General features: G+C 42.9%; 3 protein-coding genes across 5 annotated transcripts; 1 reads left to right on the top strand and 2 right to left on the bottom strand.

The window, feature by feature from the left end:
- Positions 1 to 3,091: 3,091 nt before the first annotated feature.
- On the bottom strand, positions 3,092 to 23,732 carry ITM2C (integral membrane protein 2C). Its single transcript, XM_033150224.1, has 6 exons — positions 23,479 to 23,732; positions 13,862 to 14,011; positions 12,412 to 12,597; positions 11,438 to 11,548; positions 4,208 to 4,358; positions 3,092 to 3,657 (listed from the first exon to the last, which is right to left on the bottom strand). Exons 1-6 carry the CDS (start codon positions 23,605 to 23,607, stop codon positions 3,566 to 3,568), a joined length of 819 nt encoding a protein of 272 aa, XP_033006115.1. The 5' UTR covers positions 23,608 to 23,732; the 3' UTR covers positions 3,092 to 3,565.
- A 13,211-nt stretch (positions 23,733 to 36,943) lies between these two features.
- On the bottom strand, positions 36,944 to 87,729 carry CAB39 (calcium binding protein 39). The gene is made up of 9 exons (XM_033150225.1): positions 87,460 to 87,729; positions 59,260 to 59,415; positions 50,763 to 50,927; positions 45,985 to 46,103; positions 42,728 to 42,896; positions 41,705 to 41,764; positions 41,108 to 41,173; positions 40,066 to 40,209; positions 36,944 to 39,303 (listed from the first exon to the last, which is right to left on the bottom strand). Exons 2-9 carry the CDS (start codon positions 59,371 to 59,373, stop codon positions 39,115 to 39,117), a joined length of 1,026 nt encoding a protein of 341 aa, XP_033006116.1. The 5' UTR covers positions 59,374 to 59,415; positions 87,460 to 87,729; the 3' UTR covers positions 36,944 to 39,114.
- A 36,011-nt stretch (positions 87,730 to 123,740) lies between these two features.
- On the top strand, positions 123,741 to 127,758 carry LOC117046325 (transcription cofactor HES-6-like). 3 transcript variants are annotated; one of them, XM_033148117.1, is made up of 4 exons: positions 123,741 to 123,919; positions 125,090 to 125,185; positions 125,307 to 125,385; positions 127,027 to 127,758. In XM_033148117.1, the coding sequence occupies exons 1-4, from the start codon at positions 123,857 to 123,859 to the stop codon at positions 127,437 to 127,439; spliced, it is 651 nt and encodes a 216-aa protein (XP_033004008.1). In that variant the 5' UTR covers positions 123,741 to 123,856; the 3' UTR covers positions 127,440 to 127,758. The 3 variants fall into 3 exon arrangements, with proteins under 3 accessions (XP_033004008.1, XP_033004009.1, XP_033004010.1); XM_033148118.1 differs by having other exon boundaries at positions 127,030 to 127,758; XM_033148119.1 differs by having other exon boundaries at positions 123,877 to 123,933.
- The last annotated feature ends 16,421 nt before the right edge of the window (positions 127,759 to 144,179 follow it).

A 144,179-nucleotide genomic window follows, 5' to 3' on the forward strand; every position in this document is an offset into this window, starting at 1 on the left:
GACCTGTCAGAGAGCCGCATGCGGCTCCGGAGCCGCAGGTTGCTGACCCCCGAACTAGGGGGTTCTCAGCTGATGGGATTGCATGTTAATTAAGCAATTCCACCTTTCCTCCCCTCCAAGCTCAAAGCTCCAAAACACACCCTTCAGACCATCTCCCTCCACAGTTGGAAGGCAATGAAAATAGTGGTGGTGTGGGAGCTGGTGCACTCATCCCCAGTCTCCTCCATGTGCTCAATTACCGGTAATCCTCTTTGCAAGGCCTGAAGACATGTATAATCAGGGCTTTATTTCAGCTGCAACTCACCAGAACTCAGTTCTGGCACATCTCAAGTGGGTACCACTGTCACTGTAAGAGAGGTTTTGGCACCTCTTTTTCTAGAAAAATAGCACGGGGAGAATCCTTCAGGTATACATACACAGAAATAAGAGACAACTGCAACCAGAAGTAAAATATTTTATTATCTCATTCGTTTCTCCTAAAAGGTAAGATTTCTTTCAGACAAAATATATAAAGCATTTAATGGTCTTTCTTTTGTTCCACCAACACCACCACCCATCTCGTCACCAGATAACTGATGTTCTGTTCTTTGAATCATCTTTAGCTCCAACTAAGGCCTTGTCCTTGTGTTTCAGGTTTTGCACAGTTCCCAAGGTTAATGACTGGCTTAAAACATGCACAACCAAACACAAAAAGGTTGGATTTCCATCTTGAGCAGCGCAGAAGAAAATGCAAGCCTAATTTTTATTACTGTGCTATGATGCTCACTAAAGAAACTGTTATGATGCTCCTTTACCTTCAGGACCCATACCATTCAGATGAAATTGCAATGAAAATCAATAGGAATTTGAACATTACTCCTAACCAAGCAGAGTGCATACCTCAAAAGGAGCTGAAAATTCTGTTTGCACGGGCAGGTAAAAGTTAAAATAAAATCCAAGGATGGTTATAAGTAATATGCCTCTATGTTGTGACTGCTTTAATTGGAATCACACTGAGTCCACCTCCACATGGCAAAATGTGTGCATTGTTTTGAGTTTTTCTCCATTTTGCAGCAGCCAGACATTAGGCATTTTGTTATTATTAACACTCGCTAAACCACTCAATTTGCCATACAGAGAAGGTGTCATCATGCCCTATATTTGGGTGGGCAGGTTTCCGACATCACAGTGGCAGATCACTCCAGGCCACTACTTCATTGCAGGGAGCAAATGCCATAGGGACACTTGATGCACATATTGTACATCAATTTGTTCATGCATAGCTGTCCTAAAACTTGTTCAGAAGCACCAAGAGTTCAATTCGAGATGCAGGCATACTCCTGAGATGGAGATGTGTTGACAACTCAGACCTTCTGTAACCTGGGAGCTGTTCAATGGGACTCACAGTTCTCTCCCACAACATGCTATGGGAGACAACCTTGCCACAGATCTTCTGACAAATATCGGATCTTTTCTTCCTGTGTCCACCTGCTACATCTCCCAGCTCCACACAAGCATCCTATGCCCTACACAACATCTGGACCAACGTTCTCCCAGGGACTGATCCATTAATGCCCTCAATGGTCAAGACACATTATGAAGATGTTTCAGATTGTGCAATTTGCATTTCCAGTATATTAAATACAGCCACAGCTTTTAGTTCTGTTATCTTCTGGGAGAATTTTACTGTGTAGGAAGTGTTTAGCGAAGTTCTGCTAAAAACTGCTGATCACAACCTGTTGCCCTAAGGGACAATGTTTGCAAAGTGATGCCTCTTGCCACACCAGCTTAAAGGAAAGTAACACATTCTGCTTTTGAAGGTTATTTATATTTATCTGCAAGAATCTGTGTGAACTTTCTGGTCAACAGATTATGGTCTCTTTTCTGTGCATCCCTCTTCCTCCTCATATTCCCTGAATTCTACTTGTCTAGGGGTGTTCTCAACCACATTTTTCCATCTGCCAGAAAAAAAGAAAATTGTGTAACTGCAGTCCAACTGCATTTGATTTTTCTTGTTTAACCAATCTTTTACAAGAGCAGATGTCTAGGGACCTGGATCATAATCTACTGTTCAACTTCTGATGTTTAGAAACCTAATGGGTAGAATACAGTGTGAAAGAAAATGAGGAGCCAATCTTTCCTCCAGTGTGCAATGCTACTAATCCCTTTCTCTTTATTATTATTGTGGAGGGTGGGCAACATGAATCACAGCCCTACTACCTATTTGCATGGAGGTCCTCATCATTATTTCAACCAATCCATTCCTACAAAGCAAGAGCTCAATCTGGCTGTTGCATCTACAAAACCTCCATTATAAACATCTGGCAAAAATGAATTGCTAAGTGATAATCTGAAACATTTATTTAAGATCCCAAAGATAAGTCAATCAAGATAAACATTTGGTCCAAGTTCAGTTGTCATCTATCCAATGGTAAAAAGACTAGTGGGCCCTGTTTCACTTGGAGATGGTGAGACAATCTGGACACTAGGAGAGCCAGCTGTATTGACCTCTTCACCAGCAACACCTCCCAGAATGGTTTATTCTTGCTGGTCTACAAACTCAGGATTTTAAGAATTTGCTTTTCCTTCTCCTGAAGATTCAGGAGAACACGGCCAATCTTGCATGCAGATCAGTTGTACACGCGTTCCTTGCATTGTTGGATTGTGCCTCTTACAGAGAAATGAAGAAAAAATGGCAGGCAAGCTCGCACAGAAAGGCAACGAATGTTGCTATGTAAAGCCTAGAACAGAGCTTTCCAAACTGTGTCGACACGTCAGTGTGCCGACTGCAGGTGTGTCTGCCAAGTGTTCCCTGCGCTGTTCCTCAAGGCTGAAAAGGGGTTAGTTTCACCTCTGGTTTGCTAGTAAAACTGAACTGCTGTGTTGCAAAATGATGCATGTCTAAAACGTGAAAAGTTTGGAAAGCTCTGACCTAGAATAACAAGTCCATGAATTTCTATGTTGAGCTGCAAGGATACTGATACATCTTCATTGCCCCTTTATGGAATTAATTTTACTGCAGATTTTCTGTTAATTGATTCATACAAATTGTTCTTTGTGCTGAGAAGGATCCCTTACAAGGAAGTGGCACTCTAGTGAGAAAGGCCAACTCTTATTACGTTTATAATCCACCTTCCTCCAAGGAGCTCCTAACCAACAAACCAACCCCATTCATCCTCACAACAGTATTGTGAAGTTGGTAATGCTGAGAGTGAATGGCTGGTTCACCGTCACTCAGATAACTTTGTTGTTGGGTACAGACTTGAAGTAGGGCCTCCCAATTCTCAAATTTCTCATGCTCTTTCAGAAGAGATTGTTGTGCCAGTTTTCTCAAGAGAAACCCAATACTCACATTTTGGGGCCGCTGTGTAAATTTAAGCCCAGTGAAGTATGAATGTTAGATGTAAATGCAGAACAAAGACACCCAAGGCCCAGTGTTTGGCCACATGTGACCTGAGAAGTTAGTAATGCGCAAGCAATGGGAGCAAGAAGTAAATTAAGACACATTCTCTCAAGGACAGAGCAAGAACGCCTGCGTGGATGAGTAGAGGAAAAGCCCAAAAGGGTTACATTGGGAGTGCAGCTCTCACAACTTCTGGCAAATGGCTGTGTCAACCACAAAAGTGTTTTCAAAATGGCGGATGTGATGACATGTCTCAGCAGCACGCCGGTGGATATCTGGAAGAGAGTAGAAAGAAATGTCAGATTAAGAAATGGTGTGGCAAGGAAAGAAGATGAGTGTTGAAATAGAACCGGTTTAAGAATCAAGGATGTTGAAGCAAGAGCACAAAAATAATCCCATAACCATTTTTTAAAAATTGGCCTCCATCAAGGCATTTATTCTATTCAAGAAATAAGCTTTTTTTAAAAAAAAAAAAAAAAAAGCACATGGCTTCAGTAATAAAGACTATCATAATGATATCCTTTACAAAAGCATACAGTTACTCCTACTGTAAATCAGCTAGATGAATTAATAGCCTTCCAAGGGGTTTTATGCATATTGTGCCGAGTTTAATGTTTTTACTGACTTTATTGTTCTAATTTATCACTACTGTATATTTTACCGTTTCAGACATTTGTTGTAACCAACCAGTGGCCATGGCTGATGGGCAGTTAATAAATGTCTAAATAAAACAGTTATCCTCTGTGGAATTGCAAAGATAAATGCTGTTCTGTCTTCAAAGCCCAGCTGAGCAGTGTAACTCCAGCAGCAACAGCAAAAACTTACGTCTTCTCGCAGTTCTGCGCTTCAGCCTGTATATCTCTTTGTCCCTGCACAGGGCGTAAATGTAGAAGCCAAGCTGGTCCACGTCAGTGACATGCTCCGTCACTATCATCTCCTCCTGGATCATGTAGGTTTGTGGCAGGTATGCCCCTTTCTGAAAACACAGAATTAAATTCACAGAATCTTAACTATTACTGAGATTATTTGATGACGATTAAATTTCAGGGGGGAACTATGCCTGACAGCCATGATCTTTGCTCTTCAGAAATGATTTTATCAGGGCTTCAATATTTTGATCCAAGCAACAGTCATTCATCTTCATCAGCAAAGGATTTAATTGGCATTTTGAAAACCAGCTGGGAGCAGCAGCACACTTCTGACAGGAACATCATTATTTTGTAAGGTTTCTGAAGACAATCAATACAAACAGATATCAGGTGAAATCTTCTCATGGCTTAATTGGTTTTTATAAATCAAAAGACCAAAAAAGGACCCGTAGACCCTCTAGGGGGCCTCCACCTTTGTCCCCTGTTCTAATAAACTTACATGGTGCCCTCGGTCTACATTTAATTTGTAGGGCCACTATGGCAGGGACCATTTTTTTTTCTTATGTTACTCAATGCAGTGCAACATACAATGATAATGAAATACTAATACGAAGAAGAAGAAGAAGAAGAAGAAGAAGAAGAAGAAGAAGAAGAAGAAGAAGAAGAAGAGTTTGGATTTGATATCCCGCTTTATCACTACCTGAAGGAGCCTCAAAGCAGCTAACATTCTCATTTCCCTTCCTCCCCCACAACAAACACTCTGTGAGGTGAGTGGGGCTGAGAGACTTCAGAGAAGTGTGACTAGCCCAAGGTCACCCAGCAGCTGCATGTGGAGGAGCGGAGATGCGAACCCAGTTCACCAGATTACGAGTCTACCGCTCTTAACCACTACACCACACTGGCTCTCATCAGCACAAGGGTTTCCACTTGCACAGCAGAACTTTCCCTCTTCTCGCCCCACACACCATGCCCTCTAAATCTTTTCTGGGGATCCGCCCCACAACACTCTGAAGCAGATGTGAGGAGGGTATGGAGCACACTCAGGGATAGCAGAGGAGGGGGAAGTTCTGTTGCACAAGTGGAAATCCTTGTGGTGACGGAATGCCCGGCCACTAATAATTGTTGTTGTTTTTTTGTTAAACCATAGAGTTGAGGGGAAATGGCAGTGATCTCATCGGGTTTCTTGGATAAATCTTTGTTCAAGAGCGTTGCTGGATCAAACCAAAGGACCATCTAATCCTGCACCCTCTTCTCACAACGACCAACCATATGCCTGCAGGAAACTAGCAAGCTTGCCCTGCCTAGGGTAGTTTATGCAATTATACACTTTTCCAACAGGAAGGTAAGAAGATCTAATCAAAACACTGCCAAATTTTGCTTACTCTCTTTAGAGCTTTCCCACTCCATCTCTAAAGCTGCAAACTAGTTGGCCCTGGTGTGCATGGAGGAAAACCACAAATACACACACAGAGAGAGAGAGAGAGCGTACTGAATATGTTTTCAGAGGTGGTGGTTGTTTTTCTGAAGCAAATCACCTAGCAGAATGTTAAATCTGTGTTAAATCAATACCTGGGCATATTAATAGAGCACACGAGGCTCAGTACCTTGAAATTCAACCCAAACAAGATAGCGAAGCGAGTTGTGTTCAGCCTGTTCTGGAGGGGGTTGAACAATCAGGTTTGCAGTCTGGGGGTGCTTCTTGAACCATATTTGGCACAAGAGGTGTAGCCCTTTAGCACCTTCTTCCTCTTCTTCTGACTGTGACCCTACCTGGACAGGAATAGCCCAGCTTCAGTTATCCATGCCCTGGGCGACCTCCCATTGTGTACCATATACAGGACCACTGATGGTCTGTAAACTTCAGAGTTCAAAACTGAGCTGCAACACTGCTGAACTGAGATTAGGAAACAGGACAGTGTGTTGCCAGATTCACTGGCTCCCAGACCATTTCTGGGCACAAATAGAAGCAATGGTTTTTGACCCTTAAATAATAATAATAATAATAATAATAATTTATTATTTATACCCCGCCCATCTGGCCGGGTCTCCCCAGCCACTCTGGGCGGCCTCCAACAAATATCAAAATACAATACAGAGTCACAAATTAAAAACTTCCCTAAACAGGGCTGCCTTTAGGTGTTTTCTGAATGTCAAGTAGTTGTTTATTCCCTTGACTTCTGACGGGAGGGCGTTCCACAGGGCGGGCGCCACTACCGAGAAGGCCCTCTGCCTGGTTCCCTGTAGTTTTGCTTCTCGCAGTGAGGGAACCGCCAGAAGGCCCTCGGCGCTGGATCTCAGTGTCCGGGCTGAATGATGGGGGTGGAGACGCTCCTTCAGGTATACAGGACCGAGGCCGTTTAGGGCTTTAAAGGTCAACACCAACACTTTGAATTGTGCTCGGAAACGTACTGGGAGCCAATGCAGATCTCTCAGGACCGGTGTTATGTGGTCCCGGCGGCCACTCCCAGTCACCAGTCTAGCTGCCGCATTCTGGATTAATTGCAGTTTCCGGGTCACCTTCAAAGGTAGCCCCACGTAGAGCGCATTGCAGTAGTCCAAGCGGGAGATAACCAGAGCATGCACCACTCTGACAAGACAGTCTGCGGGCAGGTAGGGTCTCAGCCTGCGTACCAGATGGAGCTGGTAGACAGCCGCCCTGGACACAGAATTAACCTGCGCTTCCATGGACAGCTGTGAGTCCAAAATGACTCCCAGGCTGCGCACCTGGTCCTTCAGGGGCACAGTTACCCCATTCAGGACCAGGGAGTCCCCCACACCCGCCCGCCTCCTGTCCCCCAAAAACAGTACTTCTGTCTTGTCAGGATTCAACCTCAATCTGTTAGCCGCCATCCATCCTCCAACAGCCTCCAGGCACTCACACAGGACCTTCACCGCCTTCACTGGTTCTGATTTAAAAGAGAGGTAGAGCTGGGTGTCATCTGCATATTGATGAACACCCAACCCAAACCCCCTGATGATCTCTCCCAGCGGCTTCATATAGATATTAAAAAGCATGGGGGAGAGGACAGAACCCTGAGGCACCCCACAAGTGAGAGCCCAGGGGTCTGAACACTCATCCCCCACCACCACTTTCTGAACACGGCCCAGGAGGAAAGAGCGGAACCACTGTATAACAGTGCCCCCAGCTCCCAACCCCTCTAGCCGGTCCAGAAGGATGTTATGGTCGATGGTGTCAAAGGCCGCTGAGAGATCCAGCAGAACCAGGAAACAGCTCTCACCTTTGTCCCTAGCCCGCCGGAGATCATCAACCAGCGCGACCAAGGCAGTTTCAGTCCCATGATGAGGCCTGAATCCTGATTGGAAGGGATCCAAATGGTCCGCATCTTCCAGGCGTGCTTGGAGTTGTTCAGCAACCACCCGCTCAATCACCTTGCCCAAGAATGGTAAATTTGAGACTGGGCGATAGTTGGCCATATTGGCCGGGTCTAGAGATGTTTTTTTAAGAAGCGGTTTAATGACCGCCTCTTTCAGCGGGTCTGGAAAGATTCCCTCGCAGAGGGAAGCATTCACCACCGCGCAGAGCCCATCGCCCAGCCCTTCCCGGCTAGCTTTTATAAGCCAGGATGGGCAAGGATCTAGGAGACAGGTGGTCGGTTTCACTCGTCCAAGCAGCCTGTCCACATCCTCGGAGGTAACAGATTGGAATTGATCCCATGAAACATGACTAGACAGGGCTCTAGCACTCTCCCGCCCCGGCCCTGCTCCCACGGTGGAGTCTACCTCCTTCTGAATCTGAGCGACTTTATCTGCAAAAAACTTTGCAAAAGCATTGCAGGAGATCTTGGGGTCCCTACCAGACCCCGGTGACAAAGGTGGTTCTGCTAGGTTGCGAACCACCTGGAAGAGTCTCCTGCTGCTGTTTTCTGCAGATGCAATAGAAACAGCGAAGAAGGTCCTCTTCGCTGTCGCCATTGCCACTTGGTAGGCTCGAAGTTGAGCTCTAGCCCGTGTCCGGTCTGATTCAGAATGAGTTTTCCGCCACCGGCGCTCTAGCCGTCTCAGCGACTGTTTCATCGCCCTCAGCTCCGGGGAAAACCACGGAGCTGTCCGGGCTCCATGCAATCGGAGAGGACGCTTCGGAGCCAGACAGTCAATAGCCCTGGTTAACTCCGCATTCCAGCGGGCCACCAGGGAATCAACTGAAAGGCCATCAACATGGGATAATGCATCCCCTACCACTCTCTGGAAGCCAATTGGATCCATTAAGTAGCGGGGGCGGACCATCTGAATCGGTCCCACCTCCCTGCAGAGGGGAAGGGTCGCAGAGAAGTCCAGTTGCACCAGGAAGTGATCTGACCATGGCACTTCTTTTGTTTCACTTTTACTTAGTGTCAGATCACCAACATCCATAGAGGTAAACACCAGGTCTAAGGCATGTCCGCGGCTATGAGTTGGACCAGACTTATTCAGGGACAGCCCCATGGAGGCCATGCTTTCCACGAAGTCCCGAGCGGCCCCTTGTAAGGTCGTGTCGGCATGGATGTTAAAATCCCCTAAGACAACCAAACTAGGTGTCTCCAGGAGCATATCCGCCACGACCTGAAGCAGCTCGGGCAGGGAATCCTTGGTGCAGCGGGGAGGTCGGTACACCAAAAGGAATCCTGTACTGCCCCTATTGCCCAACTTCCAGAACATGCACTCAGAAAACTGGGTCTTCCCAATAGGACGCCTGGTGCAAACTAATGACTTCCTAAAAATCACTGCAACCCCCCCTCCCCGCCCAGATGGCCTGGGTTGCTGTGCGTAAGAGAAACCTGGTGGACAAGCAGCGGCAAGGACAGGCCCATCTGCTTCATCCAACCAAGTCTCTGTTACACATGCCAGGTCAAATCCTCCATCCACAATCAAGTCGTGGATGGCAGTGGTTTTGTTAATCATTGACCTGGCATTACACAGCAACACTTTCAGGTCATGTGGGTATCCCCTGCTGATTCCAGTATCCATCCGGTCAGGACCAGACCTGGAGGCAGGGATAGTCTTCAGACAACGACTAAACCTGCCTCCTCGGTAATGACATGGTCTGGTCTTAGCGTGACTCCTCCTCCTGCCCATGATCACTGAGATCGGGTGTCTTTCCAAGACTACCCCCCCTGTGGAACCTGCCCCAGCCATCCTGTTGGCTGAGGCCCAATCCCAGGCAGCCCTACCCCTATCCCCTTAAAAAACAAATAAAGACCATACACTAAATTAACAAAATAATACAAATAGGAAACAGAGAACAACGCTAAAATTAAACTAAACATTTGCCCCACCCCAAACAAAAAATAATAAAATGATATAAAAACCACCATTAAAACAAATTAAAAGTGCAGCAGTGAGTGCAGGCCGCGCCCCCCAAGCCAGTTGGAATTGGCAGGAGAAGGGAGCGGCCTTCCCAACACTCACAAGCAAGCGGCAGCAGCAATGTCCCAGGCCTCTCTGCAGGCTTTTGAGCTGTAAAGGTGAGTGCAGGCCCCGCCCCCTCAGCCAGGTGGAATTAGCAGGAAGGGAGCGGCCTTCCCAACACTCACAAGCAAGCGGCAGCAGCAATGTCCCAGGCCTCTCTGCAGGCTTTTGAGCTGTAAAGGTGAGTGCAGGCCCCGCCCCCTCAGCCAGGTGGAATTAGCAGGAAGGGAGCGGCCTTCCCAACACTCACAAGCAAGCGGCAGCAGCAATGTCCCAGGCCTCTCTGCAGGCTTTTGAGCTGTAATGGTGAGTGCAGGCCCCGCCCCCTCAGCCAGGTGGAATTAGCAGGAAGGGAGCGGCCTTCCCAACACTCACAAGCAAGCGGCAGCAGCAATGTCCCAGGCCTCTCTGCAGGCTTTTGAGCTGTAAAGGTGAGTGCAGGCCCCGCCCCCTCAGCCAGGTGGAATTAGCAGGAAGGGAGCGGCCTTCCCAACACTCACAAGCAAGCGGCAGCAGCAATGTCCCAGGCCTCTCTGCAGGCTTTTGAGCTGTAATGGTGAGTGCAGGCCCCGCCCCCTCAGCCAGGTGGAATTAGCAGGAAGGGAGCGGCCTTCCCAACACTCACAAGCAAGCGGCAGCCTTAAATGGCTTGAGACTGTGATGGTCCTCAGTTATATAATGCCCTATCAAGAGAGGCTCACCTGGCATCTACCTAGATAACATTTTGGTGCCAGGTTGTTAAGCCTTTTGCTTCTACTTTAAGTTTCTGGTATCTGGGCTGTTTTTAGTTCTGCTTTATGTTTTATTAACCAACCCTCACCCCACCCCCCAATTTTAAATCGGTTAGCCACCCTAAGATTACACAATTATAGGGCAGCGTAAAAAAAATATTGAAATTGATTTTTAAAAGCAGACACCTGCCCCAACACAAGACCATCTACTAAGCGAACAAGCTTCCCACCAGCATACTGACCTACACATTCCAAAACCGCAGGAGGCAAGCAGAGAGATCCCTCTGTGATACCATCAGAATGGCATCAGCTGAATAGGCAGTTCCACTGGCAAGCATCCCAAGCCACAGATGCCCTCCCACCCCACTTCCTGACCCAGTGATTGATTATCTCCTGGGAGATTAAGAAAACTCAATGGGAGCAGGGCATCTTAACACACTGCTATGCTGTTGTGCTGCCACATCAAGCTAAATCAATAGCCTATTGTAAAATATTGCTGTCTCAGTCAATTAAGGAGAGTTATCCAATGCCAGCAGAGCTGTTCTGTAAAAGTCAAGCTATCTGTTTATCTGCATCGCATCACGGAAGGAGAATGACAAAGAAGATAGCATGTAGGCAAGGCTGACTACGCATTTACTGGCAATACCTATTTGTTAAATCCAAGGTTAGACGACCGACTATATTTATTTATTTTTATTTAAATATTTATAACCAACAGTTCTATAAAGTATATCAAGGCAGTTTACACCACACAGGCAACCCCCTCATTTACACACGTTCAAATTGTGATGCCCCCACCCAGTGCACACTATTCAGGGGGTTCTCCCACCCCACCCCCTTGACCCAGGGTCAATCTAAGGGGCTGTTCCAGGAAAGAAAGTGAGGGGGAAAGTCCAATTGCACAAGCAAAAGCCCTGGTGTTCGTAAGGTGAATCCTGCCCTGTGTTTCAGACCGTGCACAATTATTTTTATCTATTCTATTTCATGTGTCCCCTCCATTTTATCTTTAAAGCAGCCATGTGAGAATAAGGAACATTCCCCCCGCCTACCTTTACGTTAACCAACAGCTCCCAGAAACTCTGAGGTGGCATGACAGTGGTGGTGTTCAGCTCAATGACATAGCATTTATCCAAGCTGATGTCAAGGTAGGCAGTCAGACCCTGAAAGGAAAAACAGGCAGAATGAGCTCAAACAAGGGAAGCTATGTTGGTCTTGGTGAGATCAGCAGAGGTTTACTCCAACAACCCAGGATCCCTCAGCCTAAGCAACCTTAGTACCTCTCAGCGATACATCAGACTCAAGTTCCTTCATGCAACATCAAAGATTTACAATTAGTGCATCCTCTTCTTGAAAGATCCTTCTAGTACAGGCATCCTCAACCTTTGGCCGTCCAGATGTTTTGGCCTACAATTCCCATGATCCCTAGCTAACAGGACCAAGTGGTCAGGGATGATGGGAATTGTAGTCCAAAACATCTGGAGGGCCGAAGGTTGAGGATGCCTGTTCTAGTACAACCTCTGCTTACAGGAGATACTAGAAGGACAGATCCTGAAGTTGAGGCTCCAGTACTTTGGCCACCTCTTGAGAAGAGAAGACTCCCTGGAAAAGACCCTGATGTTGGGAAAGATGGAGGGCACAAGGAGAAGGGGACGACAGAGGATGAGATGGTTGGACAGTGTTCTCGAAGCTACTAACATGAGTTTGGCCAAACTGCGGGAGGCAGTGAAGGATAGGCGTGCCTGGCATGCTCTGGTCCATGGGGTCACGAAGAGTCGGACACGACTGAACGACTGAACAACAACAACAAATGTTAGGGAAAGGAACTGGTACACCTAACTGAGCAGGCACCTCTTTTGAAAGCTGTACTAAAAACATGGTCAGGAAAACTGCGTCTCATGTGGACTTCCTGTCCTGTCCCTCCTGCAAGTCTCTGAAGCTGCTACAAGCATATTCAGGAGACTCCAAGGCACAGCCCTTCCTCAGAAGCTGTCATAATATCTGTAGCACGTTTCTCGTTCCTTACCCTCTGAAAGTCATGGATAATATCTGCAGGGTCGCTTTCACCAAAGTGGGGCATTGGGATGCTGATTTGCTCATAATTCTCGCCAAGGTAAATCCTCACGTTCTCATGCAGCTCCAGCTGCTCCCTCAATTCGTCTACGTAGAAAAGCTGGCAGAGCATCTCCTGCTCCTGATCTTCCAGGCCATACTGTGGAAATAAAAAGGGTGGCTATCAATGCAGGGGCTCTGTGGCCTTTGTTGCAAGAGTCAGAGAAAAAGCTTTCACACAGGAACAGAGGATGGTGCCTTATGCTGTGTTGGCCCACCAAACTCTGCATTAGCTGTGTAGGCTCTACCACAAGCTCTCCATGGTTTCAGATGTGTGTTTCCCACCCATCTCTGGAGATGCCAGGGGCTGAACCTTGGGCTTTCTGCACCACACACTCAGAGCTAAGGCCCTTAAGATTAGGCAAATACAACAAACAACCTCAACATGGCTGCCTCCTGAAGCTGCTTTTCTTTTAAAACAAGCGACAGTTGGGGCTTTGTTGCACACATTTGCATATGATGTGCAGCTGGCTCTCAAGTGTGACTCTAAGTATGTGCTGCCTCTCTACCCAAAGATTCTATGTAACTCAAAATCAAGCACATGATGAGTCTTAAACAACAACAACAACAACAACCACAACCATCTAACAGCAGCAGCAGCAGCAGCAGCAGCAGCAGCAACCATCTTTCCCATTTTTCCTACCTCCTGTTCTCTGGAACCAGCTGTATGTATCACAAGTCTCAGCTTCCCACCTGCGTTGCTTAAATATCACCTCACAGAACACATTTTACACAAACCTCCACCGCAGTGTACGTACAGAGCAAACTCTCCAGTGAGTAAAAAGAGAGCCAGGTATGTACTCAAGAAGGAAAAATGCCAATGACAAAGGACTTGGAAATGAAAATTGCAGATTAATATTAAAGATGGGGAATTTATTTTGCCAAAAAAGAAAAAAGAAAAATTGTGCTTAATGGATAAGTGCTGTGGTCCACCTCTCTCTCAGACTCCACCCTGGAGTTCTCAGAAAAATTATCTGTCGGTACCATGGAAAAGGGATGGGAACATTGAGGTCAGAAGATTAAGTTGTTTAATTAATTCTTGTGTATCTAACAGTTTCATTGTTTTGCTGACACTGTTTTGATATGAATTTGCCTTTGACTTGTTTTATATTTTGATCTGTGCTGCATTTTGTTATATACAGCAGAGATCTTTCATTCTGGCCTTTTGATTTTGTCCTGCTGCTTGGGGATCTGGGCATCCCTAGGAAACAAAAGTGGGGTATAAACGATAAATGAAACTGGGGGCAGGGGAGAAATGAAGGAATCAAATGACTAATGGGGATAGGGCAATAGGTTAAGTCAACATGAACTTTGAGAATCCTGGGGGGACGAGGTGGAGACCCTTCACCATGCCCCATACATACCTGATTTGGGAAAGTATAGGAGAAGTATCTGTAGATATACATCGATGTCAAAATCAGGCCGAGGAGCAACAACAGCATCATCATCGTCCAGTAGAAGATGCGACTAAGAGGCTTCCTGGTCTCCACTGGAAAAGGCAAGGGCTGCTCCTCCTGTTTAAAAGAAGGAGACATGGTAACAGAAACATTGGTATGGGCAATGCAATACATTATTTCTATTTTCAGAAGATAAGAGGATTCAAGACGGCAATACAGAGTAAAACATTTCAGAAAGTTTGCTTCCCATGATGAACAGCAGACCTTTTTTCAGTTTTGATTATTAGTGTTTTCAAATTGTGCCAAGCAAACAAAGCAAAGTCTGAAAATAGGTAGTCCGCAAACAGGTATGCTACTGCTGGTGTGTGGTTTGTATTCTGTACTATATTTTGTGATGACTAGTCAAGAGCAGTTAAGACAGTGCGCTCTGAACCAGGAAGGCCTCAACTCAAATTCTGCCCCCGCCATAAGCTCACTAGGTAGCTTTAAGCAAGTCATTCTCCTTCAGCCTCAGCATCCCCTTCAACAATATGGACATTGTAATTACTTACTATGGAATCCCTATGCAGATATGATGTTTCTACAGACCCTCCAAGTGTTCCTATTTTCTAGGGATGTCCCTGATTTAGAGAAGCCATCCCGGTTTCTGATTTGATCCTGGAATGTCCTGCTTTTCCTTAAGATGTCCCTATTTTCAGTGAGAGATTTTACTTTCTTGGGTTCCATGATCACTGCAGATGGTGACAGCAGTCACGAAATTAGAAGACGCCTGCTTCTTGGGAGAAAAGCAATGACAAACCTAGACAGCATCTTAAAAAGCAAAGACATCACCTTGCCGACAAAGGTCCGTATAGTTAAAGCTATGGTTTTCCCAGTAGTAATGTACGGAAGTGAGAGCTGGACCATAAAGAAGGCTGATCGCCGAAAAACTGATGCTTTTGAATTATGGTGCTGGAGGAGACTCTTGAGAGTCCCATGGACCGCAAGAAGATCAAACCTATCCATTCTTAAAGAAATCAGCCCTGAGTGCTCACTAGAAGGACAGATCCTGAAGTTGAGGCTCCAGTACTTTGGCCACCTCATGAGAAGAGAAGACTCTCTAGAAAAGACCCTGATGTTGGGAAAGATGGAGGGCACAAGGAGAAGGGGACGACAGAGGATGAGATGGTTGGACAGTGTTCTCGAAGCTACTAACATGAGTTTGGCCAAACTGCGAGGCAGTGAAGGATAGGCATGCCTGGCGTGCTCTGGTCCATGGGGTCACGAAGAGTCGGACACGACTGAACGACAACAACAACAAATTTTCAGTGGAGAAATGTTGGAGAGTATGGAGTTATCCAACATTTTTTTAATGTTTAATGTTTTATTAGGTTTTTATATATATTGGAAGCTGCCCAGAGTGCTGGGGCAACCCAATAAAATGTGTGGGGTAAAAATAGTAAAATTATCATTATGGAATGGGATGTCCCTTTTTTCAATGGCTAAATGTTGGAGGGTATGTTTCTGCAGACCAAGCGGCTCATATTTTATTTGAATGCTGCCAATAATATTTTTGTCCCTGTTGAGTCTCTTGGACACACTACAGAAAACAATTAATAGTAATTACACAAACATCATGTTTTGTAATATTCAAAAACCATGTCACAAAAAATCAGAAAGGAATACGTAACTTTTGATTTTAAAAATATCCAGAATTTGTCCTCCTTAATTCATAGTCAGTTTGATCTTTGGCACTATTGCATAATCCTGTAACTTGTTTCATTTCCCCCCAATATTTAGCATACAATAATTTTGTTGCTTCGTTTATATAATCACGACTCAAAAGTAACAGTGAACCATTTTTGTTTAGTTTAGTTTAGTTACAAACAAGAAAGTGCAAAGAGACTTGGGTACTCTGCCCTCCTATCTCTTCCCCTCCTTGTTTACATGCAAAGGCTGTAGGTTGCAAACTTACATCCAGTTATGAATAAACCACAATTTCCTGTTATGTCCATAACTTGGGGAAACTGTGGTTTCTTCCATCTGTACTTAACAAAACGACACCAAACTGGTTTCAGGTCCTCTTTTGCTAACTAACCTTTTCTAATTTAAGCTTTGCACACTGCCTTGGACACATCTGAGGGGCAAAGATAAATAAATTTACAAACGGGCAACTGGAATCCGGCGTGTGGCATTACATCACTGCTCCAGCGCTCATGAGATCAGCCTGCACAATGATAATGCTAATTCAACACAGTAACACCAGGCACACAGTCTAGGAAAACAATGAAGGGTCACTGCTGAAAATCCTTAAAACAAGGTGCGGCTCAGGATGCACTGCACGAAAACATTAAATGAGCTCATTTGCAGCGGCCCCCTGTATGCAACAGACATATGCAATTCGGCAGAAGCGAGAAGCGGCAAGGAAGAAAAATAATAAACTAATCAACAAGGCAGGTTGTGTGGCTTGGCTGAGCTCCATGAACACCACAGATACTCCACAGTTCAGTTGGGAGTGGGTGGGGCGGGCATAGTCGGAGCTAGGAGGGCCTTGAAGTAAGGGGGTGAGAACAGGCTCCCTGGCTGACTTGCAGGAAGCATGCTCTGGCATTTTAAGTCCATCCCAGTTGGCAGGCAGGATATATAGGAGTGTACGATCCAATAAAGGAAGGGGTGGATCAGCCTGGTGCACAGTCTGCTGCAGAAAACCAAGCAGAGCAACGAGAGGCAGGCACAGAATGGCAAAACAACAACAACAACAACAAAACAAGCTATGAAAAGGCAGGCTTTCCCAAACTTGTTATAAAACAAAAGGATCATGAAAAACATCTGGTCCATTTTAGGGCAGGTCAATAAATTAACACACACCAGGATTGACTGATTTATTCTGAGACATTTTCTTCTTCTTCTTTTTCTTCTTTCCTTGGAAATGATACTAGCTTGGTTCAGGGAGAAAACACGGATGGAAATATATTCATTATTAATAGGAAATCTGTCTATAGCCATGTTTCTCCAGCTGTGGGTCAGGGACTACAAGGGAGCCTCAACCCACTTTCAGGCAGGAAGGCCTCCGCACTACAGCCCACCCCACTGGCTATGTGATACTTTGGGTTGGGCAGGCGCTAGCAGCAGCAGCAGCAGCAGCAGCAGCAGCAGCAGCAGCTCCAAAAGCGAGAGTAATAAACTGGGGATAGAGAAGAAGGGGATAAAACATGTTACAGGAGGAAGAAGTGAATGTAAAAGGCCCAGGTAAGAAGGATGAAAGAAACTGTCAGTTTGGGGGGTAGGCACAGAGTACAAGTGTGAAAGGAGATGGAGAGAAGAAGCTACAGGAGGCTACTAAAAATACTCGCGAGGAGCTTCTGCTTCAGCACATTTTGCCTAAAACAAAAAGAATTTCAGGAGGCCCAATACCCCCAGAACCCAATGTCTGCGCTAAGCTTGAGTAAAGCTGACCTGTGGAACTCCCTGCTGCAGGGAACTCACAGTGGCAAAAAATCCATTTTTAAAACAAAACAAAAAATTCTTTCCAGTAGCACCTTAGAGACCAACTAAGTTTGTTCTTGGTATGAGCTTTCGTGTGCATGCACACTTCTTCAGATACACTGAAACAGAAGTCACCAGATCCTTAAATATAGTGAGGGAGTGGGGAGGGGTATTACTCAGAGGGTGGTGGGAATGGGTGATCAGCTGATAGGTGTGGAAAACCTGTTGAGGACTCTTAACGGCTGCAATTAGTCTTGCAGGGAAAGGCAAGGGGTGAGATGGCTAAAGATAGCTTTGTTATGTATAATGAGATAAGAATCCAATGTCTTTGTTCAGACCAGGTCTCTCCATGGTTTTAAGTTTGGTGATTAGTTGCAATTCAGCCACTTCTCTTTCCAGTCTATTTCTGAAATTTCTTTGTATTAAGACAGCTACTTTGAGATCTTTTATGGAATGTCCTTTTATAGAATGTCCTGGGTTAGATAGCAATAGAAAATGTTGCCAACAATTGCCATTTGTTTTATTATGTCTGCCTCCCCCTCCGTTTGGAAACTGGCTATAACCTTGACACGGCTATTTTGTGATAGTTGGAGCCTCGGTATTTGTAGCCCTTTCAACTGGGCTCTGAGGGTGGAAAGTTTGAGGGCCTCTCTGGCCTAGAGCAAGTATCCCCCACTCTTCCTTTCATGCCTCCTCTTCTTGCAGTACTGCAGACCTGACCCAAAATCATGGGAGGGCAAGAGGAAAATAACTCAAAAGAACCCAAAGCCGATTTAGGGGGGGAATGCAGCACTCCCAAGTGAAAGAAGGATGTTTGTGAAGGCAGGGTACAAAAGACACCTGGACCTTCTAAACAGGGTGGGTTGTATCCCTGTGTATTATATATAATTTACTTGTATGTATCAGCAGGAAATCAGATGCCATTGATAAAAGTTCAAGGTTAGATGTAATAAGCGACATCCAAGCTTACAGTTGCTTGTATCTGGGCAGGTTTGATCAATGAGATTTCATTGTATCCGGGCAGGTTTGATCAATGAACGGCATCATTACTTGTGACTTGCCCTGAAATCTTCCCATTTCCATTGTGCTGGGACCTCGGTATTCTTTCCCCATTTATTTATTTCTTCCACTACAGTCTGCAGCTCCCAAAGGGCTTATATATTGTACTAAGATTGCAATATGAAAATGACCTCAGCTAAAATGTGCTTACAGAGAATGTGGGCATTTTGTGAGTTTGGCAGATTATTTCTGTTCTGCATTGAGAGCTTTGCAGGCAATGCTGGTTAAGGGTCCCCTGCCTAGAAAAAAACCACATGGGTTTGGGGAACAGGCACACAGTTTCCTGAGCAGCATAACAATGAATTCTTGAAGTGGTGGGCATGTCCACCACAATCTCAGTGCCCCTATATGTCCTAAGCAAATGTTGTTAAGAGCTCTTCCAGACAACCAAATTACTCACCATTCATCCTGATCTGTTTGCACAACATTTACAGAGGTCACACAACACTGCTGTTCATTCATTCCAATTTGCTTGCATGGAGGTTATACAACAACCTTCCAGCACTTCTTCCTGCTTTTCTTACAAAAAAAAATCCATGTTTCTATCATGGCTTTGTTGCACAACAGCACCAAATCCACTCATTGCAGCTCAGTAGCAGACCCTCTGGTTTGCAGTATTAGAAATTCACAGGTGCAGGATGCATTTTGCGACTCGTGCGGGTCCAACTGCAACCACGTGGAGATCTCTGGATGCCAGGTTGGTTCAGACATCTCCATCTGGCTGCCCCATCCCAAGTAAGCAGAAGAGCTTATTAATTACCTTTTTCTGCGAGGAGTACATGGTTCACCCCCTTCTCAGTTAATCCCTACAATAACCCTGTGAGGTTTAGAAGCTGCGACTGACTCCAAGGTAACCCATTGAGCTTCATGGCTGAGTGGGGATTTGAATCCTGATCTCCCAAGTCCTAGTCGAGCACTCTAACCACTACACCACTCTGGCTTCCTACAGTACTTTTGCTATGGGGCAGCCATATAAATTCTGTAGGCAAACAAATATGGGGAAGGCAAAATGTCATTTAGAGAAGGATCTGATATATTTTCCTTGAAGCTTGAATTTGTTTTATTCTGGATTGTTTTAATGTGTTTGTAACTGCTTTGAGATTTTTTGTTCTTTGAAATATAAAGCGGTGTAGAATTGAAATGAAATAATTTCAATGGCCCCCTAGACATTCCATTGTGGCGGACGTAACGTTAAGGTGCCATTTGGCAATTAGTTTATATATCTGAGTTTCTATCACTGCTTGCTTTGCCCAGGTTCGAACCCCAGCACCTCAGGGCAGGGCCAGAAATGTCCCATTTTTGAAAAGCTGGAGTGTCACTACTAGTTAGTGTATTGCATTTGTCTTCACCCAGTGGGTTGTGTGATCCACTACTGGGCACAGCCTGATGTAAGATGGGTTGCAACAGCAACACTACGGCCATACTAATGTATTGGTGAAGAAAAATTAAGAAGTGGGTCCCCAAATGCATGTGTGAGTTGAGGGCAGGTTCCAGGTCAGAAAAGTTATAATTACTGGAGTGGACATCCTGAGCTAGGTGGGGGAGGACTATTCTTGCTGCACATGTAAACTGCCTATAACCTCTCACCTTGTCCTCTAGCAACCAAAATTCTTGCTGGCACCTGGCTTTGAGCTAGATCCTCATGACCCCAGGAAGTCAAGAGCACAGCCTTAACACTATGGCTAATGTTTGCTCACATCAACAGAAACAAGGACGCAATTACTGTATATTCTGGCGTATAAGACTACTTTTTAATCCAGGAAAATCTTCTCAAAAGTCGGGGGTCGTCTTATACGCCGGGTTGAGAATCTGCAGGCGAGTATATCTCAAACTCTATATTTTAACTGGAAAAGTTGGGGGTCGTCTTATACGCCCAGTCGTCTTATACGCCGGAAAATACGGTATGCATACAGACTGTTTCAAAAGCTTTGCTTTAGAATGGAAAAGGTACTACATGCAGTCTTCACGGCAACCAGCTTTTCAGCAGAGAGCAAAGCCACAGAGAGTCACAGACACTTGGGATCTCAAATGAAGACACTTGAAGAGAACAATCACAATGATGTGTCTGATTGCATCCTTGACACCAGCCACGTGCTTTAAGAAACAAAGCTCAACCACCTGCCCTAAGCAGAGGCTGCACGCAGCAAGCCATGCGCAAAATACCTAATAAAGCTGCTTTTCTAATTAATGCATAGCTTTGTCACTGCACGAATGAAAGAGGTGGCAGGGAGCTGATTCGTGTGGGTGTGCAATCAGAACAAGGGAATTCAATAAAACCCTGGCTGCTTAACCCTTTTTCCTCTATCAGAGAAGTGCAGGATTATCAGCCCAAAGTGGAAGACAAATGTCCACTGTCATGTGGAAAGGGGAGTGGGTTGAGAGGGAGGCCAGCACATGCAAAGTCCCAATAGTTGTTTCCCCAGCCCCTTCAGGGTGACTCTAAAACTGGGAGGGGGAAACAAGAGTCCCTTCATGTTGTTGGACTCCAACTCCCTCCAACCCTTCTCAACATGGCCAATGCCAAGACCTTATGGTCTGACAGCAGCTGGAGCCGCCCAGATTTCCTTGTTCTGGAACCATTTTCCATAGTGGGAGGGAAGAAACTGCACAGGTGTTAAAGGGTTGTAGTTTAAGTGGCATTCAGTAGTGCAAGCCTACTTGTGCAACATGACTTCTCCATCCTCCTCTGCCTCATCTCCCCCCACCTGGGTTTGCAGAATTCCCCAACCTTCTGAAGCAGATTTTTTGGAGCAAAAAGGTGGGAGGAGAGGAAGAGGAGCTTGTGCCTGCAGTTGTGCATGCAAGAAATTCAAGGTACAATCCCCAGCATCTCCAGGTAGGGCTAGGAATGCCCCCCACCTAAAATCCTGGAAAGCTGCTGCCAGTCAGTGTGGGTAACATGGAGCTAAATGGACCAGTGGTGTGAATCTGTATAAGGGAGCTTTCTATTCCCCTGTACAAAGCAGAAATGAGGGAAAGGTCAGATGGAATCTGCTAGTAGATCTCTGAGTGACTTGAAGTAGATTATAAATATAAATGGAGGAATGGAAAAGTGCTTCCCCGGGGCTCCTTTGGCAAGGAGGATGCTATAACAGAACAAATGAACAAAAGGTGTGTGCTCTGTACAAAACTTTAAACTCAAATGTAGAAGAATCCTGGTCATCCAAACCTCCATTTTACATTGCTTCTCGTTTTTCAGTTTTCTGTGCATTCCTCGTGTCAGTGAAAGCCTCTGGAAATGCTCAGCAATCTGGCTGAATGAGAACATTATCTAAGCATGTTGGATGTCCTGCAGGCTATTCATGGGGGCGGAGCGGGACAGCGAGTTAGAAAGAGAAATTGTACGGAGTAAACAGAGGCGGTGCAATGCAATTTGCGGGAGTCAAGCGGAGATTCCTGGTGTGATGAAAACAGGGGCAGATATTATGTAGCGCACACAAACGACAAAGGATGAAGTCAGGCTCCCATTATTTTAGAAGAGATCATGTAGGCAGCTTAGCACCTCCCCACCCACCTGCTGGATAGGAACTGATATAGAGAGAGACACTAGCAAGAATCCCCTGTGGTAAGGGACACAGCCACTATAGCCCAGAAATCATTTGGCTGCTTCCCTCAGCTTTGTAACTGGGTATATTTATTGAAATCTCTCCAAAGAATGCTAACCATTGAGTCTATTCGAGGGGACAGAAGAGGGGGAGAACTAACAGCAAAACCCAAACCCAGCAGGTCACAGTCAGCGGGGCAAACCCCAGGGGTGGAGGGAATCTAAACAGAGACCCAAAGCACCACTCCCTGTGGGGATGCTGGTTTCTCAACTAGGTCCCTGAAGCACAGCTGAAACAGCCCTTTTTCTAGTCCACGGATTGGACCCCTGGGCTCAAAAAACCAACAAGCCCCTAGCTTGCCTTGGCCCAGAAGCCCTTCCCTGATCAGCAGGCCCTGGTCACGAGAGAAGAGAACAGCCTAGTCGTTTGTGTGTCTGATTAGAAACAAGGAGATCCAGATTCAAATCCCCACTTAGCCACAGAGAACAATGGATCACCTCAGAGCAGTTTCTTGCTCAGCCTCAATCTACTTCGCAGGGTTGTTGTTTTGCCAAAACCAAAAACGGAGGAGGGAATAATTGCACTTCCTGAGACTCTTGGTGGGATATAAATGTTGAGAAACAAACGCTCTTTGGGGAAAATATCTGCACAAGTTCATGAGTTCTAAGACGGATGTTAACAACGTATTTTACAGTTTCCCAAAGCTGAGTTTTTCAAATGATGGTGCCTGAATGGGAGGGGAGGGGAGGAATAACTCGGGGTCAAAGCGCACGTTTTTCCGGTCATTCCTGAAAAATAAATAAATAAATAACCCGAGACTTCAGGGATGGGCAAAAGTTGCCTCCGCCTGCAGGGAGCTACGAGCTGCCTCTACGGCTGGGGCTGCTGGACTCGGCGCCAGGCCTCTTCCTGTTGTAACTTTCCGACTCCCCTCTCGCGTCCTAAGGATGCAAGGAGCCCAAGGCAGGCGCCTCCAAGTGCCTCCCCGGCCCCGCAACCGAGGGGCTTTGGCGGGTACGCTCAGGAGTCCCGGACCGTGCGGCGGAAGGGGAAACGCCGCGGGAAAAGGCTCGCCAGCGAACGGGAAGGGCTGCGCGCCACTACGCGCCCTCTCGCCATGATGCGCCCCCCTCTATCTGCAATCCTGCCCCCACTTTTCTACCACCGCACAGCCGAAAACGCGTCCATTTTCTGCCCTCCCTCGGGGGCGAGAGGGAAGCAGGCGCCTTTCTTTCTTTCTTTCTTCCGCTCCGCTCGCCCGTCCGGCCGGTCGGCGCTTGCAAGGGAAAAGCCGGCAGGCAAAACCGTCCCGCCCCGGCCGGGCTCTGCAGCGGACCGCGCTGTGCATTCCAGGGGGCTCCGTCCCAAACAACTCTCCGGGGCTGGGTTTTTTTTCCCTTTTCAAGTCACCCTAATGGAACCCATCCCTTGACATCAAAACGCTTTCCCTTTATTTAATGTGTTGTTATCATTAACCTTCGAGCTAAAAGGAGCTCCCCAGCCGCCGCCACTCACCAAGTCGTGGGGCAAGAGGACCTCGGCTTTGGCTCCATAGTTGTCTCCTGTTGTTGTTGTTGCCGCCGCCGCCGCTTCTTTCTCGGGCTTGAGCCCCGCCGCCGGCTGCTGGAAGCTGATTTTCACCATGGCTGAGCAGGAGAAGCAGCGTCCGAAGCGAAACCCGACGCCTCGTCTGCACTCGACGCGGCTCTCTGGACCATCCGCCGAGCCCACCCCGCCGCCGGGAGGAAGCGCCGGAAGTGCCGCCTTGGCTCTCCCCCACCCCCCCTCCCGCGTCTCCCCCCCCCCGCCTTCGCGGGAGCGCCAAGAGTTAACGAGGCTCCGCGGACGCGCGTCTTGCGCTGGCGAGCGAGTAGGTGGCCGCGAGAGTCCGAGCTCCGGATGCGTTCCAAAGAGGCTCAGCGAGAGAGCGAGGGCTCCTATTTCGGAGCTCTGCGGTCTCTCTCCGCAGTTGGAGGCAGGGCAGGGATGCCTGTGAATGATGGTTGCTGGGGGGGCTCAAGTGGGGTGAGTTCTGCTTGTTGGCCACCGTGGAAGAACAGGTCGCTGGACTAGACAGGCCTTTTGGCCTCATCTAGCAGCAAGTATATGATCAAGTAAAAACAATGGAAATAAGATCAAGTAAAACAATAGACATATTTCACTAACAGACCAATCACGTTGGTTCTGTCCCGTCCCCCCAACAAAAGTCCTGGCTTCTTCTTTGGCGATCAGTCTTGGCTGAGCAAGATTGTCTTCCATTAAAACGGTTTTAAAATGAGTCCATAAGTGACTGTGGAGGCCAATCTCTGGATCCACATGTCCTTCCACACTGGGGACATAGGTTTCCGGGTGGGAGTTTCGATCATGGTGAGGGTTTGCCAAATGTGCCTTCCTCTTAGCACGTTTCTCCCTTTCGTCCTGGGTTCAAGCGTCTTCAAAACCCATGACACCTTTTAGTAAAGGCTGTTCTCCAGTTGGAGCACTCTCAGGCAGGGGACCATGAGGATTAGCTAGTCCAACCTGAACATGCAACTGTCCCATTGATAGGGCAATTTTAATTAATCTGTGCATGTGAACTCCAGCAGCCACAGAGCAATTCCCATCCAGTTGTCCTCTGTAAAAGTAATGAAATCATGTATCTGTGATAGACCAACTGATAAGAGAATGGACCAATTTTCTTTCAAAGTGAAGCATGCAAGGCAGGCCCGTCTTAGAGGGATCTGCCGCCCTGGCGCAGCGATCCCTCGGCGCCCCCAGCCTGCCGCCTCTCCGCCCGCCTCCCTCCCGCGCTGGCCGCCCCTCGGGAGGGGGGGTGGGCGAGCGGGGATGAGAGGCGTGGCGTTGGAGCGGGCGCCCGCGCTCCGGCGGGCGGGCTGCAAGCCGGCCGCCCTCGCCTCCCAGAGCCCCAGCTGGAGTGCTGGAAGGTCGCGCAAAGCCCCGCGCCGCTTCAGCGCTCCAGCTGGGGCTCCGCGAGGCGAGGGCGGGCGGCTTACAGCCCTCCCGCCGGTGCGCGAGCGCCCGCCCGCCCCTCATCCTCCGCCCGCCGGAGCGCGGGCGCCCGCTCCAACGCCACGCCTCTCATCCCCGCTCGCCCACCCCCCCCTCCCGAGGGGCGGCCAGCGCGGGAGGGAGGCGGGCGGAGAGGCGGCAGGCTGGGGCTCCGCGAGGCGAGGGCGGGCGGCTTACAGCCCGCCCGCCCGCCGGCGCGCGAGTGCGCGCCTGCCCGTGGGGGCGGGGCGGGTTGGGGAGGGGGAGCCCGGTATGCCGGTGGGCTCGCGGGGGCGCCCCTGGGGTGCCCTGCGCCCTGGCGCGCCGCGCCACCGGCCTCTATGGATGAGACGGCTCTGATGCAAGGACAGGAATCCAACAAAGTTGCATTCCAGGTAATGCATACATTGAGCTATTTTAAACATGCACACTTCACTTAACTCCATTATCATGCAATCAAAACCAAAGAGCAGATCAAGAAGGTGATGGATGTGTTCTTGCTCAAGGTCTTGATAAACCAGGGCTACTACTAGCAACATGGGAAGGTTCGCCTTACCTGGATTTTGCCCATCACTTTTACTGATTCCTCTGCTGGGAGAAAAGTTTCTGCAGCCTCCAACATTATAATGAAATTGATGTTTTAGCCTCTAGGTGGGTGCTTCTAAGCAGCTGTGTTTCAGCCACCTGGGGCTCAGGATCCAATATACTGTAATTTATTTTGTTGCATCCGTTCAAGTCTCTTTGTGTTAAATTTGGGTATGTGTAATGCCATTCACACTTGTAACTTCTGTATAAGGAGGGCAAATCGCATAGGACATGATCTAGCCTGTTAAGTAGTTGAAGTGCCATTAATTTCAGCAGGAGAGTTGTCATGTCTGTTTGCATGTCTGCTCAGAAGTAAGTCCCATTTAGTCCTAAAGCACTTTTTTCCAGAGAAGTAGGCATGGGATTGCAAGCCCTGTTTAATTCAATGGAACTCCTGAGTAAACATTGGTTAGTTTTTTTCTTCCTTGTTGCTAATACGAGTTGTTTCTCAGAGGTAGGAAGGGAAAAGCCATTGTTTTGTTTTGATTACACTATGGGAGTACCATTAATTAAAAAACCTGCTATCACAGGGTTGCCATATTTCAAAAAGTGAAAATGCAGACACAAAAGTTGTTGAGCTATTTTTGGCAAAGTAGTTGAGCTTTTTTAAAAGTAAATTCGCCAAAATCTACACGTCCAACATGGGTTGTCATACATCCGGATTTCCCCCTACATTTAAGCAATTTCTGCTCAGGCGCTGTTTCCGATGGCCAAATCCAGCTATGTCCGGGAAATTCTGGACATATGGCAGCCCTATGCTATCAGAGCTTTTTATCTTTTTCTCATCTGCGCTGAAAGTTCGGATTAAAACTGAAATCCAAATCCCATGTGTCAAATCTAATAAAAAAGAAACTTCAGTTTTATACCTAAACCTAGATCTTTTGCATTTCATGGTGAAACCAGAGTTGTTTTCTTTCTAGCAATAAGGACCAGAAGTAACTGAAGAGTGTCCAGCCAAAGCAAGAGGTGACATATAGAATCATAGAATTGTAGAGTTGGAAGGGACCCCAGGGGTCATCTAGTCCAACCCTCTGCAATGCAGATATCTCAGCTAAAGCATCCATGACAGATGGCCATCCAACCTCTGCTTAAAAACCTCCAAGGAAGGAGAGTCCACAACCTCCCAAGGAAGACTTTTCCACTGTTGAACAGCCCTTACTGCCAGAACGTTATTTCTGATGTTGAGACAGATAACTTTTACACCCAGATTTTTCACAATATTTTTCGAACCTTGTCAGTGTGTGCCGCAGTTGGGTCTTTATGTCACTATCGTACTTTAAAACTCATCTACGCCTATTAATCCAGAAGCAAATAGTAATCTACAGGTAAAGCTCTAGTTAATAAATTTGCAAACTAAGTACATTTGAGAGTGCAGCACTAAATTCAGGATTTTTTTTGGCATAGGGGTCCATCTCTGTGCACCTATATAACTGTATCGCCTATCCTGAAACCACAGGAAAGGATGGGCCACAAATCTCAATGAACAGACTTAACCCATATGAAGTTGATTTCATCCTGCCATAAGATAACAGCTACTTTAAATACCTCCTGCGAAACGGCAGCCATCTGCTTTCTGAAAAAGCAGCTGACGAGTAATCCAGCCTTGAGGTTTCTATGGCAGCCAGTTTCATTGCCTAGGTGATGGAGCATTTGTGTCAAGTCTGAACCACAAACCTTGAAACTATGAATACAGTATAGGCCAATTGAAATTTCTTAAGAAAAGGCTATGTTTGCTTCTGGACTTGACAGGTCTGCTTTTGCCTTTGCACTCAACCTATGTAATCACTCAACCTCAGATGTCCTTAGCTTAATAATAATAATAATAATAATAATAATAATAATAATATTTATACCCTGCCCATCTGGCTAGATTTTCCCAGCCACTCTGGGAGTCTTACATAACATATATAATAAGGCTTACAGCCTTGGATCTCTTTGCATAACTAAGGGCATCAGTAATGTGCCCAGGCAGCACCAGTGCCCTAAAGGAAGTGGGATAATGGGGAAAATATGGTTCCGGCACATCCGAATCCTCATTTGAACATTCTGGCAGCCGTATTAAAATCTGCCACACCAAAGGGGAATTTGCCAAATTTCTGTATGCTCAGTCCAGAGGAGTTCAGATCAGCGGCTGGCAGACCTACGTTTGGGGGCCCCTGAAGCTTGAACTGCCATGGGGGCCCCTTCGCAACCAGCAGTGAGGTCAGGGTAACCACTCTTAGCTCTGCTTCAATGGAATTGTTCCTGGACAGATCACCACACCTTTACAACATCTGTGTGCTCCTTCATGTGCTCTTAATGTGCAAGGGAAGGTCTTCTAATCGCCATCCCCTGATGTAACTAGAGAGGGATGAATTTCAGTTTCTCATTTTTTCCGTCTCAAGATCAGTTCACAGTTCTGCCTCAATCTGCAATTTTATTTTATTCTAAAGAAATAATCCTTACGAAAACTTGTCAGTGTTTAGTCCTAATTTCTCCTAATATACGCATTTTTGCAAACATTTTCCCCCAAGATAATGCATTTTATATGTTGTGCTCACTAATACATGCTTTTTAAAGCACACTTTCCTGTAACATACACATTTCCCTGCAAATTATTTGGTTGAAAAACTGCATCAGAAAATTCTGAGAGGTGCAAATTTTGAAGGATAGTTGTATTTTGGATCACATATTGTTTTGGAAAGTATGGATTAGTTAACTTCTCATTAACATTCAAACCAAACTTCTCCCCCATCTTTACATGCAACTGAACAGATATTCTTCCTTTGTTAGTCTCATTTTTTGTTGTTCAACTGCAAAGCACCAAGCATATTGATGGTGCTATAAATAGCAAACAATAATGATTCAGAAGCCTTTTCATTGTTGCCTTGCCTCTATCAACAAGCATTATGTTTCTCCCGCCCACAAGAATCGGGTTGGAGACAGGATGCTTAACTCTTGAAACCTTTTTAACAGAAGTGGTTTTGTATTAGATGTGCTGAGTCCAAACTCTTTTTTTAAAATCCCAAATGGTTGTATGTTTAATGGCCAGTGCCAGATTTACGTATAAGCTAAACAAGCTATAGCTTAGGGCCCCACGCTCTTGCCCCCCCCAATACTTCTTCGTACAGGTAATTGTATTTCACTATTAATACCTCGGGTTAAGAACTTAATTCGTTCCGGAGGTCCGTTCTTAACCTGAAACTGTTCTTAACCTGAGGTACCACTTTAGCTAATGGGGCCTCCCGCTGCTGCTGCGCGATTTCTGTTCTCATCCTGAAGCAAAGTTCTTAACCAAAGGTACTATTTCTGGGTTCGCAGAGTCTGTAACCTGAAGCATCTGTAACCTGAGGTGCCGCTGTACTTCTTCTTAATTGTATTTCAGTTCAACAATTACTTTGATAAAATGCATATTTTGTTATGTGCAAATGGCTTTAGATACCTATTAGGTCCATAAATTACCATATAGCATATATTCTGTTGTATTCAACACAAAAAAGCGACAATTTGTTGTTGACAAAGGATAGCTGGACATATAAAGGGCCCTATTGCCTTCAGTAGCTTAGGGCCTCATCATACCTAAATCCGGCCCTGTAGGCTACGCAGCTACCATAATGGATCCAAAATGGTCAATAAAGTTTTGCTCCTGTTTTCAGGGATTGGGCAACTTCAAGGTTTTGTGCCTTAGGGGAAATGAATTTGGAGTTGCTGCCTGATCTCATAATGATCTTGAAATGCAAGTAATTGTATGCAAAATAGCCTCACATATAGTGAAAAAGTGACAGTTACACACTAAAGTGTTAGTTACAGGTGGGTAGCCGTGTTGGTCTGCCATAGTCGAAACAAAATAGAAAATTCTTTCCAGTAGCACCTTAGAGACCAACTGAGTTTGTTCTTGGTATGAGCTTTCATGCGCTGAAGAAGTGGGCATGCACACGAAAGCTCATACCAAGAACAAACTCAGTTGGTCTCTAAGGTGCTACTGGAAAGAATTTTCTATTTTGTTTCGACACTAAAGTGTTTTAACTGATGAGCAAACACACTTGCATGAAAACAGCAGTGAGGTCCTTTAATAGATAGGAGAACCTAACCATACTGCAGAATGGCTGAGCAAACAGAGCTAGTCAAAATTTGTGACTAGGCAGGTGGAGTTTGTACCAAAAAAAAGAGAGAGGCTGTTTGTGGCCTAATTCTACAGATTTGTATATCTGTAGATTCTTCCTACAGATTGTGTTTACCACCCATTCTCACTCCACCCCAAAAGCAATACATCCATTCCATCCAGCTGAATTGTGTGTCAGAGATGCAGGCAGAATATAAGGCAATGGCACTTCATCCACTCAAACGTAGCAGGAAACAAATGATGAATAAATGCTACTCCACTTCTTTTTTTGTCAGATGTGCAGCACTGAGATCCCCGCAGGGATGGCGCCTACATTAAAAGAGGTGAGAAGGCATTCTGCTTTGCTTACTACGACCTCTTCTCAAGTTACCTAAAGTGCCTGATTGTTTAGAACTACAGTGATACAAAGCAGTAATCTGAGCAATAGTGTCTCTTGCAAAAACAACAACAACACCCTACCTGAGTACAAAATGCAGAGTCACCCATCTGTTCCACACACCAAATAAAGCCTATTAAAAAATTCTGAACCAGAAATGAATGAGGGTTTTGTTTAGTTTTTTACCTGAGAGCTCTGCAGGGTTATTGCTAGCATAAAGACAAATGGATATGGTCACGAGGGAATTCATATCATTTTGAGGGGGAGAGAATCTCACCAAGTGACTGATGATGCCTTTTAATTATGCCTATTCTGAAGATCTTCTGAGGAGAAGGAATGCTCCAGGTCTCTTGGAATCCAGCAACAAATTATGCTGTGGAGACAGTTGTCAAAGGTGACATAACCACTATCTGCTGTGGGCAATAGATCCATCAGTGCTTCATTTTCAAATAACATCTGTTCACCCAGAAAACTCATCTTCAACATGTCGAATGTTGTTATTCTCTTTACAGGGCCATTACAACTCCATGGCTCAAGGACATTGGCTACGTGCTGCAAACCATGCACTTAAAGAAGAAATCCTGGAAACTTTATTTTGCGGTTCCCAGGATTCTTTGTGCTTTAAATGTCTGGTTTGTATGCAGCTTTAACAATCTAGCATTCAATGTAGATGCGGAGCTAGTCCTAGCAGAGAAAGGGAGAGAGATGGAGGCAGGGTTAAACAAGGAGAAGAATCTGCATTTATTTAATGTATAGTAAGGCACGGAGAACAGAGGCTTCACAAAATAGGTGGATTTTAAAGAGGAATTTGAAGCAAGAAAGGTAACACCACACAGGCATTCTGGTAGATGCTTCCAGGCATAAGGGGCAGCAAGGGAGAAAGGGTGGAGTAATTTAAGGGGGGAGAAGATCTTTGGACAGCAGATGGTGATGAGGCAGAGCTATGGGCAGGAATGTAGCAGGATAGCCGAGCCATGTAGGGCTTTGAAGGCAAGGATGAGGAACAGTGGGGGGCTGGTGCCCATTGAAACGGGTAGGGGGAGAAAACAGGAAGGCCAACAGTAGGTGGCGCCAGAGCCAATGATGAGCAGAGCCAATTCTCACTTCATCGCCATCTTTCTCCCTGCTGTGTTCTACAAGACAGGGATGTAATTTTTAAGAAATAAATGTGTGTTGTTGTTTTTTTACTTGTAATAGTAGGGTTGCAGCTTACACTGGGTCTTCCTGGGTCTCCAGGCTTTCCCTCCCACTTCTCCATCCTTGGGTCCTGGAAGCAGAGATTGAAGGAAGTGTGTAATAAGTGAATAATGTGGATAGCAATACTTTGGAAAGAGGCAAGAGAAGAATCATGGAATCATAGAACTGTAGAGTTAGTTGGAAGGGACCCTGAGGGTCATCCATTTCAACTCCTGCAATGCAGGAATCCTGTCCACAGCTATTCCTGGTTGGCTCGAACCACCAACCTTCTGGTTAACAGCCAGATGCACTGACCCTTTGCGCCACAGGCTGAGATATTTTCAATCAATAGTAAGCCCCGTAGCTCCCAAGTACTTGGGTTTTTATTTATTTATTTTAAAATGAAAAGTAGACAGTTATTGTGTGAAATTGTTCTGTTGTAAACATGTAGTAGTAGTAGTAGTAGTAGTAATAATAATTTATTTGTACCCCGCCCATCTGGCTGAGTCACTCCAGCCACCCTGGGCAGCTTCCAACAAATATTAAAATACATTGAAATATCACAGATTAAAAATTTCCCTAGTTACCATAAATGCCTTGCTAAGTATTAGTATTGCTGTGAGCCTCTATTTGAACCTGCCCTGTTTTTTGTTTTTAAAAAAGCAAATGATCAATTCAAATTTATCGGATAACCTACATCAAGAGGAGCTAGAGACATTCCACTTTCTAGTTTGGACCCTTCCAGCTATCTGTAGTACTGATACAATGGTAAGTCATATCCCCAGTGGGCTTCTTAAGCCAGGGGATTTTCATAGTCAAGGTCAGCGTGTTCACCTCCGCTTCAGACTTCCTTTAATGAATATAACTGAATTTTAAACAGCAAATGCAATTAAAATCTGTCACTTTTTTAGATGAAGCAGTCAATAAGGGAAGCATCGGGCAACGCTGACTGTCCTTGATCCAAGAACGTCAAAAGAAGATGCTTGGCTCTTTCATGAAACATGCAGGCACATCAATTGTTTCGGCCCCCTGTTGAAGGCGAATAAGACTCCCCGCAACCCAACATTTTCACTTCACAACCATCGTTTACACATTTAATAGAGCTTGCTCCTTCCTGACCTTGAGAGAAATTTGCAGTGTTTTGTGGCCATCTTGCCCTCAAAAATGGTTCACTGTCAACCTGCGTTGGCCTCCTCAAGACCTCTTGTACCGCAGCCAGAATCCATTATAAAATTTGGTGTAATTTGCATCAGATATGTTGTCACTAATAAGCTTCCTGACCCCATATTGCTATTAGCATTACAGTAACACTGATATTTACTGGCCCTACCCACAACTCAATGGAGAAAGGAATAGCGTGTCTCTAGTTGTGTTGCTGGGCCCAATCCCCCACCCACATTTGAAAAGAATTCGGAATAGAGAAAATGGTAGGCTCATAATGCCACAATGTGATGCAGTGGTTGGAGAGATGGAGTGTGATCTGGGAGAGCAGGGTTCAGATCCCTTCTCCCAGCCATGATGTGGGTGGCGCTGTGGTCTTAATCACTGAGCCTCTTGGGCAGGGGTCCCCAAACTTACCCGGCCTCGGACCGGTTCCTCTGGCACCGATCACGCGGCGGGCCGGAGGACGGGGGAGTGCGTGCCCATATGCACGTGCATTCGCTTTTTCCAGTGCACTTCCAGTTCGGTGTGGCACCGGAAATAGCTTGTGCGCATGCGCATGGGCCTCTGCAGACCCAAAAGTGCACCGGAAATGATGTTTTGCTCATGTGCAAAAGCTATTTCTGTTGCCACGCCGACCCGGAGATGGGCAACTGCACCGTGCCGCACTGGTAAGAGCAGGCGACGGGGGTTGGCAGGGGCCGCACAATTGGCTCAGACGGGCCACATGTGGTCTGCGGGCCTTAGTTTGGAGTTGTCTGCTCTTGGGCTTGCCGATCAGAAAGTTGGTGGTTCAAACCCCCGCAACGGGGTGACCTCCCGTTGCTCTGTCCCAGCTCCTGCCAACCTAGCAGGTACCGCTGCGGCGGGAAGGTAAACGGCGTTTCCGTGTGCTCTGGTTTCCGTCACGGTGTTCCGTTGCACCAGAAGCTGTTTAGTCATGCTGGCCGCATGACCCGGGAAGCTGTCTGTGGACAAATGCCAGCTCCCTCGGCCTGAAAGCAAGATGAGCACCCCATAGTCACCTTTGACTGGACTTAGCTGTCCAGGGGTCCTTTACCTTGCCTTTTACCCAGCCATGAAGCTCACTTGGTGACCTGGGGCCAATCACTATCTCTCAGCCGAGTGCAGGTGCAGCCTACACGGTAACCTCTGGATTTCGTTGAACTACAATTTCCATTATTCCAGTCCGCTGCTGCCCATGCTGGTTGGGGCTGATGGGAGTTGTAGTTCTACAGCATCTGCAGGTCACCATGTTGGCTACCCCAGCCTAGTGTACCTCACAGGGTTGTTGTAAGGATAACTTGGTGAGCGAAGCAGAGAACACTGTAGACTGCCTTGAGCTCTTCAGGAGGATGGATGGATGTAAATGAATATTACACTATTTCAAATAGTGTAATACACTAATAAGTGACTTAGTAAGCATAATAAAGAAATAAAGAGCAATGATGCTAACCCGTTTTTCTCTCTCACCCCATTTCCAATCTCTTTTAAATGCTACATCCTGCTTCTGCTGGAATGGTTCAGCTGAAAGCTCTCAAAAATTGCCTTAAGGCATATTAAAATGTGCTCACAAAATGACACAGGAAGACTACCACTGGTCACCACTGATTTCACAAGTGCTAACCAATACTGTACGTGCCCCATGACACTTGTCACACTGCATTCCAGTCAACCACAGAAGGTTTTGCTGGGCAGTGAAATTGTATTTTTCCAGCAACAAAGTATTGTCATTTGAGAGCTGCACCATGCCCCAGGGGATGCCCTCAAAGGTTGGGTCCCAGATATAGGAGACATGAACCTGCATGTACTCGCCTATGAAGGGAGGGTTGCAAATGCAGCAGTTTTAACAATTGTAAATGGCGCCACAATCCCTTTCTGACAGTTATTCATTGGGATTTAGGGAAGAAGCAAGTGGTGAAGAATGCAGCCGCTCTGTTGATGTGAGATCAGCACAAGCAAGAGACTATGACCAGTTAAGTCCCTTTGTATTTTCTTATGCTATTGTTAATTATTATCATCATTGCATCACAGGCTGAATCTGCTGGCCCTGTGGGTTCTGCCTTCAGAGGTGGCCACCTCACTTTGTCTCAGGGGTGGGCCGGCCCTGCTTGGGAGATTACGCATAAGAGTGCAGTCACGTTGATCCTAATAAATTCAGTGTTATGCTATTTAATGTTGCTCTTTGGTGTGTGGTTTGTGTGTATAATAAGCTGATCGATACTGTGGCTTGCAGTTTTGAACCCTTGAGGGGTGTGTGTGGATATGGGGACTGTTAGGATGTGCTCCTGCGCTTCAAAGTTTACCACTACATCACTGCATACACAGTACCATCCTCCTTCATCGTCTGTTAAGTGTTCTGCATCTACCCATACTGCTTAGCATTTTGTTGTCCACCTCCCACCCTATTTTATTTTTAAATATAGATCCCATAGTTGATGTACATTCATATGCTGAATTAATATCCACCAGTGTTAAAAAATAATAATCAGGGGGTACTTTGGGAGACACTGGGTTAAAACCAAAGCAAACTCTCAAGGGTCATGCTTATTCTAACACCACAGAAGTATTGCTTTGGGGGGGGGTCAATGTTGTTGGGAGGCACTCATGATCGCGGAGAGGAGCAGCTCTGGGCTACCCACTCTAATGTGGGTTGATTCTGAACTATTGCATCTCAGCTTATTATTGCCTCTTCTCAGCCAAAGAGCAACGCCTGAGTATGTTGCATTGGGGAACCTCAGGACTTTCTCATCAGTTCTTCTTTGCACCCTTGAGTGGTTTGGCTTGACCAGATTTGTGTCATTGAACTGCGGTAACGGCTCGTGCTTGCTTAGATACGAGATGGGAAAAGATGTAGGGGTGAGTCTGTGTGTAAAAACCTAAACTTTGTGTGGGTGGAATGCGTTCTACCATACAAGTAAAGCTAAGAGCTGCCCACCATTGCCCTGTGCACTGCCATGTTGTGATGGCCCCAGCCCTCTAAGATTGCCCACAAAGACCTTGGGTTCTGTACTGGAAGAAAGGCGGGATATAAATAAAATAAATAAAAGGGTGAGAAGCGGGGAAAGGAGTTGTATAAGCAGAGATTGGAACTGAGAGATGATGACTTAGTACCCCAAGTAGGATCTATTCCTACCAAAATGGAGTGGCAAGGTATTAAAATAATTCACTAAATGAAGGCACCTGCTGATTCACAGGGTATTTTCGGTTAGGATTAGTAGTAAAGCTGGGAAAACCAGATATCCATATATGACTTCTAATGACACCCCCTACCCACCCCTAGGTTAAGAAGTTAAGAACACTCAGAAAGATCCTAATTTAAAGCAACTTAAATGTTCCCTCTTGGAGTAGCCCAATTTGGTTTACCACTAAGAAGATTTAAATATAATTTGCACCTTTGTACAGAGGTGAAGATCAACTTAACATCTGACATATCTTGCTTTGCAGCTAAGCCCAAAGGATACCCTGCTATTTTGGCAGTCTGCTTGATTCTGGTGGGAGCAGCAGTAAAAGATACAAGAGGATGTCCAGAATCTCGCAGAAATGATGAGAACTGTACTTCAACAAACAGGATGTTATTTAAAGGTGCATTAAGTTTTACATTCCAACCTTTGAATCAGGCTTTAAGATACACAATTTAAGTGTGTAACAATGAAGAAGACTATAGCTAGTTTTAATATGATAAGACCGGAAAAACTGCTCTTTACTGCTCTTAAGGTTGTAAATGAACCTCTGATAAATGGGGTAGGGTAAATCCCCCGAAGGTAGGTGTGTGAAGCTGCCTTAGATTGGAAATAGCCATGGCAACCTAGGATGCAATATAGCATCTTATTCATAATACTCTGTGCCACTTCCTTTGCCTGCATGGTATGATTGCATCAGATGCCATGGTGAATGATAGGTGGGAAAACTCATCCACCTCTCCAAATAGGCTTGAGTCATTCCCTCTCTCGTGGAGCTGCAGTTGTATGAGGAGGGCTTGAGTGTCTTAACTGAATTCCCAGAATCTTCACCCAAATATAAATGTTTACCAAACGATAAATCTCCAGGGAACTTTGAAGAAAGACAGGGTAGTTAAGTTTGTGATTTAGATCAGTCCAGGAGATGTTAGCTATATGAGGGAAAAACAGAGTTCTATTAGCAAAATTTAAATTCTACATAAGATAGAAATAAACCTAACATGCAAAGGTTGGAGAAGTATTATATGCTGTTGCAAGTGTAGATGGCTATTTATATATACTGTGTGTGTGTGTGTGTGTGTGTGTGTGTGTGTGTGTGTATTGCATTAAGCTTTCAACTGCATTCACAAGAAGTGCAGAATATATACCTCTTAAAAGAAATAATCCAATTCAGGTGGGTTCTTCCCCCCTCTATAAATATTATAAAACACACAATTGTGTTTCTTCAAAATTTTATTTCTATTTAAATTATGGGGCCAGCCAGATCTTCTAAGAAATGCATTCATCTGAAGAAATGAAATGCTTTTGTGGAAGTAGAATTACAATTGTATACATCTTTTTTGTTTAAAAACACTTCTCACATTAAATAACTTTTAGTAATATCTTTAAGCCTTCACACAGATAAGAAACCACTTCCAGTACAATAGTTTTTTTTAATATGAATAGCACATCAAATGGTCTTAAATACAACTTTTTTTGAATGCCAACACTCCAAGGATTAATGTTTGAAAAAAGTTAGAGCCACTTTCTCCCATGCCAAATAGTAGAGAAGCAAAACCAATATCCAAATCCATCTTTGAACTTCTTTATATATACACATACATAACTTTTTAGCATTTCTACATTTCCCCCCTAAAGTGGAAGCCTTATGCATAATGGAGAATAACTTGCCAAGTAATATTTTCCTCTTCTTAACTACGATTAACCAAAATATAAAAAGGACAGAGTACTGAACTATAATATCATCCCGTGGCCAGTTTTGCCTGTCTATATAAATGATTTAATAAAGGCTTAATGATTACTTTTTCTTCTTTCAGTAGACATTATGAATCACTTTGCAAAGGACAGGTTATGACCACTAAAGGAAGCATGACAATGCTGAGATGTCCAATATTACTAGAATCCTATTTGCTGGATTTACTTTCCTACTTCCTTCATGAAAGGTGTAAAAATTAGCTAAGATGTCAATCAGGAGATTAGTTTAATCATTTGTGAAATAATTTAACCAGAAAGAAGCTATAAAGCAATAAATAATTTTAGAGCATTCTCATTCAGGTTCAATCATGCAGAATTTGAACTTCCATACTCCTAATCCATAAAGTTGGTTGGCTGGTTGTGATCTCAGTACTACTATTAAGATGAATAGATAGCATTTTGATAACATAGTTGAGATATATTTAGCAGATTTTTTTTGTTATGATCACAGTAACAAAAAGTGGTGCAACATCAGTCTTTTTTAAAAAATAAATACTGATAGTTTGCAGCATTAACAAACAAGATATTGACACTAGGACAGTTATGAAATTATGGTTTTCGAAGTAAAGGGGAATTATTAAGTTATTTACCATCACAACTACCTTACCGAATGTTAACTATATGAAAGGAATAGAGATTCTCTATGTACCCACAAGGAAAAACAAACTGATATTAATTTAGCATAATCTTTATAATTTTGCAATTGGCTGAACACAGCACTAATATAAATGGATAAGGCCAACATTGAAGAATATAGGTTAGTGGGTTCCAGAACTATATTTTAGTCTACCCTAACTGATGGCACCCCATTAAACCAGTGAATACAGAAAAACTGGATCTTCTTCTTTTTAATGCTGCCGTATTTAAGAAATGTGAAATGAGCATTTCCATGTGATCCTAAGGATTCATTACAGATGAGCTTTCATTTTGCAAAACTCAGTATCAGGTAAAAGATACAGACTAATACATTAACATTCCTCTGCTGTACAAATTAAATCCTTTTTAAAGAAATGAGCAGCCTAGGAGTTATATACAAAAGAAACCAACAAGCATTGTTGAAATGAAATGCAAAGTGTCACTGCTAAGCTCTACTGTCTGAAATACCTTCAAAGTAAAAATAACAAAAACCCTTAGAATGTATTTCCAAGTCTACAACTCAATTTTCAACAAAATCACACACACTCTCTCTCTCCAAAAAAAAAAAACCTACAAAGCAGTGAAAGGCATATATACATTTTCCTTATGAACTCTGAGATTTCACTCTTTAGAAGTTGCTATGTTTCAGTATCAGTTTTATTTGCAAGACAACTGTTCATCCCAGTAAGCTCACATTTCCCCTTTGATTACACATAAAGCACTGCACATTTTTTAAAATCAAGGCATACAATCTTATACTATGGTGCCAAGTATGCACAGATAACATTGTGCTCGCATCTCATACAAGGTTAAGTGCAAACGTACGGATTGAATCAGATTTGCAAGCATGCACCCCATCACTTAAACTACTCTAATACCTTCTTTTCCTATCCCAAACTATCTTCTATATGTTTGCTTTCATGAACCAACAATCTCCCCCCGCCCCCCAAACTTCTAAAAACAAGCAGTGTGCTTGAATTCAGACACAAATACCAAGAAAGTCCACATTGTGCAAGAAAGCAGCAGCTAGGTTTGTCAACTTGGACTAAAAAAAAAAGAGAGAAAAACAAACACTGTTCACTGAACAGCAGATTAGCAGTAATGTTCCTCATGAATTGATAAGAGTGCCTGATGCTGAATATCTAACAGCAAATGCTGAATTTGGATTTAATATTTTAGGGGTTTATAGGAGATTAAGCTTCTTGCTGTGCTGGTCTTTTCAAATCCCTGATCTGTTTAACTAAATAGGTCTTCTCATCATTAAATTGTTCATCCTCGGTCCTGTCGTTCTGAAACTTGCTGAGGAACTCAATAAGTTTGGTCTGGTTCTTTAGGAGGATATCTAATATAGGCTGCGTCTTGTTAGGGTTGGCTACGAACACCTGCAATGAAAGAAGATGGTCAGTATGGGAAAAGCTCAGTTAATGTATCAGAAAATATTAACTCTCAGAGGAATATTTACATTTATGTAAAGTATTAAATATGAGCCAAGTCTACAAGGTGCTAAAAGCCCACAGGCAATGCTTGTGCAATTATTAGCGCCTGTCTTCTTAGTGACAAGGACCAAGCATCACTTAAATCTACAGAATGGATTATTCCCTCCTGGAATTCATTAGTTTAACTTATTAATGGAACAAATGTTCCTAGATACTATTTTCAAAATGATTTAGTGCATTTGAATATGCATATTTGCAATCCGAGTAGCACCAAGCAAAACTGCTTAGAAAGGGTTGTGTTGAAAAATACTCATTAGTGCAATTAATGAAATAATTCATGCAGAAACTTGTTTGTCACAGGATATTAAAAACAAATATTACAAGCAATATTAAGTGGCTTCTTTTCAGAAAAATGTAGGGGATCTGTTTGCTTTAAAAATAGCTTCATCTGATATATTTATTTGAATGTTTTAGGAAAAAAGGATAAGCCAGCCGCAAAGATGGATTCAATTAAAAAATAAATTTGACTTTGAAACAGAATTTGCTTTGTACAACATACCCCACCCATCCTTTCCTGTTATCCAACACTTCTCATTCAGTTATGTCAAGCCACTCTGGTGTAGTATTAGATCAATGTAAGATTAGATACCTTCTGTTTACAGGAAGTCTTGAATACCATTATCAACAACATTTAAAAGCTGTTTCTACCTTAAAGACATGAAAGGCTTCAAACTGAATGTTGCGACTCTTGTCTCGTAGAAGGTTCATCATAAGTTTGAGATTTTCAGGTTTACTGATGTATTTTGTCATAATTGTGAAGTTGTGCCTATCCAACAGTAGTTCACCAAGCAGCTAAAAAACAAGAGGGGGGTGGAAGGGAACTGGTGAAGTTTTCCATAAGGGCTATAAAACTCAATCAACCTTTTTGTTCTTTAGCCACAATGATTTTTTTCAAGAGCCAGAATTTCTGGTATTATATTCTATTACAACTCTATCCTAGTGCTACCTAAACTAGTATTACTGAGTCTGCATAATTTGGATGACTTCAGGAAAAATTGGATGCAATCCATTGTTATTTTCTGTATGTTGCAGGTAACACAGGAGAATATGTGCAAGCAATCTTGTGGCCAAGTTAAACCAGAGTTTAAAGGATGGGGAGTGTGTCCAACAAAATCCTGACAAGTCTTCTGAATTACAGCACAAGGAGAAAACACACTATGGCCATCTGTAAGACTTTGAGGACCTCAATGTGCTACGCTAGTCTAGTTCTGCATTGGTGGCAAAGCATGAGCTCTGGGGGGGCAGTGGGTCATAAAGACTTGATCTTGGGGTCATCCAGTGTACATAGAAATTTCTGCACTTTGAACTTCATGAGTGCAGAATGTTAGATCATGCTGTTTGTTTTTATAGTGAAACTGTTGATATGAATCAAGGTTTGGGGGGAAAGGTTGTGTATGTGTCCATGTGTATATCAATATATTGATGAGGCACCTTAGGAAAAAAAACTTTCCAGGTTTTTACTCAACATTTGCAAAGATATGTTTGAAGTCTTGAAATTATAGAACCTGTACTAACCATTAAATGTTAGAATATTGGTTTCCTAAAGTATAAAACCTCATGCTTCAAAACTTTCTTAACTGATCAGGAGACAACGTAGAATGAATAGCTAGCTTGCTCCTACCTGCTGAAATTAAGTTCTTCATAATATTTTCTAATGTCAAACTAATTAAAGTCAGTAAGATCTCTCTACCTTAAGCGACTGTCGTTTTGTCACATAGTTTTCTGAATGGAGTAACTTCTCGTATTCACTGAAGAACTGAATGGAGAAAGAAAGAAAAATCTAACTATCACAAACACTCTGATTCCAAATGATTTCAATGAACTGGAAGCACAAATATAAAACACAGAAATAATGTAAGGATTTAAACATTTCAAGTGTTTTGCTACAATTGCTGTATAACCAAGTGGAAAGGATGAAGGAAATTTTCAGGCAATTCTTTAGACAACAACTGGACAGGGAACACAAGCAGATTTACATTTTCATTATCAGATATGACCAGCAGATGGAGCACGGTTGTCACACATGCCCTTGTGATTATTCCGGCACACCAAGGAAACAGGTTTCTTAATATACAATTTCATTCCCAGTGTTTTTAGAACTGTGCAGTTGCAACAGTTTGCTGTCAAACATTGAACTTGCATTGATATGGAAATAAGAATAATAAAAACTGAACAGATAGCAGTTGGGCAACATTGTGAAGGGACAGCTTGAAACTTCTATTAGGATATAATTATCATTATTAAATAACAACATAATTAAAAATAAAAATGAAATAAAAGTACATACCCTATCATAATGCTGTTCCAAGAACTCTGCACTGAGCAACTTGTGCCTTGTTAGTAAGTCCTGAAAACAAGAGATTACACGGTTATTTAAATGGCATTTCCATTCCTACCCTATAGTTCAGGGTGCAACAGTTCTTCACTATATCCCCCTTTCCCACTGGTTGTTATATGCATCCTTTTTCATATGCTTCTCTGGTTTTCTTAAGCCACACTTTTAGAAAAGACACTATTTCACTCTTTTTGGGCAATTCCTCTTCTAAATGGCAGCCTAGATGGACCTTAGTCATGTCAATTTAAATGGATCTATTTTGAGTAGGACTAACATTGATTACAATTCTCTATCTTTCAATGACAGAGGCCCTCCCACTTTTAATTCAGTGTGGAACAATTAATTCACATTGGCTTGCTTTTGAGCAGTACCCAATGTTCTGCCATTTTGTTTCAAGTCAGAAGTAGTGTTTTTGGCTCTGGGAAAATGCCTTCCTTAAAAATCCTGCAGTCTTGAAAATATTCACCTTTTCCGTTCTGTTTGGTGCTGATTACTTTATCATAACCATACTATGTAGTCTTCCTCAATTATTTATATGGGTTACTACAGCCAATTATAGATCACATAATGGAAGGAATTTTGTCTGTATGCTACATAGCCAGCTAGGTTTGACATGACTAAGATCCATTAATTTTGATGGGTCTACTCTAAGTAGCAGTTGGATACAACCTACCACCTCTGCATATATTTTGAAGTCACAAAATTAATGTGAAGTATGCAACAGTTTATATTTGCCTTCAGGAAGTTATGCAAGGCTTGTCCGTTCCTGCAGTCATTAAAAAAAATTAAAGGGTATTTTTACTGCTGATATTGTTGTGATTTTGTTAATGCTGTTCTATGGCTGCTAGCTGCCGATATTAGATTGTTGTAATGAGATTTTATATATTTGTTATCTGTTGTATGTTTTTCTGAAATTTCATGGGGAAGGTGTGAGATATAGATAGGAAGTAGATGTCAAAATTCAGAATGTGTTACCTTGAAAGTTGCAAAAGCATCTGAAGCGATGTCAAATGTTGACATTTCCACATATCTGAAGAAGTCGTAAAACTGCTCTGACCACAAGATTATTTTTGCCAGTGGTTCATGTCTGATGCACTCTCTTAACATGATTCCACAATTCAGAGCAATTTCTGGGGATTCGTAACTGCAAAGTGAGACATCAACGTAATTAACTCAGAAAGAGAAATATGATCACAACAAACTTTTTACCTCCTTAAAAAGTTTCAGCAACTATTGTATATAATATTTATTAGTAAAATAAATTCTACAATTTCAGTGAAACTATTTTAACATTTTCTGTGCCACTCTTCAAGAGCAACACTCCCAACTAAGGTGGCACTGGTGCTTTCTGATCTTGATAAGTAACCTAGGAATAGGTATCTGCACTTTCAAAACACTTTCAGAGTTCACCTATCTACAACTACACTGATCAATGTCCTATTAATTTTATATTCAATATTGTGCACCAGTTCAATTTTTTCAAATTGCCTGGCCGTCAGGAAGATCTACCACAAATAGCAGAATTGCCATTTAATATATGGTTGCCAGGATACATCCAAAAGGTGTGGAGATCCCCTGGAGCAATGTGAAGAGATACAGCAGCAACTGAACACTGCCGGTCTCCTTCCTCTTTTTCCATGCACAGATTGGCTTTCCACTTGCACACAGTGATGAGAGTTAGATCTTGGCCTATGGAAATAGCAAATTCTAGATTCTAGATTAGTATTTTGCTCTTTCAATGGCTTACACTCTAATACTTTTGAAGGGATTGATGCAGCAACATTAACTAATACAAATATTGAACCTCCTCACCATCTAGGTTTGTAGATTATATTGGCATATTTTTTTTAAAGATACTACGTTGTGGTGGTGGCAGCAGCAACAGCAAATAATGAAATAGCTAAGGAAGGATGCTGTGTGAATCTAGTCTGAGAGGTAGTTCAAAAGGATAGGTCTGCATTCCAGAGAAGGCCTCTGTCACTCCTTGTTTACCTTCTGATGCTAGAAGCATTTGGAGCAAGGCCTCTGCAGACAATCATAACATATATGCCCATTGGTTGGCATGAGAGATGATTCTTCAGATAATTTGGCAGATAAGTTTCAAAGCTTCCTCGTGAAGATGGAATGTCAGGAGCATTTACACTGCTACTCCAGTATCTGCAAAGGCTTCTTACCATATTTGTGTTGGTTTGACTGGAAAAGCTCTCAATAGTTTGAACTTAAACTTACCTAGACTGCACCTTAGCTATTAAAGTGATCTTAACTTTTAGTGGCAATTAATGCACTGTTACCTACACTTGGATGGGCAAGATTTGAGTAAGTAAGTATAGTTTAATGTGTTCAGAACATATTGCTTGTTTGGGATTTCCTGCTGCATTTGGTGATGTACAGAGTGGATTCGTCTGGAAATGTGGCATGAATGTGGCCTCCCTAATATTTTAAGATTATCTATCTTCCTAGTTAAGGAACACAGCATCTAGTTCTGAGAACATCAAGCTATTTATGCATGCAAAACTAAACACCTTAAAAATATGCTATACTGCTTTCCCCCAAGAACTAGCTGGTGTAAGAAAGGAAAACAGAAGCTACCCTAAACATTTGGCCAAATGCAACTGAGATTGTCATCAGGATAAAAAATAGCAATGAAAAATAATTGGGTTCTGTTGTGTGAAAGGCTTCCAAGGTGTTTTAAGGTTGGCAAGCTCTCAATTAACCGTCTTCATAGTTTTTTTTTGTTTTTTTTCTTAAGGAAGAGATGTCATTTCCTTAAGTACAGAAGAAAACAATCTCAAATATCCCTCTGTTTCAAACAGCACCAACACTTACATTATGCATTAATTTGGTGTAAAGTGTCACATTTGTTTCATTGTTAGAATGTTAAAAAAACCAAGCATGATGTTTCAATGAAACAATGCAATTAATATAAGAAAAGGAAACAGCAATACGGCAGGGAGTGCACATAATGAATTAGCCTTTGTCTGGGCAAGCCTGAGCCAACGGTGTATCATAGCTACAAGGATATGAATTGTGTATCACAAGCCACAGGGTGAATTGTGGAGCATGACTTCAGTTTGAAGTTCTGCTCTGTGAACAAAAGGCATATGGTCAAATGTCTTGGCCCAGTTTGCAGAGTCAGATAATTCTATGTGCAAAACCGCTGCCAAACCGCGATCCTATAGGGAAACTTTAGGGTGAACATTTCTAAACAAAAAGGCTCAGTTATTGCATAGCACTAAGGCAAACTATGGCTTAGTATGAAGGCATGATAAGGAGATTGTGACTGCATCATTCCTCCTGTGGTCTTGCTACTATTTAAAAATATAATGACTGAACACTCCTGTAGGTTCCTTGTGATGCCAAAGTATGTCCTTTTAAAAGGTTAGCCACCTCTATGCTAAGCCAAACCATGCCTTAAGATGATAGATAGATAGATAGATAGATAGATAGATAGATAGATAGATAGATAGACAGACAGACACTTTATTGTCATTGTACACAGTACAACGAAATTGAATGCCACCCCACATTTACAGCCACATGTATGCATTTATACATTTACAGCCACACATACACATGCATACCACCCATCACGACTCCCCAAGATCATATCATTTGGTTACAGCATTTAAAATAGTTACAGCTCTTGGATAAAAACTGTTTTTTAGTCTACTCGTTCTTGATTTAATTGTTCTGTATCTCTTGCCTGAAGGCAACCGTGCAAACAGACAATATCCAGGATAAGATGAATCCTGTAAAATGTTGTTTGCTTTTTTTTAGCATTAAGTGTGAACCAGGTCAATTACAACTTAGGAAAGAAGGGAAGGCACCAAATGCAAGAACAAAAGGGGAGATGACCTCAAAGGAAAACAAGAGGTGATTTGCTGTCCAATGTGTTTTAAGTATTAGTTACTGCCTTGGAAGAGTAATGATTCAGTTCATTCAAAGAGAAACCAAACATGTAATTCACATCATTTCTGAATGCGTGAACTTCAAACACAGTGTCTCCATTGCCCTTTAAGGTCTCTTCCACATACAGGCAGCAGTCACTTTCATAATTTTGGTAGAATTTTTCTAGCAAAGACCTATGACCATGCAAGCAACTTCAGCAATCTGTTTTTCACAGTTCAGTTTGACTTCCCATCACTGATAGCGTACCTGCCTGAAGAGAGCAGAAGAGGGGGTGTGACCTAGTACAACAGTTTATGTTTGTTTATACAACATACTATACGCACCCTTTTAACAGCATGAACAGTATATTTTGCTGAGTGCAGATGTATTCGACTGTGGGGGTTCTTGTACCAATTTGCCTCCTCAGAATGTTGTTGAATATCTGAGCCACATCCTTTTTGCCCTGCCAAAAACACAAGCCATACAGCATATAGAATCAGTGGTGAATATAAAAAGGGATAACATGAAGAGACCATAACTTCATGCCTTTAAAGCTGCAAACTGAATTGTCCAAGACTTCCACTTACTATTGCCCAAGAATTCCCAAAGCATTTGCTATTGCGGCCCCAATTTTAATATATAAAGCACAGAGCACAGTTTAACCAATGACACAAGTTTAGGAGCTATGGTGTTATTTAGTACTAGAATAAAATTTATCACAGTAATATATATCACTGGTTGCTGCTAGGAATCCCCCTTATCTAGTCATGATTCGTGTACTTTAAGAATGAAACCAAACTACCATACCTGAAGTTTCCATCCCATGTGACGTACTCTTAGCAGGTAAACTTCATGCTCTGAATTGACTATTAGGCATTTGAAAATGGAACAGTATCTTGTTTCATGTACCTCAACATGAGTTACACTTGTGTTCATGACTACTCCTTTCTTTATATCAATTTCCTCAGAACAGTTAATTCATTTGCTTGTAGTTAGTAGATATTAATACAAGCAGCAGGAAAAAGGCCATAAGCAATGCCTTAAAACATTTATCTAGGAAGATCATGTTGTTGACAGATGTGGGTTTCTTTGGTAATTCCAGGTGGTTTAAACCAGGGGTAACCAACATACTGTCTTCTGGATGTTGTTGAACTACAATTCCCATTAGCACCAGCCAACATGGCCAATGGTTAGGGATGATGGAAGCTTTTACAGCAGGGGGCCAGTCTACTGTCTCTCAGACCTTGTGCTGGGCTGGACTATATTTTTTTTTTTGGGGGGGGGAATTGAATGAATTCCTATTCCCCACAAATAACCCAGAGATGCATTTTAAATAAAAGCACACATTCTACTCATGTAAAAACACTCTGATTCCCGGACCATCTGCGGGCCGGATTGAGAAGGCAATTGGGCCGGATCCAGCCCCCGGGCCTTAGTTTGCCTATCCATGCTGTAGTTCAACAACACCAGGAGGCAGTGTGTTGGCTACCTTCACTTTCAATGTTACTCTGAGTATATGGGAGCCATTTTACTATGAGCAGCTCCCATGCAGCTGGGGTAACAACCAAGAGTCTCAAACAATATGGGTGAGAACAATCACAGGGGCTCAAACTGGAGAAATGGCATTCAGCCAAGTGCTGTTATCATGGAAAGAGACCCATGCCACCAGTAGCTGTCTGTAAACATTATACACACCAAATGGAAGCTGCAATGGGGGGGGGGGGTGCTTGAAGTTTTCTACCCACCCACCTGCACAAATAGTTGGATGTTGAGCTGCTAAATATAAATGCTAAGTATTTGAAAGACAAATGATTTTCTAAATTCCAATTCCATTGTAAGCTGGCCCAAAGCAGCACCAGAGCTCTTTGTTCCAGCAATGAGTAGGACAGTGTTTCTGGAAGCGGCCTCACCCAAACCCCACGTATCACAACAGTCAAGCGTCATTCACCAGCTCAGCCAATTTTGCCTAGGGTCTCATTATTCTTTCCGGACTTGCCATTAGTAACAGTATTTCCTTGTTAGCTGCATAATGAACTTGGTGATGGTTCACAATAATACACAATTACATCATTGTTTGAACTATTTACCACTTCCAATGATGTAACTTTGTCACTATGATGATAAACACACGTCCTTCACGGGCAGAGGTGAAGACTAAAAGCTACTAGTACTGACCCAAGCAGAAGAAAGCATTTAACAAACGGTTTTCAGAAGAAACCAAGAAAAAAATCACTCCAGTAGTTGAAGTAACTCCCTGGGGGCATTTGTTTTACTAGATATGCAAGGTATTTTGTGGTCCATACACGACAGCCTGAAGATCTGTCTGCCCACAAACCACTGGACATCCATTGAAGAAGAGTAAATGCACACCTCAAACCTAGAACACCTAATATCCCTTCCATAAGCAAACAATAACTCTGGAAAGTAATTATGTTTATTATTAGTGGACTGGGTGAGAGCCAACAAGCTGAAGCTTATTGTAGGTAAGATTGAGGCACTGTTAGTGGATGGGTGGGAGGGGGCCTGCTCTTGATGCGGTTACACTATCTCCGAAGGACCAAGTATGCAGCTTAGGGGTACTTCTGGATCCATTCCTATCAAAGGAGGTTTAGATCACCTTGGTGGTGCAAAGTGCTTTCCAACAGTTTGGGTGGTGGCCCAGCTGCACACCTATCTGGGCAGGGATAGCCTAGCTTCTGTTGTCTATGCTCTGCTAACCTCTAGGTTAAATGACTGCAATGCGTTATACGTGGCGCTGCCTGTTAAGACAGTTCGAAAACTTCAGAGGGTGCAGAATGTCGCGGATTGCTCCACGGCGTTGTAGCAGAGAAGTGCAAAGTCACAGGATCTTTAGTGCAGTATTATTTTAATGTGAGCTATATACATACAGTTCATACAAAGACAAGGACTCACTCTCACTCTCTCTGACTCCACTCTACACCACCACCACGCCCTGCTTAACAGGTTCCCCTTTAATGCAAGACAACAGCCAATCATCTGTTGGCCCACTTCTGCTGAGTCACTCTGACACAGTAAGATTGCAGGTCTATTGCATCAGCTTCCTTTACATGAAAGTTCAAGCCTGCAGACTTACTGAGCTACACAACACTCTATATATCCCGACACAGAATTCAGCAGCAAGATGGTCTGAGCCTATAACACCAATTCTGGCCTGACAGCATTGGCCTCCAATTTGTTTCAAGGTCCAATTCTAAGTTTTGTCCTATAAAGCCTTAAACGACTCAGGACTGCAATACTTCAAGACCACATCTCCCCATATGGACAGACCCTGACCTTGTGATCATCATCTGAGGCCCTTATTTGTGTGCCTCCTCCATGAGATGTCTGGGGAGCAGGAACACAAGAATGGGGCTTTTCTGCAGTAGCTCCCCGTTTGTGAACACACTCTCTCCCCAGGCAGGCATGCCAGGCAAAATCATTCCTCTTTGACCATGCCTTGGGCTGATTAAACAATCTATGGCCTTAAAATAATAATAATAATAATAATCATACTACTACAACGAATCACAATTATTATTATTATTATTATTATTATTATTATTATGCTATTATGTTTTGAATTTTGTGTTTTTATTTTGTATTTTTGTATTGCAAACTGCCCTTTGGAATATAAATGTAATAAACAAAAACAATTTGTATTCCACCTTTTCCTCAGAACCTGGACTCAAGAGGGACTTACAAAAATTAAAATGAAACAACAAACAAACAAAAACTCTTGCTATGCTAGACGAGGGTTTTTCAGTAAGTATATATGGAAAAGGCAACCTCAAAGGAGACAGTACAGAAATAACTGGTTAACAGAATGAATGTAGTTTAAGAAACCCATTTGTTTAAAGAGAAATAAGGTTGTTGTTTTTTAGCATATGAGTGTTTTCTAGAACTTTATACAATGTAATTTCGACTTTAAAATTTCCCTTAACAGATCACAAGGATCTAGTTTTATAAGACATCACAGCGGCTTTGTGGACTTCCTGATTAATCTATTCTGGAATGCACCTCCAAGGGGAAAATATCATTCATAACAGTGTCAGGTATGACAATAAGCAGAAGAGACCAGAGAGAGTTGACATTCCAAAGTAAATTCATCATACCAGGATCCATTTAAAGGACAAACAACTCTGCTTCACAGAGAATTAAAAGGAAAATATGTTACTTCTTGGAATACCAGAAGCCTTTATCCAATTTACATTCATGCACTATTCAGATAATCAAAATGACAACAGAGTTGTCACCTCATAATGAAAAAATTCTGATTAACATTAAGTACCAATAAGCATAGCTAACGTGCCTTGAGCAAGTTCACCAAAATCTAGCAATCCTTTGCAGCCACAAAGGTGCCAAATGCACACATGCAGTTACACCACCTGCAGGGCTTCTGTTGTAATGCCATTAAAAAAGGAGCCATTTTGCTCAAGTGAAACATTACAATGCACACAGAGCTTCTCCTTTCACAGAAATTACTGCTGAAATTTCACTCTCCCCAGATCACCAGGCTCAATATTACCTCTCCACAAAAATCTGCAGGCATGTGATGAGCTGGGTGTCCCCCTCCCTCTACAAAGTTTGTCTCATTTAGAATCATGAATTTCAGGCTTTGCATAGACATCTGGTTGGACACTGTGAAACTAGATAAATCCTGAACTAGATAAATAAGGCTCTTCTGATGTTCTGAATCCTACTAATCGCATAGCATATTTTCCCATCCCTGGTCTAGGGCAGCAGCAAAAATTAGAAGGAGTGGATCCACAAAACTGTGGTAGAGGAGATCATGACCCAGGATGCCTTGGGTGGTTTTACTTCCCTTTGAACAGGAGGGATCCTGTGTGCTTTACCTTTCCAGGACTAGGAGTCAAACTGCAGTAATAGGTTGGGTATAAAATGTGCTATGACAATATAGTTCTTTTGATGTTACAGTCAAACAACTGTCTAAGTTCTAAAAGTTCCTTAATAATTAATAAATCCAGAAATTTTATGTGTGCGCATATATTCTCCATCACTTTCCAAAATTCAGATTAGGAAGATCTCTTTGGGGAACATGGTTTTCTAAAGCAACATGAATTTGAAACTGGGGCTGCAATGAGTCTGTGTAACATTTTCTTACCTCAAAATCAATGAGTTGTAGGTCAGCTACTAGGGTGCTAAGAAGACCACTGTTGTACAGCTCCTGAGCAAGCTGGGCCACAGCTTCTGTCTGAGGCTCCTTTTCATTTGTGCCATACAAGATTTCTTTCATGGCAACTAGATTTTTGGAAACTTCTTCAGTAGCCTGAGCAAGGAAAAACATAAAAGCTGTAATTCTTTCAAAAGCCAAAACCAAGCTACTCATTAGTATGTGCTTGAGCACCAAAACATGCAACAGATATCAGAATGAACAATGCAGACAACAACACTTATATTTCACTGATAAAATTACAGCCCCAACTTCTGCCCACCTATGCATACCTACCTCCTGGTTATACATTGAAAGAATAAAATTATTCCTAATTGGTTAAGTGGTGTTTGTTATGTGCTGAAAACACAGAGAGCTTCAGATGGCTAAAGTGCAATACATTTTTAAAATACACAATTTCACTGGTGTAGTTAAGCCAGATCACAAAATCCTGGGATGGTGATGAGAGTTCAGTGTGCCACATTCCCACAACCAGGGGATAGTGACTAAGCTACAGAATAACTGGTAATCCCATGATACTCTACAATGGGGGGAAATTGGGATGATTTAGTTGGGGTGGGGGAAGCTAGCTGTCATCTGAACATATTCCACCGAAGGACCAATAATGCCATATTTTAGCTGAAAGTCAGAGGATGTTACACACTGAGAAAAGGTTAGAGAGAGAAAGGGGGCGGCGGCGTCAGAATGCTAGCAAGGTCTGTTCTATGACTAAGTAAATATTTACTGCACCAAGAGCAATTATATACGCCACAAACCAGCACAGTGGCAGTTTAAAAATAAAGCTGAGGTAAACCGAGAAGCTGGAAATAGATCAACATACACAAAAAAGTCCAGAGGTAGCCTAACACAAAGTGTCATGCTGAAGAACAAAAAACCCTAATATTATTTCCTCACTCCTACATCATTGCAAGTAAAATCCACACCATGCAGGGGAGACATCTAAAACCTAAGAATGTTGATTGTTTTTCCAACCTCACCCGAGAAACCACCATTGCCACATTTACCTGCAATCAGTATCACAAGAAAATGCCACCCTAAACGAATAGGTGAAGCATGCCGCCTCCCAAGGCCATCTGTTTGAGGAGAGGAGAGATGTGCCAGTAGGGACAGCTCGCAAGTAAGAGAAAGGGCTTTCCAACCTCTCACTATTTGTAATGGCATCATTTCCTTGAGAAACATGGAATTTGAGGTGTTCTCTGTTCCTAGAACTCAATCAGGAAGCAGGACTTTTTTCAGCTGGAACTTGCCAGAACTCAAGTTCTGGCACCTCTCAGGTGGGGGCCATTGCCATCATAAGAGAAAAGGGGGGTGTTCATGGTGAGTTCTGGCACCTCTTTTTCTAAAAAAAATAGCTCCATGCTCTCTGGGAGGAAGTGATATTCCTGAGGATATTTAGGAGAATCATTTCCTTCTTAAAAAAAAAAACCCACAAAAAACCCAAGGCTTGTTTGCTTTGGAAGGGGGAAGTTGTGGGAGAAATGTCATTCTGAGCTCAAAAATAGGGAGAGTTCAATTCTGAACTGTCCCAAAATTCAAATACCCACAGTATTTTTAAGCCATGAGATCATCAGCATTTCCAGAAACTCAAAACAGGAGTTGATCTGGCCAACAGAATTTCTGATACAGCAGGGAGGTTGCCAATGAGTAGGAAATTGCAACTCGCATTTGAAAAGATTTAGTGCACACTTACATATGCTGTCAGCATCAAATTGGTTAAGAGGATGTAGGATTAATGATCTGGCATTTCCTATTGTTTCAACAGGTTCTTTGGCATAACATGAAAAACAGCTGTTAAAGACCATAAGCAGCGCTATATTAAGCTGGAAAAACAGGTATTTAAGAAACCGTCAAATCCCTCTTGCCTGCCCTGTTACAAATAGCAATCAGTTCTACAGGCTACACATTCTTGCTTTCCAGCCCCAACTGAGACCAGGGCTGTTTAATGCTCAGGGGTTATAGACTGGAACTTTGTGAGCACTGCAGGGTGGAGAGCATTTGGTCTCTATTCAATCAAAAATGCTTAGCTTACAGAAGGGTTGTTCAACCTCTTGCCAGGTACCGTATTTTTTGCTCCATAAGACGCACTTTTTTTCTCCTAAAAAGTAAGGGGAAATGCCTGTGCGTCTTATGGAGCGAATGGTGGTCCCTGGAGCTGAATTGCCCAGGGGCCAAAAGAGGATCATGCTTTTTATTTTACAAAGAGAAAAGGGAGTGTTGAAAGGACCCCGCTCAGCAGCTGATCAGCAAGAGATCGGGAGAGAGATAAGAGTCCCGGCTCCCTTTCAGCCCCGCCCTCCTTTGTTGAATGTGCTGCAGAGGGAGGTTGTTTGTTTCCCCAGGACATGTGACTGGCTGATTAGATTATCTGTCTGGAAACTGTAGAAATGGCTCCCTTTCCTTAAGATTTTTCAGAAATGTGAGTTAAACCTCATAAAAATGGGGCTTTTCATCTTTGCTTTTCCCCCTTTGCAAAAGGAGCTTTGCTTTTCCCCCTTTGCAAAAAAAAAGCTGCAAAACCTAGCTGATCCTCGGGGAAAAAACCCCAGGGCTTTTCCCTTTGCAAAAAAAGCTGCAAAACTTTTAGCTGATCCTTAAAAAAGCCTTTTGCCTTTGCAAAAACAGCTGCAAAATTTTTGGCTGATCCTCAAAAAAGCCAGGGCTTTTCCCTTTGCAAAAAAGCTGCAAAACTTTTAGCTGATCCTCAAAAAAAAACAAAACAAAAAACAAAAAAGGGCTTTTAGAGGAGGAAAACCAGAAAAATATTTTTTTTCCTTGTTTCCTCCTCTAAAAATGAGGTGCGCCCTATGGTCCGGTGCGTTCTATGGAGCGAAAAATACGGTAAGTAGTAGTTTTGAGATCACTGCAAATCTGAAGTAGTTCTGTTGCATATGTGCGCATCAATGTGCAGGATTGCACATTGCACAGAAGATATGCACATATATAGAGAATCCTAAACTGAGCAATTCATGTGAGTTTCAATACTACAAACGTCTGCAATAAATACACATTCACTGAGGTCAGTGAGGAGGCAACAATATGCTACTGTGGACTCTGGTGAGAAGGAGGAGGTAACACCAGAAACAGCTGCTCATTTGTTATTTTGAGTAATTATTGTACCCCTTGAGTAAAAAACTGGAAGCTGTGTGTATCAACCATATAGGAAAGAGAGAACTTTTTAAAATTTGAAGCGACAATCTCTACCACATGTTACTTTCCAGTGACATTTTTCTTGTGACACCCAAGTTATAAAAAGCATTTTCCATAAGAATTTTAATTATTTACATTATTATTATTATTATTATTATTCCGCCCTACACCTGCAGGTGTTGGGGTGGTTCACAGGATAAAATCACAATATAAAAACACAAAATGTATAATCAAAATTAAAACAGAAAACCACCAAATAACACCCCCCCCAAAAAACCCACATTTTATAAGGGCACTGGATGACAATAAACCAAAGGTCTGGTTAAAGAGGAACATGTTTGCCTTGCACCTACAGCTGTATAATGAAGGTGCCAGGTGAACCTTCCTGGGGAGAGCATTCCACAAGTGGGGAGCTACTGAAAAAAGGCCCATTCTTGTGTTGCCACCCTCCAGACCTCTCATGGAGGCAGCATACGAAGAAGGGCCTCAGAAGATAGTACGTGGAATCTTCTGGTGCATTTGTGTATCACATTTCACATATTAAAGCGTATATAAAATGTGAAACAGAATGCCCTTCTTTATAAAAAAAGAAAGGAAGCTTAAGAGGCAGCATATCAGGTAGTGCGGTAGATGGTACCATTTATAAAACACTAAACAACTGTGAAGATTGGTTTAGCAGGATTGTTTCCTTAACATGATCCTCCATAAAATGTATGATTTACATCTGCTTCAAAACTTTAAACATGGTATCCATCTTCTCAATAGCATAATTTATTTCTAAGAGTAGTACTTTAGATACACTGAAGATTAGATTATATTTTGCCAATAAAGAAGAGAGGCAAAATTGTCATGAGAAGAGTTACAGCTTCGTTAGAAATAGAAGGAACTGTGTAGTTAGCTCAATTCAATTGGGTGGTGCTGTGGTCCAAACTACTGAGCCTCTTGGGCTTGCCGATCAGAAGGTCGGCAGTTCAAATCCCTGCAACAGGGTGAGCTCCCATTGCTTGGTCCCAGCTCCTGCCAACCTAGCAGTTTGAAAGCACGTCAAAGGGCAAGTAGATAAATAGGTACCTCTCCAGCGGGAAAGTAAACGGCGTTTCCGTGCGCTGGTCTGGTTCGCCAGAAGCGGCTTAGTCATGCTGGCAACATGACCCAGAAGCTGTCTGCGGACAAACGCCGGCTCCCTCGGCCTATAGAGCGAGATGAGCACGCAACCCCAGAGTCGTCTGCGACTGGACCTAACGGTCAGGGGTACCTTTACCTTTACCTTTACCGTAGTTAGCTCAATTCTTCTGCCATATCGTCTTTTGGATTCCCAAGGCAGCATCTAGAAAGATCAAGCTCCTTGCAAGCCAGAAAGGAACGGCACAACACTCTTCCCACCATTACTAATTAAAATTCCAGGTGGAACAATAGAGTTATCCTTGCCTGAATCTGAATGCCTAATTCCCACAGTGATTTTAGTTCTGGTTCCAGAAGCAAGTGACATCAGCTTCAAGATAATTTAATTTGCTCCAACCACCCAAGAGATAAAACAATTAGCCGCCGCTAGGGTAGTAACTTTCATCCAACGGCTTCACGGGGTAAACTCCAAGAAGTTAAGAGCACTAGGGAATAGGCACATTATAAAGGGAAATGCCATTCATGTTTATACTTGCATGGCTATATTAACACCAGTCTTTTAATTTCTTGCAGTCTGTGCATCCCCAACCCCCAATACTACTTATAAGAGGCATATTGTTTTGTAGGGTGTTACCATTTATTTTTGCAGGCACAACCTGCAGTGCTATGTGGGCAACAAAGTTCCACACATTCTGTTGTGCAAACCAGAGCTACGTTTCCCTGTAGATTTGGAAGTATAGAACACCACAACAAGGTGATGAAAAGCAGCATTTTAGGCTTATAAACTGTACTGGTTGACTGAATGAAAAGTAACCTGCGCATGAACATTGCTGTGTAAATATTTTCCTACAACATCCCAGAAAACAGCTATTTAACCAACTGGGCCACATTTAAAAGCCTTCTAAAGCAAACAAATTAAAATAAAACTAACAGTTCAGCCCATAATTATGTGACAGGACTTCAGATTGGGCTGTGATTGCTAAAAGGCTGGTCTCTGATTTCCCTTTTTAATTCTGTATTTTAAAAATAGCTTTTCCAACCCATCCTCAATGACTGACCACAAATTATTTAAAGTTTGCTTTGATTTACTACCAGCCTTCCCCAACATGGTGCCCTCCAGATGTTTTGGACTACAATTCCCATCACCCTTACCACTAGTATGCCAGCTGTGACTAATGGATTTGGAAGTCTAACATCTGGTTGGGGGAGGCTAATTTACAGGAATATAAGAAACTTATGCTGGGAGCCCTAAACCCTTAGGAGCAGATTTTTTGAGGGGGGTGCTGTGGAGGGGGGAGTTCCATTGGAGCAAGCATATGTCCATTGTACAAATGGGTGTACATGTGAAACATGCATGTGTACTCTCACAAAAGCACACCAGAAATTGTTTTGAAGATGAAATGGCAAAATAAGTAAAGGGGTGAAACAAAGGGCCAAAAAAAGACCCCAACTACGCCATATTTTTCAAATCACAGATTCCTCAAAGGTCCTGTCAGGTGATCTGTGGGTGATCATTTCAACACCTATGGAACTTGGAAAACTTGTTTGAAACATGCCCGCCATATAAAAATAGATGCAAATTAAGCAATAAACTTGGGTTTTCAAAAGTGACTCTAGAGGCAGCTTAGCTTACATTTCAGAACAATTATAACAGCCTTTAGTATAACTGAGATCTCCTTTTCCATTTCATGCCATTTTGTTTTTTCAGCTTTTACAAATGTGCCTTTCCCTCAAAATTAATTTCTCTGTCTTCATGAAATTATGCTCCCTTTTAAGTACAGTGGTACCTCAGGTTACATACGCTTCAGGTTACAAACGCTTCAGGTTACATACTCCACTAACCCAGAAATAACGCTTCAGGTTAAGAACTTTGCTTCTAGCGGCGCAGCGGCATTGGGAGGTCCCATTAGCTAAAGTGGTGCTTCAGGTTAAGAACAGTTTCAGGTTAAGAACGGACCCCCCCAGAACGAATTAAGTTTTTAACCCAAGGTACCACTGTATATTAAAACATCATCATCATCATCATCATCATCATCATTTCTGCCATCCCCACTTATCCCCTCCCCGACAAAAAAGCAGTGCTTCATTTGATATACTTCCATAGCTGCTACATTTTTGTGCTACTCCTTCCAGAACAGTTATTTAAGTTCCTGCATGCATCCACCACTGGCACCCAGTTCTTTATAGTTGCCTGAATATATACTACTTCCTCTCCCCTGGTGTAACTGGGCTCCAAGCTGTCCAGATCTTGACTCCTTTGACTTTGGGAAATGTTAAATGTAGGTCTTTACGCTTATTACCAAAGAGACTTTTGAAAAACTCTTTATTGTCCCTCCCCATGTTCCTAGCAGGTGCCCCCAAGTTGGTCCTCAAAAAGTTGTGCCATACAGCTCATTTCAAAGTAATGTTTCCTGTGATTCAGTCATCTGGCATGGGAGTATTTCTGGCTTAAGCGCCTGTTTCAAAACTATTCGTCCGTCTCTCCAAGGGACACACAATGAATTTATTATTATTTATTATTTTTGAAGTGGGGGTGGATAAGACACTACAGTGGTACCTCGACTTACGAGCGACTTGAATTCCACATTTTTCGACTTCCGAATGACCTCCGGAAGTGAAAAAATGGCCGCCGCTTCCGAAATTTTCGACTTCCGAAGGTAAAGCGGTGGCACAATACCTCGACTTACGAAAATTTGAATGCGGTTTTTTTGACTACCGAATTTTTTTCCCGTTCCGAGATGGCAGCTTCAACTTGCGAAGATTTTGACTTACGAGCATGCCTTCGGAACGGATTACTTTCGTAAGTAGAGGTACCACTGTACTTATATTTGAAGTTAACTGAAAATGTTTTGGAGAGGAATCTTACATCCCTTAACTATGCTGTAACTAGTTTCTCCTCCACATCAGTGAGACTATGAGTATTTTTCAGCAACTGAATATACATATTTACAAACCGGGTTGTGAAGATCCATGTTTCAGCCATTCCTTTAGCTGTTGCACAGGCTAATGACTTCTAAGTTTTTCAAGTACTGCATTCAACATAATGGAGAAACTTCACACTAACACTTGCACTAAGCCTCGGTCCTGTATACCTGAAGGAGCGTCTCCACCCCCATCATTCAGCCCGGACACTGAGATCCAGCGCCGAGGGCCTTCTGTCGGTTCCCTCACTGCGAGAAGCAAAACTACAGGGAACCAGGCAGAGGGCCTTCTCGGTAGTGGCGCCCGCCCTGTGGAACGCCCTCCCATCACAGGTCAGGGAAATAAACAACTACCTGACATTCAGAAAAAACCTGAAGGCAGCCCTTTTTAGGGAAGTTTTTAATGTTTGATATTTTTGTATTTGATTTCTGTTGGAAGCCGCCCAGAGTGGCTGGGGAAATCCAGCCAGATGGGCGGGGTACAAATAATAAATATTATTATTAAATATTATTTCAAGAACATTTATGCTGAGATGTCCTATAGTCTGGTGTCTTGAGAAGACGACTACACCCATCAAAGTTGTTAACAGACTTAAGCTCACATCTCATACTGGTGGGCAATCTGAAGCGACTGATTACTGAGTAGTGCAGGGGCCAGCAACCTAGGGCCCATGGGCTGAAAGTGGCCCATGGAGGTCATTCGACTAGCCCATGAGCTGCCCCCAAACCGAGCTGCCTGCTCGTGCGCTGTGCTAAACTGGCACGGCGCCTCACTTCTGCGGCGCCAGAAATTGCGTGTGCATGCGCAATCCAGCCCACGGAGGGAGCTTCGTGGGATCGATCTGGCCCAGGCAAGATAAACCTTGCCGACCCCTGGAGTAGTGGGTCTGAGATAGGAAAGAATCAGGTGAGAATACAGGCAAGGCTCAGGAAAAAGAAGGTTTGACATTGCATGATGGTAGTAGTGACAGAAAATAAATTAGTGTAGGTTGGAAACAGCATCAGCACTGCGGAGTTGTCCATGTCCACACAGGCTGCTTACAATGATTTGAAGCATTTGGATGCCAGCATCAACAAAGAGGAATGGTAATGGGTTCATAGAAGCGTTACTTTAGAAAAGGGAGAGAAGATACAAGCTCTCTACAAAGCCAATACATAGCTAGTACATTATTCTCCCGCATGAAGAACACATATTTGTATTAAAATAGATCCCCAAAGAAGGAAATGCAAAAACATACCTTTTCTACTTTCTTGTCAGAAATATCTTGCTTTTCTAGCACTGCCATACTCTCCTTCAGATTCTTCACTATGTCTGCAGGAGACTTGTGTGATTTGCCAAAAGGAAATGGCATGGTTGCAACCTAAACACACCTCTTCTTCTACAATTCCTTCACCTGTAAAAAAGTTAAAAAAGAGAGAGTCTGTAGTTAGGAACAATAAAACAAAACTTAGCACTGCTTAGCCTCAGCAAGCAGGCACCACAATTGAACAAGACTTTACAGTGCTTTCTACTATCCTACTTCCTACTATCGTGTCACACTTTTTTTAGCAAGAAACTTTGCAAGTTGTATTTGGACTCAAAATCTGTTCCTGAGCCTCTCACGTCCGCTTCTGACACTGCTGTGAGGAGGTCAGAAGTATTTCCTTCCATTTTAGACAAAGTGCAGGTTGCTGGGATGTGCAAACCCAGACAAACTGTAATTAGTGGAAGCAAGCCAAGTTCATATCATAGTTTATGAAAATGGCTCATTTTTGCTAACAATAGTGACAATTATTTTTTTTGCCTGCGGCTAATAAAAAATGGAGCCACTTTGAAACTTTTCATTGCCACTGGGCCACAGGAGAGAGGCAGAATGTAGCCTTGTTAAAGCTTGTCTTGGTAAAACTAAACTGTTGTGTGCATGTAATTACAAATGATAAAAAGAGATCTAACCATGCAGATGAAACTTTCTCTTATCTCTTGGCCCCCACAGTGAAGTTAACAGTGCTCATGTGGGATCCTGGTGCACAACTGAACTCCACAGAGATTAGGATCAGTTTATTTTTACATTGTATTTTTCCAGTAGTTTTATGATGAATGCTCTATGGTTTCAAAAAGGATCCAACTCTCATTAGTAGTTTGGTCAACCACCTCTGATATAAGTAACACAAGCCACCTGTAGGTTAAGCGCTTGAAGTACAGACCTGAAGGGATTTCAAGTATGAGTAGCATTCTGTAACTCATTAAAGCTTTTGAGCAATATTTACAGTTTGCTTATTCGAGTACAAAATGGGTAACAATAAATACTTTAGCAGCCTAGCCATCAAATATGTATGTGCTAATTAATAAATGTTTCCTTAAATTACTTCATGACTGGACTTCCAGAGTTCTCGATAGGATACAACAGAAAAGCCTGTGCTTAAAAAATGCTGATGGGTTGGTTACTCCTGCCGCAAACAAAAGGACAGTTGAAGCTGACAGAGCAGAGGTCACAATGTCATGACAAAGAATGCCTGTCCCCACCTGACACAAATGAAAATAGCCCACAGTCTGGGTCAGGAAGCAAATCGCTACTGCTCAGTTTACAACAAATGTAAATAAAAACCTTCATTGGAACAATGTGGGGCTGAACAGTGAAACTTGGCACAATTCTATGGACTCACAATTTCAAGCCTGAATATTTCCATCAGTCAGGCCATTCATAGATTTCAGCTGTTCTAACACCATTATCTGCAAATTAGAGCCAGCAGTGGCTTTAATTTGCAAATAATGCAAATATATAACTGGACACCAGTCAGGCAGTAGAAGCTACAGGTAAAAAAAATAAAAAAAATAGGGCTGGGAATCGCCACAAACTATACTTTGATTTTCTTCAGATGAGAATGTCCTTTTTTGACCTCTCATTTCCACTGCACACAACTTCTCCAAGAGAAGTACCTGGTGTCTTTAGACCAGGGGTTGGCAAGGTTTATCTTGCCTGGGCAGGATCGGTCCCACAGAGATTGTCAGCAATGTTTATCTTGCCTGGGCCAGATCTGTCCTGCGGAGATCCCTCCGTGGGCCAGATTGTGCACGCACACCTGCAATTTCTGGCATCTGTGCATACGCAGACACAATTTCCGGCACCGTGGAAGAGAGTCCCCACACCGCACTGCACCGGTTTAGCACACTGTGTGAGCGGGCGGCTCAGTTTAGGGGCTGGTCAAATGACCTCACGGGCCACTTCCGGCCCATGGGCCTCAGGTTGGTGACCCCTGCTTTAGACATTACAGCACAGTGTGCAAGGAGGCAAGGCTTACTTATGCCTCTATTTTTGCTGCATGTTGTAGCATGGGAAAATTGCACATGTCACTTGTGGGAAGCAATGCACATAAACACACACGTTTGGAATTTGCATATGCTGTTACAGGGGAGATGTGCATGTTGTCCTTTCAGATGTTACACCAATAATACAAAAAGTGTGCCTGCATTTTGTGTATACAAAGTGGACTGAAAGGAGAACGAATTAATCTATGCAACGAGATACAGTATCAGGTGTTTTTTTTAGGTTTTATTTACTCCTGGAACTCTGGCCAGGATTCTAAAATGTGCACCCAGCTCATTCCCCCCCCCCCCCCACTTTTACTTGGAGCAGCAGACTACTATGCCATATCATGAATTTAAAACCCCCAGCAATACAAAAGCAGTTTACAATGGCAGAAGGCTGCTGTTCAAGAAAAGCAAGTGCAAGTCACTCTTGATTTGGGCTCAAGGAACAATGTTATCTTTGGATCTGGGCCATAGCCTACAAATAAACATAGGGTTGTAGCCAATATTAGTCATATCAAGATAACACCCCTTGAAATTAATGGAACCATGTTAGTCATGTTCATTAATTTCAAAGGGCCTACTCCAAGAATGACTTATATTAGATACAATCCACAGGTTTTGGGTTGCAATTCACAATCATATCACCACTAGTCCTATCAATCCGATACATGAAAAACCTGAAGGATATATTTATGCCCAGAATCCTAGAAAAGATGTTAGAATGGCTAATTCTCTACTTAGAGCTGCATGGTTTCATTATTTCTACATCTGGTGGCTCAGGGTGTTAGTGATGGCGCTTTTGACATTTTATCACTAAAATGAATGCACACACACACCACCACCACCACAACAACAAAACTAAGTAAAAAACTAACACAATTTACACAATGATAAAAGGTATGGAAACTAAGGGTTGAGGGAGTTGAGAATGTTTAGCCTGGAAAAGAGGAGTCTGAGAGGAGATACGATAGACATTTTCAAGTATCTTAAGGGCTGTGACATGGAAGATGATTTAAGTTTGTTTTCTCCTACTCCAGAAGGCAGAACCCGAACCAATGAATTCAATTTACAATAAAGGAGATTCCGACTAAACATCAGGAAGAACTTCTGACAGTAAGAGCTGTTAGACAATAGAACAGACTCCCTCAGGAGGTGGTGGGCTCTCCTTCCTTGGAGGTTTTTAAGCAGAGTTTGGATGCCCATCTGTCATGGATGCTTTAGTTGAGATTCCTGCATTGCAGGGGGTTGGACTAGATGACCCTCGGAGTCCCTTCCAACTCTATAATTCTATGAACACTGAGATAATCAATATGCTTCAGCCATCAATTGGACTATATTAATCTGTTTGTTGCATACAGAATAGTAGAATAAAATAAAATAAAATTAGATCCACTATTCCCATGTACTACAGTACTTATCTGCCTACAATGCACAGTAAAACTAGTCAATATTTCGGTTGTATCAAAAACTGTCCATGCACAAGTGGAACAGACTTCTACTCGTGCAACAGGGCATCACCTTCCTCTCTTTCTGTCACCCACAATTCCACAAGAACATTTCTGTAGGGTTGATGGACCCTGCAAAACACATTTTAGGTGCATACAGAGGGCTGCAGGGGAGAAGAGGGAGGTGTCTCAATGCATGAGCCAGTCTGCTTGCACAATGTTGGCGTCCACCCTCTGTCATTACGGCAATTTAGGCCACCTATAGAAACTAGTTTATAGTACAAATAAGTATAGCAGCAGGAGGAAAATATATAAAAATAAGGTTAAGGACTGTCCCTGTCCTCCTTCTCTCAGAATAGTAAGCTGTTTAGTGTTTTAATTAAAATTCCATTTTTCTAGAGCTGGAGAAATACCTCTATTCCAAGCTGCCATTAGTTATTATAAATTTCTCAGAGGTAAACTGGGATGTTTGCAAATGTTTTTCACCTGAAGCAGTTGAAAGGATTTCAACTTCAAAAATCTGCTTAGTTCTCTGTAGCTGGAATAGTGAATGACAGGGTGTGTGTGTGTGGAATAGGGGGAAATACCTGTTGCTACTACCTTTGCTGCAGGTGGAAAATGCCAAATCATGATCTATGAAAAGATAATGACAAGCAACCCACATCAAGTGATGTCTTATTAGAGACAGGAAATTGTTCACTCAGGTCCTTAAGACTAAACTCTCTCTCTCTCTCTCTCTCTCTCTCTCTCTCTCTCTCTGTGTGTGTGTGTGTGTGTGTGTGTGTAGGCAACACGACCATTTTTAGGGACGTGCTAGTCTATCAAAATGCTTCGGGCCCCATCAAATATATTCCACAGGTGCTAAACTAAATGGTTAAGCTACCCTTTATATTCTAATGATAGTCCACAGGGTTCTGCTAAGGTTAGTCATCCTATGAGCTTTGAAAAAGTAAATGCAAATCTCCTTACTGCTTAATAATTCTAGAACTGGACTTAAACAGAGGGATATCCTTGTCAGCAGAGCTTAGAATTTTACAAATTAATCAGGCAGTTCATAGTTTTTGTCATGACGTTTAGTTTTAATGGTGGCAGTCTATTGTAACTATCTTTGGGTAAACTCCTGGTAAGATGGTGCCTGACAGATGCCCTCCCTGATCCAAAATCATCTTGAAATGTAAAAAATGGAGGGAAGGAACATTCCCTAACATTCCTTTTCTTAAAAAATTATACAGAATGAAAGTTCATTTTTTCATCCAATCATATCAAGATGAAAATTCCTCAGCTGCACCACAGGGGAATGGAATACTGCCTGGAACAAGGCTCTTGTTTATCCTCTTAATCCCTGGTTTAGTAAACCAACCTTCAACCACTTCCTGTCTCTTTCTTGTGTCAATATTCCCTTTCACATTATCTTACTTCTGCCCCAGGGCCTGTTCACATAAAACCAAGGCTCTTATCCAGGAAAAGTACATATTTCTGGAACAATTTAGCATACAGGTCATGAACCCACTAAAAGAGGATTAAAATCATATTATATGAACATCAAATCTTCAACCATGTACTAAATCCCCCCCCAAAAAAGAACAACAACTGGAAAACAGGTCTGTCCCTCATCCATGTTCTAGCATTTTTTCTTTAACAAGTAGTAAATTATTTGCACAGAACAATGTTTGGGGTGTGATTATATGGAATGCAAGTCAGCACTGACTTATCAACTTGAAACCTAAGAGAAGTTGTGGGGTTTTTTAAATAAAAAAGTATTAACCCCTTGTATCTGAAGTGTCTTTATCATTCATCATTTAGTACATTTATATCATGCCTTTCTTTCACCACTCAACATATGGGGTCTCCAGGTGATCTGTCATCTGGTCACTAACTTAAGCAAGGCGTTGCTTACTGATTTACTGAAAACAAAGATACACATATAACTTCGTTTCCAAAAAAATTACTCTTTCCTATCACCATCAACCAGGGACACGGGTGGCGCTGTGGTCTAAACCACAGAGCCTAGGTCTTGCTGATCAGAAGGTCAGTGCTTCAAATCCCTGTGACGGGGTGAGCTCCCGTTGCTCGGTCCCAGCTTCTGCCAACCTAGCAGTTCGAAAGCACGTCAAGTGCAAGTAGATAAACAGGTACCGCTCTGGCAGAAAGGTAAACAGCATTTCTGTGTGCTGCTCTGGTTCGCCAGAAGCAGCTTAGTCATGCTGGCCACGTGATCGGAAAGATGTCTGCAGACAAACGCCGGCTCCCTCAGCCTATAGAGCAAGATGAGTGGCACAACCCCAGAGTCGTCTGCAACTGGACCTAATGGTCAGGGGTACCTTTACCTTTATCACCATCAACATTTTCACTAAGCAATTTTAATTAGCAGTACAGTGGTACCTCTGGTTATGTACTTAATTCGTTCTGGAGGTCCGTTCTTAACCTGAAACTGTTCTTAACCTGTGGTACCACTTTAGCTAATGGGGCCTCCCGCTGCCGCTGCACGATTTCTGTTCTCATCCTGAAGCAAAGTTCTTAACCTGAGGTACTATTTCTGGGTTAGCGGAGTCTGTAACCTGAAGCGTCCGTAACCCGAGGTACCAGTGTAGTTTATAACTGCCAATGATTTGTAACAGATGGAACACTCAACAAACTCTAGGAAAGCATTTGACACAATGATGTGGACTGAACTTCCTTAACGTAAGGAAGTTCAGTCAGAAATCTTCCCATCCCCTGCAAGCCACATGCATGCAACCTCTCAGTAAGCCTCTCTGTAGGGACAGGGACAGTGTTAGAAACTGAGATATATTAAAGCTAGGAGCTAAATGGCACCTTAAACCTAGGTTGTGGACGCAACAATGGAACATCTAGGCATGCTTTTTTAATAACAGAAATACAAAGCTAAAAATCAATGAGCTGCAACTAAAATATTATGTTCATTTTTCACATGGTCTAATCCTTCCCCTGCCCAACCCCCTAATATTCTTAAGAGGGTCTCTTCTCCAGTTTTTAGAGAATAGCTGGAAGTGGGAAGGCAGAAAAAGTTCCTCCTTTCCTTCCACTCTTCAGTTTTATTCTGAAATCTTGGGTGTAGTATTGCACCCATAGCTCAGAAACTGCTCGCGCTAATGAAATTCCCTATTGCAAAATGTGCCTAGAACAACGGGAGTTTCGAACACTGAACAGGGCCATGGGCTCCTTTAAACAATGTGGCATTATTATCTAGGTTAACTTATCTTGGGATCCAAGCCAGTATTTTAAATCCTGTACAGTGGTACCTCGCTAGACGAATGCCTCGCTAGACGAAAAACTTGCTAGACTAAAGGCATTCGCTAATGAAAGGGTGACTCGCAAGACGAATTTCCCTATGGCCGCTATACGACAGCACTCGCGGAACGAATTAATTTAATCTTGCGAGGCACCACTGTAGTACTTATGTGAAATGCCAACCTACCTGCAGTATTACACTGTCTTTTCTAACAACTCAATGAATAAAAATGAAATAGGTTGAGAGAAAGAATGTTACATAAAATTCACATCTTATAAAAACAGTCATAGCAGACAGCAGCCTTGGGATTCACAATGCTTGATACACTAAGAATAACAAAGTTCAATTAAACATTTGACTTGGGTAAATATTTTCTACTAACCCACAAAAAGCCAAGTCACTGGTTCATGTGACTAAAAAATTGGTCCATGTTTATCATAACACTAGTCTCCACCTGATATGTTTGTTTTTAAAACTTTGATATGCCTTTTTAAGATTATCTGGTGTAGATGGGCAATTAATGCAACTGTAAAACTGTAAAATTACATTACATTTAAACAATAAATTGGCTTTCCAAAGCACTGTTTGTATTTTGGCATTCTTATGACAAACTAGTTCAACACACATATTGTATCATTACATCTTATTGGCCCTATTGTTGACGTAAATCAAATTACAAAAAGTAAATTGGTTGCCAATGCAAGAACACTATGTCTATTGTCTATCTTCTTATTGCAAAGCACCCTGAAAACTCCATTACAAGGTGACCTGTAAACCAATCAATAAAATATTTTCATTTATTTTTAACCTCTGAAATAGTGGTTTATCCAAAATCTTAAGATTCTTGTACATAAACTTATGGTTGACCTGCAAACCCAAAGTAAAAAGAAAAGAAAAGAACTGATATTCAATCCTCAGATGAATAATTAGCACATTCAGTCCGGGGGGGGGGGGGGGGAGTGGTAGCACTGATATAGCTAAAATAAGGAGTCAATATGACTGACTGCACAGGCTCTCAAAGCTATCCTATCACTAATGGGGCTCTCTCTTTTATTCCCCATTTAAGCAGTAACTTTTTCACAATGTCAGCAGAGACAAATGAGAAGGTAAACAAGTGCTGAGACACTGAAAACTAAAAATGTTCAACAGCTAACTTTAATGCTTAACATAGATTAGCCAGACACAGGGCTTATGCAGCTGTTTCTCTTGTGCTGCTGTAATTTTACGCACTGGTATATTTTTATCTACTGACCCATTTTCATCAACCATGTCAGACATGATTGTCCTACAATGGTTGTAGATTGTTTATAATGTGGCAGGCCATAGGTACCCAAAGGCAGTTGCACAGAAATGAAATGACACACCCATCTGTAAGGTGGTAGTGAGTTTGACAAACTTAATGGCAATCTCATGGGTAAAATATCAAAACTAAAACTTCTCCTGGGACCATCACCTAGTAGATCACTGTGGCAAGGGACAAGTGTTGGAAAAGTGTTCGCCTGCTCTTCTCCAAAGATTTCCAAAATTAAACACACAAAAAGGTTTGCCTGAGCTCACAGCAGAACATAAGAACATTGAAAGTTGGGAGCGCCCTCCTAAATGAGTTTCAAAACTGGTTTCATCAAGCATGAAAACAATGTACTTTTCCCTACTTGCATCCAGATGCTAAGTTAGGAAAGAGCAACAGTATGTTAGAACAACTGAAAAATGTCAACAATCCTGGCCCAGAGACCTTGAAATGTTGAGCACCAAAAGCTTCAGCTACAGTTCCAAACAGTATTTTGGACTTAAGAGCAGAAACTTCTCAACTACAGTTTCCATCCCTCCATTGCCCCTGCCTGGTTTTGTTAGAAGAGGGTAAAGCTAGCAGATAGTCAAAAAGCTGTAAATCTGCATAAAGCCACAGAAAGTTCATGATCAAGAAGTCAATACAGTACTTGAATCAGACACCCTCATTCACATTTCAAAGTTTTGAATGACAATACTATCCAAACCCTGAATTCATGACTGATCAACTCCAATGAGTAAGTTCTCAAATGAGCAGGGGCTCAGATTCATTGGCTCATTGCTGCAACTGCCCTTTAAGTGTCATCCTGTTGGGGAAGGGGATAATTCCTGAGCTCATGCTGACTTTTCTTACGCAACTCAGTGTGACATCAGCAAACACTCCCCTACCTTATTGTGAGACATGCAGTGTCCTAACTACCAAATACAGTGGTACCTCGGGTTACATACGCTTCTGGTTACATACTCCGCTAACCCAGAAATAACACTTCAGGTTAAGAACTTTGCTTCAGGATAAGAACAGAAATCGTGTTCTGGCGGCGCAGCGGCAGGTCCCATTAACTAAAGTGGTGCTTCAGGTTAAGAACAGTTTCAGGTAAGTACGTAACCAGAGGTACCACTGTATTTTGACTGTCTAAAAAGGCCATTCAAAAATTTGTGGATAACTATGAAAGAGCATACAGAAATTTCTTCATAAGATCCTGGATTTTAAAGAATTGTTATAGTTGTACCCAAGGACTTCCACAGTGGAATTGCTACTTGTCCTCTTGGAACAGGAGAGCCTATAGTCACCTTCATGCACCTTCCCTATGTAGAAGTGACAATGGCAGAGAGGAAGCCACATCACAGGGTGAGCCTACATGTGCAGAGCAGGCTCTATGTACAAACATTACCTCAATGTGTGGTACAGTTTTAGGTGTGATCCTGCTTCTTAATTGTGTGAAGGTGATAGATTTATGTCCCCTACCCAGTCCAAGATTGCTTTTCAAACTCTCCATTTTAAGGCAGCCTGTCATGAAACCCAAAGAACATTTGACTATGCAAAACTACTTGTGCATGTCTTTGAATGCTGGTTATGATTTTTAAAGTTCTGTCACTAGGAGGGCACCTTTCATCCTTTAAAAAATAGGGATACGGACCTTGGTACTCCAAGTGCATTGCAAACTACAACTCCCATCATCCCTGACCATTAGCTGTGCTGGCTGGGGCTGATGCATACTGGAGTCATAACAATATCTGGAGGGCCACAGGCTCTCCATCCCTGCTTAAACATGTTAACATGACAGCAATATATTCAAGATTGCCAGCAATAACCTTGGTGGGATTCAGCACTTTTTTCAGGAATGACTCACCCAGTAATTGAAAAAATAAAAATAAAAAAATCCTTCCAGTAGCACCTTAGAGACCAACTAAGTTTGTTCTTGGTGTGAGCTTTCGTGTGCATGCACACTTCTTCAGAGGAGCTAGTGTGATCACAGTGAAGCATGTGATTTTAGCCTTTGCAGGATCATGGCTTTACTGCAGTACATGATAAAGCAACTCAGTTACTGTATACTGAAACCTGTTATGGTAAGTAATGCCTTTTTCTCCCACACAACACTATTTAAATTAGTCCTCAATGAAATAGTAGCTCAGAGTATATATTTTTTAATGCAATGGACAGTGGCATACTGGAAAAAAGTACTGTTAATCTCAGGAATTGTTGGTGATTGTATTCACAAGACTATAGCATTTGACTGCATAAACCCTACTTTGCAACCCATATTCAAGGTAACAATGAAACAGAAAACTAACTCCCATTCAGCATTGCTAGTTCTAACATTTTTTATTTCTAAACATTTTTACACCTGAAGTGTAAGTACACTGAGTGTGAGTGATTCTTAGTGCTGGGCTAAATTTTAAATAATCTGTCTCCAACTGCTTTATTTTTAGTTCTAAGGATGACATTGCAGGAAGCAACTCCACATTACATTCCATCTAAACAAAATAATATAGTTAAGTCTAAACCTAGAATCCTTTATTCAAACCGAGTAGAATGGTTAAAAGAATATTCAAGTAATTATTATAAAATGGAAACACGGCATACAAATCAGGTACCAACAACCAAAAAGTTAACTAAATCCATGGGAAACTAACAATTACTTCCACTTGAGAGCTTCTATTTTCTATAGCATTATTCTTGTAATAGTATGTACACAGGATTGTGGCCTCTGTCACATGCTGACAGCCTCTAGGAGCCACAGGTGAGAGCTGAGTGCAGGGTGGGGACCAAGGTGAAAAACTATCCCAGAAGGAGTACAACGTGTCCCCTAATACCCCATACACTGGCTAAACCAAGGTGAAGGTTGCATATGATCTCAAACCCTTGGAGAGATAGGAACTTCCCCTGAATATGAATATATAGTGGGTACAATGGTCAAGGTTGCAGTTACAGCATGTGCTGTAGAGGGAAATGAGGGGCAGGTGGGGCTTGTCAACCTGGAAAGGTAGTCTGTCTAGGAGAAGAAAAACTCTGATCCTAAACCTCCGCTGCCTTACAGGATATCTTCAGGAGAAGAAAAGGCTAAGGAGCAAACCCTACACAAATCTAAGTGGAGTCCCTAAGACAATTGGATGGTGCCTTGTACACCTCCTTCTGGAATTCCTGCAGCCAATTTGGTGCCAAATGATTGCTCTGCTTTCCTTTGGACCACATCAGTGAGGCCAAGAGGGAGGTCTTGTCATCCATACACACTGCCCTGTCTTGTGCCCCAAGGAGGTCACTTTGGTGCTGCTAACAAAGTGGTTTGACTTCACCCTGGAGGCACTCTCTACTGTCTCTCGAAACAGACTCAGTATAAACAACAGAGTACCAGTCCCCATTACACTCCCATCTGGTCATCTGCAAGATCCTGACAAATCAGATGCTTTCCCCTTGCTGTAGGATTTTACAGGAAGCAAGTACAGGTGCCAAAATTGTTTGATCAACTTTGTTGCCAAAATGAACAGCAAGAAAATTATGTCATTATAATATGATCACCACACATGAGAAGCATCGTGAGCTTTTGCAATTTAAGTATCAAATCCCTTATCAATAAGTGGTATAAAGAGAGCAGCAGTTATAATACCAAATAATGCCACAAGTGTTAAGCTGCAGCTGTGATATGCTATTCCTTCACATAGTCAATAGTATATATTCAGGAGACTACAAATGGGCTTGCCACTGGTGAAGAGTTATTACTTCTGGTGAGTTTCATCTCACTCTTATCCAGCCTGGAAAACAGCAAAGACCTCACATTAACTTCATAATGAATCTGAGAACTTGCTGGTTTTTCCACCTATCAGCTTAGGACTGGGGCAGAAAGCAGCACTTGCTTCATGGTTGCACTGAGCTGCAGAGACACTTCAAGCATCCCCCAAACTCATAACTGAGACCCATCATTCCGCTTGGGAACCACACAAAATTTGTGGACCTTTGTACGTATTTACAGTAAGTGACCAGGTGAGGAAATGTGGATTGGCAGCACTCACACTGTTGCCAACACGTAATGATTGATCACCGAAGTGGTGATCAAAGTTAAAACAAAGTAGCACTGCTGAAGAAAAATGCACGCACAACACCACTGAACAAGTACAGCAGCTATCCAGCTTCAAATGTTAAGCTGGCAGATGGTGATGCTGACACAATGATGGTATTCAGTGCCTTTGAGATTGCTGGTCATGGTTATCATGTGGCCATTGTTGGCAAGGATACAGACCCACTTGCATTGTTTTGCATGCAGTTAACACATGCAGCTCCAAAACAAGGAACTTTCCTATTGAAGCCTGAAAGAAACAAAATGCTAGACTGCCACATGTAGCTTTTAATCACAAAAAAATGGAATGGGGAGAAAGTGTTCCCACTCACCAAGTGTGATACAACACTAAGAATGTTCAAATAGGCTAAGAAGGTATCTGAATTATAGAAGAGTCAAAGCTATGTGATAAAATTTCTTCACTCACTGATTGCCCCCACCCCCGTGCCATATAAGATGTCACAGCAGCTGCAGGAGTCCTTTATGTTTCATCTGTGCAAAAAAGGTGGAAACCTATGAACCACCAGGTGTTGTTGGGACTTCAGCTCCCATTAGTCCCAGTCAGCATGGCTATGGGTCGGGGATGAAGCTAGCTGAAATACAGAAACACCCAGAAGGCCACAGGCTCCCTATCCCTACTCTATGCAGTGCACAGTGAAGAGTGCTTGAATAAATTCCGAAACTGTCTAACAAGCGACTTTCAATATGTGAAGTATGAACATAAGAAGAGTCCGCTGGATCAGGCCTAGTGGCCCATTTAGTCCAGCATCCTGTTCTCACAGTGGCTGATGCAATGTATGGAAGTCCTACAAGCAGGACCTGAGTGCAAAAGAACTCTCCCCTCTGTGGTTTTCAACAAATGCTGTTCAGAAGCATGCTGCCTCCAACAGTAAACAAGAAATATCCATGTTTGACATGAGAATCCTACCACAACTTCTGATAACTGCACAGCACATATTCAGGGCTCATCTTCAAGTGCAGCTGTAATCTGTGGTGACTCTGCAACCAAGCTAGTGGAAATGCAAGTTAACACTACTCCTGCCAACACATAAACCAGATGCTCCCAAGACGTTCTGCTCTCTAATTAGGTAGCTGTGGGTATACCTCCCACATGTACCATAGCCTGTGGTTGTCACAAAGCATACCTACCTGATATTCTCATCAGGGAGTGTGAACTGATGTGGCACCTGTCATGAAGGAATGCAAATAATGCAGAGACTGATGACTAACAACCATAGCTGCACTGAACCAACTCATCTAGACTATGACAAGATATTTGACCTTGCTAGAAGTTACAAAGCCATAATTTTCTACAACAAATGATACCCTAACCCTCATTTGATGGCATCAAATTTATGTGCTGGCCGCAGAACAAAATTGGCCATTTGGACAGTGGAAAGATAACTATGTATCAAAGATTATATTGTTTAGGACATAGTTATTTATGTAATAAAATCTGCCACTTGTGAATTGCCATCTTTTGCATTGAATCTGCTGTGGCTTTTGTAATATTTGAAGTAGACTAGAGCAGCTTCTAGTCTACTTTTACTTGACCAGTGAATATGACATTTTAGAACAGGGAAAAACATGTATGAACTAAGAATATAACAAATACATGACATAAATGTAAAATCATGGGCATAATGGTGGAAGCACCATTTAGATTTAATGGCATTTTAGTATGATAAGAACTTTTTGTGACATATATGTTAAATCATCGGCTGTATAAAAATTACGTGCACAATCTGAACCAAAGTTTGACAGGTCTACTGTACTATTATGACTCAATATCTTATCACTACTTGTCCCATATGTTTTTCAATCTTCACAAAATGGTATACACATTCATATGATCTTATCAAATTCTTCACACAACTAATTAAAAGCAGACTGCCAACTACAAGTTTCAAACTCAGTATTTTAATTGGCTCAAAAAATACACTGAATGAAACTTTAGAAAAAAATATTTTAAAGTAATCCAGTAACTAATACTTAAAAGACAACTAAATTGAAATACATAATATACTGATTATATTGACCTTGGTATGACCAAAAAAACCTCTTCAAAAAGCATTACTAGATGGTAGCTTGAGAGCTGTAGACCTACTTCAAAATGTGAAGTTGAAAACTATGAGCAAATCACAGGTATAGATTATTAACTTTTAATGCCTGAAACTTGTCTGAACTACCTTGAACTAACTATTTTGCAGGGGTACATTAAGAAACTGTCCATAAGAGGATGGTGGTTCTCTGGAATTCTTTCCCTAAGGAACTATACCATGTCAATCTCTCCTTGGGTTCTGAACGCAAGTAAAAAGAATTTCTCAGGTTTAAACACTAATTCACAGTGCAAGTCTACTCAGAAGTAATCCCCATTAAGTTCAATATGACTTACTCCTAGGTAAGTGTACATAGTGCAGTGAACTAGATGATCACATTCTGATCTAGTGCAAATGCAGGTGTTAAACTTCTTAATTATATATGTGTATTTCATTAGGTTGCATTTAGTACTTCAACCACTACAGAGTAAAAAATAGCTTTGAGAGGCAGACTATAATTTTTTTAAAAAATGTTTGTTTATTTTTTACTTAAGAACTAAGGAATCAGACATGAAGGCTGTAGCACAAATTGCAACCAAACCATTACTGCTAGAACGAGTTTTGGAATAATCATTAATCATTTAACCAGGCCATTGACAAATCTGAAAATTCTTTCAGTTTCTACTGAAAGAAGTTAACTGATAGATACGGGTCCTTTCTTTGGTTGAAGAGTAGTCCCAATGACAGATATAGCCCATGCTAACTATAAGGAGAGTTCAGATCAGCCTCTGGGTACCTCGCTACCTGGTACCCAGCTAAAAAGACTAACCAGCAGAAATGTTCACAAATATTCCTTTGCATTGGACATGGACTAGGAAACATTTACTGAAATCTTACATACTTTTTGTTTTTTGGTGATGGAATTGCAAGCAGGTGCAATTCACTGATAACTTTCAAGTTCTTCCAGTTACACAACATTTCTAACTAATCTGAGAAACTGACCTTGCTTAGGTAGGAGCAAAATGGGGATTGGTGACAATAAAAAGGGAGAATCTGAAATTCAGGGGGAAATGGGTACTCAAGCAAGGAACAAAGCTTAGAACTGTTAGGATCACTACACAGCCTTATTTTTATGCTTTTTGTTCGCCCCACTTCCCTTATCACCTAAAATAATTTTTTACATCTCTCTTCCTGCCCCACCTCTGTTCCCACGTGACACGTAAGCTGTCCTCACTTGGGAAACTTGTCACAACAGGGAGTGATGCAAAAGTACTATTTTGGATGATACAGTCAAGCATCAGGAACAGAAAGCATGAGACACTAGTCCAAAGGAACTCAGAAATATAGGACTGCAAGATCACAGAACTGGAATGTGCCAGAAGGTGAACTGTAACTTAAGGCATAGAGTCCTTTTTTATCTTTTCCCAAGGGCAAAAGAGACTGTACCACATCAGCAGCAAAATGTGCGCCCCTGTGTGTCTTTAAAAAAGGCTTCTTTCTAACAAGATAAATAACACCTGCATTTACTAATATTGTATAGTGTGTTGCCACTTTGTTTTTGCCGCTGCTACTGTTGCAGAAGTCTTGGCATTCGGAATCCATATTTACAAATACAGCGGTACCTCATTTAAGAACAGCCCTGTTTACAAATGATTTGGGTTACGCACTTCCGCAAAACCAGAAGTTCACCTTGGTCTACAAACTTTACCTTGGTCTAAGAACAAAAACAGAACGGTGGAAGGGCACCAGCAGCGGGAGGCCTCATTAGGGAAAGCACGCCTCAGTTTAAGAACAGTTTTGATTTAAGAACAGACTTCCAGAATGGATTAAGTTCATAAACCGAGGTACCACTGTAAAGCAATCTCCTCTATGCTTTTCAACTCACCTATCCTTAAAAAACTTCCAAATCTCCAGCTGTTTTTGGAATAGCAGATGGTGTGCTAAGCAAAGTATTATAAGGTACAAGCACAGAATACCAGCTTTGGAAGGTTACTTTTTTATCTATTAAAGAATGTATCCATAAGACATGTACGTAAATGAGACTTCTGTACTTCACAAAGTCCTTAGCAAAAAACAAGCAACAATTTGGATCCTGAACCAGTAACAGACTAATTTCATTTTGTTTGATATATCATATTTACAGTCTGGGAAAGGGATTAGACCTGGCACAGCCAATTAATGCTCAAGTGGCAGCTACGGTCACGACTTATTCTGTCAGTTTCATCTGTTAAGAAGGGATGTGGCCAGTTTACCAACCACCACCCATACATGTGTAACCTTAGAAGCTGAGTGTATTCTATGTGGGGTTGTCATCCTGTTCAGAAGCTTCAACATGCCCAAGGTAAGGACAAATCAACACATTCAGCTCCAGCCTGTAAAAGCCATTCACTTTCTTTGTCTGTGGCATGCAAAAATCAACTCTAGGCAACTCAGGAAGCTTTTGTAAAAAAGTTTCTCTCCCCCTACCCACCCCACCACTGATATACAGACAAGCAGCACAAGCATATATTGGCAGACAAGGAAGTAATCTGTGGGATAATGACATTTGCAGTACAGTATTCAACTTACGGAAATTACAGGTGCCAATTTGGTTCCCAGGACTATTCAAGGAAATAGCTCTGATCTTTCAAATGCTGCATAACATAGGTCTCAGTAAGATCAGCAGCAAGGGGGATCTAGGAGATCCAGTCAGGTGAACTGAAGGTGTGTTATGCGGTGTGTGGTAATTTCTAAATGAATAATTCTACAGCCTTTTTATGAATAATCATGAGGCACATTCTTTTAAATATACATATTTTATATTTGCCATCCTACACACTTGCAATTTGGATAACCAGCACCCATTATGCTGCTGGAAGAGGTGTGCAGAGGCCGCAGAAAGAACTGTGCATTGAGGGAGCCTTTCGGACATTCGTCCTCCTGGGAAACACTTTATGGCCCATGTAGCCTGGAACTGGGTATTTGAAATGAAGCTGGTTTGACTGTTGAACAAGACATGGCTCATGGGCAGTCTGAAGAATCTTCTTCAGGTATCTGCCCATAAAAGTAAGTCCTGCCATGGGTGACACTCACACCACCACCTCCAAAGAGTCATCTCTTGGAGGAGTAATGGGGCCAGGGGTGCCAACCCCTCTCAATTTATAACCACCATGATGAGGCTAAACCCTAGGGTGAGAGGCTACTACTATTATTATTTAATTTATTGCCCACCGTTTACACTAAGGTCCAAGGGCAGGTAAAACATTAAAGCACAACATTAAAAACAGTTTAAAACAACTTATAATTCAGAAGATCCTAAAAACATACACTTTAAGTGTCAAAAGCCAAGGCAAAAAGTTGCATCTTCAGCATTCGCCAGAAGCTGCATAATGAAGGTACCAGATGCCTGGGCTAACACAAATTAACACCTGACAGTTGTTCACTTGGAAGAAAAAGCAAAGATGCACTTGGCCAATGAAGGTTAAACATTCACATTACAAATCAATTGTAGAAAATGTACATTTAAAAAACCATTCTAGCTTTGAAATGGGATTCTTCCATAATCTGACTACTCAAGTTAACCCATTCACCGGAAAAAGCATTTCAGAGTAGAATTAATGGTCTAACACTTATTGTCTTCGATTCCCAAAATCCCTTTTAGAATATATCAGTAAAACTGCCTCAATAAAATTAGAATTTGAACTCTCTTAGGGCAGAAAAAAATGGAATGTTATCTAGAAATTGAAATACTTTGCAAGCTCCATAAGACATTCTTCCAACCCTATTAACTACAGAGAAGACGCAGTTTCCCACTGACATACCTGATATCAGAAATATTGTGGAAAGGAAGTACAAGATGTAGTTTCATAATAATTTGAATTTTCCCAAGTGGTTATTGTGTAACGGCAAAGGAAACAGAACTTAAAACAAACAAGAAAAATGAGTTAGTTTTTTGGTTTGTTTTCTTTCAGGTTATGGATGTGCCATGAAGATCTAATGGAGCTACATGTCAGGGTTGGGGAGGGATGCAAGAAGAAAAGTTTCCTTGTAACTGCTGAGGTTAGAGTCCAACTAAATAGGTAAATGCAAATTGATCTTTCTCTGTGTTCAGGGAGCAAAAGGACAACTTGCAAGTCTTTGGTGCCAAATAAGATGCCACAAATTCCACATTGTTTCAAGTATTTGTTATTTTTAAAAGTCTATGTGCCAGAATTAGACAGGTTGCTTCAAAAGTACCCCCTGTCGTTGAATTACATAGTGCATCTTTCAAGTTTTGGACATGAGGCAGAATTTCTCAGCTTCCTTAGACATCCTGGAGCCAGATGTCTAAACTGCAAACACTGCTCATTTCAAAGCAAAGAAATACACACTGCCATCCCAACAACACACCACTGCTGTAGTTATGTCATACTGCCTTATAATTCAGCATTTTTCTCACTACCTATGGCAAACAATTGACTCTAGGCTACAGGTGTATCTACACTGATATCACAATTACTGACACCATAAATTAAGCCATTGTCATGTGTGTTACAGAAGTGCTGACAACCCCACTGTGGCTACACTGCGACCCCATGCTTGACAGGCACCTTGAACAGCCCCTCAGGAGGGGAGTAGGTAACAACATTGTTGTTGTTGTTGTTGGTGGTGGCATCTATCTGTCTTGAATGTAGTTGCAGTAGAATAGATACAGGTGAGCAGAGCAACTGGTGGAAAATAGCTCCAAGTCTGTTGCCAAGCTGAATACTACAGTCATTAGTTTTCAGTATTCAGAACTACTATATTATCAATATCCAGGCCAACCAACACATTAGAGAAGTTGCTCAAATGGCTCATAACAGAATCATATGGTACAACTCAGGATCACTCAGACATGTAACCAACCACGACAGGGCAGTTTCCAAATGAATATTCTGACTGGGCAAACTGGCGTTCTATTACACTGGCCATACGGGCTTTCAGTGGCACTATGTACAGAAATACTAGTGCAAAATGTAAAGATGGATCAAAACACAATATCCACTGGGGCGTGTTCTTTAAAAATATTACATTATGAAGCAAAATATGTGGCCCTCCAGACTACAGCTCACATCAGCTCCAGGTAGCATGGCCAATTGCTGGAGATGATGGGTCCAAAGGTTCTCCATTTCTGTTAAGATTTGTGTATTTCACAGGACAATCCGTCAGCCCAGCAAGTAGGTCCTATTGAACTTATTATTGGGGTAGGATTGCAGCCGGAATCTCTTCACTCACCCCCAGTCTCTCTCTTCACTACTGAATCTACAGATAATCTACCTCGTTTCCTAAAACACCTGTACAGCATCAAAGACACACAAGAGAGATTCTTTATTATGGTATGATACAGTGCTCTAACAGCAGCAAATAATGTGGATGTATGTTATACGACACAAAGAATGGATGACCAACCTGCAGGACAAGTAGCACAGGCAAGACCAAGTTTGCGACACTCAGAGATAAGAAGGGCCCTTGGGCTTGGCTATGTTGTGCTGCTGCCGTTCCACAGTCTAATAATCTACAGAGAAAAAGTCACTTGTGACTAGAGACGGTATCAACCATGTAATTACCAGGTTCAAATTATGAATTTTCCCAGGTTCAGGTGCAAGTTAAATTGAATGTTGTTTTGCTATGAAATTTTTCTGCAGTTCAGAATGGAAGGTTCTGCACATGTGCAGAGTGCTTCTTAAGTCTTTTTTTTTTAAGTGTAGCAGCTTAAGAATCAGTTTAGAACTCTTGGGGAAATGAATCCTCTCTACTCTTCTCACAGTAGTTCTAAAACATACCTACATTAGTGATGCAATGCTTAATAGATTAATTTGTAAAATTATTGACTTTCAATAGACTAAAAAAGTGTTTCTGATTAACCAGGCTGAATATCAGATGATGTCTCCTATGACTCCATTATTTCTGACCTCAGATATAATGTTTTACTCTTCTGCAAGTTTAATCAATGAATAGGCTGAAACCCATAAAATTAAGTCATTAAATTTCTTTAATTGGGTCGCAGCCCAAATCTATACATTTGTTTTGAACATCAATTACTTTACCTCCTGGAAAGAGTAAGTTAAATTACCACAAATTTTTCTTTTCATAGTGCAATATATACTTTCCTATTACAACTTTTTAGAGGTGTCTAAAGACTGAAACGGGACGCAGGTGGCGCTGTGGGTTAAACCACAGAGCCCAGGGCTTGCTGATCAGAAGGTCGGCGGTTCGAATCCCCACGATGGGGTGAGCTCCCGTTGCTCAGTCTCAGCTCCTGCCCACCTAGCAGTTCGAAAGCATGTCAAAAATGCAAGCAGATAAATAGGTACTGCTCCGGCGGGAAGGTAAACGGTGTTTCCGTCTGCTGCTCTGGTTCGCCAGAAGCGGCTTTGTCATGCTGGCCATGGAAGCTGTACGCCGGCTCCCTCAGCCAGTAACACAAGATGAGCGCCGCAACCCCAGAGTTGGACACGACTGGACCTAATGGTCAGGGGTCCCTTTACCTTTAAAGACTGAAAAGATCCTTTATATACAGAGTATTCATGTGCATATTAGCTCAGAAGTAAATCGCAGTGGAGTTTACTCCTTAGAACAAGGATAGACAACCTAAGGCCCGTGGGCCAGATGCGGCCCAATCACCTTCTCATCCAGCCCGCAGTCTAGGAATCAGCGTGTTTTTACATGAGTAGAATGTGTGCTGTTATTTAAAATGCATCTCTGGGTTATTTGTGGGGCATAGGAATTCGTTCATATTTTTTCCCCAAAATATAGTCCAGCCTACCATATGGTCTGAAGGACAGTGGACCGGCCCACGGCTGGAAAAGGTTGCTGACCCCTGCCTTAGAAACTATGCTTAGTATTGCAGTCTTAGCTAGCTTATATACAACCCAAGTACTTTTAATGTTACATATGTTTTTGTTAAAATTATGCAGTAGGTTACAAAGCTTAATCTGCTTCCCCAGATTTTAAAGCTGGAGTAGGGTATGACTGGAATGAGAGAAAGTTACATCTTGATGCCTCCAAAATAGATCACATATGTTTGAGAAACTGCTGTAGCTATTTCTGTATGAACTAGTTGGCTGCTCTCATTTGGGCTTAATTCTGAATCTGGTCATTTATACAACATTGGGGGACTGATTTAAGCTAGCAATATAAATCAAGATTTAAATCACCAAGTGGAAAACCTCAGCTTAAAATGTTGATGTTGGTCCAGCTTTCTATTTATACCTCAGCAATGATAATAAAGAACATTGATTTATAAGTTAAATAGGACCTCTGCACTATATTTTGTTCATATTTGCTAACTAGGAGGGCACACCAACTATATACACATTTGTGAACTATTTAATTTATCATGCATTTTAGCTTTTTAATAACTGATGCATAGCACCAAAGCCCTAGAACATTTTGTATTGGGGTGTGTGCCTCTGCATGGCCCCATAGTTAAGGGATCTAAAATGGGCCACTAGATCACATGCTCCTTTCCCCAGTCCCTCCTCCAGAAAAGAAAAGAAAAATATTTGCATGCCCTTACAGCAACATTAATTCTAACCAGATTCCCTCTTAAATGATTAGCATTTGCTTACCAGCTTCAATCTTTGGTTTCAGATCTAGTCAGTATTATCCTAATCCAGAGAAGTATTATCCTAATCCAGAGAAGTATCGGCCAGGTAGTGAGGGTAAAAGTGGAAACCTATTCCCAATAACTGTCAACAACAGTCAGTCCAATTAAAAAAAAAACACCAATTAAGGTTTATGGGACTGCATAATTTTAGTCTAGATGCCACATGACACTGAGTAATTGAGATATTCTTCTGACAACACTTAAATGTAGAGAATAGTCTTTTCTTTGCCTGATAATGCTCATGAGATGCAACATATTTCGATGAACTGATATACAGGCAACGTGGCAATGCGCACATGCAGTCACACGTTCTTTGAATGCGTGAAAAACAGGAGTTGCCTGTACTAAAATTATATTCATATCACATTGCATAAAAATAATGTACTACAAGTCATGGGATAAAATTGTAAATATAAGGATTTAGTTTTTTTTGGAAAGTTACAAACATGTGGTAACAAATTAAGGTATATCTGACGATGCCAGATATTGCTGGAGCTGTGGCAAAGTCACATCCTTTTGCTCTTCTTACACAGGGCACATCTGTTAGCTACAAAAACATAGCACTACTAGTCCCAAACTTACATTACTGCAGTGACTGAGGTTCAGATTGTAAAACAGCCCTAAATGTGCTTACTCAAAAGTTTCAATAAGCAAATCCAGGACTGAAATGCCAAAATTCAGTAATATCCTAAGGGATTGATTGCATAAAAGAGCAACAATGTTGTTTGCACTTAATGAATGGTGGTTTCAAACTTCCAGATACTGTATACCCCCTCCATATATTTAATACCATCCCTTGGCTCTTACGGAGTGGCTTTCCAGAAGATGCAGGGGAGCATTTAAAAATAATAATAACTTGCCATTTCCAACTCAGCTTCCTATATTCTTTTTCACATTCCGCTTTTATTGTGGTATAAATGCCAGCCACTTTCCCACTCAAGGGAAATTTATTTTTATTAATAAATTTAAGCATGCTGCACGTGCAGCACATTAATCTACCCACACCCTCATCCATTCTGGTGCAACAACAAGATTATACAAGGTCAAACACTGAATTTGAAATCTAATTAGAGAGGAACTTTTCAAAACTGTTCTGTTTGAGGACATGCCCCAAGGAATTCAGAGGCAATTTTAAACTTTGCATGCACATCTGCGCTTTACAGTTATAAACCGGAGAGCAACAATAGTATGGCACACCTTGCATCAGCCAGCAATATGCAATCAAGTAAGATATTCTACTGCCAAGCTTAAAATCTCCTTCTAGGAGATTGAGGGTCACAATGTATGTTTTAAACAAAATTTCTAAAAGGAGTGAGTGGTGCTATTCATAGTAAGACTGTCTTAAAATTATTTAAGGTTGGTTAGGGAAACTGGCAACTATATCCTAAACATTTGCACTGGTGTGTCTGCCTGTAACTTCATACTCTGCGGCCTAGTGCTAGGGCTGCACTTGCCATATTGTATTCAACACGCTTATTTATAGATGCAGCAAATGTTGCCTGATTCTAAGAAGGAGCAGCTTAAGTATCCTAAGTAGTTGTGAAAAATAGCAATGAGTGAATTCATTACTAACTACTTAAGACAGCTTTATTTATTCTGCAATTATTTCCTGAACAAAAGATGTATGCTGTTTTTAAAATAAGTTATAAATGTTGCTACTTTTATTTTCTTTTTAAAGTCCCCCCCTTTTAAAAGACAAATCAAAGAATTACTGCACAGCAGCAGGTTATTTCTGACTCTTCTACAATTATTAATCTTGCTACAACACTAAGAAGTGGGAACATAAGCAAAGAAAACACACACACACACAACTCAGGACAGCTATTTTCTGGAAAAAATCCTGAGAAGTATCAGTGTTCAGCTACGGGAGCAAAAACAATCTTGTGACACTGCATCATATGTCATCTGATCTGATGCCACAATGAATCTGTTAGGGTAGGACAGGCATAGGCAAACTTGACCCTCCAGATGTTTTGAGACTACAATTCCCATCATCCCTGACCACTGGTCCTGTTAGCTAGGGATGATGGGAGTTGTAGTCCCAAAACATCTGGAGGGCCGAGTTTGCCTATGCCTAGGGTAGGACATGGCCATCCATGTGTCTTGCGTATGTTTTGAACTACAACTCCCATCAGTCTTAGCCAGCAGAACCATACTGGGTGGGGCTAGTAAAAGTTGCAGTTCAAAACATCTGTAAGGCACTAAGTTCTTCAATACTGTTTTAGAGTGACAGCCAACGCTCAATAAGTAAACTAGTGCTCATGCAACAAAATTCTCTCTTTGCTTCCGAGACCGTCTCCCATATCTGCTTCAGTGAGTCCCCTAAGAGTAGATTTTTTTTTGGGGGGGGGGACTGCAGGGAAGTGAGAAAGTCCTGTACCAGCAGCTAACATAGGATGTGACTATTAGCCTTTAAAGTGCCACAATCCTCAGTGGTGATGTTCTCTGCATCAGTGCTAGAAATGAGCCAGGATAATTTTGCACCTGGCTTATTGACCACCTGTGACCAAATGAAGATGCCTGAGTACCACTATGGCACCTGACATCATCGTCTGGGTGTGCATGCCTAGGGATCATTGGACCTTGACTGTTTTCACACACTAATACCACATCCAATAGAATTCTATCAGTTATATTTTTATCTGCACAATCAGAATGAATTTCAGGAACCAAAAAGTCATATTGAAAAATACGACTTTAGAGCTGCCTTGCCCCCAAATGGCAACTAGACATTCCATTTTGGCAGATGTAACCTTTATTTAAGGAGCCATTTAGTGCCTAGCTTATATACCTGAGTTTATAACATTGCTTTGGTTGAAGGAAAGTTGATCATACAATCTTAACGATACTGGTATCTCTCTACCAGACCTTAGTGTTGAAAAATGTGATTTGTGTTTCCCTACCATGCCACAAAACCTAAAGTAATGAACCATCATTACTAATACCTGCAGCAGTAGCATGTACTCTCAACATCAATGAGATCTAGTTTCAATGTGACTTGAAATTAGAATTGATTTGTCACAGGATTTGAATCTTCCAGAGCCCTTGAGCAGGTTTATAAGATTATGCCATACAAAAAAAAACCTTACTACTCCTTTTAATCAGTAGTAATGTTTGAATCATGAATAAGCTTGTGAGGATGCTACTAGGATTCTTAAAGAACTAAAACAAATTATTTCAGTCAGTTTAAAGGTAAAGCAATAGTTTTATTAACACAATTTAATAGGGACCCAACATTAAACATGCAAGCCATTTTATAATGTGAAAAATAACTGCCTTTCCACTTTCAATGAAACATATTAGGAATCTAGACATTTCAGTGGGGCATTCTTGACATAACTTCACAGAAGGTGTAGCCCTGGGTTTGAAAGTGATAGTAAGAAAAACACTCTTAAGAAACCACATTTTCATGTAACAGGAATAACCAATGAACATACTGTATAGCACATTTAACTGTTGTTCACTGTATAGTTTTTGTATACTGTATTGGAAAACAGACATGTACAGAAACAGAACAAACAATGGTTGAGTTTCAAAGGCTATCCCCTTCTAGTTGCAGCCATTCATATCCCCTGAAAAGTTGCCCCAAAAGGTCATCAGATTATCCAGAACAGCTTTCCATGAGACACCAGAAGGGTATACAAATAGGGATCTACAGATCCCAGCTAATGCTAAAGGAACATAATGTTGAGTGTTTTTCATTTCAGCTTAGCAAATTTGAAAACTTACTGAACATGTCAGACAGACACCACTTTAACATTTCAGGATCTGTACTCAAATACCACAATTACATTGTTGTTGTAGTTGTTGTTGTTATCACTATTGGGAAATATTACAATTAGAAATGCAAAATACTATGCCAATTGACTGATTTATAATATAATCACTTTGTGCCATAGGAGAAACACCTACTTGTTTTGCCAGACAAACACTAAAAAAAACAATGACAAAATTCATCTTCAGTAATAACAAGCAACTGTTATGTGGCAGATGTGGTTCTGCTATAATTCCCAAAGTTACTATCCTACAGATTCGCCTGAATCTTGCTGAAGTCAAAGAAATTTAAGCACCTAACTGTGCAGAAATGGAACCCATAAATGTAACATTAGGAGCCTATATTCCAAAGCTACAATATTACATTGTGTTCTTCCCAAAAGACTGACAACATGAACTTCAACCAAGCATAAAAGATGTTCCTGATAAAATTATTTCAGCAGAGTCAAATTTAAGGCTACTAATTTTCAACAGCTGCTATGGACAACTTAATAGGACTGTGTTAAAAAACAGGTGGTTTCAAATACCGGTATACATGTTTATAACAATTGATCTGTCCATGCAGAAAGTGTTCTCTTCTGTTAAAATTCCACAGATTAAAGAAAGAAGTAATTTACTTTTTTTAAAAGAAGAGCCAAAAGCAACGATTTCCTCAACAATTCTGGGTAAATTTTCTCCAGACCATGATTCCCATCATTAACTGAATTATAAAAAACATTATTCTACTATAAATATAAACCAGTACATAAGCTTGATTGATAAAAATGTGTAAGAGCCCAGTGTTGGAAATGCTTTTGTCCACTCCCCGAGTAATTATGATGCATGTTCAACAAGCTAAATTGCTTGCAACCACATATAATTCCACTCCACATTCACCTTCTTCTTGCACTGGAGGCCCTTGTTATCAGTCTCTCATTACTACCAGGTGTAATTATTTGCCATGCTGGACCCTCAACCAATATCAAAAAAATGCCCCCAACTCCTGGGCCTTATAGTCACTTTTGCAGAATCTACAGCACTGGTCTTCAACTGGTGGATCAGGACCCACCAGTGGACTGGGACCTAATCCAATGTGGATCACAACAGGAGCACTGCCTCCATGCAAATATACGGTAAAAGATTAAGAAATAGGTCCCCAAATGCATGTATGGGTTAAAAGCGGACCCTGGAATTGAAAAGGTTGATGATACCTGGACTAGAGAGTTTGAGTCATGTTTATACTCTTATGTTGATTCATGCACTTTAAAACGAAAGAGGAAACATATTCCAAAGCCACAGGTGACCTAATGGGAGGCATCTGATGTTTCACACTTTTCCACAAGAGCATTTTACGTCTTTAAAATTTTATAGTACAACCCAATCCAGAGCACTCTTCTATAAAATGGAATCGGTTGACCCAAGTACTTTAAACCAATTTGGCTGTAGACCAGATTATGAACATGGCAACCTAAAATACTACTTCTGTCCATCATATTGGTTCATTTCTCTTACTGCCATTTGGAACAGAAATGTTGTCTAAAGTAGCTGCACTTTCTCAAGAAACAAATCTTATATGGGACTTTAGACCCAATGTTACTTAGCAGTATATTTTCAGAAACTCCAGGTTTACAAACTGGAAAACAGATAAAAAATATCACTCTGTGCAAAACTCAAAAAAAAATCTTTTTTAAAAAACCCTGTATGTACAGGCTACATATAGGTACATTTTTTTACAGATCAGCTAGCACCATTTGTCCTAGTTTTCAAGAGGGTTGCACTAGAACTGATCCAATCAGTTAACCAGAGGAAGGATAACTGCTGTATACAAAGAACCTTGTGAATCACCCTCAATCTCACTATTTACTATTGCGATATTCCGGCTTCAAAAAAATAGGCACAGACCTACTCATCTACGCTATTTATTAAAACAACCTAGCAACCAAGAAGCGCAAGACTGATTTATGTAGTGGCTGCATTAACGCAAAACGGGGCCCTTTACGTACAGGGCGATTTTGCAAGAGAAAAGCAAATACGCTTTCATTCCTGCACCATCAAGAAACCGGCTTAACTAACCTGACGACAGACTCTGGCCGCTCAAGGCCCCAAAAGGCTGCCTTTAAAAAAAGAAAGGAAGAGAACGAACTAGCAGCAGTTCCGGATTCGAGGAGGTCCCTCCTTTCCTCCCTCTCCCAACGCCGACGGAGGATCCCCAAGGCGAAGGAAAGTTTTCCCGGAGAACCACAAGGACAATAATGCCCCGAGCAGGAGCCTCCAAGGCGCCTCGCAGGGACCCCTTGGCTTCCCACCCCCGACCTCCGCCCCTAAGCGACTCCCGGCTCCGCGGCCACAATCACAAAGGTCGGCTGGAGCCGCGCACTTCAGCCGCGGGCGCGGAAGGTATAATAAAGGAGAGAGGAAGAAGGCGGGGCGGAGAGGGGAAGAAATCCGCCTCCATCCAGCAGGGCACGTCAGGGGCCGCCAAACCCGTGTCGAGGCATCCTGAGGACACACCCTGAGGGTCAAGCGGACGTAGCCGCCCAGCGAGGCCTCAAGGGCTCCGGGGCCCGAGCTCCACAGGCAGAGGACCCCCCCCCCACCTCCTCCTGGCCGCCAACGCCTCCCGCTCTCGGGAAGCCGAAGCGCCAAGACTCCCCTCGGAAAGGCCTCCTTAGGCACCGCAACACGGCGAGCTGCGGCCCTCAAGGCCCCGGCAGTACCTTCGCTCTGCGGCGGGCCGGTTGGCTGGCAGGCAGGCAGGCAGGCGGCGTCTACCCCCACCTCGTCGGCGTCGTGGTGGTGGTGGTGCTGCGGCGTCGGTCGGCTCTCGGTGTGGGCCTCGGCCGGCGCTCCTCTCCCCGGATGGGTTCGCCTACGGCCTTCGGCTCGCTCGGTGTCGGCCTGGCTGGCCCCTCCCCCGCCCCGCGGTCCTGGCTGCGCAGCGGCCCCTGCTCTTCCTTTCCTTTCCCTTCTCGCTCGCTCTCGCTCTCGCTCTCCTCTTCCCTTCCCAGCCCGGCGGCGGATACTACTGACCCGACGAGCAGCTGCGGCGGAGCAGGAGGAAGCCCCGCGCCCAGCTCGGCCGGCGACTCGCGGCTGCCTCCTGCGGCCTGGCGGGATCCGCGCAGCCGACTCTCTTCCGGCAGCTCTCGGAACGCGAAGGAGATGAGGGGGACAATGGGGGGAAAGGAATGCCTCTGAGCATGGGCAGACGCCGGGGGCGGCGGTCTTTACTTCGTAAATCGTAGGGCGTGGTTAAGCTATGTGAAAGCATTTCCAGGCTCTTGACCTACTACTACTACTAATAATAATAATAATAATATAATATCCCCAAAGATATATGTGCTATGCGGGATTAAAATCTGCACATGCTCTAGGTCACAGCGAGATTGCTGAACAGTTTATGGTGCTCTACCTGGTGCTTGCTGGCTCTCTGCAAAGAATGCTGGATTAGGTGGGATTTCGTCAGATTTCAAAATTCTTAGCTTTTAGTGGAAAGAACTATCCCTCACTGAACACGGCTTTATTTACTTATTTGAACAGTTTCTGTACGGGCTTAACACTTTAGTCTCTAATCAGCGATTAGTAATGCTTTAACTGTTAAATCATATATGGGAAAAAAAATCAGAAAGCAGCAGCAGACCCTGGAAATTCAGCAGCAATTTTTAGTGACACATCTCAACCCTTCATCTTGTTTGGAAATAAATAGCAGGGCCTCTAAAAATATATAAAGAGCCTTTCCCCCCGCTGTGTGCAGTCTAAGTAAAGGTAAAGGGACCCCTGGCCACTAGGTCCAGTCGCAGACAACTGGGGTTGCGGCACTCATCTTGCTTTATTGGCTGAGGGAGCTGGCGTCGTGGGATTCGAACCGCCGACCTGATCAGCAAGCCTTAGGCTCTGTGGTTTAACCCACAGCGCCACCCATATCCATATGTGCAGTCTGCTCCAATGCAAAAGTAAACCCTACTGTGTTCAACATGTCTTACTCTCAGGTCAAATGTGCATTCAGTTGCAGGGAAGAGCAGATACACTTTGTGAATTGGGAGAGGTTTTCCTTCAATCCAAGACAGAAAGGATGAGGCTGGTGAGTTTCCAGATACTTAAAGTGGCGCTGTGGTCTAAACCACTGAGCCTAGGGCTTGCAGATCAGAAGGTTGCCGGTTCGAATCCCCGCGACAGGGTAAGCTTCCGTTGTTCATTCCCAGCTCCTGCCCACCCATGGTAGCAGTTCAAAAGCAGGTAAGGTGCAAGTGGATAAATAGGTACCGCTCCGGCAGGAAGGTAAACGGCGTTTCCGTGCACTGCTCTGGTTCACCAGAAGCGGCTTACTCATGCTCGCCACATAACCCGGAAGCTATCTGCGGACAAACACCGGCACCCTCGGCCTATAGAGCAAGATGAGTGCACAACCCCAGAGTCGTCTGCAACTGGACCTAACGTTCAGGGGTACCTTTACCTTTTTAAAGTAGCATGATATCCCTATGTTCACCAATGGTACGCCCGTATTTCTATTCATCTATGGTCTCTGGACAAATCTGGTTTACAGGTTTAGTAATGCTGCAGAAACCTGTTTGGTCAGAAGTTTTAAGTTGTGTGCCTGAGGCAGTGACGGCTCTAACATAATGCCTTCCAGTCTCTGAAAAGCTATCCAGCGCACAGAATGTAAGAACAGGTGTGGTACAATCAAAAGAGGCTTGGGAAAAATGAACAGGGGTTTAAAAACCTGCTAAAGCTTACATAAGGGAGTATTTACTGGTCCAGAAGACCCCACTTCCTTTTCTTTTAACAGCCTACACCTATAGCTATTACCCCCCACCAAGATTTGTAAGCAATTTAATGTGCAGCAGGGAAGGAGAACATAAACTGTTTTGGGGTATTTGTTTTTTAAGCAAACCAGTCATGATCCACAACACATTCTATGACTGCTCACACACTGTACATTTAAAACCTATCTGCCATGTCCCCAAAGAATCCTGGGAACTGTAGTTTAACCCCCCCCCCACAGAGTTAAATTCTGCCTGATTGTAAAAAACAAAACCCAAAGCAGTTAATAAACTTCACTTCCCAGTACCCTTAACCAAGGATAGTTCCCAGGTTTCTTGAGTGTGTGTACCTTAAATTGTATGGCATGTATGCAGACTGTGATATCTATAAGGAACTAGAGTTGACTTGGTAAGAAAGGATTGTTCCTTGCAACACATGGCTACTGTGGAACTTCTTATGAAAGCACATGAAAGGAGATTTTTTTTTTTTCTGTCTGTGTTCCCCTGCTGAGAGCTAGCAGAACTCAAAGCACATCAGGGCCAAACTAGATACATGTTTTCAAAGAGATTGCATTTCCTGCATCTGCTCAAACTGCTTTGTGCTAAATTTGGATTTGTGGATTGTTATCATTCCCACTGTTGGCTTCTGAATATAAGGGCAAACCCCAGAGGGCATGTTCCAGCCTCTTAAATCCCGCTGGTTTCAACAGGAAGGTGAACAGTGCAATGTTATACTGTATATGCCTACTTGAAAGTAAGTCCCATAGGGTTCGATGGAGCTTACTCCCAGCTAAGTGGGTATAGGGTTGCAGCAGAATCCTATATCCAGTTCCTGGGGGGAAGTCTTGCTGAACTTCTAATTAGACATAGGATTGCATTGCTAAGCACCTGCTGTAACCTTCCCATTGAAGTCAATGAGACTTTAAAATACTTGACACATGGAAAGCTGCCTTATACCTAAACAGACAATTGGTCCATCTAGCTCATTATTGTGTACACTGACTGTCAAAGGCTCATCAGGCGACATTCCAAGCCCTACCTGGAAATGGCAGGAATTGAACCTGGGATCTTCTTCATGCACAGCAGGCAGTCTACAATGAGCTATGGCTTCACTTGGCTTGGATCATGCCCATATTTTTTTTTAAAAAAAACGATTTCCTTGCTGAAAGAAAAGGCAGCTGGGAGTTCACTTTCAATGCCCCCCCCCAAAAAAATAAAGTGAAAAATACGTTTGAGCCTCTAGGAGGACATTACTAACCAGGTGTGTTTAAGCCATGTTGTTTTTAACCTACCACTTTATTCGTTGTATTTGTGAGAGAATGGCAAATGCTTTCAAAGGCAACGTTGCAAAGGGTGTGGATGCATGATTGAAAACTACACTAGCTTGTAATTATGTTAAAACTTTCAAGTTTAAACAGATAATTTACTTGGAATTTAATGGGTGAAGCATGTACTAGAGTCAAAGAGAAACAGGGGGTGATTCATTTTCAGAGTCTAACTTTCAAACATTCAGCTGTCATCACCCTCTCCCCATGTTTATTAAAAAGAATTTAAAAATGTGTTAGAACAGTAGAAGGGATCCTAAGGGTTATCTGATCCAACCTCCTGCAAGGTGGGAATCTCAACTAGATCATACATGACAAATGGCCACCCAACATCTGCTTAAAAACCGTTTAGAAATCAGTGCCTGAGCTTTGATTTCATCACTGTCCCTTTTCCCTTATGTGTTGCAATTTTTAAGATTGTAAGCCTGTGGGTAGGGACTGTCATGTTTAGATTGTGCATAAGCCACTGTGGAAGGAATGAATGAATGAATGAATAAGGCTTAAGAGGAACGACCAACCACTCTGGGAGCCTTCTTGGCTGAAGAGCGGGGTAACAAAGGCTCTAAATAAATAATTTAATGCCTGGGGAAATGGGGATGTTTTTAAATTTATCCCAAAAGTTGAGAGAGACCAATGCACATCACAAGGGATGTTGTTGTTGTTGTTGTTGTTGCTGCTGCTGCTACAGATCAAGCAATTTTAATGCCAGGGCATTAAACCTCTGGCACAGGTGGTGGGTGTGACTGTGGACCTCCAAGTCTCCCAATCTGGCCTCTGGGACTCTTCTCAGACCAGACCTATCAGCAGGTTACACTACTCAACAGCTCTGCTCTGCTCTCTCTAGATGCAGGATAGAGAGAGGTGTGTGACTACAGTATATGGAAAACCCTCTGGTGTTTGCATAGGTGGAATATAGCCTTCTGTGCAAATATGTAAGAGTCACACCTGTTGTTCCACCCACTTCTGCATCTGGCTTCGTACACACTTGGCATGCTGCCTGCTGAAGGTTGCCCATGAGGAAATGTGGCCCATGGGCTCAAACTGTTTCCCTGCTTCTGCTTTAATGCATAGGTGGAATCATTGTGTGCTCTGTAGTAGGTTTTGGGGGAAAGCTACAAATTGAAATGGTGTCAGCTAGGACCAGAATGAAATGACTGATCTCTGGAAACACTGAATCAGAAGGCTCCCCCCACCCTTCATGTGCTTTTTTTTCTTGCCAAGATGACATTTTTGCTGCTTTGCCATCCCACAGCATCAGTTGGGGAATTGTTCTTCAAGACACTCCCTCTGTCACATGCTGGTTTTAATTAAATAATATCCCCAAAGCAATACAATGTGTAAATTACAGTGGTTTTTTTGTTCAGCCGAAGCAGTTGCTTTGTGAAATTGTATGAATGAAGTGCCATGTAAAATCAGCTTTGCAGCCTAAACAAAGTCACACTGAAATATGACTAGCGGCAGGTGAAGCCTGCCTTGAAAGAGCAAGTGAAAAGTCCTCTGAAAAATACATGCCAGTGCACCTCGATTTACCACACAGCAATGGCCATTTTGCACAGCTTTTTTCCCCTGTTTAAGCAAAAGTAGAATAGCTGAGGCAGTTATTTTACATTATGCACACATAAATATTTCTTGTTGTTGTTGTTGTTCAGTCGTTCAGTCGTGTCCGACTCTTCGTGACCCCATGGACCAGAGCACGCCAGGCACGCCTATCCTCCACTGCCTCCCGCAGTTTGGCCAAACTCATGCCAGTCGCTTCGAGAACACTGTCCAACCATCTCATCCTCTGTCGTCCCCTTCTCCTTGTGCCCTCCATTTCTTACACAAAACATTAAAGAAATAACAAGAGAAAAAGTGTTAACAGACTGTTTTCATTTGAAAACACATGTAAGCAAAACTCCAGTTTGTGCAGTACTGGTGGGGAAGACGATGCAAAGGACTGCATTGTTCATATCAAACGACGCTGTAGGAAAGCACTCCTACAGAGCTTCATTAACGTGTGACCCTGAGAATCCTAACCGTGTCTGCTCAGAAGTCCTACTAAATCCAGTGGTGCATACAGCATACTCTGCTTCTCGGCTATCATTATTTTCAGATGGAATTTGAATGCTCAGTAAATAGGCCTACTCTGGAAATGCTATTTGACTGACTGGTTGAGCTTGTTCAGCTTCCTAGGTTTTTAGTGTAAATATACCCTACAAAGCAGAAGGAAAGTCAGACTTGTTGCCTTGAACTATGTGACTGATCTTTCATATGGCAGCAAAGCAAAAAAGCATTCATCATACCAGTGTGTACATAAACCTTTAGAGAACATTCGTAGAACCCTGAGATTCCATTCATTTGAGAGTGAATTTCATTAAACTATGACAAAGCAAATATTTAAAATAAACAGCCAATTGCTTACAAACCAAGAAATGTCCATTATAAAGAAAGAGAAGGCTAGATTTTGGTTTCAGTTGGCTGGGCTCCTTATTCCCCAGTGAAAGGACACTCCATGGAGACCAGCATTAAACACCCCAAGAGGACCTTGTTTCTCCCATAACCACAGCCTTGGAGTCAAACAGAAATCAATCATCATGCTTTGACCCCCCCCCCTCTCCGGCTTGCTGCCTTTACCTGCCTGCAACCTTTTCCCCCTCCACAACCAACTCTAAAACTCTGCTTTGAACTCTGGCTTTGTCTTCTATCAGTTATTTGCCATCTTGCAACACAACCGCCTCTCCTTTCCTTTCTTAATGGCTGACCTCTCTGGCAGATTACCTCATGAGGAAGCTAGCCTGGCTTATATTTTAAAACTTTAGAAAGGTCTGGCACCTAGTTTATCACGTCAGTCCTTGATGAAATTCTAACATTTTACTGGACCCAGGAATTTAGGTTTGTTTGGCCCCCATAGATTCATATTCTGAATTATTCTGAACATGCACACCAGTTTTTATCGTTAAGTCTCAGTCTTCAAGGGGGATTGCATTGCATTGTGTGTTGTGTGCTTCTAGTCCCTGTGGGAAATGGGTGCTGGCTTGTTCTCTGAATGCACAATGCTGTCCTGAACTTGCATGATCCCAATCTGACAATCTCACATTTTCCAAAGGAGAGATTACATTCATTTCACTCCTCCATTTGAGAGCAGGCGCAGGGATTGAATTTGCAATCTAGAATTGTGCCTTGCATGAGTATACCAAATTTCATTCTGATGTTTTGATGCTCAAGGAGCAATCACATTACGAGAAAGGAAAAGAAGAAAGAGTTATTTAGAAGAGTAACTCATTCCTTGGGTCAGGTGACTATTTGATGTCCCCCCACCCCACGCCACCTCAAGGATACACCTCCAATATCTGCAGTAGTCAGTTGGAGTATCATTACACCAGGAAACTGATGGGCATGAGATTCAAGGCAGATGAAAGAAAACGTTCCTTCACACAACTTGTAATTTATTCACAAAATTCACCGCTACAAGACGTAGTGATAGTCGCTAACTTATATGATGTCACGGCCTGTCCAAGTGTTAAGCAGAGTGAGGCTACTGGCTCAGGCAGCAGATATTGAGTGGGGTGGCAGTAACCCCCTATTTCTCCTGATTCTTCTAAGCTAGCTTGTTGCCTTCACATGCAGTGGAAGGCCCTGTCCCATTGCCAGTAAGATTCAGTTGTATGTGGAACGGAAACACCAGCCTATCCTTCACTTCAGGCAGAGACATTTCTTGGCCTTGGGTGGCTTGAAAGGATATGTTTATTGCTGGCTATTAGTCATTGCGGCTTGGATCCAGAGAAAGGTTGTTTGCAGAAGGGCTTCTTCTTGCATTTGTGGATGGGCTGGTGATCCAGTGAAGGCTTCTTCTGCCCACAAAAAGGGCAGAGAGGATGTTATTTTCAGTAGCGGAGGAAGAGGAGTGCGGGAGGAGTCTCCCCATCACGGCTGCCCCCCGCCCGTGACGCGTGCCAGCCCCGCCCTCGCCTGCTCTTGCCCCCCCCCCACCAGACCATGAGGCTCCGCCACTGGTTATTTTCACTGATTCTCACTTTCCACTCTGGCCTCCTGTGCCACTTCCTATGCTGTTCCAGGGGCTTTCCAATCCCCTGGAGCAGATTTGCTGCATGCTGAAAGGGGAAAGAGTAACAGGAGAACATGGTTTGCCTCCTCCCATAACCAAGAGGTTCCATGAATGGAATTTCACTCCAGCCCAGTGGACATATGCAACAACTATGTTCAGAGACAATTCACCACTAAGCTGCTGGGGAGTAGTAGCAGGAGAGGGCTATTGTCCTCTTGCCCTATTTGTGTGGACTTCCCAGAGGCATCTGATTGGTTACTTTGGGAAACGGGATGGACCAAGTTGTCTCATCTAGCAGGGCTTTTCCGATGCAAACAAGTGGAATGCCAAACTGATGAGTTAAATGGAAGAACTCACTCTGCTTGGCTATAAGTAGAATAGATCCATATCTATTTCTTAGGAAAGCTATGATAAAGCTGCACTACACAGCCACCATGTTTATGCTGCAGTCATGGAGAATATTATGGGATAACTGCGCCACCCCCCAAAACATCCAGTCTCAAGAGGTAACCATGTGCAATGTCCATTAACGTTCCAAGATAATATCCACTTCTGGTGTGCCATTTAAACCTCATCGATGTATGTAGCTACATGATTTGCTGCAGACCTCAGATTCATTGTTCTGGCTGTTGTTTATGGGTGAGTTTATTGCAGCTGTGCTTAGCAACCAGCTGAAGTACTGCAGAACTATTGTACTCACCACTCCAGGGAAATGAGGAATAAGACAATCGGAACCCCACTCTAGATGGGAAACAGAAGCACAAAAAGGCAGATCAACAAGAATAATGCAATGCAAATGTATGCTAATTCCTCGGCGGTTTTGAGGAAGGAAGGAAGGAAGGAAGGGGGGCTTTGTGGGATTTCTTCTTTTTATAGGTTTTATAGAAATCAGTTAGCCAGGAAAGGGGGGGGCGCTTGGGAAATAAATTTTAAGAGTGACAGCAAAGATGAAAAGACACCTTGCACAAAATCGAACTGTGCCATGTGGGTTTTTGTGCTTCTTAGGGAGGGAAATAGCACCAAACCCTCATATTTCATTTCAGGTTACAACCATGCACATAGAATATTTTAAAGGGGTGGGGGGATAAAAAATAGATGAACAGCAAGAAAAACAAATTCAAAAGACTTGTTGCGGAGAAATGCTTCAACCAGGACTGCAGGGTTATATCTCATCAAAACTCTGTGCACGTTCTCAATTTGCTTTTTTTTTTTTTTTTTTGCTTCTCCCGGCTTGGGGGCAGGGGAGTAATCAGGATCTGCAGGCTTCCCCACATCTCTCATGTTGCTCTATTGTTTTTAATAGAGTGATGTCTGAGTGGGTAGCACAAGATGCATCATATATCCCAAGGGGAAGCTTGAGCTTACAAGTAGCTTCTCTGCCCACCCCACCCACATGCAAGGGAAGAATTTTCACCCACCATATTCTGGCTGACACTTAAAATTAATGGGGCAGGATTATGTTATATATATATTTATTATTTATCTTATTTATTTACACCGTTTCTATACTGATACATACATGTGTGTGTGTGTGTGTAGTGTACAGAAAACTAAAGCAACAACAGACTACTTAAACAACAACCTACCCTCCAATATTTCTCTGATGAAAATAGGGACACCCTAAGGAAAAGCAGGACATTCCACGATCAAATCAGAAACCAGAACAGCTTCTGTAAATCCAGGACTGTCCCTGGAAAAGAGGGACACTTGGGGGGGGGGGGTCCGCAACAAATTTTTTAGAAAATGCACAGTTAACTACTACAGTGGTACGTCAGTTTTCGAATGTAATCTGTTCTGGAAGCCCATTCAAGGTCCAAAAACGTTCAAAAACTGAAAACTCAAAACAGAAGCCTCAATACGGAAGACTCAAAACAGAAGCCGCGTTTCCGGTTCAACTTCCGAGGCATGTTCGAAAACCGAGGTACCACTGTACTACTACTACTACTCTACTACTACTACTACTACTACTACTACTACTTATTAATATTATATTTGTATACCACCCTTCATCTGAAGATCTCAGGGTGGTTCACCACATAAAATTACAGAATAAAAATGTTACATTAAGACAAAATTACAGTGGTACCTCGGGTTACAGACCCTTCAGGTTACAGACTCCGCTAACCCAGACATAACGCTTCAGGTTAAGAAATTTGCTTCAGGATGAGAACAGAAATTGCATGGTGGCGACACAGCGGCAGCGGGAGGCCCCATTAGCTAAAGTGGTACCTCAGTTAAGAACAGTTTCAGGTTAAGAACGGACCTCCAGAACGAATTAAGTTCTTAATCTGAGGTACCACTGTACTAATAAATATAAACAAATTATCGATTCTTTCACCTTTGGACACACCTTCCCTCTCAGCTTCCTGGCTGTCACCCAGGACTCAGACAAACTCAGGTCACCTGCAATAGTCTCACAAAGGAACTGTTGCTGCTGACATCACCTTAGTCTCTTGCTCTATGTTTGCTTTTTTTATGGGAAGGTGGATGGAGTTGCCTCAGGCTGCCAAACAGCTGTGTCCCATTAAGCTGTCAGCTGCACTCTCCAAATCCAGTTCCAGGTACAATAGGTTTGGTGAGTTTCACAGGGGGGTCCAAAGGATGGGGAAAGGACACGGTGCCACTTATAGTTCTTTCTCCAACCTCTGCTCCCTTTTCCTCCAGATGTTGTAAGGAACGGAGCAGTCCATGGGGTAATGTGAAGTCACCATATGGTAGCTTCCATTGCAGCCGGGTGCAAGTCAGAGGTTTCTTCGCATACACAATGCATCCAGGCAAGCAACAGGCATTATTTTATTTATTTGTTGAATTTATATACTGCCCTTCATCCAGGATGGTTTACAGCATAAAATACAAAAAATGCACAACACAACAATAACCCCCACCCCATACAGAGTTTAAAAGACCACCAGTTGGTCAATTAACCAAAGGCCTGGGTGAAGAAGAAAGTTTTTGCCTAGTACCTAAAGATATGCAATGAAGGCACCAGGTGAGCCTCTCTGGGGAGAGCATTCCACAAGTGGGGAGCCACTGCAGAAAAGACCTGCTCTTGTCTTGCCACCTCCCAGGCCTCTTGTGGAGAGGGCACACAAAGAAGGGCCTCAGAAGATGATCGCTGGGTCTGGGCTGGTTCATATGGTCCTTGAGGGATTGCAGTCCTGAGCCGTTTAAGGCTTTATAGCTCAAAAGCAGCACTTTGAAGTGGGCCTGGAAACTGACTGGTCAGTCCAGGATCGGTGTTATATGCCCAAACTGCCCTGCTCCATTATCACAGTTCAAGGACACATTTCCTCCATGCAAAAGGTCAAAGGCCTGGAAACGATGCCTTATGAGGAACGGCTTAGGGAGCTGGGTATGTTTAGCCTGGAGAAGAGAAGGTTATGGGGTGATATGATAGCCATGTTCAAATATATAAAAGGATGTCATATAGAGGAGGGTGAAAGGTTGTTTTCTGCTGCTCCAGAGACGTGGACACGGGGCAATGGATTCAAACTACAAGAAAGAAGATTCCACCTAAACATTAGGAAGAACTTCCTGACAGTAAGAGCTGTTCGACAGTGGAATTTGCTGCCAAGGAGTGTGGTGGAGTCTCCTTCTTTGGAGGTCTTTAAGTGGAGGTTTGACAGCCATCTGTAGGGAATGCTTTGATGGTGTTTCCTGCTTGGCAGGGGGTTGGACTGGATGGCCCTTGTGGTCTCTTCCAACTCTATGATTCTATGAAAAGCACTTGAGGGGATGTAAAGCAGGGTTCCTGAGGGGTGTGGCCTGGGAAGGAATATAGGAAGCTGAGTCAGACCATTGTTCCGTCTGATTCAGTACTGGAGGAGGGCAGAGTTCAATCCTGCTGGGTGCTGCTTCACCAGGGTGTTCCCTGTGGGGGAGGTGCTGGTATCAACTTTGGATGGGACCACCCATTTATCAGTCTGTCACCTGACATCATCATGACACCTGACGATTGACAGCTAGGTTGGCCTGTGGGGCAGGGGACATAAAGATTTGGCCTGTGGGGCCAAAAGGGTTCTGTGAACGAGTTACACATCAATGGAACAATGTGATGAATTCTTAGAAATGTTAAGTGTGTTTATTTTCTTCATCAATCTACCATTGTTAGAACCATTCTAGAGAAAGGCCAAGCTCAAAATAAGCTCATTTATAAGCACATTGCTTTGCTAATCCTTTTGTTGCTGCTGCTGAGTAACACAGAGAGAGCTCAAGGTATTTGTGCAAAAGTACCACCCTTCCTTGCAAAGCAAGGAAACCAGAAGCCATGACAAAGGAAGAGAACATGCTAAGTGATGCATGTCACTCAGCTTTAGAGATCAGGATGTGGTATTGGCACATGCGTTGCTGGACTGTGCTCAAGCCAAGAAGGTGGAGGAAGTTGCGCCATGGCCACAGCAGAGATGTATTTTGTCTCAGGCGCTGAAGCATTTACACAACATCTTACTCAGCCAATAGATAGTTCATACATTGTTATCAAAAACCGGTTTTCCAGGAACTTAAGAAACCTGGAGGAAAGCATCACCCTTTAGAAGTTCCAGTTACACATGCCATGAGAATGTCTCCAGGACAGTTTCTTGCACTCTTCGGTCGGTGCTGTAGCGCTCAGAGAGGAGGATGGGAAGTATTTATACAAAAATGCAGGTATCTTCTCTCCCCACCTCCCTTCCAGGATAGCCCAGTGCCCAAAGCAGAAGGCCAGCCAGGCAGATTACACAGCCTATGCCAGGCTTCGAATGGAATAGAAGAGCTGCTCAGCTGATGTGATGTTTGGGAAAGGGTTGTAGCTCTGTGGCAAGCACATGCCTTTTTTTGCATGCAAAAGGTCCCAGGTTCAATCCTCAGCATCTCTAGAAAGGGCTAAGAAAGACTCCTGGCTGAAACCCTGGAAAGCTGCAGCCAGTCAATCTATGAGTGCTATTCACTTATGTCAGGGGTCCCCAAACTAAGGCCCGGGGCCCGGATGCAGCCAAATCGCCTTCTAAATGCGGCCCGCAGACGGTCTGGGAATCAGCGTGTTTTTACATGAGTAGAATGTGTGCTTTTATTCAAAAAGCATCTCTGGGTTATTTGCGGGGCATAGGAATTCGTTCATATTTTTTTTCAAAATATAGTCTGGCCCCCCACAAGTTATGAGGGACAGTGGACCGGCCCATGGCTGAAAAAGTTTGCTGACCCCTGACTTACGTTGCAGACCTACTGCAATTAATGAACCTAACTGAGTCATATCCATTCATTGCAACGGGTGTGCTCTAAGTAAAACTTAGCTGAATACCACTTAATGCACTGAGTTAGGGGGCTGCATCAATCACCTGATTTTTCTCTGTTGGTTTATTGATGCAGAGATCTCCCTCACTCCCAGTGTGAGGCTTTGCAAAGGTGACCTGTCTCTACCCTCTACTGACCCAAACCAGCTGCATCTTGTTGAGGGAACTCTGCAAGGAGGAAGGTAAAGAAAGCTCTCATTCTGTGGTGGTGGTGGTGACTGGCTGTTTATTTAGCAGCATTTTGCAGCAGCTGACATCAGGCAAACTCCTTGAATGTGTGTGCGTGTCTGTCTGCTTGCCCTCCTCTGCTGAGTTTGTTTGTGTGTGTGTGTCTGTCTCTCTGCCTGCCTGCCTGTATATTCCCCTGCCTGCCTGCCTGCCTGCCTGCCTGCATGTTAGTACATATATAGGGGAAGGGCCATAGCTGAGTGGCAGAGCATCTGCTTGTATTATTCAGAAGGTCCCAGGTTCAATCCCTGGCATCTCCAGGTAAGGAGGGGAATATCCCACTTCTGAAAAACCTGGAGCGCTGAAGTCACCATAGACAATACTTAACTAGATCGGGCAATGGTCTGACTCAGCCTTAAGTCAGCTTCCAATGTCTGGGTCTGTCTGCTTGTCCCTCCCATTCTGCTAAGTGGGTACGTGTCTGTCTGCATGGGGAGTATATGTGAGTGGCCTGCATAGCAGACCCTCCAAGTTTCCCTTTTTTCCAGGGACAGTCCCAGATTTACAGAAGCTGTCCCAGTTTCTGATTTGATCCCAGAATGCGCTGCTTTTCCCAGTGCTTTTTTGTGTGGGGGTACACAGGGGTATGCATACCCCTAAACATTTTGTGAATCTACGTTTGGCCTCATTGAGGGGCAGTATTTCAATATGAGTAGGAAAATGAGAGTACCCCTAAACTTTTTTTAAGGAAAAAAAAAAAGCACTGGAGACGTCCCTATTTTCATCAGAGAAGTGTTGCAGGGTACGGAGTTATGCAACCCCTGAGCCATGGAGATAAGCAACCATACAACCTTTAGAAGACATCGGAAGTCAGCCCTGCATAGGGACATTTTTAAATGTTTAATGTTTTATTATGGTTTTATATACAGTATGTTGGAAGCCACCTAGAGTGGCTGGAGCTAACCAGTCAAATGGGCAGGGTATCAATAATAAGATTGTTATTACTATTGACTAGGACATCCCTATTTTCATCAGCAAAATGCTGGAGGGTGTGGTATGGGAGAGGGTGTGCACATGGCTGAGTGTGTTTTGGCCACACCTACTTTGGCTATGCTCAGTGCTGTCATGCAACCTTTGGAGGGGTTGGCTTGGCTATCAATTCAGCCTGGAAAGGGTTAGCCATCCCTGACATAGACAAAACTAAGCTAGGTGGACTAGTGGTTTGATTCAGTATAAGGCAGCTCTTTATGTCCTACATCAGAGATAGGAAATCGCAGGCCCTGGGGGCATAGCTGTCAACTTTTCCCTTTTCTTGCGAGGAATCCTATTCGGAATAAGGGAATTGCCCTTAAAAAAAGGAAAAAGTTGACAGCTATGCCTTGGGGGCCAAATGCAGTCTTCCACGCCTCTCTGTTTGGCCCTAAGGACTTTCCCCAGTCTCACTCCCCTCAGCAGCCCTACGGAGTATCTTCTACCAATATGTTTGCCTGGCTGGAGTAGGTCACTGAACAGACCCTCTGGTTTGCTTTGATGGAAGATAGGCTCCTGTACAAAGGTAGTATTTACATTTGTTGCCCCACCCACTTTTGTTCAGGAGCTGGGAGGTCGGAGAATTCTGATGAAAACCGAAGAGGAAGTGGAAACTGCTGCAGTCTGTGGATTCACCTGCCACCAGAAATGGAAATCAGTCAAGCATGGGTATCCGTTCTCATTGCTTTTGTTGGGGTTTTCCAAGTCCCACAGATGATGCATCGTTGATGACTTTTAAAAACATGTTTCGACGTTTCCTTTGCATCGAAATGAGTGTATGTGATGTCAGCTACAGAAATAGAGGAAAGCATGAGGAATAATGTAGTATTTTGTGGAGGCTGAACTGCAGCGGAACAGAAATACAGTAGCACAAATTGGGATAAACGAAGGTTGGAACAGAAATCGCTCCCTTCTGAGGTACGTAACCTTAAGTGTGAGGGAGGAAGAAACAGACAACCTCTGGACCTGCTCCAGTCAGTCTGTCCACACCCACCCAATTGGTGCGTTATATAATTAGTCTTAGTACTTTAAAATTGTGGACCACCTTAGGTGCCTTGGTGGAAAGGTGGAATATAGATGATAACAACAACAACCACAACCAGAAGTGTAAGCTCAGTTTTTATAATCAAAACAGATTCCTAGGCCCACAATTCTTTTGTTGTACATCAATAATAATAATAATAAATAAATAAATAAATAAATAAATAATTTACTATTTATACCCCGCTTATCTGGCTGGGTATCCCCAGCCACTCTAGGCGGCTCTCAACAGAATATTATTATTATTATTATTATTATTATTATTATTATTATTATTACGATAAAACATCAACTATTAAAAATTTCCGTAAACATGGCTACCTTCAGATGTCTTCTAAAAGTCAGATAGTTGTTTATTTCCTTGACATCTGATGGGAGGGCGTTCCACAGGGCGGGCACCACTACCGAGAAGGCCCTCTGCCTGGTTCCCTGTAGCTTCACTTCTCGCAGTGAGGGAACCGCGTTTGGAGCTAACTCTGGCTGGCAGACCAAAGTAGATCAAGCAAGCCTGAAATATGCTCTCCCTTGTTTTGGATTGGGAACCAAAACATCAGGTGAAGGCTGCTACTACAGAGCAGCCACACTGTCTTGGCTAATCTCATTGGAGTAATAAAGTAAGCAGAGTCCGTCTTTGCCCCCTTTGTGGTTGTTTTGGTATTAGGATTTCATCCAGAGTCCACACCACCCTAATGACTTATTCTTGGACAGCTTGTCTCATTAGCTGTGTGTGTGTGTGTACTTTAAAATGTATAGATATTGTGCAATGGCACATTTCAGGTATTAATCATGCATGGCTGTTCCCAGGAGTATGATTACTTGTGTAGCACATTACTTTAAACGTGCTTTGCAGTCTTTAAGGTCTGCATCGCTGTAGCAATGCTGCAAGGTAGAGTGCAGGGCTGGCCTGCCCATGAGGTGGTCTGAGGCAACTGCCTCAGGTGGCAGAACTGCAAGAGGTGGCTCCCCCTTAGGCATTTCAGTGTCTCTGTTTCACCATAATAAGGTGAAGCTACGTAAATAAGATGGAACCTGTAAGTTTGCTGCTTGTTTTAAAGGAGAGGGGGACCTTTTAAACAGCTCTCTTACAAAGCTCAGTCTTCACATTGTGGTGGTGAAAGTTATGGATTTGACCCTGTATGGCGTTTGCAAGATCTCCATCCACACAATGCATGCCCTCCAACATTTCTCCAATGAAAATAGGGACATCCCATTCCATCATGATGATTTTACTATTTATACCCCATATATCTTACTGGGTTGCCCCAGCCACTCTGGGCCGCTTCCAACATATATAAAAACATAATAAAACATCAAAACTTCCCTATACAGAATTGCCTTCAGATGGTTCAGGGGTCAGATAACTCCATACCCTCCAACATTTCTCCAGTGAAAATAGGGGCATCCTAAGGAAAAGTGGGACATTCTGGGATCAAATCTGAAACCAGGACGGCTTCTCTAAATCAGGGACATTCCTAGAAAATAGGGACACTTGGGGGGCCTGATAATGGATTTTATTTGCAGCATGGAAAGCCAAAACAGGAGGAAATATTGGTCTTCTACTTAAAGCAGGTTATGATACCAGTAAACAGACTAAAAGAACCCACACACAAAACCTTTGAGCTTTTTAGTAATGTGTTTGTGTGTGGATAGATAGAAACTTAATACCCAGCGTTTTGAATTTAATCTGCCTTTGTGCAGCAAAGAAACTGATTGACCTAGCACCAATTAAAATGAACAAATAAAGCAGGAAATTAGCATGGTTTCTATTTCCTGACCAGCTCTGCACCTCGTAAATTAGATGCTGCCCAGGGTAGAGCATCTGCAACAGGCATCTTTGTAAACTGTGGAATTTTCCAAATGCGACAAGTTTTCAGAATTATTCCTAGAGTTTGTTCCCATTGGTGAACAAATTGACGGGTATATCACAATTATGGTTGTAGATTAGAAGTGTATCCCACCCACCACCAGTTTTTCTGGGGTTTATCGGTGACATTATACAGGGCAGCAGAGTCACTGAAATATAAAACAATTGTAGGTACTACTACGCTGAATTAGATGCTTAGCTAGAAAGCCATCTGCCACAAACAGCTGTATGGATAAGGAGGTGACAACAGAATTATGCTCCTTGAGTCCTTGATCACAGGGTTTGGCTCTAGGTTAGGGCAGGAGTGATAGATTTTAGAATTAAAATTGGTTGGCTTAAACTTCATATATATTTAACAGAGAGGGAAAAAAGCACTTGGAAGCTGGAGCTTGTATATCTCATTCATACATCACTACTAGCATTGCTAAATAAACACACAGGAGATGCGTTGCTAAAGAAAAATGGTTCTTTACTTAGTGTTACTTCATGTTCACTTGGATGGCTTTGGATTCTAAATCTAAATTGTGAAGAGGTTTTCATGGCTGCGTGGTGCAGGAGAAGAGGGAAGAGAGAGAAGGAGAACAGTAGGCAGTGGCAAAGCTTAGGTTGTTTAGTGACAAACAACTACTAAGTGTATTTTCCCTGACTGTCTGTTAGTCTCAACCCTGCCCTCTACTGACTGGAGGCATGCAAGGTTGCTTGTACCCAACAAGGAGAACCAAACGGAAATCACTGCTGCTTTTCTAGGTGCCTTGTGCTAGGAGTTTAGCTGCAAAAGAGGACAGGGTTCTTGCACCTTCCATAGATGTGCATGGCAAGTTACACCTGCTGAATTTCCCATTTCTGCACTAATATTAAAGGTGCGGGAGTCCTAGCCTCGCTTGCCTTGTGATGATACTCTGCATCTTATTTGTAGTATCCTCTTGTCAACTTTTCCTGGGCTTGGGGCCAGTCATGGCACTGGAACACAGTATCCTCAAGCAGTTGCCAGGGCCCCAGTGATCTAGTAAGGCTCGCCACCAGCCTCAGGTCCTCCAAACAAACAAACAAACAAACAAAAAACATCTAGTACCCTGATGCATGGCAGGGCCCTGGGGGCAATCACAACTGCCATTTTAATTTCCAGCAATGCTTTTGAATGACAGTATGATGGGCACATTGCAGGAAGTTGACATATCAGAGGCTTCCAGGCCCAGACACCTGATGCTCAGAGTGTTGCAGCTGCCTGCCAATTATTACTATTATTAGTACTACTACTATTATCATTTCCTGCCAACCTAGCAGTTCGAAAGCATGTCAAGTTCAAGTAGATAAATAGGTACTGCTCCGGCGGGAAGGTAAACGGCGTTTCCGTGCGCTGCTCTGGTTCGCCAGAAGTGGCTTAGTCATGCTGGCCACATGACCCAGAAGCTGTCTGAGGACAAACACCGGCTTCCTCGGCCTATAGAGCGAGATGAGCGCACAACCCCAGAGTCATCCATGACTGGACCTAATGGTCAGGGGTCCCTTTACCTTTACTATTATCATTATTTCAATTCAAGGATCCTAGGGCAGCAAACATATCAATAAAATGGGAGAGGGCAGGATTCCCAAGGGCGTGCTCTACAGGACTTCCAGCACCAGGCCCATTGGCAGGCCAACTCTGCATTACAAAAAATGTCTGCAAATGTGTCCTCAGTCCGCAGCCTTCCTGGTGACAATTCCCACTGGTATATACAGTATGTCAAGTCCAAAGTTCAGCTGCCAGGAAACACAATCCAGGGGTAAATCCATGTAAGCAAAGTCCAAGAAACACAGTCCAGGGTCAATCAAAGCAAGCCAAGTCCAAAGTCCAGCAGTCAGGAAACACAATCTGGAGCCATACCTGAAACACAGTCCCATAGAAGCCCTGGAGCATCCAAGCTGAGGTCTAGCAACATGGGCAGTTGAGCAGACCTGGCACCTCAGCTCTGCTGCCGTTTTATGCTGCTGATTGCAGCATCTGGACTCGACGAGGCACGTGACCCTCTCCTGTCCCAAGCATACTCCATCCCCTCGTGTATTTTCTGCAACCCCAACCTCTTCTTTCACATCTCCGGTTTGCCCCGGTGGGTCGCGTTCTCGGCTGCACCCCTCACCGGGATCCTCTTTCTCTTCCCCATTGTCCTGCCAGTTTATGACAGAACATGACACGAAGGCTGGCAGCATCAACCCTGCCATGTGGGAGTTCCTTGCAGGCAACCTCCATGCCTGAAGACAGATAGTCAAGTTATGTATCCATAGCAGTGACCAGAGGAGGAATGACCTCTGGGAGGAGAGCAGAGAGAAGGAACGCCATGGTTCATCTGCAGCAGAACAACCGGATGCCTTCATCTGCCGCAGCTGCAACGAAATATGTCCTACAAGTTGCTGTGCCTCAATGATCGGAGGCTGTGTGCTTCTGAATGCCAGTTGCTGGAACCTGTAGGAGCAGAGAGGGCTCTTGCATTTGGGTCCTGCTCACAAGCTTCTCCTAGGCATCTGGTTGGCCACTATGAGGACAGGATGCTGGGTGAGATGGGCCATTGGCTTGATCCGCCAGGACTCTTCGTACGTTTTTAAATGTTATGTAATGATTTCAGAATTGCCAGGTGAGCCCCCCAGGAAGGCGCGGCATGGGTAGCTTTGCCAGAGGCCATGTCATGAGTGACGCTGGCTGTACTCTGGATTCACAGATAACCTCCAACAGAAGCAAGAGCAGAGCTGGCCACTCCATGAACCACAGGGTGTAGAATTGTGCCCCAAAGGGGATGCCTATAATGTTGCTACACTGGTTAAACCACAGCCAGGCATCTCTTAGAGCAAGGCAGTAACTCCAGAACAACCAGCTAATGCATAGGGGGCTTCTGTACAGGTGTTTATTGTGCATCAATGCGCTTTATACATGCATATTTTTTGTAGTGTTCACACATCATTAGCATCGTAGAGCCAGTCCATATTTCCCCCTCATTTAATGCAGATGCACCCTTCCTGGGTGAAATCCAGTAGATTTAAAAACCTTGTTGCCAGAGGCCCCTTTGCTGAAAAGAAGAGGCCACACTATAAATATGTTCCGCTTTTCCCACTAGGGGGCAAACTCTGCACATTTTGTTCTAAGGAGGAATGAACGATCAGGTTGGAACAAGGAGTCTTTGCGACCAAAACTCTGCCTTAGATAAAGTGCGGTTTTGTACGCTTTCACACTGTCTTCTCTGCTGAGATTGTTTCGCACATTGATGACTGGCTGCTGTTACTTTAAGGAATTTTCAGGGGATTGGGAATATTAAAGTGAACATGGAATACCTCTCCTGTAAGGAAGTTCTGCAATTTTATTTTTTGAGCTACCTTCACCTGGTTTAGCCGGCCAGACAAAGCTGTTCCTGGGATGTGGCCAAAGTGTCATGCTGGCAGCATCTAGGAGCCACAGGTGAGATCTGAGTGAAGGGTGGGGACCAAAGGTGGACAAACTATCCCAGAAGGAGCACGACGTGCCCCCCCCCAGAGGTCCTCCCCTAACACCCCATACACCACCAAAGAAAGAGCTCCTTAGCAAAGTGCACACTTTATGTGCAGAGAAAGTCCCGGGTTCAAGTCCTGGCTTTTCCCACTGCTAAGACCACCAGTAAGGTGGCCACCCATCCTACTTTACAGAGAGCAGTCCTCTATTTGAAGGAGTCCACTGTTTGAAAGGCTGTCGGGTCCGAGTCTAATTTAAAGACAAAGAACCATAAGAAGGGATAGAGTGGGGGGTTGAAATTGCCCAGCTACAGCCAGCACCTGGAGGGCAAACTGAACAGATCACCTGGTCACGGTTTCCTGCTCTGTGGTGAGATATCTTGCAGAGAAGAAGAAGAAGAAGAGTTTGGATTTGATATCCCGCTTTTCACTACCCGAAGGAGTCTCAAAGCGGCTAACATTCTCCTTTCCCTTCCTCCCCCACAACAAACACTCTGTGAGGTGAGTGGGGCTGAGAGACTTCAAAGAAGTGTGACTAGCCCAAGGTCACCCAGCAGCTGCATGTGGAGGAGTGGAGACGCGAACCCGGTTCCCCAGATTATGAGTCTACCGCTCTTAACCACTACACCACACTGGCTCACACAATGAGTAATCATTTCTGAATTTGCATCTGTACGTATGTATCGGCACGGGCAAAGTTCATGCAGATTTCTTGGTGATGAAGTCCTCCTTTGGGGCCACCCTAGAAATGGTGGGAGAGGAGGCCCCAGACAGCCACCTCCATCAGAGCCTCGGGCCAGTTGCAACACTGCCGCAGCTCAGCACCAACCAGTGCCATATGTACATATAAAACAACTAAAGCAAGGGAGAGCTGCCGAACATGGATTCATCATCAACAATACCCTCCCCTTTCCCCCATACAAACACATCCCGCTTAGAAAGCACCCTTTTCATTCCATTTTGTTTCTGGTTTTGGCCAGATATCCCGGGCCCTGTTCTGCCGCAACCTCCCTGCCTCCAAGAACGAGGCTTCCTTGTTTTCCCTTAAACCTCTTCATTGATGCAAAAGGCCCTTTTCTTTTTGTGTAAACACCCCGCAGATACGCCAAGACAGGGGTTGTGTGCCTGGCTCTATTTAAAACCCTGATTTACGGGTGTATTTACTGCTCCAGAAGATTTTATGCATTCAGACAGAATGAGCCTTGTGCTGTGCAGATGCAGGCTTACCACCTGCTTCCAGCCCAGCAGCCAGCCAGCCAGCCTCTGTGATTTAACCCTATGTTGCCTGGCACAAAAAGCCTGGCAGTATGAACCAGTAGAGGTGCTCACTCTGGAACCACAAGGAAGCTGGAGAAAGAGACTCGCGGCAATCTTGATTTACCTGACGAGGCTGAATAAATGGCTCTATTGTATAGCCATGCCGTGCATGAAGATACTACAGTTACAGTGTTGTACTAGCCTCCTGGTATACCTGTGGTGCTAAGTTTATTAAGAGTTTTCTGTTGCATTTTCTTTTTCTGAGTTTGTACTTCTCCCTTTAATTTTGACCCTTTCCATTTCTCTTCCTCTCTCTCATAATTCTGCATATGCATTCATTTCCGATTATGATTTTATTTCTGCCCTTTTTGTATAATTTCAACTGTACAAAATTGTACAACAACCCTGTGAGGTAGGTTAGTCTGAGAGGCAGTGATGGGCCCAAGGTCATCCAGTGGGCTTCTTGGCTGAGTGGTGTTTTGAACCCTGGTCTGACACTAACCAGTTCACAACAGTGTCGTGAGTGAGAGACAACCTTTTTTTCTAACCACTTTCTGCACACTATAATGTTATACCTCCTGCTAATTGTCTTTTCTCTAAACTGCTGTTTCTCAGACAGAGGGCTGGGACCCACCAGTGGGCCTTGGATCAGTTTTAAGTGGGCCTCAGGGCCACGGCTGGATTGGTGCCACCTGATTCGTCTGCTCTGCTCCCTGTCCAGCCCATAGCCTTTTGGTTTGACAGATGCTAACACCATCAACTAAATTGGTGGCCAGGAGACAGGAGGAGAAAAGCAAGGTCCCCTTCTTTGGAGAGAAAAGAGCCAAAGAAAGTGCTGAAGGAAATTGCAAAGTTAGATAATAGGTTCATATTTCTCAAAACAGGTATAAGAAGGAAAGGCAAAAGAGGGAAACTGTCACAGGAGGAAGAGGTGGATGTTAGAGGACCAGGGAGGAAGGATGAAAGATGCCGAAAATTTGGAGTGGGTGGGAATAAGGTACAAGGTGAGTATGAAAGGAGAATAGGGGCAGAAACTGCAATGGATGGGTAAAAAAATGCTGTGATGGGCATGTGGGGTAGAAAGGGAAAACTATAAAAGAAAAAAATCTTCCTCACTTGTATTAGCAAATTCTGCCTAAAATGGGGAGGCTGAGTCACAATGCCTCCAGAGCAAATGTCTGTGTTTATCTTGAGGAAAACTGAGCTATGGAACTCCTTACCACAAGGAAAATGCTGTGGCAAAGAATATAACAATTTCCAGAAATGGATTAGATATCAGTAGGGAATGAGGTCAATAACTGCTGGCTGATCATGCCAAACCATGGCTTTATCTAACTTCATTTTGTAACTCGGTTTGCCCTGGCTTCCTATTTTGTGATTGGTGGGTCTTGGTAACTGTCAACCATTTTGTTTCAAGCTGTAAACAAAAGAAGCCCCAGATTCAAAGATGGTGCTGTAATGGATTTATAAAATTATTCGTTGTGTGGAGAAAGTGGTTAGGCATAGGTTTTTCTCCCTTTCTCAGTTTACCGAAATATAATGTATATTGCATATATCTTGAAGTTATTTTGTGCAGGTTTGTTGCATACAGTAAATATCCTACTGACTGACAATAATCTTCCCCTCTCAAGAATGCTAGGCTTGGGGCTATTGCTAAAAATAAATAATAAATAAGTGCTTATTTAATACAATTGCATCCATATGGCTCCTTACTTTCCAACATTTTACACAGCCTGTTGAAAAATAGGGTGCAAGGAGGAAAGGGATGTTATGTTTATGGGCAGCTGATGAAGGCTATTTTCCATGCAGTCTGTGTGTGTTTTGGACTTCATCTGCTGTTGGGTGGGGTGACAGCAATTGTAGTAGGCCTATGAAACACCAGCAGAGTCCCAAGTGGAGGAAGGCTGACTTATGCCATAATAAACACGCTAGTCTTGGGGATGCGACAAGACTCTTTGTTGGTTTTGCAACAATAGTCCAATACACAGCCACCTCTCTGTAATTTGGAATCCCTAGTTCACCACAGACATTTCTCGTTTCAGAAGTACAGTATTGGAGCATAGAAAGCTGTCATTGGTCCATCTCGCTCAGTAAGGACTAATCTGATTGGCAGACACCTGGGACGTTCTGCATGCAAAACAGATGCTCTACCACCGAACTATGGCCCCTCCCCCATTGCATTTTGATAGAGAAATGAAGCATCTCTGAAAAGCAGTTTGCTTGTCTCAAGGTATCCATAATGCCACAGGTGGTTTAAGAGAAAATTATACGAAAATGATATATCGCTGGTATCTAACACCAAGTAAACTGGCAAAAATGTATAAATCTAAATCGAACAAGTGTTGGAAATGTGCAAAGAGAAAGAAGGTTCTTTTTATCATATGTGGTGGTCTTGTAGTAAGGTTAAAGCTGACTGGGAAATGATATATAATGAATTGAAAAGGACGTTTAAAATAACCTTTTGTAAAAACAACAACCCAGAAACTTTTCTTTTGGGAATTATAGGGACAGAACTACCTAAAGTGTATAGAAATTTATTTATGTATGTGAATACAGCAGCAAGAATGTTGCTCACCCCAAAATGGAAAGAAGCAGAAGTCTCAGCAATGGAAGAATGGATACAAAAACTTATGGAATATGCAGAAATGGCGAAACTTACCCGAAGAATAAGAAATCAAGATAACAAACTTTTTATAACTAGAATGGAAGTGGTTTATTGAATATTTACAGATAAATTGCAAAGAGATAAAAACATTTGTGGGATTATTGTAATAACCTGCAGTTTCAAAAGAGTATATATTTAGAGGAGATAATTAAATGAGCAAAATAAGTGTATTTGGATATGCAGAAGATAAATTTAAGAAACTACAGAAAGAGGTGGAAGGAAGTCAAACCTTGAAATGTTAAAATGATTGCAAAATTAAATGTATAAATTTGAAAAGTATAAATAAAAAATTAAAAACAAACATAATGCCATAGATGGCAGTTTTCAATTAGCAGTTTCCATCTTGAAGAATACAAGGAGGAATGAGACACTAGCAACAACCTGCCATTGTTCTCATGAGTGCTAGGATTTAGACTAACTTTTTAAACTTTGCCACCCACAGGTTATTTTTCCCCCCAGCTGGAGTCAGTGCTTTTCAACTCACATATGCTCTACCACAGAACTCCTATTTTCCATCCATGGTCCAACCGACAGTCAAACATCTTTCCTAGGTGCAGACCCAGTTCGCATATCTTCATTATGCCCTGGAAATCCACCAGCTTCATATGGCATTGAACACCTTCCTGGTCACTCCATGAGCTCATCCAAAGGGTTTCTGAAACTGAATCTGGAACCTCAGCATCACCACTGACAAGCACCTTAAGACCACCTTAAGTGGTAAGTTTGTAAGTGCAAGGTCATACTGTATCTCTTTGACTGTGTATGTTTATAATCTTCTTAAGCAACTGAGAAATAGAATGGAAGAATTCTGCAGAAATTCATATCAGGGCCTAGTTGGCTGGAGTCTTCTCGGTGATCTTGGTGGCCTCTGTTTGCCACACTTCTCATGTTATTATTACTATTTTGCAAGAAACAATGTGATACAAACCTGAACTTTGTGCAACTGAGGGTGGAGGCAGTCGGAACATAGGAAGCAGAACATCTGCAAAACCACAAACCCTGAATTCTGGGCATTACTCAAGGAATCCGTTCATATGGTCTAAAATATTATAGCATAATGTTGGTCTGCAAAGATAGTCACCTGGTATCACAAAATGCCACATGGGAACTCGCTCTGCTATCCTTACCCTTTACAGGAAATGCATAGAGGGTTAAATTTTAGGCCTCACTTGTGGGCTTGCTGTCCATTTTCTTGCTGGTTATTAGATTCTTCACGGCTATTAGGTTTGTTTGAATAAGTTCTTTGTGCAATAGAGTTTTCCCACGTCCTTTCACTTGCTGGTTAGTCGCGTGTCCCAAGTCAGAGAGGAGCCATAGCCATGAATTCTTAAAGGAGCTCCCGCCCGCCCCCTGCCCACCTCCAGAGCCAGACATCTGCCTTGGAGGGAATTCACTAACATCTGCCATACTTACTTCTCCCTCCCATTTTCAAGTCTCTTTTTCTTTCCCTCTTAAAAAGAAAAAGAAAAAGTGCAGGAACAGATGTTTCAAGTTGTTTTCTTTTTAAATAGTGTGAAATGTAGACAAATACTAGAGTAGAGGAGGGGGGCTAATAAAAGCAGAGAGATGGACCCCGTTGCTTTGGGAAAACCCAGAAAGAAAAGTATGGCTTTGTCTGTCCGGGGAAATGTACCTTTTCACTGAAAACTGGCACTGAGCAATGTAAGAAAAATAAGAAAGCACATCACAAAAGTGCCTCCTTAAGTAAAGGCACTTATGCAAATGATGCATTTGCATTTGTGTGCATATTTCCCATTCAGTCAACAAGCACAGATGTCATACTTTGCCGGAATGAAACGTTATTTTGGACTCTTCCAAGTTTCTACAGTATCCATGAAGGAAAACTTGAAAAAAGGAATTGTCTCCGGATAACGCTGCTCCAGTGCTGTTGTTGACACTCTCGGATGAATGAAGCCTTTTGTGAATGACCACACAGGAGAATATAGGCCCTACCCCTGAAAACTCTTCCATGTTTCATAGATGACAATATCATATTGGATTATAAAAGTAAAAAAGAAAAAGAAAAAGTGCAGGTACCTAGAAGCTCCTGTAGCATAGGGCAGTGTTTTTCAACCTTTTTTGGGCAAAGGCACACTTGTTTCATGAAAAAAAATCACGAGGCACACCACCATTAGAAAATGTTTTTTAAAAAAATTGGACTTCCGGCGGCGACGCAGACTTCCGGCGGCGACGCAACTGCGGGCGGTCGTGGGTTGCCTTGGCTGCAAGGCGACCCAGTCCGTCCCGGGGGTTGGAGCCCTGCTACTGCAAAGCGGGGCTCCGGTGGGGTGCGGGAAGAGCGTCTCGCACCCCGGGCTCCCCGGCGGGCCCGCTAAGCTCCGTCCCCTTCCCTTGCTCCCCCTGTAAAGGGAGAGTGGGGGTGAGAGGGGATCGCGGAGCTGGCCCATTAGGGGATATGCCCCAACCGGGACGCGAAGCGGCGCAGCTGCCCGTGGTCCGCGACATCGTTCTCCCTGTAAAAGAGGAAGGAAAAGAAGCCCGGTGGCTGTGAGTACTTGATTGGATTAAATCGTGGAGACTAACGATCCGGGAGGTTTCAGGGAAAGGAAGCCTGCCTCCCTCCCTTCGGGGGCAAGAAAATAACGGTTTATGATAGACTGTTGCTACCAAGATGGTTACAATGTTTGGATTTTTTCACAAGTGAGACTATTTTGATCTCCCTTTGGAGAGGAAGAGGATGGAGAATATCCCTTCTTAAAGGTATTGTCTTTGCTCCCTGGTTTCAGGGAAAATGGCTGCGAAAAGTTTGAGTCAGAGTGGAAAACTACTGGTATAAGATGGAAAACATCGAAATAGAAACTGAAATCTGATACCTATGCCCGTCCTTACCATGTTGGGCTTTGTTTTTGAACTTGTTTTGAACTCTGGACTAACTGATGAACAAAGGATTACTATTCTGAAACTAGAACTGCTTAATCAGAAATTGAAGGTTTTGAGTGGGGACATGAAGAAAAATTTGCTTCCCACAGAGGAGACCTTTCAGGTTATCGATACTATGGAAGAGAGCCTTGGCAAAGAGCTGAAGGGGATGTTTGAAGAACTGAGAGAGACGGCTTGGCGACTCCGGGAAAAAGAAACGTCCTTCGGGGGTGACAGCCCCGGGGCGGTGAAGACTGTTATATCCAGCCCCCGAGGTGAGAGCTCGGGAGTGAGGGACAAAAAACTAAGATATCTGAGGACTTCCGGCGGCGACGCCATTGCGGGTGGTCGTGGGTCGCTTCGGTTGCGAAGCGCCCAGTCCATCCCGGGGGTTAGGAGCCCCGCTACCGCAAAGCGGGGCTCCGGTTGGGGTGCGGGAAGAGCGTCCCGCACCCTGGGCTCCCCGGCTGTGCCCGTTGTGGCTCCGAACCCTTCCCTCGCCCCCCCTGTAAAGGGGGAGTGGGGGTGAAGGGACGACGGAGCTGGGCTATAGGGGATATGCCCCAACCGGGATGTAAATGCGGCGACAGAGCCTGTGATGAGCGTCTAAGTTCTACCTTTGATGTATGGATTTAAAGAAACCCGGTGGTCGTGAGTATTTGATTGGATTAGATACTGTGCTTTTTGGACGATCCGGGGGGAAGGAGAAAGGCAGCCTGCCTCCCTCCCTTCGAGTGAAAGAAGTTAACCAATTTGAGCGACTGCTGCTACAGAACTGGTTACAAAGTATTTAAATTTTGATACATGAGACTGTTGAAATTTTCTTTTGGGAAGTAAACTAGCGGAAAATATCTCCGTTTAAAGCTGCGGTATTTGCGCTCCGGCTTAGGAAAATGGCGACAAACATAGAGACAGGAATAGTAATCTGACACCCACTCCCTCCCCCTCTACCATTATGCTGGGCTTCGTCTTTGAACTTGTTTTGAACTCTGGACTAACGGATGAACAAAGGCTCAATGCTTTGAGGCTGGAACTGCTTTATCGGAAAGTGAAAGTCTTGTGTGGGGGTTGGAAAAGAAATCTATTGCCCACAGAGGAGGCTTTTAAAATCTTTGATACTTTGGAAGAAAGCCTTGCTAAGGAGCTGAGAGGGTTGTTGGAAGGATGGAGAGAAATGACAGGGCTACTCCGGGTAAAAGATTCGTTTTTTGGGGGTGGCAGCCCCAAGACGACGACAAGATTTGTTATATCCAGTCCCCGAGGTGTGAGCTCGGGGGCAAGGGACAAAGAATTAAGATATTTACAAGAAGAAAAGGAATGGTACAAAGAAACGGAGCAGCTGAAAGAAGATGAGATGGGTACCCTGAGGCTCGTTACAAGGAGTGTTCTGAACTGTGCCTGGATCTGTGGATATTTGGAAAAAGAAGACATTTGGAAGTTTGGTTCTGGCGTCACCAGGAGAAGGACAATGGACAGAGGGGGAGTGGGGTGAAGTATTAAGTAAAATCTAAAACAGTCTGTTATGGCATTTTGAAATCGGAGGGTGAACACTGTCAGCTATATTTAGTTTTATTTTTTGTTTGAATAAGAAAGGAGATATTTGAAGTTTCTATGTTATTAGCAGCAGTTTAAAGGACAGAGGAGATAGTGTAGATTTGATAAGAATGATTTATGAAGATTTATGATGATGTGTTATAAGTAAAGTCAATATAAGTCGATTAAGTTTATAGACTAAGATGATCAAGACTAAGATGAATGTTTTATTCTATATATATAATTGAGTTTAATTTTTAAAAGAAGAGGTTAAAAAGTAGATTATGGGTATAAAATCGAAGGTGAAAAGGCAGGGGAAGTCAACTGTCAAGATTAAGAAAAAGAAATTTTTTATGAGATGCTTAAATAAGAAGGAAAATCCTGGCAATGTATGTATTTGATTTATAATTGTATTTGTTTTGTATGTGTATAAATGTAGGTGTGGTTATGGGTGTATGTTGTCATAAGTAAAAAATGTCAATAAATTCTTATAAAAAAAAAAAACTAAGATATCTACAAATAGAAGAAGAATGCAACATTGAATCGGAGAAGCTGAAAGAAGATGAACAGTGTACCCTGATGCTCGATGCAAGGACTGTTGGGGACTATGTCGGGATCTGTGGACGCACAAGAAAAGAGGACAATTTGAGGAGTGGTTCCGGTGTAAGATGGAGAAGGACAATGGATAGAGGGGGGATAGGGTGAATTGTATTAAGTGTAAAATATAAATGGTTTGTTATGGTAATCTGAAATCGGAAAGTTAAGACATTAAGTTTTATTTTATTTTTTAACAAGAAAAGGGATATTTTGAATTTTTCGCTATTAGCAGCAGTTTAAGGGAAAGAAGAAGTTTGCTTAGATTTGATATAAGAATAATATGTTAAGATATAAAGTTCTGTTACTAATTATTATAGATTAAGATGATTGTTTAGATTGGAATTTTCTTTAAATGAATTCAATTAATAGAGAGGTTAAGTTATTAAAGTAGAATTTGGATTTGGAACCGAAGGAGAGAAGGCAGGGGAAGTCAATTGTAAAGATTCGGAACTAGATTTTTTTTTTTTATGTGTAAACAAGAAGAAGAATCTTGGTTATGTTTGTATTTGTTTTGTATAAATGTGGGTGGGTAATTGTCTGGGTAGATGTAGGTGTGGGTGTGGGATTATTCTTTGTTATGAAAAATACCAATAAACTCTTTATTAAAAAAAAAGAATCTGTGCCTATATTGACAATATATAAAGTAATTCTCTTGAATTTTTCATTTTTTCCCATGGCACACCAGGCAACATCTAAACACTGGCATAGGGGCAAATAAATCCTAACCCCGATCCTTCTTGCTGGAGGGTGTTAGGAAGCAGTGGAGATGTCCCTCTGCCTGGCTCTGCTTGTGGGAGGTCCCTACTGCACCCACTGAAAATGAGGCAGTATGCCCACTGGAGGTGGCTAGCATAAACTCTGAAAATGAGGCAGGGAGGGGGTGTGTGTGAAGCCAGGCTAGATACTACAAATGGGCCTGATCTTGGCCTTTCTGTTGTGCCGGCCTGCAAGTGGTGCAGCAAAAACTGACAGGTTTACTGCCCTTCCCCTTTTGCCCTAAATGGTGCAAATTGCAGGGCTTTGAATGCAGTGGGCCTCTTCTACTCCATTCAACCCAGTTGCTCCCAGCTGGGAGTTAAGATTGCACTCAGCCAGGAGTTAGGATTGCTCCCTTTTTGGCCAAGAGCCAAATTATTGGCTCTTCATTCATTCATTCAATCATTCATACAGTAGATACATTTATATACCACCTAAAGGTAAAGGTAATGGAACCCCTGACCATTAGGTCCAGTCGTGTCCGACTCTGAGGTTGCGGTGCTCATCTCGCGTTACTGGCCGAGGGAGCTGGTGTACAGCTTCTGGTTCATGTGGCCAGCATGACAAAGCCGCTTCTGGCAAACCAGAGCAGTGCACGGAAACGCCGTTTACCTTCCCGCCGGAGCGGTACCTATTTATCTACTTACACTTCGACGTGCTTTCAAACTGCTAGGTGGGCAGGAGGAGGGACCGAGCAACGGGAGCTTACCCCGTTGCGGGGATTCGAACCGCCAACCTTCTGATCAGCAAGCCCTAGGCTCTGTGGTTTAACCCACAGCGCCACCCGCGTCCCCTTATATACCACCTACTGATAAGAATTGCCCAAGGAAACTCAAAACAATAAAATCCTGAGACAATAAAAACGAAGAGGTGGGTAACAGCACAATGTATTTATTTATACAATTTCTTTCTTTCTTTCTTTCTTTCTTTCTTTCTTTCTTTCTTTCTTTCTTTCTTTCTTTCTTTCTTTGAATTTTGCTTTCTACCAAAAAATATTCAAAGTGATCTACAGAAAAGGTTGTCGATGAACAAGAAAACAGCATCAAATACTGAGGGTCTGTCATAGTTCTCTAGTATGAAATAAAGTTGATGTTGGCAACATTTTACTATATGCCATGGGCGGGTGCCTGTGATGTTTTGTTCTAATCTAGAGGGTTTGTTGTTGTTTTAAATCTTTTTTATTAGTTTTTATAAATACAAATTTAACTCAGCATCATTTACATACTTATTTTATAAGAATATTCAAATCTTGTGACTTCTCCCCTCTCTTTCATGGATCCTTATGCCCAATATTCTTCAGTCTACATATCAATAAATTCTCTATTTTTTTCTGCTTATCTAACTTGTCCATTGCTTCTTTTGCTTTAAAAGTTAATTTTAAAGTCCAGCTAATGCTTTTATTTGCTTACAATGCTCTCTTAGGTACGTTATAATTTCCCCCCATTCTTTCTTAAAGTCTTTATCTTCTTGATTCCTTAATCTCGCAGTTCGTTTTGCCATTTCAGCATAGTCCATCATTTTGGCTTGCCATTCTTCTTTAGTCGGTATTGTTGTATCCTTCCATGTTTGGGCTAATAACATCCGCGCAGCCGTTGTTGCATACATAAATAATCTTTTTCTGTTGCTCTAGAGTTTTTGACAAGCTGTATGCAAACTCTACTTAAGGGTAGTTAAAATGAAGGTGTTTGCAATTTGCTTTCTGTAGTGGTCAGTGACTGATTAACAGCTGGGAGTGGGAATGTTTAGGATATTGACAAGTGTAGCAACGGCTAAAGCAGCATCACTGACTGCATGGGAATGTCACGCTGCGTCCTGGTTTGGCTTGCCTTCTGTTGAATACCCAGACCTCCCAGAGCCAGGAGACCCTGGGGAACAGACAGAGGTCCCCAACTCCAGCACAGCCTGTCTGCAAAGGTTTCCCTGGAAGGACTCTTAGGCTGGGACCCCAGCTCACCTGCAGCAGGACCCCATTCTGAGTTAGAGTGGGAGGTCAAGCTGCCTCCCAGCCGCTTGGGCCACAGGGCACTAGAAAGTCCATATTCAGGTGGCCACTCAGCGAAGGAGTGGGCATCTGGAAGCCTAAGGAAACAGCAACTTTGAAAGACCAAAATCTTGTTGAAAGGCGTTGTTTGTTTCAGGGAGGGGGATTGAAAAACTGAAGAGAATGAAAAACTGAAGAGGGGGGTTGAAAAACTGAAGAGAATGAAAGAACGATGTCCCTCTCATTTCATGTATGTGCTCTCCTGAAGGCGTACCTATTCTCTTTTTATACCTTCACACTGCCTGATATGGTAAGAGCACCACGATGATTTTACAGTGGGGTCAAGGAGCTAGGTAAACCAAGGAGCATCTTCTCCAGAGAGGGAAACCTCAAGCTGCAATCCTTTGTCTTTCCAGGGATCTGACGCTGCTGCGGGGATCTATGGGAATTCCCCACCCATTGTGCACAAGAGTTCTTGGCCTCTGCCCTGCCTTTGCCCTTTGGTTTGTCAGCCTTGTGATGTGAAAAGGAGGGAGGGGAGAATAAGAAATGAGGTTAGATGCAAGAGCAGAAGTGGAGAATTCCTGAGAAGCAGTCTTGGGAACAGCCACAAAAGGCTGTCCACACAGAAACCCCTGGAGCTGCTGAGGCACTACTGTGCCACTATTTGTGAAAGGTGAAATAGCTGCTCTGTTTCCACATTCTCTACTGGACGTATGCTTTGATTCTACAAAGGGAAGGACATTTTCTCTGGTGGCACCTTAACTCTGGAATGTCCTTTCTAAGAAGGCGCTCATTACAATCTATTTGGCACCAGCCGAAGGCCTTCTTCTTTGTCCAGACATTCCAGTTGGCAGATTATTTTTGAAATTGTTTTTATCATTCTGGGGTTTTATTTTGCCTAGTTCTGTTTTGTTGCACTATATATATATATATATATATATATATATATATATATATATATATATATATATATATATATGTCTTCCCTTTGGCCACCTCATGAGAAGGGAAGACTCCCTGGAAAAGACCCTGATGCTGGGAAAGATGGAGGGCACAAGGAGAAGGGGACGACAGAGGATGAGATGGTTGGACAGTGTTCACGAAGCTACTAACATGAGTTTGGCCAAACTGCAAGAGGCAGTGAAGGATAGGCGTGCCTGGCGTGCTCTGGTCCATGGGGTCACGAAGAGTCGAACACGACTGAACGACTGAAGACTGAACAACAACAACAACAATATATATATATATGTTGTAACTTGTATGTAGACGTCATGCCATCTAGCGAGTAGCAACTGCTGTTCTCCACAATGCTGCTACCTTACTATAGAACTGAGCATGAACCAAGAAGGTGAGAAAAGGAAGGATGAGCACCATAAGGCTGGCATTTATTTGAAGCCATCCCTTCAAAGCTAGGGTGCCCTGCTTTACAGAGGACAGTCTCCTATTTGAAAGGCTTCCCTTTCCGAGCACAGTGGTACCTTGGTTCTCAAACACCTTGGTACTCAAACAACTTGGAACCCAAACACTGCAAACCCAGAAATAAGTGTTCCGGTTTGCAAACTTTTTTCAGAAGCCGAACATGCTCTGTTTTGGGTGTTATGCTTCCGATTTGAGTGCCACACTTCCGTTTTGAGTGTTACGCTGAGGTCTCTCTGTTTTTGCTATTTCTTTTGCGTTTTTGTGGCTTTTTGTTTTGTTTTTGTGACTGTGTGGAACCCAGTTCAACTACTGATTGATTGATTGATTGATTGATTGATTGTGTGACTGCAGTACATTGTTTATTGCTTTCATTTTATGGATTGATGGTCTTGTTAGATAGTAGAATTCATGTTAAATTGCTGTTTTAGGGGTTGTTTTGAAAAGTCTAGAATGGATTAATCCATTTTGGCTTACTTTCTATGGAAAAGCGCACCTTGGTTTTGGAATGCTTTGGTTTTTGGAACGCACTTCCAGAACGGATTAAGTTTGAGAACCAAGGTACCACTGTACAGATTAAAGATAAATAGCCTTAACAAGGCTGGCATTGTCCATTAATAGGCTGCTCCTGGACTGAAGGCTGAGCAATACAATTTGTCAGTCTTCCCCACTATGGTGAGATATACTGTATTTCTGTTTAAACTGTAGTAATACTTTCTTAATTTGAATCTTTGCACATAAACAAGCAAATAGTACAAAGTTTCTGCATTCCCCTCCCTCGTGCATTGCACAAACTTTCCCCTCCTTCTCCATCACTGTAAGTAGTCAATTATTCTCCTTTGAAGAATGTATCATTATGTGATAAAGTGCACGCAAGGAGTCATGCATGCAGTTAATATTTGGAGGAGCAGCCATCTGTTTTTCTACAGCTTTGAAGATATTATAGCCTTTTAGGTCTTGCATTTTTATTATCGTATTTATTTGTGCAATTAATTGTTTTGGTATTTTCTTTTTGTGCAAACTGTCCTGTGAATTTTTATTGAAGGGTAGTATAAAAATCCTTTCAATAAAATAAATAAAATAGCCATGCACTGAGACTTCTTTCCATATCTCATTCATTATTGACATCTCATGTGAGCTGGCCACCTCGCCTGCACACACCCACACACCCACACCCACCCACACACCACACATACACATATAATGTTTATGCTTTGATGGTGTTTCTTGCTTGGCAGGGGGTTGGACTGGATGGCCCTTGTGGTCTCTTCCAACTCTATGAATCTATGAGTCTAATGTTTCTCAGTAGGCTTATATAGCAGAAAGACCAGACCAATGCGGCTTGGGAAATCTGCAACAGCATCAAATAAAAATGAAATAAAAATATAGAAAAGATTCTGTAGAAAAGATTGGGCATTTAAAAAAAACACACCACCACCATAATTCTTCAATCAAATGGGGTAGAGAGGTTTTAAGAACAAGTGAAAACTTCCATCTGCTGACACACCCCACCACATCACAGTAATGATAGCAACTGGTGGGTGGAATTTAGATCAGGTAGTTGACACAGGGAAAAGAATTAGCTCCTTTCCCAGTACTGCTATTCCCTCACACAGCTTTTAAAAATACTTAGGAAGATCAGCTCTTCTGCACAACATGCTCTTTGGTCCTCACAGGGCTTTCTATGACAGCTGAGAGCTGGAGGTGGGCAACAATAACATGAAACACCATTTTGGGATAGAGGGAAAATACATGTGCGTTATAAAACCAAAAAAAGCACAATTAAAATATCTATGTATCTATATATATGTTAAAAAATAGAGCAGATTAAAAACAATGCAAACAGATTAGAAGCAGCAGCCCACGGGAAGGAGACAAAAAGCAGCAGCAGCAGCAAAAGTCAACTCCCCTTGGTAGGTGAAAGGCCTGTCTGAACAAGAAGGGTTTTTCCAATGAAAAACCAGCAAAGAGGAGACTAGGCAGGTCTCCCTGGGGAGGGAGTTCCAAAATCCAGGTGCGGTGCCCTTTTGGATTATTCCTTAACAATGATAAGATTGGTCAGTTTCATATCATTTGTTCTTGTCAATGCAAATCCAGTGGCTTCCTCCACACAAGTTCTGGAGATAGACAGCTGTGGCAGTTTCATGTTATCTGCACCTCTGTTGTTATCGGATAAAATGGAACTGACACAGCTGCCTATCTCCAGGAAATAACCTGGGTGCTAAACTTAAGTTTTGCCCAAGGATCAAAAGGCTTCCAGTTATAGCACAAAGCAAGATATGTAGGCAACTCATGAAATATTACATTCCACAGTTCCTATTTAGAAGACTGGCATCGGTGCCAGAAATAAGGCTGTGCGGGCAGTTCCCCAGCACAAGGGGCCGAGCCAAGGGGGCATAAAATTGAGAATATCCATAATTGAGAAGATCCATTGCGGGAGCCAGATGTTGGTCTCACACAGGGTGCCATATTACAAAAGATTACCAAAGTCTGCCCCAGTTGGGCACTTCTTAATGCAGAATATTTTGATGGGAAGATCAAGAGTGTGAGACATAGGATTCACAGACCAAAAAAAAGTGGGACCTGTACACAAAAGACAACAAAACCACTAGCCCCAATTGCCCAGGTGTAACTGGCTCTACCCTGTTGTAGCCACCCTTTCCATGGGAATCGGTGCCAATTGAGCAGGGGGCCGCACAGCCTTCATGGAGTGCTCTCATTCTCTGTCGTCTCCCTAACAAAAGATTTCTGCCAAGCATAGCTTTGTAGAGGCTGGACATCTGTCGCTCTTTAGGAGCGGTGTGTGTGTGTGCGTGTGTACGATTTGCCCATTGAAAAGTAGTGACCTGCCAGCCTTGATTGATGGTCACAAGCCTCTGGTCTCAACCCCTCCTGTGGGAAAAGAGGGCTAGCCAAGCAATGCCTTCATTCACATGCTAATACCAGACTATAAATGCAAGCAGAGCAGGGCAATCATGTAAGAGAAAGCCCCAGAAGGCAAGGGGAGCAGCCAGCTGCCAAAGGGCTTTCTCCCCTTTTCCCCTTAAGCCTTGGGGCAGGCGAGGTGGATTACAATGACTGCCACAACCCTGGCCAGCTGCGTGCAGAAGCTTTCCAACACCAAAGAGGAAAGGAAGGTATGTCACATTCTATAAGTGGCTTGAGATAGAAGAAGTCTTGAGGGTTTAAGGACACACGGTGGGTTGTATCCAACTAACATATTTAGCCATCAAAATGAATGGATGTAAGGTTAGGCATGCCCATTCATTTCAATGGCTCTACTCTGAGTAGGACTAACGTTGTGTGCAACCCTAGTGGTTGCTGTTTCTGTGCTTTACTAGGAGGTAACTCCTAATTTAGCTCTCAAGGGACTAACCCACAGACAGTATCGAGAGATAAGCTAAGAGCTAGTTAGAAGAACACAGAGCAGTTTGGCACCAAAGGTAAAGTACAAAACACATGGGTGTGTGCAGGCTCTGACTGTTACCTGCACAACATACATATTTAATATGGAGATTTATATTTCAGTCAATACATGTGACCCGGGAGAAAAATATATCTAGTTTATATAAACTATATTTACTTCTCTTAATTTTGCTTCATATGCTTAATTTTAATCACAAACTATTTTTTTTTAAAAAAGTAGATTATTTGTGTGTAGAATTTAGTGTAAACTGTTGTAGAAATGAAAGCCGGCAGCACTGCAGAGATTTAATGTTCCACCTTACCTGATTTCCATCACAATCAGCAGCAAAAATACAACTGCAAGTGATTGTCAAAAGAATTGTCAGACTGAGTGAGTTGCGGAATGAAATCGTAATAAAAAACCACAATATATTAGATTATGGGAAACTTGTAAAAAGCTTTTATGGAGAGTTTTATAACAAAGCTCATGCTCTGGACATAATTGAAATCGCAGTTTCCTGTTTCTTCCTTGGTAACTGGGTTGTTAGTCAAAACAAATTCAGCAATCCTATGCACACTTACCCGGGAGTAGGGCTTACTTCTGAGTAAACACGTCTAGGATTGAGTTGTCAGTTTTCCTTGTCAGGCTTTATACAAAATTGAACTAGGTGGAAATCTGGTGCATGGGTGTGTGTCAGGAGAGTGTTTGACGACCGAACTGGTAAGATACACAGTAGTACCTATGAATTATTTGCTGCTATATGGAAAAGGCACCTCTTTTTAAGAACAAAAACATTTAAGCTCTCTGTGCATTTGAACTGACAAAACCAGTAGCCAAAAGCAGGATCCAAGCTTTCCATGCAGAAAAGTTACTATTAACATTCTCCCTTTAATCACTGTAGTTAAGAAAACCTTTGATTGAAAGAAAAAGAAGGGAGAGGATCAACAACTGCTTGGACCAGCTCAAAGAGACTGTTGTTGGGGCCTTTCGGCTTGATGTAAGTGTTGGTTTTTATCGTGCCTCTGCTCCATCTCCCCTTTTGCTTTATTTTTTTCAGCATTGTTCAAAAACAATTCTTTGTCGCTAATAGCCCACTTTGTTGCTGCACTTTTAAACAGCAATCTAAACTTGAAAAAGCAGATATCCTCGAAATGACGGTAAAGCATCTCCAGAATATCCAAAATAGCAAAGTTATGGGTAAGTGGATTTATGTTCTTGCATGCTTTACTCTTCTACCCCTTCGTGTCTATTCAAACCTCTGTAACTTCTGCACTGCTTTGAACATCGCTCCGTCCAGTCTTACTGTTCAAAAAGTAAAACAGAAAAGTCAGAAGACAGTACTTTTCCAGCCTGATGTTACTGATAAAACTTTGTAAGTTGTATAAAATAGTGACATGGAATGGTTTAAGCAGTGGCTACTGGACTCCATGCTAAATAAAAAATACTAAGGCTGCCATCCTATGTATACTTAACTCGGCAAAAGTCCGATTAAACTCACTTCTGACTAGATATTATAGCACTGAAAGGGCCTTCTTAGACACCCTGCTTCCTGTATTGTTTATTGAAGTCTGTCCACACCACTCAACATCCTCAAACAAAACCATAGAAGGATCCTATTTCCCAAACATTCATACTGCAGTCCTTGAATTGCAATTCACATCTTCTGGTGTCTCCAATGCCTCAGCAAGTCCACACTATAATGGTGTACGCCCCTTAAAGAACGTGCTTTCACAAAGTACTTCTCAATATCCCATTTCTAGTTTAGTGTGTTAATGCAAAGCTGAGAGGGGAAAAAATACTGACTGGAAGTGCCCATTTTCTTACATGATATAGGGCTGTTAGCACTGTTCATAGCCATACTATAAAGCATCGGCTGAAGTCCTTGCCTTTAACAATGCAGGTGCAAGAGACTCAACATGGCAGCAACAATAGTTTCATTTATGAAGTTGTGGTGACAGGCACGTTGGGGCTACAACTAGGAATTCATGGCTTCTTGTACAGTTGCCTTGTGTAGTCTGGTGCCGGGATAACAGGTTGGAGCATCTCCTTGGAAGTAAAGACTTCACAGGTACTGAGATGGCTCTTCTAACCTAAACTAACCCTTGGTGCCACCTCAACAGACAGGCCTATAAGGGTTTCCTCTTCAGGCTGGGAGCATACACCTGGGTAATAATAGCCTTTCTGACTCCCACTTGGTGTAGGCTTGACAAAACAGCCCAGATATTTTTTTCATGTGTGAAGTCCAAAGGATTGGAGATAAAACAACCAGGGTACCAAAATGAGGTGATAGAATGTAACAGTACGCGTATAGAGTTTCCATGGGCTGTACATGTTTCAGAGGTGGTCCCTGCAGAGCAAAACTTTGCATGACGGTATTTTGCTCATATTTTCAGCTAAGTGGCGTAGCAGTAGCTAAATAGATATTGCCCAGATGTTAACATGGACAGCAATCCTAACTCCACTTACCTGAGATTACTTACTTCTGAGTGGACATGGCTAGGATTGTACTCTTGGTTAGCGGCTTGGTTTTTAACACATTATACATCACTCTGTAAGCAAAGGTGATATTGTGAACCTTAGAGGGTTTGTAGACCATTCTTAGCAACCAAATATAACTTGGTGAACTAAGCACATGAAACAATTATACTTCAACTTGCAAATAATACTAACGTGCTATACTGAAGCAGGCTATCAGGCTAGATTGTTGTCAGTGACAAGAGAATGTGTGTTATATGAAAAGAGGTGACTTTTCATTATATTGGGCAGGGGTGGACTTTGGTTATAAACTGACGAGTCTTGACTCCTTAATAACAGGGAGCGTCTTCTGTTCTTGTTCAGCAGATTCCAAAATGGGGTTGGAAGCTCAGCAGAGGTACAGCACTGGGTATATCCAGTGTATGCACGAAGTCCACAATCTCCTCCTGACCTGCGAATGGATGGACAAGACCCTTGGTGCACGGCTACTGAACCACCTGCTGAAATCCTTGCCCAGGTCTAGTGAAGAAACCTGCAAGGCAGACTTGAGTTCTACCACCCCTGCGAATAGCAAGGGGAATAGTGCAGGGTCCAACCAATCTCAGGATCAGTTCCAGCCTGCCGAAGACAAGCCGGGGTTGAAAAAGCCATTCCAGCCCCAAACACCCTCGTGCTGTAATCAGCGCGAGTCGTCTCCTCCTGGTCAGATCCTGCAATCTCATTTTGCACATAATGGCATTAACATGGGGTCATTAGACATGTGGAGGCCGTGGTAAAACTTGTCTTGGAGAAACCTTATTTCTAATCTTAGACCCTCTTTTATATGTATCTTATAGATATGCCTCTTTAAAACACTTTTTGGAGCAAGTCTGCTCCTGTAGGTGTACTAAAGACCAGGGTACTTCAAGCCGAAGTAAACCGCTGCGTAGCCTGCATTGTAGAAGGCTGCTATTTTATTGTATTTATTTAATGCATCTAAATTATTTTATAGAATCTTCTCTTGGGCTGTTTAGTGTATGTGACTTATATAATGCTCCTTTTCATATGCTATTAAAAGAATTAACAACTTATTAATAAAAATAGAAAGCACAGCGAGATGCTGGTCTTGCGTTTATGCAGATACTTTTCTTAACTTTTCTTATGCAGCTACCGTTAAATAGGAGCATATTGAGCCAGACCATTGATCCATCAGACTCAGTATTGTCTCTACACTGATTGGCAGTAGCTCTCCAGGATTTCAGGCAAGGATTTCTGCAAGTCCTACCTGGAGTTGTCAGGGTTTGAACCCAGAACCTTCTGTGTCATGCAAAGCAGACACTCTACCACTGAGCTATTGCCTGTTCCAAAACTGGGGAATTTCTACTTCCATTTCCCAGGATTACAGACAGTAGGGAAAACTTGTCTCCCTTGCTCCACTGCAACTGAAGGAAAGAAGAAGAAGCTGTTGTGTTCCTTAGCTTGCAAGTGTTCTATATGTGCAGAAGGCTTTTTATAAGAGAGAGCATTCAAACATGCTATTCCTCATCTGGGGTTTGAGATGGTACTGTTTAGCAAAACTTTGCAGCATAGTCCTGGAATAGCTCAGTTGGTAGCACATGAAACTCTTCATATCAGGGTTGTGGGATAGAACCCCACGTTGGGCAAAAGATCCCTGTACAGCAGGGAGTTGGCCTACATGATCCTTGTGGTCCCTTCCAACTCTACAGACCTATGATTCTACAGTATATGGTTCTCATTGAAGGATCTTGCATCTTCAAGACCTAGGCAGAGACTTGATCAGGGCTTGATAAGGTATTGGTGAAGACTGAGTAGTAAACAGCTGTTATTTTGTAATGTTGATAATACAATCGTACCTTGGATACCGGACGCCCTGGAACTTGGACATTTTGGCTCCCAAACGCCGCAAACCCAGAAGTGATTGTTCCAATTTGCGAACGTTCTTTTGGAACCTGAACATCCGACAGGGCTTCCACAGCTTCTGATTGGCTGCAGGAGCTTCCTGCAGCCAATCAGAAGCCGCGATTTGGTTTTGGAAGTCGAATGGACTTCTGGAAGGGATTCCATTCGACTTCCAAGGTATGACTGTAGTAGTAATAGTAATGATATATTATTATGATGTCATTCTGTGCCCAATTTCACCCCTTTTTGGAGTGAGGCTTTTATTATTGTTGATTATCCAATAGGAACAGCCAATTTCCCCTTTTATTAGGAGTCTGCTGTACATCTGTTTCCTCCTACCCCAAAGGTAGCCAGATAGCTTCCCAAAGAAAACAAAAACCACACAGGCTGTCTTTTGCACTAAACCATTAAGAAAGTGAGCTGTTCTGCTATATAATAGTGTCAAGTCAATTTACTTAGATATTTTCCCCATTGAACTTCCAAGATGAGACAGGAATCCTGAACTTGACAGGCAAAATTCATTGAGATGCCTACCTACAAGCAGTGGGAGAGGCCTCTAAACTTGATAGCCAACATTTGGTTGCTATGGTGCTCCAAGTTGAAAGCAATTAGAAGTTCTTTTCAGTTTAAAAGTAGAGAGCAAGGGGAAGGGATCCCCTTAAACAAACACTGTGCATACTAATTAATGACCTGTCAGAATCCGGAGGCTAATTATGCACACTGATTTGTTTGATGAGAGTTAGGAAGAGCGAATGTCAGCACCTTGTATTTTAGCACCTCTCTTAGTGTAACTCTTCTCTTTTTATCCTCTCCTCTTGAAAAGCCATTAGCAATGATAGCACCAGAATGGCAGGATTAAAAGCTGCCTTTGGGGAAACCAGGATGTCTCCTAGAATGCTCTAACAGCAGCACTTAAACTACCTTATCTATCAGTTCCAGAATAATGTTCGGTTGGGAAAAGCTCCTCTTCAGCCTGAATGTCTTCCTTTCTCATCATTACAAGCACTCCTTATGTTATCAGACTTTGAGGTGGAATAACTGCATAGAATGTAAGGGACTTTTTCTGTTAAGGTTGTTAAGTTTTTGTTTAAAAATAGCATTGTATTTCCATGCTGCAAAGACTTTAGCCTGTTTAGTGTTCATTCATTGAGTAGAAGGGTTTTTCCAGAAAAAAGGTGACAACTCTAATCGGGTCATTATTATTTTATGCGTGTTTTATTTGGTACTTAAATTAAATTGTGTGCTTACACACACAAACACAGCCCCCTGGTTTACAAATGCAAGAAAACACAAGAGGCAAGAAGGACAAGGGGGGAAGTGGGTTATATAAAACTGATGAACCAGGTCACACCTTCATAAGAGTGGACAATCCCTGCAAGCTGATGGAAGTTTGCTTTTGCAAGATGTTAGAATCATAGAATCATAGAGTTGGAAGAGACCACAAGGGCCATCCAGTCCAAACCCCTGCCAAGCAGGAAACAAAATAAAAATAAAATAAACAAAAATAAAATAAAATAAACAAAAATTAAATTAAATTAAAAATAAAGCTACAGAGGGGCTTAAGGACTGATTATTGGTAAAAGGAGCAATCATTTAATTGAAATTGAAGGGCAAGTTGTGCCGGATGAAATTCCATCTTTTACAGAGTTATGCAGGTGTAAAATTCCTGTCCTTTTCTTTCTTTCTTTTTTGCATTGGTCCAGCCTTTGAAAACTCTGAGTCACTTCTGCAGAACCTCAGAAATCTGGCCTACTGTTTTAAACAGAAAATATGCTTCTAGTGCAGTGTAAACATGTGTATTCATAAATGTGGAGAGATTATCACTCTCTACTTCTTAATTAGGTTGCAAATATATGGAAATATCAGAACCTGGGCTTTGTATTTAAGTCTCAATAGACTTTTGCTGTAGGAGCTTTATGCAACAATTCATTCAATGGACATAATATTTGCTTTGAATCCAACCCCTTGATCCTAAAATCTTATCCTCTGTCCTGTAATATGTGACAGCAGCAGTAGGCTGCCTGTATGCTGTGGCTCAGGTCACCAGGCACCAAACAGAAGAGGGTTCCTGATACCTTTACTAGCTGGACTGCACCAGCTAGGACCTAGGCACACCTGCTGAAATCCCCTCTTCTGCACACCTATGAAAGGTGCAGGAGCTCTGTCCTGTTTGGTATCTGGCCATCCTAGCTATGGCAGATACATATGACATGCTGGGAATGGCTTCAGTAACTCCTGCAGCCAACCTGGTGCCAGACATCTTGCTCTGCTTTCCTTTGGACCACAGTGAGGCCTAGATGGGGGTCTTGTCATCTGGGCAGCCCAGGACCTCCACACACTCTGACCAGGCTTGCGCCCCAAGGAGGTCCCTTTGGTGCTGCTAATGCAGCGGTTTGACTTCATTCCTGATTGCACACGCCATTGTCTCTCAAGACAGATGGATGCCAACAACATCAAGCCTGAATTCAGTATTTCCAGATCAACCCTCTCCTCTCAATGTGTGCTGGTGTGCGCATGGTTCTCTGTTCATTTTTAGCTGTGAGTACAGCTCTGAATGCTGACACAGAAATCCACAGTGTGATCCTATGCATGTTTACTTAAATGTCAAGTCTGGCTTATTCTCAGACAAACACACAATAGGTTTGCTGCTGTCATTTGGGAGATTGGGCACCCTTTTGCATGCACAGTTCTAGCAGGGAATTTGTCTGCAGATGCATGCTTCTGTGTGTGGCTTCAGTAGGGCAGGTTAATTATGCAGAAGGAAATCTATATTTCATCGGAATTTACAGCCTAGGAATTACACTGATGATGGAGTCCAGAATTCCAATTCCAAATGTAATTGCTCAATGGTTTCTTTGTCAACAACAAATTGTCACTGTTTTTTGTGTTGAATATATGCTATATGTTAATTTATGCACCTAATAGGTATCTAAATCCATTTGCACATAACAAAATATGTAGTTTATCAAAGTAGTTGTTGAACTGAAATACAAGTGGAAATGTACATCCAGTTTTTTTCCCTTTAAATTTTTTTGGGGGCCCTAAGCTATATCTTGTTTAGCTTAAACGTAAATCCGGCACTGGTTATTAAAGGTACAGAAGGCCAAGATACCTGCTTTTGCATCTGGCCACCTACTAACTTTACATCCAAGTAAACATGAAGATGGCAGGCGGCCATGTGATGTGAATGCAGATTTGCTGTATAATATCTCATCGGGGTAGGTGACAGGTAGTCATACTTGCCATGCTTCTCATCCTGTCTAAATACCACACACAGCTGGGCAGGGTAACTGTATTGCTACTTGCTGCAAAACACAATTATAGCCATGTTAATGTCAGTACCTGACGTTCATAGCACCAGGAAGTATTTGATCACAAACCAAGGATATAGGATATAGGATAGTGCCTTTTTTGTTTTTACTGTGTGGGGTGCTTGCTGCCGTTTTACCAAAATCATAGAATTGTAGAGTTGGAAGGGACCCCGAGGGTCATCTAGTCCAAACCCCTCCCCCATAATGCAGGAATCTCAACTAGATGACCATCCAACCTCTTCTTAAAAACCTTCAAGGAAGGAGAGTCCACCACTTCCCGATGGAGTCCATTCCACTGTCCAATGGCACTTACTGACAGAAAGTTCTTCCTGATGTTTAGCCGGAATCTCCTTTCCTGTAACTTGGAGCCATTGGTTTCGGTTCCAAATAATTAAATAGATCCCTCAGTTACTCCAAGATGGTCATTTCGTGTGTGTGTGTGCTGTATTCTGATACCTGATGGAGCAACATTGCTAAAATGTTCTGACAGAACCAGATCTGTGTAAATTTGTGGTTCCTAAAAGTGCATTAGAAATTGCCCTAAGCATCTTTGAAGGGAGGGCAAAGATCACCTACCAAATGCCATGGTATCATATCACTTGCTCTACATCACAGCAGAAGGAGCTACTGTTCCACCAAACACCCCCCCCCCACCAAACAATTGCTGGTGGCGGGTGTGCAAGGATGGGGAAGCCCCTCCTGCAAGCAACAGGAAAGCAGCTGAAGTTCAGAAGACCCAGAACTTTTCCTCAATGTCAGCAGTAACATTGATTATCAGGACCAGGAGAGGGAGTCATGGCACAGTTCCTGCAGGACCAAGGGGCTGCTACTGCTTTCTTTCCAAGTTAGGTAACCAAAAGGAAAAGTAGTGCTAGCAATATGAGTACTTAGCTGCAGAATGTGGTTATTTTCACTTTGTGAAATACAAAACACCTTCCTCCGTGATGTACTCAGTGAACAGTGTTGTTGTTTTTAAATTATTTATAATTTTTTACAAAAAATTATTGGATTTTTTTGGGGATGCAAGGGGATGGAATTTTTCTTGGACAGGAAAGAAGGTACCCTTTTCCATATGTGGTGGTCTTGTAATAAGGTTAAAGTTTACAGGGATATGATATATAATGAATTGAAAAAGTTTCAATTGAAAAAGTTACCTAAACAATACAGAAATTTATTTATGTATGCAACTACTGCTGCAAGAATGATATCCACCCAAAAATGGAAAGAAGAAATCCGGACGAAAGAAGAATGGTTACAGAAATTAATGGAATATGCAGAAATGACGAAACTTACTGGAAGAATAAGAAATCAAGACAACGGATTTATTTATTTTTAATCAAGGAATGGAAAATCATTTATTGAGTATTTACAAACAAATTGTAAACAATTTAAGGCATTAGCAGGATTACTGTAACAACTTGCAGTTTCTAAAACATGTATGAAATAGATGAGGAAAAGAATAAATAGAATTAACTGGGATATGCAGAAGGGGGGAAAGGGGGGTGTAAATTCATGGAACCGCTGAAAGAGGGGAATGGAAGTCGAAGTTCAATATGTGAAAACTGTTTTTATTTCTTTGTTGAATTGTTTATTTGTTACAAATGTAAACTATAAATAAACTTATTTTTTTTAAAAAAAGAATTTTTCTTGGACTTGATTGGGTATGATATATTAATAGAATCATAGAATCTTACGAGTTGGAAGGGACCCCGAGGGTCGTCTAGTCCAACCCCCTGCAATGCAGGAACATCAGCTAAAGCATCCATGATAGATGGCCACCCAACCTCTGCTTAAAAACCTTCAAGGAAGGAGAGTCTACCACCTCCACAGGAAGTTTGTTCCCCTGCAAATGTTTAGTTGGCATCTCCTTTCTTGCAACTTGAAGCCATTGGTTTGAGTCCCACCCTCCAGAACAGGACAAAACAAGCATGTTCCCTCCTCCATGTGACAGCCCTTCAGATATTTGAAGGTGGCCATCATATCTCCTCTCAATCTCCTCTTTTCCAGGCTAAACATACCCAGCTCCTTCAAGCGCTCCTCATAAGGCTTGGTTTCCAGACCATTGATTCATTTAGATCTTGATGTTGTTCCTTTCCCGCATAGGCTTTCAGTTCAACCCACAATGTAAACATTTCTAGGAAGTTCTAGAAAAGCTTCCTCCATGCTATTTCATTCTAGAACAGTTATTATGAAACACTCTTTTATTATCAGCCAGTCCTCAAATTATGGTCCAGAAGCTAGGAGGCATTTAGTGAAGGCAAGTAGAAGATTATAAAACTTTGCATGACATGGAGAAAGTGGAGAAAGAAAGGTTTTTTTTCTCTGTCTCTCATAACTCATGGGCATCCAGTGAAGCTGTATGTTGAAAGATTCAGGGCAGATAAAAAAAAATGTATCTTCGTGCAGCTCATAGTTAAACTATGGAACTCACTTCTGCAGGAGGCTGTGAGGGCCAGCAACTTGGACAAATTCATTAAACTATCATTGGCTACTAACCACTATGTTCCAGTATGCCTCTGAAGACCAGTTGCAGGTGGGCAGAGTGCTCTTGCCCTCACTTCCTGTCTCCAGGCTTCCCAGTGTCTTCTGGTTGGCCACTGTGAGAACAGGATGCTGGACTAGATGGACCATTGACCTGATTCGGCAGACGCTTCTGATGCCCATACGAATGACACAAGGCCACGGAACCAGCTCCTCAAGAATTTAGTCAAATCAGGTGTCTTGTTTTTATTGCTTTGTAAACAGCTCTGGCAGGGCTTTCTGGCAGTAAACAAATCAATAATAAGAGAACCAGTGCTTCCAACTGTAGCTGCCCCATCTAATCTTTTACACAGAGCCAGCAGATATAACAGAATCTTCCAAGAAATATTGGGCCCTCCAGCGTTTTCATTGTGGTCTCTGAAAATTCACCATAGAGCACCTTGGGTGTTTGGACCAGTGTTTGAGAAGCATGCGACAAGGCTGAATTTCATGAGCTATCATTCTCATTACCCAGTAAGGGCATTAAGATCAACAACTGAAACGCAGTTAGTTTTGCCACAGCATGATTATCATTGGGCTTTTTCACTGGTGGAACCTGTGTGATGGAATGCACTCTCTGCTGAAATATGAGAGGCCCCCTCTGTGTTGGTATTCTGCTGCCTTTTGAAGATGCACCTGCCTGCATAGGCATTCCCTTGATCTCTCAACCCGACTCTCCTGCTTTGGTTGCAATTTTGCTTTGATGGGATTGTTTTATTCTTTATTTTAATTAAGGATTTTTTAAAATGCATTAATCATGAGATTGTTTTATTGTGTGCTTTAATTACGGACGCTTATATTTTAATCTTTATGCAACTGGTTTTTATGCTTTGCAAACAGGTCAGAAGCCTGGCATAAGGAGCACCCCTGTTTTTGGCACCTGTGGGTAAGGGCGTTTCTCTGTTTATTGACAGTATTTGTAGAATAACATTCAAAACCCTAAAGATGAAAACAAATAAAAAAATAAAAGAAGAATAAATGAAAATAAATAAAGTCAGCGCAGTTCCATCCATGCCTATGCTTTCTCAAGTATATATTTATTATTATCGTAGAACTGCTAAAGAATGGGTGTAGCAGGTGAGTAGGCAGTAGCAATTCTCTCTTGCACATTATCCAATACTTTCTGATTGTTTGTGATATATCAGTGGTGGGGAATCTTTTTAGTGCGGGAGTTGCGTTACCTTCTGGGCCAGGCACCTCCAAACTCGGTCCTCCAGCTGTTTCGGAACTACAATTCCCATCATCCCTGACCACTGGTCCTGATAGCTAGGGATCATGGGAGTTGTAGTCCCAAAACAGCTGGAGGGCCGAGTTTGGGGATGCCTGTTCTGGGCAGTCTGACAAGAGCCAAGGGCCAAGGACAAAACTGGGTGGAGGAACACATAGTGATCTTACCTTGGTACAGTTGGCTACAGGGCTGGCCCACCCATGAGGCAAGGCAAGGCAACTGCCTTAGGTGGCAGGATCCAATCTCCAAAGAATGCATCACCTGCCGCTGCCATGATAACAGCAACAGCCTCAGGGCACTCCTTGTAGGCCAGATCTGCCACCTCCTCGGCAACCCTTTCCAATGCAGCCTCTGGGTGGTCTCCTCCCACCCATAGGAAGAAAATAGCAGGGGCTGCCCTCTGGGGTCTCCTGGTCTCTGCATCCACCTGTTGTTTTTCAGAGTAGCCTCCCCCCCCCAAACAACAACCTTTGATTCTCACTTCAACCACCCTTTCTTATCTGGCAGGAGTGAACACCGTTCTGTGGTTTGCCTCAGGTACCAAAGGGCATGTCTCCTTGCTCCGGACAAGCAATAGTCATTAGAGCACATTCCAGTAGGAGGGACAAAAGGGGATGGGGGTGGAAGAACACATCCCAGTAAGCAAAAAGACTTGGGTGTGAAGCAGGCCTGGTGGGGTGTGTATGGCCTGGGGAGGGATCCAAGGGCCAGATAGAGAGGATTGAAGGGCCACATTCAGTCCCTGGGCCTGAGGTTCCCCATCACTGTCATGCATGCATGAACTGCACTAATCCAGAGTTACCTATTAGCACAGTCCTATGTACACCTACAACCATGTCTCCTACTTTACCCAGGTCAATTCTCTACTTGCAGGGCTGCCAGAAGACCTCCATTGGAAGGAATCCTCCATCTGGTTCAAGTGTGGTTTAATGATAAAGAAGAACCAACACAGGCACACACATAATCCAGAGAGTTTAATACCCAGTTTATTAGGCTTAAGGGACATGGGTGGTGCTGTGGTCTAAACCACAGAGCCTGGACCTTGCTGATCGGAAGGTCGGTGGTTCGAATCCCTGCGACGGGGTGAGCTCCCATTGCTCGGTCCCAGCTCCTGCCAACCTAGCAGTTTGAAAGCACAAAGTGCAAGTAGATAAATAGGTACCGCTCCGGCAGGAAGGTAAACCGCGTTTCCGTGTGCTGTATGGCGGCTCCCTCGGCCAGTAAAGCGAGATGAGCGCCACAACCCCAGAGTTGTCCGCGACTGGACCTAATGGTCAGGGGTCCTTTTACCTTTATTAGGCTTGGCATGACTGCCAGCTTCCTAAGATTGATCACTGTTGAACTCAGCACTGCTTATTCCCTGCATAGGTTCAACTTGTATATAGCACTCTCTGAGATTTAACAAAATACCTTTAGCCAGTTAGATTGCAACCGTGAGCTTTTCACTAGGTATGCAATTTCGTGAAGACATATTAGTCTTTTAAACTGCTAGTATAAGAACTCCGTCAAAGAAAAGAAATGAGCAGCCTCACCTGGATTATCTTCCTCATTCTCCGACTTCCTCTGTGCAAACTTGAAAGCCTTGTTGTCACCTCATGCTTGCCAGAGCAAGGAAACTTTGCCCACTATTCCTGGCAGATGCCCGGAAAAAAGTCCCAGAGCTGTGTTCCCCCTTCACTGCACCGCTGTGTAAAACTGAGCATGGTCTGGATTTCACACTTTGCCTCGGATTCTAGTTATCAGCTAATGGGAACAGACAGGATGCTCACCCTCTGCTGTCAAAACAAAGTAGATCTAAGTGACAGTACTTCATTTTCGTTGTTGCTCCTTATGGCTTAGTAACCTACTGCTTACAGGTGCAAAGGATGTAGCATGGGTTGTGTAGCAATGCTCCAAAGTCTTCCAAGAGAGAGAAATGCAATGAAGAAAATATTTCCTTGGCATGTCTGTGCAGGACTGAAACCAAAACAAAATCATTGCCTGGCACACAATTGCACAGCAGATGCCCATTTTAAACAGGAATTTCAATCATCTCTTCCCTTAACAGGGAGTGAGTAGCTGCTGGGGTCACAGTGAATGTTGGCTGCAATGTCACAGCAAAGCCTTGGGGGGTTCAATACATTTTTGGTGAGCTTTCTGGTTAGACAAGGGATTGGGTCCAGCTAAATTGGTCCCATTGAATTCAACAGGAATTAAATTGGACATGAGTCACTTGTCCCATTGACTTCAATGTGACTAAAATGTGCAGCTCCTTAGGATCTGCCTGGGGTGTCTGAAGTGTGAAGCACACCTAAAAACGCATACTACCGGTAGTTGCAAGCCTCTTTGTAAGCAGGGCTCTTGGTGAGTGAAAAGTAGGAGGGGCGGGGAGGCAGGCTGCAGGAAGGGTAAATGGAGGAAGAAGCAGACTGTTGAGAGTCTGCCTGAAGAGCATTTACTGCAAGGAACTGATGGATGGGGAGGCAGCAGGGCTGGGGAGTGAGAACTGGAAAGTCTTATCAGGAAGCGAAGCATTTACAATGGGAGACAGACAGATGGTGGTTGGGGGAAGGGGAGACAGACTGAAGGGATGGGGGGTGGGGGGTGTCTAGGAATGACTAGGATCTGCTAAATCTTAGTGCCAGACTTTCCAGGGTGGTTTTTGTTTAAAAAGTCTGTTATACCCTTTAAGGGAGAGAAGGGTATGCAGTCTGAGCAAGCATTAAATACAGGGCAGTTTCTACCATTCAAGGGTATCTTGCCCTGCCACAAAACTTGCTCTGCCCTCCATACTTCTTACCGGACATTTATTTATATGAATCAGAACCTAAAACGCTGGTAGCTTGAAACAGAGAAACAGTTGAACAACCCATAGTCAACAAAACCCATCGACACAAGTACACAAATGCATGCTGGCTGCATTTAATACAAATAAAAGGAAGCAAAGAGGCCAATGCTTTATTTTTTATTTCCCTTAGATGATGAGTTAGGAGTTTTCTGTCTGTTTTCAGATACTCCATGCTTTTTATTAAACAGGGTTTTTAAAAAAATAGGGAGAGAAAGCAAGTAAACAGGCAAGCAAGCAAGCAAGCAAGCAAACAAACAAACAAACAAACAGGTAGGGCATTTCCAACCAAAGTATAAACCAAATTTTCACAACTTGGATCCATCTGCATTAGTTCTGCTATTGGTATGTTACACCCATGTTTGGGGACCTATGGACCCATCTGGGATTTTAAGAGATCGCCTCTCTCCCCACAGAGAGAGAACAACCACACATGCATGTACAGAGTTTTCTCAAGGAGCCTGGGGTAAAAGTCAGGTCCAGTGGGAACAAAATAGATCTTTTTGAATTTGCATGATTATTTATTACTGCATTTATACCCCACCTTTCCTCCAAGAAGCTCATGGTGGCATACACAGTTCTCCCCTCATCGCTTCACCCTGAGCGGTGCTAAACAACTGAGCCTCTTGGACTTGCCGATTGGAAGGTCAGTGGTTCAAATCCCCACAATGGGGTGAGCTCCCGTTGCTCTGTCCCAGCTCCTGCCAACCTAGCAGTTCAAAAGCATGCCAGTGCAAGCAGATAAATAGGTACCACTGCAGCGGGAAGGTAAACAGCGTTTCCATGCACTCTGGCTTCTGACATGGTGTTCCATTGCGCCAGAAGCAGTTTAGTCATGCTGGCCACATGGCCTGGAAAGCTGTCTGCGGACAAACACCGGCTCCCTCGGCCTGAAAGCAAGATGACCCCATAGTCACCTTTGACTGGACTTAACTGTCCAGGGGTCCTTTACCTTTTCCCCTCAGCATGGGCTCCCAGCTTCATCACTTGCAGCCTGATTGGCTCCCCTTCTGGCTGGAAGTGTCCCTGACCTCTCCTCACAGAGCTTCTCCACTCAAGCAGATACGAGCCCCATGTAGTTCCCTAAAAAGGAAAGAGAAAAATATATATGCGAATAATCTGTTTTCACAGCAATACCTTGGCTTTTCAACATTATACTCTAATCTTAAGGAAAGCAATATTCTTTCCATGTGCCTTAACTATTTCTCTTGTGCTGGAGTGCATACCTCTGGATTGCAAGAAAAGGGATCAAACAGGTTTCTCCCCCTGCAAAAAGGTATCCCCCCTCCCCTTCAATATTTGTGCAGTGATCACAAGCAGTACTATTGGGGTAAATGCAGTGTATGTGTGTGTGTAGCTCCTATTACCTGGGAGAAAAAGGAAAAGCATTGTCTTGTGGATTGTCTGCAGAATTCCCTCGTGGATTTGCCTAAATAATGAAAAGGTTGCCATTTCTTTGAACTCTGGAACATGTAACATACAAGATGCCATTTAGCACCTGTCTTAATTCGTGGGGTGGGGTGGAGGGAAGAGAACAGCTGCAGAATGAACAGGGCTTGAGATAGCCTGAAAGGTAAATATTTAAAGTCTAGCAAACATGCAATCATTAAGCTTCGCAGAACAAACGTTTGATAATGTCCACCATGGTTTAAATGCCAGGAGCCAAGAGAAATTGAACAGTTGAACTTTGGGGCGCCTGGTGCTGTGAAATCAGTATCTGTTTTCTGATTCCGAACCTCCCAACCAATACAATTCTGCCTACATCTGCCTGCCATGTCTGTCCACATTTAATCTGCCTTTCCATTTTGGCATATAATTCATCTCCAAGCTATTTGCAGCCCTCTGCAATCACCAGTTCCCTCACTCAGCCACCCTCACCATTGTCTCCATGTGTATCCTTCTTTCTTTTGTTGTTGTTCAGTCGTTCAGTCATGTCCGACTCTTCGTGACCCCATGGACCAGAGCACGCCAGGCACCCCTATCCTTCACTGCCTCCCGCAGTTTGGCCAAACTCATGCCAGTCGCTTCAAGAACACTGTCCAACCATCTCATCCTCTGTCGTCCCCTTCTCCTTGTGCCCTCCATCTTTCCCAACATCAGGGTCTTTTCCAGGGAGTCTTCACTGTACTGGTTTAGCTATATTGACAGATGGAACTGTAGTGATCAGTTTGGTAGTCGAACAGCTTAGTTGTCGAACAAATCAGGTCCTGAACGTTGCAAACAAGGAAGTGAGTGTTCCGGTTTGTGAACCTTTTTTGGAAGCCGAACGCCTGACACCGCTTCCGCTTGAGTGTAGGAAGCTCCTGCAGCCAATCAGAAGCCGCACCTTCTGATTGAACGGACTCCCGGAATGGGTTAAATTCGAGAACCAAGGTACCACTGTATTGAAGATAAACCCCTTTTAATAAGTGACCAGCTACTGGTGCTGGGAAATAACTGCTTTCTGAAACTGGGGAAGTACAGCAGACTTCCACCCATGCCTCTCCCATATTGGTCACTACACCCACAGCAGGCATTTTAACATTCAAACAGTTTGACTTCACCCCCAAAGGCACACTCCTCAATTGTCTCCTGAGACATACAGATGCCAACAAATGTATGGTCTTCTCTACCAATGCATTTGACGAAGTAGACTCTTTCCTTAAAATGTTCATGCCAAAGAAGAAGACAAAGACTTTAAGGTTCCAATTTCCTTTCCTTCCTCTTGAAAAAGTCTAGGAATTTGGAGCGTTTTGCACTGTAATAAAAATGCTTTAAAAATTTAATAGGAAAATATCCTTCTTGGATTATAAGCCATGTATATATATTTTGAAGCTGATGTTTGGAAAAATCCATGGGAAGGCGTGAAATTGTTCTTAAACAGAACATGAAAAATTTGAAGACTCCCTAAAAGACCTTGTGTAAAATTCACAAGACCTGGCAGTTTACCAATCCTATTATAATATAAATGATTGCGAAGATTTCAGCCCAGGGGGATTTTTCTAGCAAGTTGATAGTTGTACTGTGTTGATGGGTGGTATTCCTGTGGGGAAATTTTATCACCAGGGTGCATGTCTGGACTGTAGACTGCTTTTTTGAAATTAACATTTCGTCTGTTCCACAAACTGTAGGGGAAACACAGCTGTACCTCGTGTTTTGGAATCAGAAACTCAAGGTAAAAGACAAGAGGAGCAGATTAAGAACTTAACATGAACCAGGACTTGGTGGAAGCGAGAGTGCCTTTGAACATGCGAAGAATGCACGTCCTTCTCTCTGCCACTCTAAATAACCACAGCATGCCCATAGATCATAGTATCATAGATCCCAAGCGTCATCTAGTCTAATCCTGTGCAATGCAGGAATCCTGCCCACAATCATCTCTGGGTGTTTGGATTTTGGGGATGGGGGTATGTTTCAGGTGAAACTTTGTCACATTACCATGAACCTCCTTCACTGGCTTCTTCAACTGGGACTCAAAGATTAATAGGGCAGGTTCACATGTGCTGAGTTTCCCCACACAAATGGTATACCTTGGTCTTCTTTACTGCTGCTCAAGGCAGTTCACAATCTATAAAAGGTAACACATCAAAATACTCTGATGTAGGTGGCACTAGAGACTGGAAGCCAGCACTGTGGAGTTTGCAGTCGAACAGCAGGAACTTTCGCTGCTAAAGATAATGCATCCTGGGGTTCTGTACAGATAGCACATGGGTCCTAGTTGGGGGGGGAGTGTACACAGAAGCGCACACAGCTTTGTATATTGGAACGCAAATTGTTCCTCCCTATTTTGGTCTTTGTATATGCTGGAAATGTGACATTGCAAAATACATGTATAATCCTGATTAGGTGGCCCAATAGGCAGCTGCTGTTCTCAGAATGTCGCTGGAGAATAATTTGGGTAGCTGGAAATTTGTTTGAGGAAGCAAAAAAGGCTGTTCCAATTTTTCTAAAGGCTGGCTGTAATTTGACGGAGGGATGGCACTGTTGCTTTGGGATTAGAGCTACATGGACGTGCTCAGTCCCAAACACAATGTGAGGGCACACAGATTTTATGTATTTGTTTTCTTATTTTACATACACTGCCTTTTCTTCCATATTGGAACTCAAGGTGGAGTGCATGTGGTTTGCAGGCAATCCACCACCCATGGACTGACTGGATCCAGACCTACTTAGCTAAAGCAATGTGGTGGCTTGATTAGGGCTGCCATACGTCCAGATTTTCCTGGACACTACTGGGATTGACGACCAGGGGGAATTTCCAAAATGTGGCACTTTGTCCTAGAAAAATCCCGGTTTTTGGCAATTTTGTGAAAAAACTTTGGGGGTTTCCTTTTTGAAACATGACAACCCTAGGCTTGACGCGCCTTCAAACCCTACTTTAGGCTTCAACAATAAAGCAAATAGTGCCATTAGCCTTTCTGAAGGTGCGAGACTGCCTGGAAACTCTGCATACCACCTTGAGTTCTGCCATGAAAAAAGTGGGATACGTGCTAAATATTCCTTTTTAAAAGGTTCATTCTTACATACTAGAATATCTTTGTAAATACAAAACACCATATTTCCCCAGTGCTCTCTCCCAAAGAAAATTTTGCAATGTGCGGGATGACATGATAACAGAGACCACCTTTCAATTTATCTTTCTACAGAGAGAAAGAGGGAAGAAAAAAGCTCTAGAGACAAGATATTTAAGAAAATAAAGTAGAGATCTGAAGGCCTCCAAATAAAGTAACTTTGAGCCCAGAGAGAAACAAATTTTTACCAGCTTCCTAATAAAATGGAATATCAAAAGAAAGATGAGAAACAAAGCCCCTAAAAAGCAAAGCCAATTCCTGTTAGACAGAAACCTGCTTGGAGGACTGGAATGTTTAACTAGCAAATTAGCAGCTACTTGCAAGATAATATTTGAATGAAGGCAGACCAACTCCAGACAGTTCTGCCATCTGTTCCAAACATTCCGGGGACAACATGGTGTATGGTGTCAAAAGCAGCAGACAGATCAAGGAGCATCTAATCTACAGCATACCCATGAACCAGCCCATTGCAAGGTTCCAAAGGATTGCTTCAGTACCAGAACGGAATTTATCAATTACATAATAGCTCAGTTTGCATATTACACTAAACCATAGTAAATAGTTTACGCTGGAAGCACAGATGGCTCCTGCTATCGTCCCCAAGTGCAAGAGGAGCAACAAAACGTGATCCCCTTGTTTAGTGTTACGTCTGAATTGCGGGTTGTGGTTTTGTTTCTCTCAAACAAAGCACGACTGGCTTCAGGTCACATTTTGTTTAGAGTGAAACAAACCACGATCCTTGGCTCTGACTTAATACTAAGGCATGGATCAAGGTTTGTTGCTTGCTCTAAGGAGAAGCAAAACAGGGATCGTCTAAATGTTTGACCATGAACGATGGTTTACTGTGATATACAAAACCACCAATGTGTGCAGAGGTGCAATGGCAGTTGTAATGCTGAGCCCCACAAACTTTTGAGGACCAGGGCCACAACTTGAAATCTAAGAAACTGTGCTGGGGAACCACAAAAAAAGCTATTCAGAAATTACACCAAGCAGTTATGGTGAAGGAATTGCCTGATTGAAAAGGAAGGAAGCTAAGGCACTCCCAATGCAGCAAAGCTGCCAAAGACATACCCCAGTATAGCCAGTGGATAATTAAATTTAATTTCAGTATTTCAGTGTTCAAGAAGGTTATGCTTTAAGTACAGTCAGATGGCAAACAATCATGTACGGTAATCAAGTTC

Source organism: Lacerta agilis, chromosome 5 (genome assembly GCF_009819535.1).
Source record: "Lacerta agilis isolate rLacAgi1 chromosome 5, rLacAgi1.pri, whole genome shotgun sequence".
Lineage (NCBI taxonomy): Eukaryota > Metazoa > Chordata > Lepidosauria > Squamata > Lacertidae > Lacerta > Lacerta agilis.

Excerpts from the sequence above, each read along its gene's own strand:
- LOC117046325 (XM_033148117.1), top strand. The coding sequence starts at position 123,857 with ATGACTGCCACAACCCTGGCCAGCTGCGTGCAGAAGCTTTCCAACACC. Across the intron at positions 123,920-125,089 it reads ACACCAAAGAGGAAAGGAAG|TTAAGAAAACCTTTGATTGA; the intron begins GTATGTCACATT and ends TAATCACTGTAG. Across the intron at positions 125,186-125,306 it reads TTGGGGCCTTTCGGCTTGAT|CAATCTAAACTTGAAAAAGC; the intron begins GTAAGTGTTGGT and ends ACTTTTAAACAG.
- ITM2C (XM_033150224.1), bottom strand. The coding sequence starts at position 23,607 with ATGGTGAAAATCAGCTTCCAGCAGCCGGCGGCGGGGCTCAAGCCCGAG. Across the intron at positions 12,598-13,861 it reads CCTATACTTTCCCAAATCAG|TATGGCCTGGAAGATCAGGA; the intron begins GTATGTATGGGG and ends TTATTTCCACAG. Across the intron at positions 3,658-4,207 it reads GCGCAGAACTGCGAGAAGAC|ATATCCACCGGCGTGCTGCT; the intron begins GTAAGTTTTTGC and ends ACTCTCTTCCAG.
- CAB39 (XM_033150225.1), bottom strand. The coding sequence starts at position 59,373 with ATGCCATTTCCTTTTGGCAAATCACACAAGTCTCCTGCAGACATAGTG. Across the intron at positions 41,765-42,727 it reads ATGCTTTTGCAACTTTCAAG|GACTTACTAACAAGGCACAA; the intron begins GTAACACATTCT and ends TCTTGTTTTCAG. Across the intron at positions 39,304-40,065 it reads AAGCCTTTCATGTCTTTAAG|GTGTTCGTAGCCAACCCTAA; the intron begins GTAGAAACAGCT and ends CTTTCATTGCAG.